A 144,179-nucleotide genomic window follows, 5' to 3' on the forward strand; every position below is an offset into this window, starting at 1 on the left:
AAACAAGGAAAAAAAAGAAACTGCAAATAATAAATAATTAACAAAAATAAATAAAAGATTTCCTTTTTAGAGAGATCATACCAAAACTCCATTCTTTTTATTATTTTTTCACCATCACTTAGTGAAATTAAATAATTAAAAATTAGATATTTGTTGCAAACAAATAGATTAATTGCCTTGATCATGAGTACTATATGCATGATTATTCTCTATATGTTCCCCAAAATAGGAACTACTACAATGATATGACTTTAAAAAATATTTCACTTCCATACCTAAATAATAGAAAAAACATGGAAAACAAAATCTATCAATTCTTTTTTTCTCATGAGCATTGCATGTGCCAAGCATCTTCATAAGCTAATCGGTCCCGGTACCCCACTACTTTCCGAAAAATCTAAAATTACCTTTCCAAATGATACTCATCAGCTAACCATTAACCTTTCATATCTAACTGAGAAACTAAATAGAACTGATGCAAACTCTCATAGCCTGCTCCACGCCTCCACCTTATCTCATCGCCTTACACATATTAATTTTATAATTATTAATTGAAGCTGGAACGGGTTGCCTTTTGATCTTATTAATTGAAGCCTCACAACTTAACTCCATCTTATTTGCGGTCTATACTCATTTAAAGTATAACTCTTTTAATTGATTTTTTTTAATGCAACGGCACCGAATAGTACCCCAAAAAAATTGTTGACGGAAGAAAAAAGAAATAACGCTACCAAAAGAATTCTCACAAATGGTAATGATAAGTAGCACAGAAGAAAACAAGTAAAAGTATACATAAATTTTTTTTAAAAGCAGTTAAAAGTAAAAATATAATATTATATATTAATTTATTAATATAATATTAATAAAGCTGTTATAGTACTTGTTGGGGGTGCACCCAAATTTAGTCCCACATCGGCTAGTAGCGGAAAGGTTCTGTGCCTTAAATGGGGGGTGGAAATCCTTTCCTCTTGAGCCCTTTTGTGGGACAAAACCGTGAGGGCATCAGTCTCCCCCCATCTGCGCTAGACGCGCGGGCCGGAGCGCCCAAAGCGGACAATACCTCGGGAGAAACGCAGTCCTCTTTCTCTGCTAGCTTAATGTGGGCTAACTGTTGTGCCTTAAATAGGGGGTGGAAATCCTTTCCTCTTGAGGGCCCTTTTGTGGGACAAAACCGTGAGGACACCAGTCTCCCTCCGTCTGCGCTGGACGCGCGGGCCGGAGCGCCCAAAGCGGACAATACCTCGGGAGGAACGCAGTCCTCTTTCTCTGCTAGCTTAATGTGAGCTAACTGTTGCGTGAGGCTCCGGCCAAAGCGTCCGTCCCCGCAACAGATTGGCGCTAGAGGAAGGGCCGCGCCCCTTGCCGCAGACTACCCCCTAGGACTGGGAGGCGCCACAGGAATCTTCCCGCTAGGGGGGCTATATTGTGGGGGGGTGCACCCGAATTTAGTCCCACATCGGCTAGTAGCGGAAAGGTTCTGTGCCTTAAATGGGAGGTGGAAATCCTTTCCTTTTGAGGGCCCTTTTGTGGGACAAAACCGTGAGGGCACCAGTCTTTCCGTCTGCGCTGGACGCGCGGGCCGGAGCGCCCAAAGCGGACAATACCTCGGGAGGAACGCAGTCTTCTTTCTCTGCTAGCTTAATGTGGGCTAACTGTTGCGTGAGGCTCCGGCCAAAGCGTCCGTCCCCGCAACAGTACTATATTATAATAATATTATATTATATTTATATTATATTATATTATATTATATTTTATATATTACTATATATTATATTTTATTATATTTTGTTCTATAATACTATTAATATTTTTATAATCATTTTATAATATAAAAATATTTTTTTATTTATTTATTAAATAATAAATAATTTTTTATATAAATTCTATTTTAAATTATTCTATTTTTAATAATTCAACTTTCAAAAGCTCAGATGACCTTTCCAAACGGAACCTAAAACTGGCCCGTTTGCTGAAACCGAGAAATAATAAAAAAGAAAAAACCTCGTCTTTTTCAGCCTATGAAGCCACCGACGGTCTCCTCTGTCAGACTCAGCTTGTGCGACTCAAGAGTTATCAGAAAAACGGGGGAAGTACGTTGGGGCCGGGGGTAAATCAAGAGAGGAGAGAAGGGTGGACAAGCGCCAAGCCGACGCCCGCCGCTTCAAGCAGCAAGTAATCCATGGAGTGACGAGAGTGGAGACAAAATTGGTCTTGCTCACTCAGCCGGTTGCTGACAACTTTTAGAAGCCATCGACCGACCGACAGACCGACCGTGACGGCATTAAATCCAGTAACGGAGACTCGGAGAGAGAGAGGGTGATGGTGGAAATGGGGAAGAGGGTGCTGGACTCAGGATGGCTGGCGGCGAGATCGACGGAAGTGGCGGCCACCGGCGTCCAGCTGACCACCACCCACCCCCCGTCCGGCCCCTCCGCCCCATGGATGGAGGCCGCAGTTCCCGGCACGTGAGTGATCTCTCTTTTAACTCAATCTCACATCGCATGGTACATACATTATCCAAGTTTTCCTTATTTTAATCTAGAGGGAAGGGTTCTATTTGTTGCTGGCTTTGGTGTTGCCAGTGAGTCGGTCTTTGGTTATAAAAGATCTGATGTGGAATTGGTTCAAAATGTTTCTGGGTGTGAGCCTCCTTGGCTCGAAGCTGGTTGTCTTTATGCATGCTTCCCAAATATTCTTCTATAAATGGAATTGCAATGGGGTAAAAATCACTTGAATTGAACTCCCCATGCGGTTGATCGGGTCATACTTTTAGGATGAGTGATGAGAAGGACTCGATGTATTTGATAGTTCAGCTCGTATGCTTTGCGAAGCTGCAATAGGATTCAAGTGGACTATTACACTTGGGATTTCAGTTGAATCTACAACGAGGTGAAGACAAACTTATTGTGCTTTTTGGAAGGAAATTTACATTGTCTAACTCCCTTGGATTTTGCCACTTCTAACATTGGGGGAATAGTTATTTTAGCGTATATTTTAATGGATTCTTAAAGAGTTATTAGAACTGTCTGGGCAACGCTAATTGATGGATTGTTTTCATTCGACAGTCTTGTTAAGCACAACAATAACTTATGCGTGTGTTTGATTTGGATGCATTTTGGGGCTTGAAATAGCAAGTAATTATAACCATCAAGCCTTGTCCCAAATATTTGGGGTCAAGTTTGTCATTCTTTCTAGTTAATTCTTCTCATTAAGGGACACTGTGTGTTACTGCCGAGGTTGTTAAGAAGCTTAAATCTTTCCTAAGCACCTTACTAACTATTTAATAATTTTATGCATTCAAAAGGACTAGTAAAGACTTTCCAATGGAAATTTGTCATTGAAAATTGTGGTCTTATTCCTTAACCTCAGTAATATAATCTTCTCCAATAATGGACTTCATAAGTTTGATTTCAAAATGTTTGTGCTACCTCATGCATCATTCACATTCTCATAAATTAAATCATAATGCAATACTTCTCTTACAATTTTTTGATTTTTTTTCATTTTCAAGACCACTTTGAATAAGCTACAGATAATCATACTTTTCCAACTTTCAACTTATATTCCATCCACTGCTTGCGCTTCTGCATTATTTTCTAAGTTACCTCTGCTTTACTCTTTTCATATTGAATGAGGAACACTTCTTGACTCGGTAATTATGCTAGTCAAACACTTCTTAACTCTGAAACCATTCCAGTCCTTGTTCAACAATTTCTAAAAAGAGCATACCTGTTTATCTTTAATATCTCCACTTTTCACCATAATCCAATCACAGGCGAGCTTGAATTAGATATCTAGTTGCCTCTTTTGCCTCACCATTTCTTGCCAAAATTCATCATATGTGTTGTTCAATTTTACAATTGACACCTTTTCCTTTTCCTTTATTTTTGGGATTGTCATTGACTTAAAGATACCAAGAAGATGTAGCCATTGATAATTTGTTGTAACATTTACAATAAATTCTAATGAGACATAATAATCTTCAAAAAATGATCTAATCAGTCACTATACTCAATGGCAAGCTTTTCCTGTAGAGGTTTGGGAAAATTTGGATCTAGCCATAAGTTTCACAGCTTTTTTACCGCCTCCAATAAGATTCACAGCTATGATTTGATTATTAGCAAAGAACAGCTCCAATAATATATGTTTCGGAGCTCAACAAGGTACATGGAATCACCCTCCTTCCAAGGTTTTGTGCTTATTCGCTGTCCCAGGTGGTCTTTAATAACATCCTCTGGCCTATCGCAGCTAGGCTTTGTTCTCTTTAGAAGTCCACGTGTGCAGACGGTGTGTCAGATACTACATAAAATTTTGATGCCCTTTGCACCAACTCCTTGTATCAGCTAGGCTTAGTTTTTTTTAATGGTGCATCTTCTATAATAATGTTTATTTGTTATCTGACTTTGTGTATCCCTTTCTTATTACTATTTTTCTTTACCCATTCTTTAGCCAAAAAACTTTTCCCAAGGAGTCGAAGACTCTCCTCTGAACATGTTAAATTGTGTTTCAGATAAAAGACCACTTATGTAGCGTGAGTTGGTATATTTTATGTCTAATTTAGAAAGATTTGTGGCCACTTCTTCGTTGCTGCTGTAAAATTATCATTATCCATCAGAAGTCTATCTGTAAGAAAGCAATCAAAATATCTATGCAGAGCTTTCCAAGTATTTGAAGAGTCCCAACTCCCAAGTCTTTCCAGAATTCATTCTGTTGGTTGGACCGGGATCTTTAGGCAACCTTGTTTCCTAGGCATCTACGGTAATTTCAGTACCTTAACAGAGACTAGAAGTCTTTCTTGGATCAATTACAAAGAAAATTCTGAATGCCATTTGTTGATGTTAGGAGGTCCAAAGATTCGAATATGGAATCTGTTTTAGTAAAATATAATTTTTCTTAGTAGCAGTAGCATCTTGAACTTCTTTCCCTTATGTCCTGAGAACTACTAACAAAATCAGCATATCGGCTTTTCCTATCATCAGGATGTTGTGGATTGTATGAAGGAGGGAATACGCCTCCGTTAGCATATGACAAATGACAACTGAGGGTTAGAGAGTGAAAATGATGCTATGTTATATACAAATGTCTCTCTTATGTAGTATATGCCTAGTAGATATTGAAATCTTGCGAGTCAACTATCAGTGAAAGCCCTGCAGAAATATGATTGAGAACCTTGTGGGAGTATGAAAGACTGTCCTAGATAGTCAGATGTGACCAGATCAAGGAGTATCCTAAGATTGGTTCATCACATGCACTGTGGTTGGGAACTCCATTTGATTGACACAATTTAAGGTTAAGTTCTATGTACAAGTTCCTTTGGTGCATACAAAGGTCAAGCATGTATAATTGAAGAATTGGAATTTATCGCTATGACCTTAACAAAATGGAGTGCATTGCTAAGACAACAAGCAACAATAGGGCCTGTTTGGTAGGCTGTGTAACCTACGGAATAAGGGGAAATGAGGTCCTTATTCTGTGGTTATGCTGCCAAAACAACAAAAAGTGGCCAAGGAATATGACTTATATCGTGTGGGGGTAGAAGTAGGCATAGATGGTGTAATTCTATTCTACTAAAGTGGTCGAATAGAGCTATACCTAGGGGGGGCAATTTATGACCCGATCGATTGACCTGACCTGCAAATGACTCGCTTTAAGCAAGTTTAGGTTTGACATAAATGGGTTTGGGTGATACAACGGGTCAACCCATCTAGATTTGTTTATTAAAAGGGTCAACTTCAGGTTATACCTTTGATCCGTTTAACCTATTTTGACATGTTTAATGATTAGATAGGGTCATGACTAAGGTTCGCCGTACCGATACCGGTAGGTGTATCGGTCGCCTATCGGACTGGTACGATTTCGGTTCGGACCGATTTAAACCGATACCGAACCGGAACACTCTTCCCCGCCGGAGTCGGGGAAGAAGAAGAGAACGAGAAAGCGAGCGAAGGAGGGAGGGAGGGAGGAGAGGAGAGGCCAATCGCGGAGGGCCGCAAGGGGGGGGGGCGGCGGAGCCCGTGGAGGGGGGGAGCCTGCGGGGGCGCGGTGGAGGCCGAGGAGAAACGAGGGACACGACCGTGGTTTTTTAATTTGAGGATTTTTAAGTGAAGTTGGCAAATCGGTTGCCGACTTCACTTAAAATTTTTAAATTAAAAAATTTGAAAATTTGTAAATGAAGTCACCAACCGATTTGCCGACTTTACTTACAAATCTCTAAAATTTTTTTCGCAGCCTCTGCCGTGCCCCTGCGGGCTCCGCTGCTCCTCCGGCCTCCGCCGGCTCCCCGCGGCCCTCCGCGAGCGGCAGAGGCCTCTCCTCCCTCCCTCTTTTTCCCGCTCTCTCTCTCCTTCTCTTCGCCTTTTCCGGCTCCGGCTGGGTTTAGCCCGACCGGTTTCCACTGCTCCGGCGTATCGGTTACGGGCCAGACTGGTCCGAACCGGCTGGTACGGGCCGGTTCGTCAGACCATGGTCATGACCCTAACCATTTAACCTGTTTTATACTAGTTTAACCCGTTCAAAACTTGCTTAACCTGTTCTATCCTCTTTTATCCAACTTGCTTGTCCTGTTTAACTCATTTAAATTCATTTAATTTGTTAAAAATTCACTTAACTTGTTTAGCATGACTTGATCTGTTTAGTAAACATGTTATATGTGTTGGGTTGGGTTACTTGTTTATGAATTTTTGACTTGTTTAATAAATATGTCAGGTTCAAGTTGACGAATTTTTGACCTAACCTACTTCCAACCCGACCCATATCCGACCCAACCCAACCTGATCCCCACTCCAAGCTATACCATAGAATAGGGAAAATTTATCCCCTTTATTTACCTTTTTGCCTTTATTCACTCTTTAATCTAACTAAAAAGTGGGAGGGCAATTTTGTTTTTGTGATAAAATCCAAATCTTTTTCAAAATCCAGTGCACTTAAGTCTCTTACATATTCCCTGTACTTACCCTTCCGACCAAACATCGAAAAACCTCTATTCTAAGGTAATCTGATCCCTCCATAGTACAATGTATAAGCCTTCAAAGTTTATTCTGCCTACCAAATGCCACCTTAGGGAGTAAGCAACATTGAAATCTATATAACATTGAGGAGGACAAGAATTATCATGGTTGACATTAAAGATGCTACTCAAACAGGAAATGATAGAAGAATCATTAGTGACAAAAAAGAGTAGGAGAGTTGCATAGCTATCGGAGAAGGTAGGGGAGTCGACAAAAATTGCTAATCAAGGCAGATTTAAGATGGGACTGAGATGAAGTTGGATACCTTGGAGGTCAACCTTAGGGTTGTGAAAGGTACAACATATGGATTTGTTCTTCGAGGTGGTTCCACATATCATCTATAATGAGGCGGATGCAGATAAAAACAGGGAACATGACCTAGTTTTGTGTACCAATGACTGAGAGATATTATTCAATGACATTATAGTCAGACTAATCGCCCATACCTGACAAAGAGAGCATTAGGTGCAGCAGAGGCTAAATCGAAACTCAATAGGTATGTAAGGTATTATTCAAAGAGATACCAATGCCAATTTGCTATAAAGAGCATGAAGAAGCGCCAAATTTTTCGGAATGATAGGCTGAAGACACCATTGGAAGTAGTAGAAACATAAGCTACTAGAATTTTTGTGGAGAATGAGAAAAGCAAACAAGCATAAAATGAAACAAAAACAAGTCAAATGAAACAACAATGTATAACCCAAAACCATAAAAGAACACAGGAAAAGACCAAAAATATTGCCTCAGACAGTCAAAAGGAGGGTAAAAACCTAAACTAGTGCTCCCTTGATGACAAGTTTAGGAGATTGAGCTAGCTTGATGAGAAAAAGAAGGAAACCTTAAATATGGTTGTGGTTGAACAGTAACATAAGATACAAGAGTGATAAGCACGAATAACATGCCACCCTTGGAATTAAACAAGCTAAGGGAAGGATTGAAGGGGAGGGGAAGGCCAAGGGTTGAACAATAACATAAGATATAGGGGTGATAAGCACTAATTACATGCAACCCTTGGGAAGGATTGGAAAGAAGGGAAGGCCAACAAGCCATATAGTTGTTGACATTGAGCCCCAGAGATTGCTAGGCATTCTGGATACTATACACTGGATTTAGGAAGTAAGATTCAAATCTATCCAATGCAGCGTATAATCAATGATTAGTACCATGAGCAAGAACAATCATAGTTCCATAAAGTCCTACCTTCTACCAAATTCTGATGAGATTTTGGTGGCTAGTCTACGGGCGCGCATTAGAGTCCTGGTATTCTTTGGTTTGTACTTTGTAGGGTTTGGGGAGTAACATGAAGCTTTCAGTATGAGGTGCATAACAGTTGAAATGTGATACTGGAAAGCCTGCATGAATGCCTGATGGCTGCAAAAATACAATGGGATTCAATAATAACCTTATTGTTTCTATGTGTTATAGCTTTTTGGTCTAGCGAGTGCGCAATACATAAAATAGTGTACATGGGTATGATATATCAGTATTGTGGTGTCTCTTAAAGTTCCATTATTTGAGAACAACTATAATCACCTCAAACTTGGCTAATGATTCCCCTAGATGTTCTTAGTTGCACATTTTTTGCCTTATGGGCAGTTATTTGCGAATGAACAACGATATAAACCTCCAATCATTACTTGTTTTCTTCTTTACAGTCATTTTGTATGCATTTTAATTCATCTTCATTCTGACTAATTCTCGTATGGGTTCAGTGTTTTAGGGACCTTAACTAAAAACAAGCTGGTGCCAGATCCTTTCTATGGGCTAAACAACGAAGCAATCTTAGATATTGCTGATTCTGGGAGGGAGTATTACACATTTTGGTTTTTCACAACTTTTGAGTGTGCAATGGTGAGTAACATTTCTTCCATGGGCTGTCTGGCATTCTATACATCATAAAAAAATTTAGATAGCATATCTTATGCATTCATATTATTCTGATTACCTAGTATTGATAGGTTGTGACATGTGGTTTTGTTATAAAACTCTCCCGCACTTCCTAAATTTTATTAACTGAAATTGGCGTATCTGATAACTTATGTGATAAATTTGTTTTTCTAATACATTCATCTTTATTGGAATTGAACCAAATGTTTTGGTGAGTATGGCCTTTTGTATTGCCATGCAAATTTCACATGATATTGGTGAGTATGGCCTTTTGTAGATGTATTCAGTGCATGAAAGGAAAGTTGGAGGAGGGGGGGGGGTGGTTGGAGGGTTATGCTAGGGATGGATGCAGGATAGAAGAAATAGTTTGGAAAAAAAAGTTTCTAAAAGATTTTCAAATGCAAAATTACACCTCTAAAGAGGCAAAGAACATTACTTTCTATTGATTGAACCCCATCATATGTACATCATCGTCATTATTAGCATCTCGACCATTTTGCATCAGAAGAATTTGGTTATGGCAAGGATTTAAAAACCACAAGCATGGGGCATGCCTTGACCTCCATACACACACACACACACAGAGAGAGAGAGAGAGAGGAGAGAGAGAGAGAGAGAGAGAGAGAGAGAGCTCAAAGAAAATGATTTTTGGCTTGATACCAAGCCATATAGACCAATGTCATGGATTGATATAGGTTGGCATGCCTGTTCCTTGTTCCAACCGGTGATGATATTGGCCTGGCATGGGCTAGCACTTAAAACCATATTTATGGGAAGACTTGAACATATCTTTATGACCACTCTTCTTAGAATTGGTGTCAAATCCCTAACCAGGAAAGTTACAAGGTAAGTTTGTGCACGAGAGGTTTTCGCAAAACCAAGGTCACTTAATGTCATGGAGACCTACCTTATTGGTTGCAATTTAAGCTAATGCAATTAGATGTAACCCTCTGAATCTTTGCTAAACTTGGTTTAGATAAGGAGAGGAGATGATAATGTCTGATATAGGGAACTTGAGTTTTTCTTTGAGGCATGAATTATTTGCTAAAGAGTCAAATAAAAATATAGCTCCAACCTTACATGTAGGAGGCCAAACAACAATATTATAATCATTTTATAAGTTATCTAATTGTTTTTGGTAATTGAGCAAAAGTTGTCCAAATTCACTATCTACCAGCAGGTGCAAATATGCAGTATGAAAGTTTTGTATGTCTTTGGTTTCAAAAGATATCCTAATAATTAGTTTTGTTAGAAGTTGTTATTGGCTTCATCCTTCATGTTGTTTGTGGGGTTGAGAGTAGTAGTGAAGACTGTTGAAGTCTTCCAGGGACTTGTTGAGGCCCAATTTCATATGCTTGCTGTTTTTATTTTGTGCCAGATGTGTGCTAGTTGCCAGTGGTTTAAAATGTTAGATATGTTCAAAGTTGTTCATTGAAACCTAGATATCTAAGAGGCATAGATGGATGACAAAGAAAGCTGATTGTATATCATCATCTTCAGTCAGCTTCAAAGGAAAAAAAGCAAGATTATAATTTACATCTAAATTTGATTCAAGCACCACAATGTATGCCTTTGTTCACTGTGGCCTATTAAGAAACAAGAAATTGAATGATAACTTTGAATAACCCATTGTATCAGGTTTTTTTCGTAATTATATACTATCGTAGTTGCCTTTTCTTGCTTTTTCAGAGTTTTATGCTGCAAGTAATTATGCATGCTTCTAAATATTCATATGTTCTTTGTATTTTTATTTTTCAGAAAGGAAATCAGCATGTAAATCTCAACTTCCGTGCAATTAACTATTCAGCAGAGGTGTACTTAAATGGTCACAAAGAGATCCTTCCTAAAGGGATGTTTCGGAGACACTCCCTTGATGTCACTGATATTCTTCTCCCTGATGGAAAAAATCTGCTTGCTGTCCTTGTTTATCCTCCTGATCATCCTGGTAGCATTCCTCCTGAGGGAGGCCAAGGTGGTGATCATGAGGTTAGTGCCATTTTCCCTAGCACTAACTCCAGAACTGTACAATGATGAAGCATATATTATAACTTCACAATCTAAAACCACCCAATTTTCTTTCCTGTTTTAACAGAAAATGTATGAACTTATTATACTGATGCATGCTTTAAGGATTTCTTTTAGAAGATACAAATCTTTTTCATCTCATCAGCAAGCAAAATGTTGTTCATTTGATACCTTCCAGTGATGAAAGCACATGGACTTGATTATTCTATGTCCTCTAGGTTAATATAGAGTTACTAATGCAATAACAATACAGTGGAAGGCACAACATGGAATGTGAAATTAATGTATGAAGTAGGTCGAGCATGGGGATTAGAATATGCTTCTGGTTACTTTAATCTTGCACCTGAATGTCAATTGTATACAAATTCAACTATATGCTGCTCTATGCGTGCAGCATATTTGTCTGTTGCAATATTTATAATTTTGTTCTATTTACTCCCACCACCTTTTTTTCTTGGGCACATGAATTGCATGAGTGCATCAGTACATTGCTCCACTGGAAAATGACAAAAAAATTTTGCTTTTCTGTCTGATGATATTACATATTTGTAGAACGATTATAATTGCATTCATATACAGAAATGCATGCTAATTTTTTTTTTTATATGATTCAAATCAGATAGGAAAAGATGTTGCTACTCAATATGTTGAAGGCTGGGATTGGATGACGCCAATAAGGTAGCCAGACAAATGTTATATATGATAAAATTTTTACATTTGCATTTCACTTTGGGATTTCATTGTGATTTGGCTAATTGACTGATAATTCCTATATTATTACGCGCCCTTTTCCTTTTCATCTAAACTTTTTTTATAAATACAGGAGAAACTTTAAGATTGCTCCACTGTTTCATGAATTTGAACTAACTTGTTTGGATATGCTTAATTGAAATTGCTGCATGACGTGGTCTTGTGATATGTCAAATAAAACAAATAGAGGAATATAGAAGAAAGACAATGAGAAAAGGAAGAAGAAGACATGAGGAAAATTGCACTGCGAAAGTGCTAGACCATGCCCCCCTCTATGTTTACTAGGGCATTACTTATTATGCATAAGTTACAAAAGATACCCCTAGTTAAGGGATTGGCCACATATTTCATCAGGGAACATCAGCATGTAATCTGATGCTGAGCACTGGTGGATCTTTTGTGAGAATGTCTACAAGCTGGTTCGTAATCTTGACAAAATGAAGGAAGAAACTCTTCACTTGTGTTCCACCTTATTTTTGAAAAATGGCAGTCTGCTTCTATATGTTTCACTCTCCTGGGGATTCCTGGATTACTTGAAAATGGATTTCGTTATCACAATATATCTTCATTGGCTCATTTATGATGAATTCCATGACAAAGGTGAGTTTTTGCATCTGATTCATCAAGCACATAAAGTCAGCATATATGAGAAATTGCTCTATATTCTGTTTTCGCACTAAATTTAGCTGTAGCTGCCAACTTATTACTCTTCCAGTTGATCAAATTCCCTCCAATAAAGGTATGCAATTCTAAGGCTTTCTTAGATGGAAGACATATACTCTAGTTGGCATCTCGAAAACTCTCAATAAGTATATGATAAATAGATGATTTTCTTGATACTTCCTCTAAGTACGTTTGTGTACCAAAAAATTGCCTCCCGTCACGCATTTAGATAGGAGTGTACAGGCTGTCTAATCATGCTTACAGTAATGGTATACCTGGCCTCGTACTAGTCAAGTAGATAAGACCCCCAAATAGTCTTCTATACTTTGTTCATTGTATTGGCTATTGGGCGAACTTCCTATTTGGATCTAAATGAGTGCCTAATGGTCGTGCAGCAAGCATTTTAGTCTTTATTAAAAGATTGATCACACAGTTTAAAAAAAACTTGCGATGCTTTTACATATAGCCACCTTATTAAACAAAAAATACACAAAAGGTCCAGTAACCTTTTTTAAAGAAGTGTTGCTGCAGATTTTCCTTCACTTCGCAATTCCCCTTATATCACTGCCTTTGATCAAAACGTCATCTATGTATAGTGTTCGCACCTCACACAGTGCTTGACAAGCACTGAATTGTCTGCTTGACTTCTGGGATTGTGGACTATCATAATTCTCTGAAATTGTCAAACCAAGCTGCGGAACTCTATGTCAGAACACAGATTGCCCTATGCAACACCTACAAACTTACTTTAACACCTGTTAAGCAACGAACACAGGTATTAGTTTAATACATTTCTTAGAAAATGCCATGAAGGAATGCAATTTCGACCTCAAGCTGGAACAACAACAAAAGATCACCCTTAACCGCATATACAATACCTGGCACAGAATTCCAATTTATCATTAGGAGAAAGTGTTCCAAATTTCAACATTGTCTACTCCACATGTTTGCATGTTTTGCTTAGTGATGAGTTGTGAAACTATCAATAGTTTCAAATGAAAGGTAATTCATTGAGTAGATCCATTGGTAGCTCAATTAATTCCTTGGTTTTGTTCATTATGAGTGTGACAATTGCCATGTCTTCTTGCATATCTCACTTCCAGTTAGGGGCAAGTAGGTCCTCCCTTGCAGACAAAAGGTTGGACAAAGAGAGGTGAAATAGTCCAAAGGTAGATATGAAACAAAGAGAGTTAAACATAAGAGTTTCAAATAAGATGTAAATTTGGGAAAGCAATAGGGATATACTCAGAAGTCAGAAGGATTGAATATTTGGAGATGATAGACTTAATTGCAATTGGCTGGATTGGCTGAGGTGAGGGTATGCTGCTTCAGTTGTATATTAAACTTTGGTAAGCTAAGCTTGTCTTGAAGTGGAGAGTTATGCTACAAATCAAGGGAGTATTAAAGTTATAGAAAGAGGAACTGGTACATTTAATTCAACATGTTGTGAATTGTCTGTGTACTTTCCATTTGTGAAATAAGGAGTGCTGTCAAAAAAATCAAATGATTCAAGCCAAGTTGTTATTTTGGATTAGGTCTATAACATCTATACCCATGATTTTAAATACCAGCACTGAACCCTGTTCAGCTTTTTTCATTGGAATGGTCAGCATCGGTGTGGTACTGGTGTTGACGTGTATGTACCAAAACTGAAAACATTAAAAAAAAAAAAAACAATCACATGAAGCTGTCTGTCCTAACTGGTACGGTCTGTATAATACCACTGGTACGTAATGGTATGGACTGGTATGGCTATGTATGTACTGGTACAGATGATTTAGGCATCCTGACACCCATACTGATGACAGTTTCACATCAGAACAGTATTGTACCAACAGTGCAGACCCCTACTGACAGTTTTGAATCCATGTTAATACCCTTTTTGAGTTCTAGATTAGCCTATAGAGATGGTAGATGGCTAAAGTAATCATCTTGATCTTCCTTGCACACATTTAGCCCAATAGGAAAGCATAAGATCCATATATTCATTTTTAACCTTCCTTTGTTAGATACTCGCCATCATTTGATCTTCTACAAAGGTTCTTGTGTTTATGATAACTTTTTGCTTATCTTGCTAGTTCTTGAGATATTGTTCTGAACACAGATTCAGCGAAGTCAGTTGGACTATTAAGAGTTATATGTAGCAGGTTTTGATTTTAAGGAATATTTGGATAACTCTTTGTTGGTGAAGAGAATATAAGGAGAACTCGAAGAAGAATTAGTTGACAATTTTGAATTGAAGGATGGATTGCCCTCTAGAAGCTCAAGATTTTGTGTTCCAAAAGATTGTGGGACACTTTGGGATAAAATCCTTAAGCAGATGTACATGTGTTCACTCATGATGCAGTGCAGCTCAAGTAATCAAAACCTTCGTGTTATGTAGAACAAAATATGGAAAAGTTGGTTAGCCTTGTAAGTGCTGCTGGTAGTGCCAACCAGACTATATGAAAATATTTTGAAGGATGCACTAAGAGGATTACTGCAGTCCGATTGCAGGGTTATGACTACATTTTTGAAGTGCTTGATCAAGTAAGCAAGATGATGTGCTAGATCCCATGCAAAAAGACAATTATAGAAGAAGCGGGTTCTTCCGTTATTTCAGGTTGAGATAGTTGGGTTTTGAGTCAATTTTGGAAATCACTGCAGGCAATAAAGGCACTGGACTAAAGTGAAGCACTGCCTTCCACTTGCAGAAGGCAAAGGTTCTGAATGGATGGTATTAAATCATATCTAGACCTGTAACTTCCTGTACTTAGAAACTTGAGATGATAGCTTGCCTTATCTTTGGTTTGCAATAGTACGACCGCCATAATTCCAGTCAGGAAGTTCACAGGTGAGGTTGAACTTTTGTCCATAAAAGACAAGGGGGCTGTTCTGGGATGCTGAGGGGGTGGGGTTTTAGTAGTGCATCAGAAGAAGGCATCACTATGGAGGACATAGCTAATTCAAAATGATCAAGATGACAAATGTCAAAAAGAATGTAACTTCCAAGCTAAGCGTGATTTGCTACCTTACTTGAAGACATTCTGTCATCCAAGCAGAGAGTTTCAAGTTGTTTGACCTTCTATATTTAGTGGAAAGTATCACTAGAGGAATCAATGTGATTAAATAACTTATAATTGGAGCAGGAGAAGCCCTTGGTTTGACATTGCATGATGGAGCAAGTCATAGAGACAGCAAGAAGATAAAGGCTTTTCTATTGACAAAAAGGACACTTACTAATGTAGGAAATTTAATATGAGAAAGCAAGAATTTGACCATTTTCACTTTTGGCTTATAAAGAGCTATACTAATTGGGCAGGAGAGTGCATATTTGAGCGTATCATCTGAATCTCTGTGGATTTGTTAGACCGCTTCCTTTAGGTTTGAGTGCAAGATTTGACGCTTCCTGCCTTTCAGTGTTATCTGTTAGAGGAACGTTCCAAATCTCAAAATAACATGCTTGATGAGCACTATGAAAGGGATAAAGGGACTCTTCTTGACTCTTGAGTCTAATTTTTTGCCATAATTGGAATCTTTCAGACTTAAGGTCTAGTCAAACTAAAGTTACTGTTTGCAATAAATTCTATCATGGGCATAATTTGTAATCTTGGACAACAAATATGATCCAGAAGGCAAAACGAATTTCAACTTAATACAGGATTTTTGCTTGAATTGTAATTTTATCATTTATAGCAAAACTGACTTATTTTGACTAGGAAAACTTGCCTACTTCGTTAACATAAAAAGATGGCCTCACCTTAGTAGTTTAAAAGATGCATCTTTGTAACCATTACAAGGGCTTCTTAGAGATTTTATTAAAAGGGAGGAGAAAACTACTTCAACTTTCCTTAGTATTTGTTGCCCATAGGTGGGCCCTGGAAGTCAATTTAGGTTTGCCAAAGCCTAGTCCGAGTGTTTGGTTGCTCAGAAGTGGCTTGAAGTCACTTGCTACTCTGAGAGAAACTAACTCAAAAATGCCCAAAGTGATTTTGGCCGGCAAGGTGCCAACGTCACTTGGGTGAAGTGGTTTCCCGCCCTCCCACTTATAGGGAACCAAACATGCCCTTAGAACTCCCCTCTTATCCTAGTTAATTGATTATGATTTAGTTGAGCGGATTGGAGGAGGAGATTTCTTTTCCCTGATTGGATCATTTGCACTTCTTCAAGATAATGTGATATGAGTGTAATTTTGTGATAACAATAATTCTATTTAGATCTGCGATGTAATTATTTGAGATGGCACAACATATTTTTCTCACCCATCCTTCCATTCTATACTTTGGAAATATCTTTTTATAATTGATGCCTCTTATAACTTTTAAAAACAATGCCAACTCTTTCTTATTAAATGCTATAAGAGCTACCAAAACATCTGTTATCTGCAAAATTGCAGGGACAGGAACACTGGGATCTGGGATGAAGTGTCAATTTCCATTACTGGGGTGAGTTTTTATTCAGTACTTTCTCTGTGGAAGGGTCAATTTTCTACTTTAAGATATTAATCTTAACTTTGATGCTGAAATCTAATATAATGCAAGTTATCATGATGATGGCCCATTTTTTGCTGCAGTAAAGTGCAATAATAATGTATTCAGAAGTTCTGTTACATTTGTTTCATTGTTTAATTTTCCCCTTTATGTTATAGTCTTCATATAGATATAATTTAAACTGCTTTTGTCTTGAGCAAAATTTCTTGAGATATATTAAGTAATTTTGCAGTGTGCTTTCTGTGGGTATGCGTGTCCATTGTACCAAAAGTTTGATCTTTTTATATAATAATTTGTTATTAGTTTTTCCTGGTAGATGGCTTGATTGATAAAAAGATATATGGATGTTATCTATATACCCATATAAAAGCAGGAAGAAAATATTAGTTTCATCCTAGCCGCAATTTTGGTCTGGCTAGTTCACTTGGCTATGGTAGTTGTGTCTTCAATGTTTTCATTGGACCATGAAAATGTAATATTGAATGTCAAATCTATTCTATATCTATATAGGGATTGGGACACTTTATCTGGCCCTTGTAAAAGCAGCCCTTTGTTATTATGAAAAATTGCTTCGAAAGCTCAATTGCCAGGTGCTATGTGGGGACTGAGTGCTCCATACCCCAACCCATGACATTGTCTTGCCAATCACCTTGTGCTACAAGGAATGGAATTTTTTCTGGTACCATGATTTGGGATATGTAGCAATACTAAATCTATGACTTTAAATCTGCCGATCTCCTCGAACTGCAGTCCCGCAAAACCCATTGTTTTTCATTGTATAATGAAAACAACAACCTTATTTGTTCAAATCAGGTCTACATTGAGCGTATTTGACAATAAATGCAGCCATTATGATACTGACTATCATGCATTATAATGGGAAATGACATCTAACAACATCAAAATTACAGTGTCATATGATTTTGCTACAAATCAGCAAATAAAAAATGTACTTTTCTAGCTGGGTTGAATATTCAAATTTGGAAAAAATCACTAGATAATTGCTTGTAGATCAAATAAAAAATGCAAATATCAAACTATGGCCAATATCCTCACATTCAATGGCTGTTACAAGAAGATCATAACTAGATAATGGGGGTTATTTGGAAGCCTATTATCTTGCATAAGGTAATGCAAGTTACCTCCAAAAATATTATAAGGGACATTAGGTTACGCCTATATAATTTTGTTAAAACAACTATTATCTTACTAAAAATAATAGCGCTTAGTTAACCTTTTAATTTCTTCCAAAAGATATTGTTTTTTCATTTCTCATTTATATAAATCTTTTTTCTTTTTTTGAGAAAATTGGTATCTATCCATCATTTATTTTATTGATCTAATTACATGGGAACACGAGTGGGCACAAGCATCGAGAAGAAAGGAAGAAAAGAAAACATGTTTCTTTTGCTACAGTTTTTATTTTTTAATACTACAATGATGAAAATTAAGATATGACAACAAAATTACATAATCATGGAGTTTTCATGTTTACATAATATCATCAATTATTAAATATTGATATGTTACATTTCAAAATATTAACAAAAATTACATTAATAATTTGTTATAAACAGATAATGTTAAATTATAGATGTACGATTATTACATGATATGGTAAATATTCTAGCTAAACGATAGTTGCTAATTGCTTCCAATTTGCAGTGATTTCAGGCAATGGCTGTTGTGAATTAGTGATGCTATTATGAAAATCTTGATCCATTTTTTTTGTTAGTTAGTCAAACTATTGTTATTAGCCATTAATTAATTAAACTCTATATAAGCCTTTTTAATAAGAAATGATAGACAATAATAGCAAGATAATCGTGTGATAGATTTTGTTTAAATATTATTTGAACTAAATAACATTATTATATTTTTTATAAAGCAATCATTTTATTTTTCATGAATATTGTTGATATTTTATTAGTCAAAAAATGTATATATGTTTTACAATTTTAAACCATGAATGGCTATCTTTGAGTGTTGGTTTCTATGTGTATGGATGTGTGTGCTTGCTCATTATAATCCACATTTAATTGGCAACAACATCATAATTGTAAGGTACATTCTCAAGCTATGGGTAGGATCTGATCACCAATCTCTCTTCAGAAAAGAATATGATCACCAATCATTCAACAAAACAAGTTGGTTTAAAAGACATTACAGTTGGTGGCAACTAAAAAATTAATCATAGTATATTCCAAGCATAACTCTTTCCATAAAATTCAGTATTATACCTGTTTATTGTGATTCATTTGCTCTAAGATGCAATCTGCACATGCAATGCGTATGATATCGAACTTGGTACATATTAATGATGCATATTCATTCTTTTTTGTGAATGCAGCCTGTGAAGATATCTGATCCTCACCTGGTTTCATCATTCTTCGATGGCTTTAAGAGGGCATATCTGCATACTACTCTTGAACTGGAAAATAAGAGTTCATGGCTTGCTCAGTGCTCTTTGACTCTCCAAGTGACAACTGAACTAGAGGGAAACATCTCCTTGGTTGAGCATCTTCAGACTCATGAGTTGTCAATTCCTCCCAAAACACTTCTTCAGTACACACTTCCTCCAGTGAGTGTGTTATATCTTCTTAAATGCCTTATTGGGAGTTGGGTTAGCCTGGCTTCCCAGGACGCCATTTCTAATTTCTCTTCGTTGTTTTTAATGGTTATTTTTGTTCATCCTAGTATTGTACCAATTGACCTCTAATGTGATGGGCCCTGGTAGTAGGATTTAAATCCTTGCATGTTTGTGATAGATGAGTTAACCTAAGGTTTGAAAACTCTGGTGAACAAGATTCGCCGTACCGTACCGAACTAGATGGTATGGAGTGTATCGTACTGTATCGATTCAGTACCAGTACATGGTATGAGGGACGTAGCGACACTCAGTATATTGAATCGGCCCCATACCGTACCGTACTGATACAGTGATAATGTGGAACTGATACAGGGCTCGATATCAAGACGGTGTACCTTGCTGGTCAAAGATGTCTATTTGTAACAATCGTTTCCTCAAATGGAAATCTTGACTGAGTGATTTAGGTTTATAAGTGCACCAAGGTAGTCTAGGGCCTTAGGCAGACAATTTTATAGTTTTGATGCCTGTATATGATATTTAGTTATCTTTTTTCTCGAGAAATATTAGTCACGAACAAGGTTTGTCATCTTGGTGCCGGACCCCATACTGTTACTATCCTAATATAGTGCGGTATGGGGGTTGGTTCAAAAATTATAATATACAGAATATTATGATCAAAAATTTAGATTACTGCTATTTATTATATAGAAATCGATTTACGACACTTGTTATGGAGAAATCAAGTTAGAGAATTTTAATATACAGAAATTTAAAGAGTTGAGCACTATGTTCAGAAAATTAAATTACAGAAATCCAAAAAAGTTTTTTTTGTTGGAAACAAATTTTTCAAAGATTATTTTATGCATAATTATCTTTTAAAATAAAATAATAAATGCATATTTTTTTCAAATATTTAAAATAATGTTAGAGAGAAAAGAAAATTATCTTATAATAAAACCTATGAAACCTTCAAGTTGGGCCACACTCCTTCCATAGATGATGGATGTGGATTAAGATCCCTCATGACCCCCACCTAAATGACGTGCTATCGCAAGAGATTCTCCAATATACGAACTCACAAACTATGCCACCGATTTATAGTAGTAAATTAATCCCTCTAATCAGACACTAGACCACCATATATGTAGTCATGTCGTTTCCTAAACAAAATAGGAATGAAAACTACACTACTTATCAGAACTTCATCGCCTCCAAACCAATTGACTCACTTTCTGTTTTGCACTTATTATCGATATTTAAATCCTAATATTTGAAGGAATCACATATCCAAGAACCAATGTCCACAAAACCAGTATGGCAGTATCAAATACTATACTGGATGTTACTAGTTCAGTATGATACAATTGATATGGTATGGCATCCATCTCGTACCAACATAGGCTTCCTACACTTTTTCTCACTCCCAACCATGGTATCATCCGAAACCAGGTGGTGCAAGTCAGTGTTGAGTGATAGGAGGCAGATCCACTCAGTTTAGATCGATACAGACCGGTTTGGTTTATATTCCAAACCGAACCTCGATACAATACTGATACCTTACCGGTATGGTATAGTTGGTTTATTTTACAAGTTGGTACCATACCGTACCGAATGAGCCGTATAAGTACCTAATCGATATGCAATCTTGTACTATACCGACACTCGATATACCTTGCTGTCTCGTGTTGTACCGCGTACCAACACTATAATAGAATAGTATTGGTGTGGGGTCCGATACCGAGACCGCAAACCTTGCGAGGCAGTATAAGTCGATAAAATAGACCTTGCTAAGAGCTCATCTACGTTACCTACACAAAGGACAACAACTACTGAAATCTGAAACTCTTCTCATGTCAATGTCTATAATATAAAATATATCCCACTTCATCCAACAAATCAAACCCTATTCTTATCTAAATAGTTGACCCAGCAAAGTGTAGTTCTAATTCATCTTCTTAACATGTCTATGCATTTTCCTACTCATATCCAAAGTGACTCCTATCCTAGTTAGGATAACTATCGTATTACTAGGCTACTAAGAATGTGTTTGCTCCAAAAAATTGCTAAGAATATGGACATCTTGTTGATACGAGGATACACAATGAGTCTCAACATGTAGCAGGTGCCTTCTTTGCCACCAACAAGCTGCTAAAATAAAGACTATTAAGTATTAACTATAACTCTTTTCTCTAAATATGTATTTTTTATTATTATTTTCATATATGACAAAATATTTGGGTATCACATAATTTGCTTAGGTCTAGTTGTGAGTACTTCGTCTTATTCACGATGATTACTCCTACTTTTGCTGTGATTTGTTAATGAGTTGTAAGTCAAGTTTCTTGGTATAAATTGGTGTATGGGGCTGAAGTTGTGAAAGAATTTGTGAAATCCATAAATATTCTTCCTAGGAGTGGATAGTACCTCTTCAATGAGTTCTTTCTTATTTGAGAGCACAGATAAGTGCAATGTTTGTTTCAAAATTCAAACAGCTCTTCTTTCCACATTCTGGGGTTCTTAAGTTTCGGACATGCTTATACATCCATATACTCCAGAGTCTAGACAGTCGTTTGTTCAACAGAACCTGCAATACCATCTGAATATTGCAGCATGCATATTGTTCTTTTACTTGTCTTGAACACATCATCGTAGTTAAATAGCACAGGTGTAATTGCCTTATGGTCTTAGTTCAAGTCTCTATTCCCTCGAGTAGATTTGAGGTATCTAATTGACATTGACACATTGATGAAAAGGCCAAATGATATACTTAGTCAGCATCATTCTGGGATACACTTGGGATTGTGAACTAGGTGGAAACTAGTTTAACAATCATAATAATGACGATTTTGTTCATCATGGTAAAATAAATTCATGACAAGTTGGAGCTACACCACAAATTGTTTGAAGGGATGCTATTTCTACTACAGAGAGGATCAGCATATATTTGTCAGTATAGATCTGGCCATTTTCGAGGACACATGCACATTTATGGTGAAAAGGGAAAGGAAGTTGAACTGAGAGAAGTTTAACTCATAGAATTAAATCTATCAATACTACTAGGACACATCGATGACATGTCTGGGCACTTGGATTTCTGGACACTTAAAGGCACTCCTTAAAACTTCAAATCAACAAACCATAACACTATCATGGTTACATATCCATTGTTGGTTCTTATATCTTGAAGTTTTCAAGTCTAACATAATATTTAGTAAACGTATTGCAAATTTATCAAATTACAGAGCAATTAATCCAACAACTTATTCAAGATATACATATATTTGTACATATCTACAAGCACATCTATATAACATGAACATGCTCCCCTGTCTGGATTTTTGAAGGTTTTGGTATCCAATGCTTTTGGACTCTTGGACACTTGACACTCTTGTCATGTGTCCACATAGCATTGCCTAGAATTCTATTCTCTATTAGTGTTTCTTGGGTTCTCCCATCAACTTTGAGGAATTCATGTTGGATATGTATCAGCGAGTCAGATACAAGTCAAATATTTTAGTTTCTTATCAAATTCTATGATTATAGTTTCTGTATATTGGTGGAGAGTTGAAATCTTCCAACAATGAATTCATCCCACAATAATGATATTAGAGGCGGGCTTTTGTTTTTGGGGGTTGGTTAAGGCTGATGGTTTAAAAGTAACTTTTGTAAATTGTCATGTATATAGCTTCCTTAAAGCTGGTTTTGGAGCCTGGATTAGAAGCACCTTTTTTCATCTTTTTTGCCCCTTTGTTTCATTCTAACATTACTATTGAATCACTGCTTGCTAGCTTTTCTTTTACAAACCCAATTTGTGGTGGCCGAATGGCATGGGCAAGCAATCCCTATACAATGTCGGGATTACAGTTGATGTAAAGGGATTTGGGGAGTCCGATTCATGGAGCCATCAATTTGGATTCCGCAAGATTGAAAGCATAATAGATAGCGTTACTGGTGGAAGGTAATCAATTACAATTAATTACATTCTGATCTCTATCTGCCGTTCGACGATGTTTATATCCATTTTCAGATCAATTAATATTATATCGATCAATGTCCCATATTTTCAGATTGTTCAAGGTGAATGGTCAATGTGTTTTCATTCGTGGGGGCAATTGGATACTGTCAGATGGGCTACTGCGACTTTCAAAGAAACGATACATGGCAGATATCAAATTTCATGCAGATATGAATTTCAACATGCTTCGCTGCTGGGGTGGTGGATTGGCTGAAAGACCAGATTTCTATCACTACTGTGATATCTATGGTTTGTTGGTAATATGAATAGTTAGTACTTAGTAGTTCAAGCTTCTACTTTGGGATAGATCAAGGGATTTTAGTTAATGTTTGTGTATGAGTGCAAGGAAATGACAGAGATTTTTTCTTCCTTCCATATACTTGAACTTTCATTATATTTTGTGTTAGCAACTTGTTGACCTCAAATAGGAGAGGAACATCGTTTGCTGCATGGTCGCCATATCAATGTGTCCTGCCCCATACTAGGAGGACTGTGCCATGCCGTTATACCATTGCCAAACTGAGACTCGGTATGGGAGTGCACGAAGTCTTAGTACGCCGAGCTGACCCCCATTCTGGGCACTGAACCAGCATAGTACCAATATGGGGTTTGGTATCGAGATAACGAATCTTGATTTGCTGAATATAATTTTTAGCAATTTACATGATTTATTGGACATACCTTAAAGTGCAGTCAACAAGCTCCAACTACCTAAGAAAAACATTGGATTTTCCTCACATTAGCAGTCCTAATCCTAGGAAAAACTGACCATAATGAAGTACCTCACATGCACCAAGCAAAATCCTTTTTTATCATTTTTAACACACAATAAGTCACAGTCTTTGAGAATATTTTGATTCATATACGCTGCATATGGTCCAATTAGCCAAAATTCACATTTTGGAGCAAATTAATAAAAGCATACTAATTTCCCTGCACTATAAGCATAAAGCACAACATGCTGATTGATTTGTTTTTTGGTCTTCATTGTTGGAAAGTTATTAGAGGGAAAATGGCAGGTTGAGTTTACTATGGTCTAGATACCATATTGGACTGTTCTATGACCACCAAATTTACAGAGGGGAAATAAAGGGAAAGAGACCGCAGCATATATTTAAATAAGCCAACCAGTTGGTGAAGGACCAAATAACGGAGACATATTCCCATGCATTCGCATTTACCCATGAGTGTAAGACAGTGGGAAGGAGTTATAGTTTAGGGTTGGTTAGGCAAGCCTACTAACCACTAGTTCTTAAGTTACTATTTAAATATTTAGTTCTTGCCTTCTTGGTACATATCTTATCATAACATGATAAAAAAGCATGTTCTTTTCGACTTTAGCAACTTTAGGTAACAACAGACTAACTTCAACAACCCAATGATTGTTTATCATTCAACTCGAGGAAATGCATGTCCTTAGAAGACATTGTATTGCAATGTTCCAGTCTGATTTGATGATTGCTCTCATTTTTCTGGAAGTCGTCTATGTTATTGTTTTAATTCATAGCTGCAACCCTGATTGTCTAAATTCAATGTAAATATTTATTGATGATATTTAAGATTTTTCATTTATTAATCATGTTTGCTCTTGTTCATAGTCATGTTCAATGGTTATACGAGCTACCTTGTAACGGTTTTGTTGTTATTTGGGTCATATCTATTTTTCCTTTGACTTTTCAACCATTTTTAAAGTTGTAGCAGATCTATAATGAATGGCCTGACCAAAAGGTACTTTAGCTATTTGGCCAAGTGGATAGATTAAATAAATAAAAGTACTGACCATTTGATACTCTATTTTGGCTGCAAACTTCTCTCTATCATTTCTTTCACTTATTTCATCTCTCTTATATTTCTTCCTCTTCTATAGAGAAGCCAACAACAAGCCATGTATACTTTCAACTTTCAAAGAAAAAAGCATGTGGAATTGTGGATTCTCATCATTGGAATTAAATTTGACATGCAACCATGTGTCAGTAAGGAGTTTTGATGGTTTAAGGACAGCCACATTAAGGATTAAGGTAGCACTTCAAATATCCCATGTGATATTACGCAGGTAAATAGTTGCAATGCACATGAGGCCTCTGTCATCTACCAATAATATCAGGTCTAAGTTTATAAAACCGGTTTGTATCACAATATAATGTTGGAGCATGGTATTAGCTGACACTTAACATTATGGATTCATTTTGTGCTCAACTTGTATTATTTGTTCATAACATGCCATGTAGGTTTTAGTTGTTACACTAAAATTTTGTGTTTTATCTTATATATTTAACCAAAAATAGTGTGAGTTTATGTTTGTATTCTAGATTTCTGCATATGATGCAGTTTGCATGTTTAAAAGCTATTTATTAGCAATGTCCACATCTATCTAGTATGGCATAGGATGCCAGTTTAATCGATGGATGAAAACTCATGTCTTTGTTCAAAATATATCTTCCCTCAACTACATAATACAAGTGAAAACATACCACTTACAAATGCAGTAATTTCTTCGTGCATTTCAGCATGTGCACAGCTCTCGTAGTGTTGCTCATCTTTTAATGTTAGGGCATGCCATGTGTATTTATGGTGCAGCACAATGGTAGTAGGCATATCATGCCAAATCATGACTAGCACCAGCATAGAATGAGATTCTTCATTTGTTTGGCAACCATAGTCACGAGCAGTCTTCGTTAAGTGGCTACTAGATTTCTTCTCAAGTGCTATGAAAACGGGGTAAATAGACTAGAAGACTGATCATCTCATAAGAACCTGATAATGAACACACAGTCAATCTATAATTTTCATGAGAAACTTAAAGGCATCCATATAAGGTGTCCAAATATTCCTGTAGTAAAGAATTGCATAGAGAGGAAACAATTGAAAGACTGTCTCAATTTCATTGATGAAATAAATGTCTTCTAGGCACTTCAACAAAATTTTTGCCCGTACCATTCTATTCCAATGGTTATCTTGCCTTTTCAGAATTATGTATAAACCAGTGGTTTCTTCAATCCATTCAAGTTTTTCTCTTCATTTTACACTAATTCTTCTTTGCATATTCTTATTATCGTATTGTCAAACCTCTGAAGTGCATTTAATCCAATTTTTTGGTTGAATGGATACATATATTAGGATTACACATGGAGTAATATTCACACCATTTGGAACTTATCAGAGACATGTGCTTAATTTACAGGTGTGGCAAGAGTTCTGGATAACTGGAGATGTTGACGGACGAGGTGTACCAGTGTCAAATCCCAATGGGCCACTGGACCATGACCTTTTCATGCTATGTGCGAGGGACACTGTCAAGCTCCTCAGAAATCATGCCAGCCTTGCACTTTGGGTAGGTGGCAATGAGCAAGTTCCACCAAAAGACATTAATGCAGCTCTTAAGAATGATTTGAAGCTCCATCCCTTTTTCATGTCTGTTGTTGGGAATACTGCACTAGGAGAGGATTTGCCTCAAGCTTCAGATGACCCAAGTCAGTATCTTGATGGAACTCGTGCTTATGTTCAAGGATCAATGTGGGATGGTTTTGCAGATGGAAAAGGAGACTTTACAGATGGGCCTTACGAAATCCAAAATCCAGAAGATTTCTTTAAAGATGATTTCTATATGTATGGGTTCAACCCAGAGGTTGGCTCAGTGGGGATGCCAGTTGCCGCTACAATTAGAGCAACAATGCCTGCAGAAGGATGGCAGATCCCATTGTTCAAGAAACGATCTGATGGATATATCGAAGAAATTCCGAACCCTATATGGGAGTATCATAAATACATTCCGTACTCAAAGCCAGGGAAGGTCCACGATCAGATCGAACTGTATGGACACCCAAAGGACCTGGATGATTTTTGTGAGAAGGTAGCTGAATACTGAAGTCTAATTCTTTAGCTTATGGACACTTGTTTGGCTGCATTTATAGCCATTCCTCTTATTAATTGAGTGATGTTTATTACCATTTCAGGCACAGCTTGTCAACTACATCCAATATAGGGCTCTAATAGAGGGTTGGACTTCTCAAATGTGGACCAAATTCACAGGTTTTCTAATCTGGAAGACACAGAATCCTTGGACAGGCCTCCGAGGTCAGTTTTATGATCATCTTCATGACCAAACTGCGGGTTTCTACGGTTGTCGCTGTGCTGCTGAACCAGTTCATGTCCAGCTCAATCTTGCCACTTACTTTATAGAGGTAGGGTAGACAACCATAATCCATAGCATGTGATCATTATAACATAAACTCTCTTGACTTACACAGAAATTTAACAAAATATTCTGTTTTACCAGGTAGTAAATACTACATCTGATGAGATTTCAAATATAGCAGTAGAAATTTCGGTATGGGATCTGGAGGGCACTTGTCCATACTACAAGGTTACTGAGAAAATCCTGGTACCAGCCAAGAGAACACTTCCAATTATCGAAATGAAGTATCCGAAATCAAAAAATGCAAAACCAGTTTATTTTCTTCTCCTTAAGCTTTTCAGATTATCAGATACTGCCATACTGTCTAGGAACTTTTATTGGTTGCACTTGCCTGGCAATGATTACAAGTTGTTGGAACCATACCGGACCAAGAAAGTGCCACTGAAGATAAAATCTCAAGTTCTCATCATGGGTTCGAACTACAAGGTGCAGATGCATGTGCAAAACATGTCTAAGAACTCGAACTGCAGAAGCATCCCTGGCATGAGGGTTGAGGATAGAAAGGATGATAATGATTTTGACATAAATTCAGTTGCATTGGCTGAGCAAGTTATTCCAGAAAAAGAGGAAGTCGATGGTGGTCTATTGAGCAAGATTTGCAAAAGCCTCTGTCGCTCAAGATCAGCCAATCATCCCAATGTGGTCAAGATAAATGGGACTGATTCAGGAGTTGCTTTTTTCCTTCATTTTTCTGTTCATGCTGCGAAGAAAGTTCAGAGAGATTGGGAAGACACAAGAATCCTCCCTGTCCGTTATTCCGACAACTATTTCTCACTTGTTCCTGGTGAAGCAATGACTATTGACATCTCATTTGAGGTGCCTCAGGGCATCAGTCCTTCCATTACTCTTAGTGGCTGGAACTACCATAAAAACCATAAGGTATTTTGATGCATTATTCCGTCTGTAATGCATGAAGCCCTTTGCAACTAGTTTGTTCCAGGAGAACTTTCTCAGCAAGAAAATTTGATTGTTGAGCCCTGATACAGAGAAAACCTTGAAGATTTGAGGGTACCATATACATACTATGGCCTAAGTTTTTCATTATTGTACTTGATTATCTATCAGCATCAATAAAGTTTGACTCTCCAAAAGAGAGAAAAAAAAGAGAACAGTTTATGTACAAGAATATTTTTCTTTCTAGTGTCATAAAGTAATTGCCTTGGCTTGATCATGGTGGGGCACATTTGTCGATGTTTTGTCCTTAATCATGGGTCAGTTCTGGACCACAAAAGAAAAAAGCAGGGATACTTTTGAGTTATGACTTATAACAGGATGACAATGACCGGAAAACACTAGTAATACAAGCAATGTGCCCAAAATAAAGAAATAATTAAATATAAGCATACAGCTTTAAGGGGCTCCCAACTTGTTTAATTTTCAAGGGGAGGAGGAGGTAGCTTCATCTTGGAAAATAATATTCATGTCCAACGAGGTACAGAACACTCACTGATTAATAAATTTAAGAGACCTTCTTTTCTGTAAGGATTGCTGCATGAAATGCAAAGAAATGGTTTCACACCCAAATCATATATAAACATGATAAACCTGATCAGAAGTGCAAGATTTTGCACCGAAATGATCAGGTTAGGTCCAGATCCAATTTGACCTAGGCTTAAACCTAAACTGTCTCTAATTCTGAGATTTAGACGTAGACCTAAGTCACCAGTTGCCGGGTCTGGCTCGGGTGAGTTATAAACTCCAAGGCCAGACCTAGATTTTTAAACTAAATCTCAGGGGGTCAAACTAGTTTTCTATGTGGATGATTGGATCAGGTTCGATTTCGTGAGATCCATATCTAGCCTAATTGATGGATCATAATTTGAGACACATGATCAATACATAAATCTTATCTTTGGTTATGGATCAAATATTAATCAAATTGATTGCGGTCCATCCAATCCACTTGCAACCTTAAACCGACAGTCCAAATAGGTTCTTGAACCCTCTCTGTGTCTTTGTGCCACAAGAGGAAAACTTAGGGCTGCCAAACAAGTGAACTTTTCATGAGCCATCTAGTGTTATGCTCCAAATCTGCAAACACATTGCATCTCTCATGCAAACATAATACATCTATACTTGGCAGGGCATCGGTGTGTAATTAAAAATGACATGCTACTCAAGGTCTATATGAGCATGAAAGTATGATCATGGAGAAGGCTTACATGTGGCAAAAAGATGAATAGGTGAATAAATACAATGATAAACATCAATGTACTGATAATAGCACAGCACAGCAGCAGCTCTTCTTGTAATTGAAATATATATATATATATATACACACACTACTTTGGTATTCTCAAAAAAAAAAAAAAAGAGCATACTGTAGCCAAATATAAGCAATTTCTTTTTCCTCAAACAAGACCATCCTGTTTTTCATAGAAGCTGAAATTATCATGTGTTCTCTTTCACAAAACTCAGCAGCAACCAAACAACCTGTTCAAAAAAGGAACCATCTTGTTTCTTAAGCATATGATATCCAGAATTAGAGCAGAAAATGGCAATAGTACTTCCAAAAATATTATATATGCGAAAGCTTAACTCATCATACATCACAAAAGGCAGCTTCGACACATAAATATAGATGCCTCATAAATTAGCAATATACGACTAAGTTTGTTCTACTTATCCCCGCAACCGATACTATCAACCTATATTGGTGATTCTAGATGTCTCTACTCCTCAATGGTCGGTAGGTAGAGCTCAGTCAGTGCGAGAAAGGACATCGAACCGAATAGGCAAATTGGGAATCCGGCCGATAAAAAATATTGATTCTTCATTTAGAATCTCTTCCCGACCAGGCCAGGCTTCGCATCAATGACGGAATCGGTCATCGGCAACTTTTCTGAGTCTTTCCGTCATCCTATCCTACCTCCAAGCATTTCCTCACGCACAGGCCTATGGGCTTAAGCAAGCCCCTTAAGAAAAGTCTTTCATTTCTTGTTCGAGTTTCGTTAGTTGAACATCATTTCTCGTTACTTGTTACGGTTGGTTTGGTTGAGTCCCGGGTTGCCTATTTGACTACCAGTCAATGAATAATTGATTGATTAGCAACGAGAAAATACTTTTTAGGCTAGTCAGGTGTACGTACTTAGTTCACAGTCGATTGATATTCATCTATATTAGTCGACTGAACAGAACATCAAGGAAGAACAATATGTAGAGAAGTATCCTTACACTGCTTGTATCTCTCAATCATTTCCTAGCACTGCGTCCATGACAGAGATAACTTCCCCTCATTGCTTGGGAAATCATCTGAATCAATCTCAGGCTGGGCCATGCTTCTAACAAACTCCATAAACAAAGGCCAATGTTCTGATGAGAAGAAGCGAGCACCCATTCTTAGATACACAAGAGAATCAAAGCTTGACTTCACTATAGATAGACTATCCTAAATTTTAAGGAAACCTTCTGCATCAAATGCCAATGAACGCAGAATTTTCCCCGGACACCCTCAACCCATGCTTCCAACAAACCCATTCATGCTTTCAGGTAGCAGTGTGACCGGGCTTGGCCTCGGCCATGAGGCTGTTCTTGGTCCAAGAGGTCCATGCCTGGGACAATCTTTATGCACGAATTCCTGGTAAATATCTTGGTGATCGCATTATACCAATCCTTGCTGTTTTGTTAGAGTATCCGACAGTCAATTAAGCTGCTCGGGACCGAGTGTCCTGCCACAGTGCCACCATTGCAAAAGTGGCACCTTTAGAGGTAATCACTGGCAAATCATCGAACATTTTCCGCGCAGTGGACAGCATGCGATCCTGAGCACCCCGAGAGGAAGAAATTTCCATAGGGGCTCTCTCAGAAGCCACCATTTTCCCTCAAGTTGTTGGAACCTGGTGAATGGTTGGACTCCGGGGCATCAAGTGGGGCGGAAAGGCCCCAAAATTTGTTCCCTGACTCCTCTGTGTCTCGTTTGAGATTGGCGAGTACGTATTTATCATAGCACTAGAATTCTCCAATGCCCGTAAGCCGATGGCTTCCACTGGATGGAGAGAATGAAGGGTATTGGAGCTCGCCGCTGAGCCACTGGGTCCCAGACTCACGAAAATGCTAGAAATTGGGTGGAAAGAGAAATAATCATGGAATTTACGTCAAAAAAGGAAGAAGAGTATAAAGGTGGAAGCTTTTGATCAAAAGAAGCATAAAGGTGGAAGCTTTTTGCTTGTCATAGTGGAGCCGATGAAATCGGAGAATGTGGAGCAGAAGCTCCGAAAGAACAGCTTGAGGGGTTGCCGACAAGGATGGGCAGGTCGCCGGTAGCAAGGGAAAGAAGTCGGGGTGGCAGCGACCGAAGCAGTTGGTGAACAGGAGTTTGGGGTCGGTCTCGGCGAGGCGAGCGACCCAATCGGGGGAGGGGAGGGAATTTTTGGTATAACGACCGATAAAATCTTACATGATGCTCCGGTGAGTGCTCAGCGAAGATGGAAAGAAGGATCAAATTTGCAACGAATTTTATAGTGGAGTCAACCAGTAATTTTTGTGGTGTATGGAATGTAAATGCAGTCAAAAGATAATTTTTTTCCAATTACCCAAAAAACAGGTAATTATTTCTTCCTTTTAACTACGTGGGGCATGCAACATATCAAAATAAAGATTTGGAAATTACTATATTTTTTTGCTTATAACTAGGCTTTGAACAGTATTGGCAAAGATGGTGATTCGCTGTATTCAGATCTGTAATAGATTTTTTCTTATTCTAACATTAAAGGTATGCGGAAGAAAGGGACATCTTTAAAAAAATGGTTAGATTTTAGTATCCATAGTACAAAGTTGTATTCTTTCTATCTATATCTTTTTTTTCAAAAATTCTCATTTGATCTTTGTTTTAGATGTAAATTGATTTTTAAAATCTTAATCAATGCTTGCAACTAGTGACGATGAAAGAGGTGGGTCGTGGCATGTAGTGGTGAAATAGTGGTGATGGTGAAGTTGTTGATGGTAAAGCAATGATGAGAAATTTTTAAAAAATATTTTTATTTTCTTTCAAATTTTATGAGTATATTTAAAAAAAGACAATAATAAAGAATAATTACAAATATGTTCTATCCTAAATTTTTGTTTTTATATTTTTAAAAAGAGGCAAGAAAGAAAAATAATGCAAGATAATACCTTATGTTATGAAAGATTGATCAGAAAACTATAAACAATATCTATTTGTTATTTAAAATTTAGGCGAATCTCGCATGATTTTCATCTTGCATTCCAATCCACCTTTTAACAACTCTTTCTATTTGGATAGTAACTTTTCAATATCTTTTTTTATTTTAGTGGATGATAGATAGGGCAAAAGGTGGTTGCAAACTTAAATTCATTATCAATTAATTTATATAAAATATTTCTTTTACTTTCTCTTTTTAACATCTGTGTATTTAAGTTTTCTCTTATCTTCTTACAAAAGGATTGAAGTATTTAAGTATCCATGCTAAGTTCTACATGCAAGCTACTTTTCTTTTGTCTAATATGATTTTTGTTTGTAATAATAGTTTAGGTTTAATATTGGACAGGTACATTGCTTTTAGGAAAAAACATGAATCTTAATGAGGCAAAATGAATGGTCATTATTTATGTTGTCTAAGGCATACATATTTTGATAAGTATTTCAAATTCATAATAACTTTATCTATTATTATATATAATAACATAAATGAGAATGAGCTATGCTCTTGACTTTACTAAAAATATCAAAAAGGCATATGAACTGCAAATCTAATAGCTGCTAATAAAGACCATATTTAATAATGCAACGCAATGCTACTTCATAATGTTTATGCTTCCTTGTGCTTACACGGTGTTTGGGGATTGATAAGATTTACAAGGTTTCGCTGATATATTTATTTTAATCCATATCACTTAATCACCAATGATATAAAACCTTGCACCCATCATGTAATATAAAGGTTGGCCTCTTCAGTAGGGATTGCACATAATGTTACCAAGCATATATAGTAAAAGCCTACTATCTATTTAGTTAAAAACCCTAAGATAAAGTCGTATATTAATCTTTTCTTAGAAAATTCTATGTGAGTATTTCAAGAAAATTAAAAAACCCCAAATACAATCATCTTCTATGTTGTATAAATTAAAGAGATATTTATTTAGAGTGATAAATAAAACTTTAATTGAAAGGCTTCTAAAAATTTTTAAAAGCCTATCATCCATTGAACAAAAACTTATTAATATAAAGCCATCCATTAATCCATATGTGATTGTTTTGGGAAAATTAAAAAGCTCCAAATACCTTCATATTTTGTACCACATAGATTGAAGATATATCTATTTAGAATGGTAAATAGAATTTTAATTGAAATATTTCTAAAATTTTTTGAGCCTATCATCTATTCAGCAAAAGAAATTTAAGATAAAGCCATTTATTAATCTTTTCTTAGAAAATTCCGCATGTGAGTGTTTCAAAAAAATTAAGATATTCCAAAATATCTTTATCTTCTGTACCACATAGATTAAAGAGAAATTTACTTAGAGTAATAAATAGGACTTTACTTGAAAGAATTCTAAAAAATTTTACTAGGAACGAATTGAGAGAGATATGAGAATATTGATAATAAATAGAAGGTAGGTAATCAAATCAAGAAGAATATGAGAATATTGTGGGAGATGTACAAGAAGAACTAGTCGCTCTATCTCTTGCCTTAAAAGACTCACGTCATTCACCGCTACTTTACATCATCCTTCTTTTTTTCAAATCTCAAATCTCTACTTATTAGCTGCTATAAAAGAAAAATAATAAAAAAATCTATTTTGAGTTTGTAAGTTCTTGCTTGGATGCCTTTTCCTCCGATATATATTATCATACATGGTTTACTGAGCTTTTATTCTATTATGGCATGGATAGTTTTTCTGTTATAAGTCCTTACTTGGATGCCTTTTTCCTTATATATATATATATACACACCATCCACTATTTATGAATTAGCATATAAGTTCTTACTTGACATGATCTCTTTTTCTCGAACAGACAGTGTTATTCTTATAGTATCTCTTCTTTTCCAGCTATGGATGGTATATAATATTAACATGCAAAATTAAAGTAAATTCTTTCTCAAAATCTATTAAGTTATCCTAGAAGAAAGCTACCTAGCTAATATTAGGTATGCAATAGTCCAATATTATGCCATCATTGATAAAAATTATGGAATCATTTCAACTATTCTTTGGACTACAATGTACATATTTCTTCATATTATGAGAAGTAAATTTTTCTTAAAACATCTTAAATTAGAGATTAGGTAAGTGGATCATTATTTGATTCTTTTATTTAAAAAAATAAATTTTATTTTTAGAAATAGAATACTCCAAAGCAAATTTATAATATGTAATGATGTTCTATTGTGTCCATATCAAAGCCATCTTGGAAGTAACATAGAAGGGGGTGACATGGTTGGTTTCATGGGAATCTCTAGCTTCCCATTTTCAAATTTGTCCTCCACCACCAACAACAACCATATATATTTAATCATTGTAGGGTGACTATCACACATTAAATTTCTAATGAACCTACTAAGCAACCGAGCCATTTTAGGTGGTGTATGGTTATAAGGACTAAAATATCAGAATTAGAATTTGGAAGGCGATGGAACTTGGATGATATTAAATTCAAGATGAAAAATTTGATTCATCTAAGGTTCCTCATAATTTATGTCAAAACACTACTTGATAGCAATTGCTATGTTCAGTGATCAAAGAACAAGGTTTTAGATGGAAATGTGCCACCCCAAGGATGATCCAAATTGGATTTAGTTGTGCATTTGGAGCCATATCAAGCACATTTGTTTATAGGCTATATCAAGCGTAGAAGAACGGTCAATCATTGACTTAATTTTTGGATTTATTTATACCACATTAAATAGCATCTCTTTAGATTTGAAAAATAAAAATCATATGTTGCAGCTGAGTTTCCTCATTATGAACTGACTACAAACAAGAAAAAAAAACTGTGTAACCTTCTTTCTCTTAGCTTTTAGGAAAACTGTATTTTGTTGATAGGTTCGTATTTCTAATATGTACCCAAGAGCAAAATGGCTTCTTTTTGGATCACGTAGATAAGTTTCAATTTCAAACTTTTTTCTTTTGAGTTAAAAAAGTTAATTCCATAATTAAAGTTGCCTAAAAATTTGAGTTAAAAAGAGTCAAATCTCATAATTGAAATATGAGATCAATTTATATAATTATATGTAGAAATATTAAATCCCTCAACATGAGAAGGAAATAACAAAAACTTTTAAAATTTGAATGGAAATATCAAATCTCGTTGTCATCGAAAGTATAAGATCGATTTATTCATTATTTTTAGAAATAGAAAAAGTCATCTCAACATAAAAAAGAAATAAAATAAACTTCCAAAAATTTGAATAAAAATCTAAAATCCGATAATTAAAGCCAGTTAATAGATTTACCTCGTTTCCAGGAATACTTTTATCGTTTCCCCTGGATGGAAAGAATTAAGAAACAGGGAAGGAAAATAGAAGAAGCCCAAAGTATGATTGCAGCCAGCACGGTTGGAGCAAAAAGTGGGCGGGGGAAGACGGGCGAAAAAAAGAAAAAGAAAACTAAAAAAAGGAGGCGAGAAAAGGGAGCAGATTCACAGGGCTCTCTCTCTCTCTCTCTCTCTCTCTCTCTCTCTCTCTCTCCCCTCTTCGCTGCCCCGCTGCTTCTCCCCTTCTTCTTACCCCTACTCTTCCTTTCTTCTCCCCAAAACTCCAAATCCAATCAATCACTACCTCGCAATCAAGTGATCCAAGTCTCCTCCACAACTTCCCACCTCTTTCCTCTCCCCGGATCTGACCTTGCTTGCTTCGAAATCCCCCAAATCCTTTTTCTGTTGTCGCATTAGATCAGACTCGCTGGGTTTTTGCAGTGATTCGGAGCTCTCTTTGTTGGATTCCAAGAACCCTCGATTTTGGTTGGCTGGAGCGAATCGGTGGGAGGAGATGAAGGTGCCGTGCTGCTCGGTGTGCCACAGCCGGTACGACGAGGAGGAGCGGGTGCCGCTGCTGCTGCACTGCGGCCATGGATTCTGCAAGGCGTGCCTGTCCCGGATGTTCGCCGCCTCCGCCGCCACCTCCCTCTCCTGCCCCCGCTGCCGCCACGCCACCGTCGTCGGCAACAGCGTCCACGCCCTCCGCAAGAACTTCCCCATCCTCTCCCTCCTCACTTCCTCCCCCTCTTTCGACTGCGACTTCACCGACGACGACGATGACGGTGAGAACGACGATGGCGGCGACGATGACGATGACGACGAGGAGGACTACTTCGATAGTGCTACCACCGCCTCGTGCTGCGTTATCGACCTCGTGACCCACCAGGACCTCAAGCTTCTCAAGCGCCTCGGGGAGGGCCCCAGGACAGGGCAGGAGACGTGGTCCGCCGTGCTCTCCAGGGGCTCCTCCTCCTCCTCCTCCTCCTCAGCCTCTTCCGCCAATGGCACCGTCACCAGGAGGTGCCGGCACCAGGTGGCGGTGAAGAAGGTCGGGGTCACCGATGATATGGATGCGGTGTGGGCGCAAAGCTGGCTTGAGAACCTGCGGCGGGCCTCGATGTGGTGCCGGAATGTGTGCACCTTCCATGGGGCAATCAGGATGGATGGGTGTCTGTGCCTTGTTATGGACAGGTATAAAGGCTCCATAAAGTCCGCGATGGAGCAGAACAATGGCCGCCTCACACTGGAGCAGATCCTCAGGTTTGAATCTTCCCAATTTTTCTTCCATACTGGAAAAAGAGACAAGATCTGAATGATAATGCTTTCACTGAATCTTCACATTTGTCGATTCCATGTGAAGTCCACGTGTCTTGTATATATTGTTTGTGCTTTCTTCCTGCTCTTTGTATGTGCAAGGTTGACATTAGGGACCAAATGAGGTGTGGTTGAATTTGTAGAGCTGTCTATATGGATGCACTTTTAAAGTTGTTTCTTTAGTTATTAAAACTTTGTTGATGTATACGATAAGACACTTGTCTTGTCGGATTGAAAAGTACGAACTCAAAATTAATAGGTAGTAAGAACCAGTCTACAGCAGTTCAGATGCCAATAATATTGCTAACACAGCCTGACATGGAGGTTTGCTAAACTTTAGACATTGACCCTGCAGTAACATAATGAGGGGAAATAGAAAAAAGTATTATGGAACCGATAAATTGCCATTATGATTCGCAACAGACATCAAAAACTTCCAACCAACTTGTTATATTGTACAAACCCCTAAAACCATGCTTAAAAAATGTAATGGCACTTGAGCTTTTGGAGCTTATTCTTAATACATATAGGGTGCTTCAAATTTGGCCCTTATTGAAAATTTAATTGAACACCACGATGATAGCTAAATTCCTCTAAGGGAGGTGAAAGATGAAGGATGAAGAAAACGAGATAATTGGATAAGGAATATAAGCACCAGTTTGAAGAAAAACATTGCTTATCCTTTGGATCCAATATCTTAAGTGGAGTAGCAAGTAAGAAGAAGAAGAAAGCCAAGGAGAAATTGCAATCTCTATAGGTCAGCATAGTCAGTTAACTTTCCTTTAGCTTTTTAATCTGTTTTACAGGGTTTTGGTTCCTTGGAACAAAAAGGAAAAGAAGAAAAGGAGGCTTGTGACAAATGGGAGAGAAGAGATATGATGAAAGAGAGGAAAGGGGATGTGGATGGGAGAAAAGGGTGCGAAGTATGCATTAAAGAGGTTAACAAGCCAAATGAGTATAGGAAAAGAGAGGACCAAATGGAGATTTTGTGTGATTGACCCTATGTAAGTTGTGGCTTGGCAACCCCTGGTTTCCTGCTTATGAGTCCATCTATATATCTAATTTTGACATGAAGATCGGTCGTTTTGATTCTTTTTGATATGCTACATCACTTAATTTGTCATGAATTAGTCATGCACAGCTTAAGTGGGTGTGGATACCCCTCCTACGAAGGTCTGTTGTAGGTTCAGTTTGGTTTGCCAAATTGGTCTGTATCGGTCCAACCAAGCGAAACTACCCTCTACCACCCGGTTTTAGGCGATACCATGCTAGGAGTGAGACAAGATGTTGAAAGCTTGTCTCAATGCGGGGGTGCCTACCATATTATATTGATCGTACTGTATTGTACCGACCATATGCTGTACCGAACTGGTAATTTATTGGTATGGTTCTTGGAGCCATGCCTAATGTTATTCATTTTTGGACCTAATGTTGTTCATTTTTGGACCTAATTCGGTCTTTTGAATGCTTCATAATATAGGTAATCCTTTCCAGTTTAACATTTCAAGAGGAAATGAAGAGGACATTAAAGAGAAGTGCTGTAGTTTAGCTAACTTTAGTCCTATATTTTCATTACATGGAGCCACTTCCCATTTAGGCATGTTGTTTTATTGGATTTGATTTGGTTTCAGCTTCGCAACACATTAATTTTGTTTGTTGAGAATGCTACTTGGGTTCTGTCCCACCATGACATTCAAAAATTGAATTATTATTATGTGCCCTTTCTCCTTTGTGACCACTTGGAGTAGATAAGTAACATAGTGTCAAGCCCGGCGTACTGTTATGTAAATGTCCATCTTCATTTATTCTTTGGAAGAGTTTGTGGTTATTCAATCTTGACGTATCTGATTCTGCTATTGCAGGTATGGGGCAGATATTGCTCGTGGAGTGGCAGAACTCCATGCAGCGGGTGTTGTTTGTATGAGTCTAAAGCCATCCAATCTTCTTCTGGATGAAAAAGGCCGTGCAGTGGTTTCTGATTATGGGCTTCCAGCAATTCTTAAGAAATCTTCATGCCGAAAAGCTCAGTCTTCTCCCGAGGAATTCTCTTCAAGTGTGCATTCGTGCATGGATTGTACAATGTTGAGCCCTCATTACACTGCTCCTGAGGCATGGGAGCCATTAAAGAAATCTTTAAATCTATTTCGGGATGATGCAATTGGCATATCACCTGAGTCAGATGCGTGGAGTTTTGGATGTACCCTTGTTGAAATGTGCACTGGTTCTGTCCCGTAAGTGGTCCAATTCTTTCCTTGTGCTTATCGGTAACTCGTCACAATGAATGATATGGTAAGACTATTTCGATGCAGATGGGCTGGATTAAGTGCAGGGGAGATTTACCAAGCTGTCGTCAAGGCTCGTAGGCAGCCTCCTCAATATGCAAGTGTAGTAGGTGTTGGTATTCCTAGGGAACTATGGAAGATGATTGGGGACTGCTTACAGTTCAAAGCTTCAAAGAGACCAACTTTCCAGGCAATGCTAGCAATATTTCTTCGGCATCTGCAAGAAATACCTCGGAGTCCTCCTGCAAGTCCGGATAAGTAATTTCATTGAACATATTATATATCTATGTGCTAACCTGTTCCTATGACAAATTACTCGACTGATTTTCCTTTTCTGATGCCAAAATACCCACTACAGAGGAATCATAAATGGAAAATAGATTTGTTAGAAAGAAAGGAAGACAAGGTCCAGTGAATGAGATTTATTTAAACATCTCTTAGAGAATGTTATACTACTGGCATTTTATAAAATTTCACGTGATGTGCTTGAATTCTTTCCTTTCTCTCCTAATAGCAAGCTAATTTTAGTTGGCATGAGTTTATAAACGTTTTTTCATATATTTATTGAAACCATCATGTCTCATTTGTTTTATGCAGTGAGTTAAAGGTTTCCTCAACAAATGCTGCAGAACCATCCCCAACGTCTGTTGAGGTTTTTCAGGATAATCCGAATGTTTTACATCGACTTGTATCTGAAGGGGATATTACTGGTGTTAGGCTAGTCTGACTATAAAAACTTTCCATCTCTATATGGCTTTTAACACTGAAGCAATTCCTATGTAATTTGAATACTTATTCATCATCGTTTTGTTTATGGTAGGGATCTGCTTGCAAAGGCTGCATCAGAGAGAAACAGCTGCTTAATTTGTTCTCTTTTAGAAGCGCAGAGTGCTGATGGCCATACTGCTTTGCATTTAGCCTGCAGGCGAGGCTCTGTAGAGCTTGTAGAAACTATATTGGCATACGAAGAGGCTGATGTGGATATCTTAGATAAAGATGGTGACCCCCCAATTGTGTTTGCTCTATCTGCTGGTTCTCCGGAGTGTGTTCGTGCTCTCATCAATAGATCTGCTAATGTTAGTTCTAGGCTGAGAGAGGGCTTGGGTCCATTTGTAACTCACGTTTGTGCTTTTCATGGCCAACCTGAATGCATGAAAGTAGGGAAATATATATTATTTACTTTTATGTTATATTCCTTTTCTTCTGTTGCTATTTCCTCACTGTTTTCTTATATGTATTCTAAATGGTCACAGGAATTACTATTAGCAGGGGCTGATCCCAATGCAGTGGATGATGAAGGTGAATCTGTTTTGCATAGAACCATTGCTAAAAGATACACTGAATGTGCTATTGTCATTTTGGAAAATGGAGGCTGCAGATCAATGGGTTTTCTCAACGCACAGAGAAAAACGTAAGATCCTCTAATGCTTTCTTTGTGGAAGTTAATTTTTGTTTTCCAGAGCCTACGATCTTTGCTGTCCTTTAGAAATGCATTGAAGTAGAAGACTTAGTTGCTACTCTTCTTTTGATTGTCGCTTGCTTTATTGGTTTGTTTGAATAAATGCTCAATTAGCTTGTTTCAGAGCAAGGATTTCAGTCTCAGATCGGACCCTGCCTACCAATACTGGGCGGTTTGGTGGCCATTTTGTACCACGACCACAAAACGAGGTGGTTCATGGTCGGTATGATACAATCCAAAACCAAACCGTGCAGCTCAGTCCGGTATCGTATACCATGGTACTGCTAGTATATGTTCTTTCCACAAAAGATCATGGCAATACATAACATATGGACTACTTCTAGTACTAGGATATGTGCTTCCCATAAATTCGGTAGTCTAGTAGAATGTGTATACATAGTGTATCATTGTGCTATATGGCAGGTTACCTAAAAACATGCAATGCAGCTATTAAACAACAATCAATAGTTATCTCTAGGATAATTTATGATTGTAGGTTTGGAAATATAGGTATATATGTGCATATGTATGTGCATATATATATTTTCTAAAAAAAAGTCTATACACTGGTAGAAAGAAGTTAAAGTTGAAAGTTGTCTGTATTTAAGAAAAAAAATGAACAAAGTAGATGTATCTTATGCGCTGGTGGTGAATCTTTCTCATCAACTAGCATATATTTTCCATGTCACTGTTTGCCAATTGTTAGCATATCCCAGCATGGACATGTAATCTTCCTACCCTTGTACTAAACAAGCAGCATACATTGTGTTTATTGGGTTTCAATATCAACATGTTAAGATGGGAAGAGGGTGAGAATAAGATATGGTGGTTCAAGATAGAAGAGAAGATAAAGACTGAAGTTTGTGTATATGAGGAGATAAGAGTTACAGAAATGGAAGAAGAGTGGAAAGAATTAGCAAGAAGAAAAAGAAGGGGAAAAAGTAGAGGAAATGAAGGGAGAGAATTCAAGGAGAGAGAGAAAGAAAAATAGCTTATCTGCGTTAAGACAGTCTTCTTTCATAGTGAGAACTGTTTGACAACTCGTTATTTGGTTTCCTTTGGTTAGCAGATTGCTGAAACAGGAATCTAGTTCGTGAATCATAAAACTATCTGTTTGGTTGCTGGCACAAAACACAATCTTGCAATTGGCTCATAAAATGGTGCAGCTAGAGTTCAGTTAGCAACGGCCTCTAAGAGTTGTTCAGATTGGCATGCTGTGCAACTCTTAACACTCACACTGATATTTTCAAAATATTCACAAGGTGAAAATTGATTAAACATGGCAGAGCCCTACACTGCTGACAAACTTAACTTAAGCTAATGAATGCAAAATAAATGTAAACAGTAGCAAAACTCGAAATAAATCATTAACAAAGCCTATATGCTTCAAAATGTGGTTAGCTAAGAAGCAAACGGGATTCTTCTCCCTCTGCCAATGAAAAGGAAAAAGAAGCAAATTTGGAAAATAACTGGAATTCATTAAATATTCACAAATTTTCAAGAGCAACAAATGTTGTGTCGCTTTTGTTCCGTCATGAGAAACTATGGAGAACTCTCGGGGAAATATATTGCCTGTCAAAATGACATTCACATGCTAGTGGGGACTGTTTTTCATCAAACAAGGGATAGCGCCCTCTAGGAAACTTCAATGTCAACTTGCCACATTTCTCAGTGGAAATTTCATTAGAATGAAGTTGTGTACTCCACTACCATGTTGGTCTGAAAGAATTTGACGGCTGAAAGTTGTACATTGGAACATAACAATGTCAGTATGTTACTACTGCTATGAAATGGTTAATCTTCTGTTGGCATGTTGCATCAGACCATCAAAGACTACTGTAGTAAGTTGTCTAACAGCTATTCCATCAAGGTGGGGTGTCAACTTGAGATTCTGAATTTGATGTTGGTGTTCAGTGATATTCCTATTGAATCTAGTAATAGGTCTGCTTTGGTTGCTTGTTGTATTGAATCTAATAACAGCTGGTGAAGCTTGAACTTTCTATGGTAGACCTCTGCATTTGTGCGTTGAGACATGGAATGTGGCTGTGGTGAAGAGATGGGTGGAGCTTGCATCACAAGAAGTGATAGATGAAGCGATTGACATGCCAGGTCCAAATGGAACAGCATTATGCATGGCTGCTGCTCGCAAAAAAGATCATGAAAATGGTAATGTGCATTGTTAATCTTCTAATGTTTTTATATATAAAATTGCAGAACATCATACATTCATCAATGGTAATGTGCATTGTTAGTCTTCTAATGTTTTTATATATAAAATTGCAGAACATCATACATTCATTAATCTTTGAACTTAATTAGCATGTGAGGGTGTTGTTGAACACCTAAGGCATTAAGTGTATAACTTGTAAATGTTTGGATTCATAAGAGGGGATCAACGTGATAACCAAAATTAATACCATAAATGTGAAAGATAAGAAGACTAGAAAATAATTTAAGAGGATAATGCTTTGTGAAGTCTAATAGAAGATAAGTTGAAGCAATTATGTTGATATTAGAGCTAGCTTCTCTCAAGTGAAGAAATACTGCAGCATAATCAGTGTACATAGACCAATTTGTAGACAAGACTTGTTTCATAATTCTAGAATCATAATCAAAGAAATAGTATGTATTAAACATATTCCACTTTTTTATCTGTAAATATAATAACTCATTTAAAAAACCACGATCTCACTAGTTGAAAACTTCTAACTAGCCCTACCCTTGCTTTCAAATCTTGCTCTCACTCCCACCACGAATTTCAATGCTTTTGACCCCTATGTAACCTATTGAAGTAGTAATTAATAGTGCTTCTATTAAGACCATCTTATTCATATGTCCCTTATTGTTTCTCTAATGATCCAAATCTGTGCAGTAGTTTAATTTTATATCAATAAACACCATCAGTGATAGAAAAAGAAAAATGATAAAAAAACAATAAACACCAAAACAACTTATAAAGCAAATCACCAGATATATAGAGGTTAACATAATATATAATATGGTTGTCTTTCATCTTAGATTCTTCTACTTGGTGGCACACTTGGTCAGGAGTCATGCATCCCCTCTTGCTTTAGCTTCTATTTTCTAGTGCTTTCCATCCTTTAGTTGACTAGCTCCAATATTGCTATGACTAGGTATTTTCCGTGTTCAATTATGTGAGTACTACTAATCATCCCATCAAGTTTCTTTCTTTTCTATAGTATAATTGGTCAATTTACTTATAAAGAACTTTTGACAACAAAAAGTAAGAACCCAAGTAATTTTTATGGTTTAGTGAGATGATATGCCAGTGTTTTTGGGGGCAATACCATGACTTCTGTGTCCTTTTCTTTTCCCTTTTTTTATTTTTTTTAGGAACACTGATGCCTTGCACTTAGATCTAGATATGCTTTACAATTTAGAACAAGGATTGCAGAATATATATTTGGATTTCAAATCAAACTCTTTTAAGGAAAAGAATAATCTACTAAAATAAATTCAAAAGATTGAAAATATTTTGCTTGAATCGAGGCGTGTGATGTACATTGCCTTAAGAACGTGATTCGCCTCCTATGCGTGGATCTGCGGCGATCTCGTCTCTGTGGTACAACAACCCGGCTCAGTCCGATCTTCCTCTAACAAGCACGATCGCTGGGGAGGCTTGACCCGATTGACTCCTTCAGATGCCTAGAAGAAAAGGAAAAATTGAAAGATATAAGAAGAAAAAAGATGAAAGTCTTTGTCTCTCTCGGGAAGCAGAGAAGTAGGATGTGATGTGATGTGATGTGAGAGTGGATAGAGGATTGAGTGATCGAAACACGCATGACCCAAAGCCTATTTATAGATTCTGTTTGGTGACTGAAACAATGCAACATTTTTGAGGTACGCGATGTTTCGGAAACATCGCATTCCAATGGAAACTAAATTGGACATGTACTTTGGATGCACTTAATACCCATACACAAAAATGAAAAATAACTAGTGTTATATGTGCCGACCTCAACTACTATACTGTGCATTTGTGTTGTGTTATACGTACAAGTATCACATTGGACCAGCACTTGACTGGTATACGACCTTGTGGAGATTTTAAACATTGGTTTTGATGATGTTATTTGGCCATATAATATTATGGCCTAAAACTATTTAGGCCACTATAACTTTATATTGGACCATTATGTGGCTGAAAGGACTCAAAAGTTGTGTTTTGAATTATCTCGCTTTATGTGAACTCATTGAATATAGGGGGTTGGTTCTAAAATTATTTTGCTCCTAAATCACTATAATAGTTATCCAAGATAAATGGAAATGTAGTAGATGGGGAACGATAGAACTTCCAAAGAAAAATGGGGAAGCAAATAGCACATGCGAGGCTCAAAGAACAGGAAGGGCTTTCATATTCTTAAGGGCTTTTAACCTTAGACAATACGATCAAGCCTGCATATTCCAATGAGAGAATTTTTGAACTCCCAAAAATGCCCCTTGATGTTGGTTGATCCCTAGAGGTCATGGGGGTAAGAGGAAGAGGCAGGTGGAAGGAAAGTATGACCTCCTAGAGAGATGCGGCATTCATCCATCCCTTTTTCCGGTCTCGTTGATTTCTATTAAGTTACAACTATAGTTAGCAAGCTTTGCCGAATACCAAGCATCTTGCTGGCTAGTAACTGATTCGGTATGGTACCAGTATGTATCATACAAACCCAAGCTGTACTGTAACTAAGAAGAGAGAGAGAAGGGAGAAGGAGAGGGAGGGGAGAGAGAAAGTGGAAAGAGAGGTGAGCATGAGAGAGAATGGAGAGAATGGAGAGGGCAAGAGAGAGACTAAGAGAGGACACATACAAATTCATATCATTGGTCGTCCTCGTTGGCAGCGACAATGGTGACGAAACCCTAGCCCTAGTGAGAGAGGTGAGCGAGAGAGAGAGAGAGAGAGAGAGAGAGAGAGAGAGAGTAAATGGAGAGGGTAAGAGAGAGACAGAGAGGGATGTGCACCGGTCCATCATCGTTATTGTTGTTGTTGTTGGTGATGGTGGCAGTGACGAAACCATATCTCTAGCAAATTAGGAGCAAGAGGCTTCTATTAACTCCGAATCTAAACTGAATCAGAAGACCGTTCCATCCCGTTAACTGACTGGTTCAGCTTGGTGCATCCCGGACTGGACTGTTTGCGATGGTCAGCCATCCTTGATAGGTAGTGCGCTGATGCTTTAAACGCTCCATTGAAACTTCTCCCGGTTCTTATAGCAAGGTGATAAATGACCATTATTTCATTTCCTAGCCTGCCAACATGGGAAAAAGTAAGTGGCAAGCGGGGCCTAGTTTCAAATCCTGTCTTTAGTAAGGTTTGAGGAGTTAGGGGTATTTTGGGGAGGAGGCTTATGTTTTTGAAAAATTGGAGGCATCAGGCATGCAGCCGAAGGGCTGCCTAGTGCCTAGGTCTTATGCGGGGATTTATAGCTTGTGGTACATGCAGAAACTGCCAATGGAGGTAAACTAGGAACAACAACGGCTTATGGTGCTGATGGCTGCTGTTGCTGTCAGCTGCCACCGCAGCAGCACTACATGACATTGGCCGAAGCAGCAATCTCACAGAGACCAAAGCAAATAAAAGAGAGAAACAGAGGGGAGGAAAACAAGCAAGAAAAAGATGCCTTTGCTGAATACTGTCGCAAATGTTACCACTAGGTCTGGCCACCGTTAGCACATTTCCAACTCACCACAGTCATGGTCACTTTCCCCCCTCTCTCTCCTCTTGTGCAAACCCTAGGCTGAATTGGGGGTGCATTGGGTTCTGAATTATTGGATGCCTAACCTGTTAAATAACCTGTCTGGCTGCGATTTGCCAGTACCAAAATTGGCTGGCTCACCATAGGTGCTCGCATTGGGGCTAGGTGGCTGCCTGTATAGGCTGCTTTGCCCTAAGCATGCACCCACAGAGCCGCCCCACCTCAGGTGGATGTGTAGCAGCAGCTGGTGCCATCTTTTATGAATTTGAGCTCTATAAATATAAAAGGATGGGCTCCAATGAAACTTGTGCAGGATGTTTTATCTTCAAGATAGTATGCAGACTACCATACTTCTTTAAATTGTAATGGTGAAAAGCAAAAGGCTATATATCTACATATATGAGGAGTAATAGGATAAAAGGACAGATGCAATGAAAAATTAGAAAAAAAGTGAAAACCAGTATTTTATTTGTAGCCTGTATCACAACTCACTCACTTTCCATAGTCTGTATTAGTTTTTAATTGAGGCATAAAATCTACTTTAAGAAAAGAATCATACATTTAATTTTTTGAACCATAAGTTTTGATTAAAGGTATTTATTATGCTATATGGTACTAGCTTTTTAAATTATCTCTCTTGGAAATTGTCTGTAGTTCTATGTATGTAGATATTGTACAATAAGAGAGAAAATTTTCTTAGAGGCTGGGTTGATTTTTCTTCCTTACGCCCCCTTTGTAAACATGAGAGTCCTTCTTGGATGTCTGCAGTGTGCACCTAGCATTAGCCTTAGCCAGGGTCTGTCGAACCAGGCTGAACCGTCCGGTTCAGGCAGTACTGAGCCAACCTCATGCGAAATCGGATCGGTTCGGCTATTATATTCGGTTTTTCTCGGAACCGCTATTGGACTGGCCGGTACCGGTACTTTACTGACCGGAACCGGTCTTTTATCGACCGGAACTGGCCAGAATCGACCGGAACCGTCTCGGTGCAAACTGGCCGGTGAGTTCTAGTTTACGCATACTACATAGGATAAAGACCATGATGCACGATCTGTTAGAGCCCGCAAGAATACAATTGCATATAGGAGAAGAGCGCCTCGAGGTCATTCAGGAGGACGCGATGTAGCTGCAGATGACCTCGCATGTGGAGTAGGATCCATAGACGTATCAGGTTTCAAGTCGTATACTAGATTCTATTATCCACAGTTACAGACAACATATGACCCATATAGATACGGATATAGATATGGTGCGTCTGAGGCATCTTCTGACGGCTACTACCCTACATAGCCTAGAGTATCTTACGGGTCGGATTTTGTTGCCGGTATATTCGGATAGGCCCCTCTACAGCCGTATTATCAGCCAGAGGACACCTTTCAGAGCCAAAGCTTCAGCGAGAGATCATAGAGTGCTTATAACCCGGTGTGCTTCCTTATGGGATGAACGTACAAAACTACAATGCCGCTTCGTTAAAGGGGTGGGATGATGTGCCTCCTGACTATGCTAATGATCCGGATATCTACGAAAGGCATTACTACTTGATCCGATTTTAGATATCGGTATGTTTGTTGAACTTTAAAAGTATATAATTAATCATATTATTTTTTAATTTTTACGTCACTATGTTGGTCATTTTATGATTTGTATCATTTTAAAGCAATTAGATGAATCATCTATGTTAAACCTGGATCATAGAAATATAAAAAAAAACATCAAAAAAATATTTAAAAAAATATCAAATTAGACTTAAATTCATAGAAAAAGTTTGAAAAGAGTGATTACTAATTAAACTTTTTTTTGAGAACTTGCACCCCCCCCCCCCACACACACACACAAAAAAAGAAAAAAAAAAAATAGGGCATGCCAGTCCGTGAACCGGCACGCCCTACCGGTTTGGTACGGTATCGAACCATACCGGGCGCCGACCGATACGGGTCCTGGTACCGGTTTGGCAAACCTTGGGCTTAGCTTAGAATTATCTTATGACAAGAGAGTTGCTTTTTGTCAGCTGTTCTGTTAATTCTTAAACTTGACTCTTTTTTGACAGAGGGCCGAGAATTGGTAAGAATACTGCTTGCTGCTGGTGCAGATCCAACCGTTCAAGATGAAATTAATTTCCGAACAGCTCTGCATACAGCAGCAATGATTAATGATGCAGAGTTAGTGAAGGTAATCTATATTAATTAAAATTAAATAAAGCATTTTTTAGGTTAATTTTAAACTAGAAGTTTTATGAACACTATATGTGGATATAATTTTTCTTCTGGGTTCAGTTTGGTTACTTTGGTATGTGATAGTTTTATTGCTTTTTATGGTTAGATCATTTTGGAAGCTGGAGCTGATGTCAATGTAAGAAATGCACAAAATATAATACCTCTGCATGTCGCATTGAACAGAGGTTCAAACACATGTGTTGGTTTGCTGTTATCTGCTGGAGCAGACTGTAATTTGCAGGTATAGCCTTTTATGTAAGCATGGAAGTTAGTTACTTATTATTCGACAAATTTTGGACAATCTATATGCATACATTCATGCGAAACTGTTATTTGCAGGTAATTTATCCATTTTTTATGACAATATTGAAGCTGTGTTATTCACTCCCATGTGTGTGTATGTCTATGATATCATAATTATAGATGCTCATTAACATAAACAGCATTGGGCATGGGGCATCATGCTCATCTGTCAATTGTACAGACTTCAAAAAGCTGCAGAATATGCAATGCTCTTCATATTCTGCTGTTTTACTGAACTTCAGACATTTTTGATGATTTTATTAGTGAATTCTGGTTCTTACTTAGGCCTCGTTTGGCATTGCTGTTGGTAGTAGAGTTGTTATCTATGAAGTTTTGGACAGTAGAGCTTTTGCTAGTAGAGTTTTTAATAAAAAGCTCTTGCTATTTGGTAGATACATTTCTTAAGTGTTGCAGAACTTTTTTTTTTTTTTTTTTGATAAGTCAAGTGCTGTAGAACTTTAACATATATTTGGTAACCAAACTAAGAAAGTGCTTTTGGTATTAGAAAATGATAATAAAGGAATAATATAGTACTTTCAATTATCTAATTGTTTATACTATCAAAAATTATTATTATAAGATATTTTCAATTTACAAATTATTTATTTTGATATTTAACTTGCATAATATAGTAAAGAATAAATAATAAATATATTTTAAAAATATAACAATATTTTTATAATATCATTATATAATAATACTATTATAAGATAATAATATGATATTTTTGTTTTAGTATATCATAAAAGCAATACATTACAATAATATTACAGTAAATATTATAAAAATATGATTATTGTAATATAACAATAGCGATGATAGTAATATAATATTATTATAATGTCATACAATATAATATATTATATTCTTATATTATATTATTATTGTATTGTCAAAAATAGTTATTATAAAGATTGTTAACTTATAAATTATTTTTAAATTATTTTTTTAACAATTTTGTTATTGGGATTTGAACATGGGTCTCTTGTCTTAAAAAAAAAAAAGCTTCCAGACATATCTCAAGCAGAGCGTTTGCCCCAAAGCTCTAATTTGAAGCTTATCCTTAGTAGACTTTTTTCAGCTTTTGGAGGAGCTAGGAAGCTATTTCAAAATTTTTACCAAACATCTCAAAATCACTCGAAAGAAATTCTAGTCCTCCAAGGAATGCTTTTGGCCCTCTAAAAGCAATGCCAAATGGAGCCTTAGATGTTGATAATGCAGTACTTGTAGGTTTATTTATGTTTCTAGCTAGGGGATACTGAAAATGAATATCTTTATTCGAACACTATGTAATGTAGCCTTTCTGTAATGTAATAAGGATCTCCATTATTTCAATTTCCAAGATTGAGCTGCACACATATCATACATACATATATCTTTCTATTATTGAACTTAGTCTTCTATGTTGATAGTCATCATTGTTTTGGGGGGGGGGGGGGTAACACTATTGCATTCTCACCTTAACATCATTACACCACATGAGGTTACACTATCTCTGGCTTGTGTTTTAGTGAGGTTGATAAACTATGGCGATGAACTATCAAGATGAGCACATCTATTTATTTTTTGCTTAAGGCTAAATTGTTTGATGATGTGTATTTCGTTTCTCGGAAACTATCATCCATATTTAACTCTACTTTTTTTTTTCAAAATCCTTACCCCAGGACTCTCTTGGAGTTACATTATCGCTTCTTAAAATGCCACCACATTATGTTATCATAGGAGGGTAGTTGGTAAGTTATAAGCACATTCCTTTGTTAATAGTTGCACTTGTGGGTGAAAGAGAGAGAGTGATGCAACTATCAAGAAGGGGTTACATTTATTGATCACTTGAGGTTCATTCATATGCCTACTGATAATTTGAATGTGCATTACATGTGCCTGTTTGAGTATTTAGGCATGTATCTGCCCATATATGTGCTTGCACATCTGCATGTTAGAATGAAACTTGAATATTCAAACCAAGGTCCGCTGTACCGGGTCCGGTAGGCGTACCGGTCGCCAACCGAACCAATACGGTTCCGGTTCGTACCGGAATCGGGTGGTACAAACCGGCCAGCTCTTTCCTATTGGAGCTGGGGAAGAAGAAGAGAACGAGAGAGAGCACGGGGAAGATAGGGAGGGAGGAGACCTGTGGCCGCCGTCGGACAGCCGCGGAGGGGTGGCGGAGGCCAGGGGGTGGGCTCCGAATAGAGGACGCGGCCGCAGCCTCGGCCTTCGCTGCGCCCCCACGGGTTCCCCCATCGGGCTCCGCCGCCCCTAGGCCTCCACCGCCCCTCCGCGGCTCTCCGAAGGCGGCCACATGTCTCCTTCCTCGCTCTCTTTCTCGCGCTCTCTTTCCTTCTTTTCGTCTTCTTCGTCTCCAGCATAGAACCGGCCCATACTGGTTTGCACGGCTTCAGCGTACTGGTAGTTGGCCGGACCGGTTCGTACCGGCCCGTACCGGCTGCATACCATGATTCAAACCAAGATCCGCCGTATCGGTACCGGTCGGCGTACCGGTGGCGGCCCAGACCGGTACGTACCGGCCCCATACCGGTTCCATACGGACCGGTACGGCGGACTATGATTCAAAGCCTTGTCAATGCAAAATACCTGATTGACCATCTAAATTAAGAATCCACAATGTCATAATTTACAACATATAAAATGTCTAATAAACAAGAATGAAAATTTCCGTTTTTCTGGGACATGTTCTATTAACTTCTAGTCTGATAATATCATGGCTTTGTTTATGTTGTAAATTAACTTCTATTAACTTCTAGTCAGTTTTTTGCATGATCTTGCTGAGTTGTAAAATTTTCCTTTTTTCGAGACATGTTCTGTTAACTTCTAGTCTGATAATATTATGGCTTTGTTTATCTTGATACAGGATGATGATGGCGACAATGCTTTTCATATAGCAGCTGACGCAGCAAAGATGATACGTGAAAATTTTAATTGGATTGTTGTTATGTTGCAACATCCGTCACCTGCTGTTGAAGTGAGAAACCATAGGCAAGTGCTTATCCACTTAAATTCATGTACTTTTTTCATTGTTGGCACATCACAGTAAGGTTCACCGTATTGGTACTGGACCCAATACCGGTGTCACACTAGCATAGTGTCGGTATGTATGGTACGGAATTTTTTTAGTATATCGAGGGTCGGTGCACCACCGGTACCGAACCAGTGCGCCACTGGTACCGGTACCGAACCCGTGCATCACCGGTACCGTCTGGTACGATACACTCGATACTGTCCGGTACGGTACGGTACAACATACCATGCATCACACTACACCTAAGATGTAGTGGGCCTTCCAAGCTGTTTAGCTAAAGATTATATAGAACTAAATAACAGAGTTAGTCATTTGTTTTAATTTCTGAATGGACTAGTTCTCTGGAAGGTGACATGGTTCAATGATTTACTTATTTTTGTGTTAGGTTCTTGCTTTTAAAATTTGGATTATTACATGGTTTAATAACTCAGTTATCATTCTCTACAAGTTATTCTAAGTCTTGATTTTGTATTAACTTTTGGAAATCGTTTCCAGTGGAAGTAGGGAAAGAGTAAATTCAGATTATGTTAATTTATGACAGGGGCTGGACATTGTGTGATTTTCTTGAAGCCCTTCCTCGAGAATGGATTTCAGAAGAGCTGATGGAAGCACTTGCAGATAAGGGAGTTCATCTGTCTCCAACCATGTATGTGAAAAACCCTCATCTACTTCAAACCATGTCCTTTTTCTTTTTTTTTTTTGCTATCATATCTTTTAGTACTTTGGTAAAATTCATTTCAATATTTCTTATCATTTGCTTTAGTTCATTGCTGAACTAAAGTAAAATATATGCAATCAATCTAGCACTAATTAAATATTATAATTAGATATGTAGTTGGAGACTGGGTGAAATTCAAAAGAAGCGTGAAAAATCCAGCATATGGTTGGCAAGGTGCAAGCCACAAGAGTGTAGGCTTTGTCCAGGATGTTATGGATAATGACAATCTTCTTGTGTCATTTTGCTCCGGAGAGGCTCATGTTTTGGCAAATGAAGTCATAAAAGTGATTCCTTTGAACAGGGGACAACATGTACAGCTAAAAGTTGATATTAAGGAACCAAGGTATGTTTTTGAATGCTGTAACGATATGCTGCATTGGTGTAATTGTTATTTAGTTTTAATGTTTTTGGCACAAATTAATATATCTTATTATTGTTTGTAACTCTAGTTTCTCTTACCCTAAAATATTCCTAAGTAAAATATCCTGTTTTGTGTCTTAAATTAAGAGAAACTGTTTCCAACAGTTTGTGCCCTTCAATTGGGTAATTAGCTTCCTCGAGACTAGACTGACCATCATATCTCTATCATAAAATGCAAATTCTCGGAGTCTGTTTCTGCAACCAGATTGATATCATGTCCTCTCACTCATTGCAAAATAAAGAATATTCAAACAGCAAAAGAAGGGCACAGAACCCTGATAGGCCCCTGGCATGAAAGGAGACGGATAAAAAGATCCCATTAGATAGGCTTCAGTTTCAGAGTTTTTTTTGTTCAAAAACCAAAGAAAAATTTCAAAAGGAGTTTGAAAGTAGAACAACAATAAAAGGAACCATGAAGGCAAGAAAAGTTATGATGCAACATTTTAAAGTATTGTATTATATATTCTTTATATGTATATCTTGATAATTTTAGGCCGCAGTTAATATTGCATGTAAGTAAAATTCATGGAGCAGACCAGTAATTCATACTATAAGCATGCATATAGACACATATACATACTTGATACATGCATACACACACATGTACATGTATGCATCATCTTTTCTTATTGAACATTAGTTGTTTGAAAATTTATTATTTTTAGCAAATTCTGGAGTTTTTTAGTGTCTATGTATGTGTGTGTATGCACAAGATGAAATATAAGTTGGAACAAATGAGTAAATGAAATAGTTGATTCTTATTTTGTGAAAACAAATGGGATCCAATCAATGCCAGCTAAGCAAAGTGTAATGGAAAAAGAATTAAAAAGTAAATGATAGAGTTTGAACTAAGGGACAAATTATCTTGCTTCTGTTGTACAAAAGAATGCAAAGAAATTCAAGAATGTCCAAAGTAACAAAACTTTAGACGTTTCTCTGCTTTCTTTTTATCCACTAACATATAGAGTTTCTTTTAGTGAAAGTACTGTTTAGCCTTGTGTTCGTGCAAATTGTCAGCTATAAGACCAACATTATATTGCATAACCATATGTTGCTTGGTTAGCAGGTCATATGTGAGAGATTAACCTAGTAGAGCTTAAGAAATTGATTTGGATGCATTTAAAACTTAAGAGGAGGGGGGGGGGGGGGAGAGTATGGTGTTGTATGGTTATTGAGATGCATGGTAATGACTTTTGATAATACCTAAATTTACATGGTTTAGTCATATTTGATGCAATACCAGATCAGGTGTTTGGTAAGACAAGCATCTCATGAATTAAAAGTTGAAATACGTGTGATGCCGATGAATCCATTTTTTCTCACTATGGTCTCAGATCATATCTTATTAATAACCATTTGTTTATCCTCCGATCATACATTCTCATCTCAAAAAATATCGCATCACACCTCACCTTCTCCATCCTTCCTTTTCTTTTCCTTCTTTCATCCTTCCTCAGTTCCACCCCCTGTTCCTCTCCTCATCCTCCCTGCACTCCCTCTCCAACCTCCTCTAGACAGCCACCCCCCCCCCCCCCCCCCCCCCCCCCCCCCCCCCTCCATCTCCTAGCAAATAATAACATGAATTAAAATAAAAATAGTTAAAAACGTCCGTCATGGAAAAAAAAAATCAGGATTAATGTAGATGGTTTTCACAATTTCAACAAACAAACAATGCCCTAGAGTATTAAAATTTGATCACCAAGGGCATAGACTAGAAATGATGCAAAGAAAAGGGGGTCTGATATTCAGGTTGGACTGTGAGACAAGAGGATTGTGTGAAGGGGTAATACTTTGGATGGATCCAACAGAATTAGTGGGAAGTGAAGATGCTTCCATTTGGGATGATTGGCCGTTGGCTTAGATGTTTAGCAATGGTCAAATAGGATATGTAAAGCTTACCCTACATAAATGAGTATTCTTCTCTATGAGCATACTCACATACATATGTATGTATGCACATCTTTGGTACATGATTTAATGATTTCAAAAAAATAATGGGTCATTCAAATTGAAGATTGAAACTATTGATATTGATGTAGAGCTCAAAGATATATGTAATTAAAAATTCACGACTTTTAGAGATATCTAACCTATGATCAAGCGGTGCAAAATTTGATGATATTTGTTGTACTAGTGTTCCAAAATACATGATAGAGCATTTATTTTGAGAATCCACTTTGTGATTATGATCTTAGCATCATAAAACATGCAACTCAACTCAGCTAAGCCTTAATCCCAAATTGGTTGGAGTCAGATACGTGAATCCTTTTCCTCCATTCCACTCGATTTAGGGCCACACTTTCTGAAAGATGTCGAGATATCATATCCTTTCTTACTACTTTATCCCAATCACTCCGTCGTATTAGTGCATCTCTTGGCTTATGTTGTACATGTCCAAACCATCTAAGTTGTCCATGTTAAAACATCCATTGATTGAAAATCAATAGATTTCAATGCTTAGATTATAAGAATACATTGTCATTGTCAATGAAGCTATTCATTTTTTGCACCCACTTGATTCGTAGGTTCGAGGCCACTATAACATGTAACTTTTGGTTTCTAGACATTTTTCATATTGTATATCATGATTAATAGTATGAATCTCCAATTTGGAGGGTCTATAATTGATTTTGAATCATTAAATATTTTATAAAAAAATAATGTTTATCTAATTCTCCCTATCTCTTGAAGATATACATGCATACATATGTATATACATAGATAACATACATATCTGCAAATAAGAAGTTTGTTAAGCCATGTACTACATAAGTTAGCTTTAAATGCATTTTTTTTGTTATTTGGTTTGTGCCATTATTGTGTTGAAAGGTGTGGCAATCACTGTATGAGAAGTTGTGAGAATACAAACATAATATGCATATATGTATGTGTAAATGTATGTACATATGTACATTAAATGTACATGTATATATTTATATGTTTGTGCATGTGCCTGCATGCTTGTGTGCATCTCTCATCTGTACATACATACAAATATGCATACATGCATACATATGTGCACACATTTATACATGTTCGCACACACATACATACACACACACATACATACACACACATACATACGTACATACATACATTTGTGTGTGTGTATATATATATGTATATATAGATTTGTATATGTATATATATATATGTATATATAGATATGTATATGTATATGTATGTATATATATAGATATGTATATGTATATGTATGTATATATATAGATATGTATATGTATATGTGTGTATATATGTATATATGTGTATACATATATATATATATGTCATAAACCCACATTGACTAATAAAAGGGGTGCCACATGGTTTACTATCTTGGGCCAATCCTTCTCCGAATAGCTTAAGCTTTTGGGCTATGAGTCCATGACAAGTAGTATGAGAGCTAAGCCTATTGTGTGTCACTGCCTTTATTAGTCATGTGGGCCGCTTACTAAGGGATACCAGGGTCGAGGAGGCTTTGGTAGGGTCGAATAGGACCCAGGCTATGGGTGGGCTCCCTCTCTCTTGCGTAGGAGACAACTATGGTGAGGGCGTCACGAGATTAGGTGGAGAAGATTGTCACAGTCCCACATTGACTAATAAAAGGGCTGCCACATGGCTTTATTAACTTGGGCCGGTGCTCCTCCCAATAGCTCAAGCTTTGGTTTGTGAGTCCGTGACCATATGTATGCATATGCGTGTATATTTATATATATGTGTACATATATATTTTATGTATGTACACGTGTGTGTGTGTACGTATATATATATGTATGCATGTTGTAATACAGATGAGAAACGCGCACAAGCATGCAGGCACATGCACACTGCACATACATATACATATAATGTACATATGTACATATATATTTATGCACTTTGTTTATCTGTAAGTATAGATGTGATCCTGTAATTTTCATCAAAGGGCATCTAAACATTTTCCAATATGCTATGTCTAACTATTGATACACAGAGGTGACTGGAATTGCTTTAAAGATTATACTTCACTATGATTTTCTCAATGATGGTTTTCTCTTTCAAGTTTGCATTCCCAAATGAAAGTAATGCTTATTATTCTTTTATCAGGTTTGGATGGCGTGGACCATCACGAGATAGCATAGGAACGGTTCTCTGTGTTGATGATGATGGGATACTAAGGGTTGGCTTTCCTGGAGCATCTAGAGGATGGAGAGCTGATCCTGCTGAGATTGAAAGAGTTGAAGAATTCATGGTTGGTGACTGGGTCCGCATTCGCCCTGCACTGACAGCTGCTATACATGGTATGGAAGCTGTAACTCCTGGAAGCATTGGGATAGTATATTCTATCAGACCAGATAGCAGCCTTCTGCTGGGTCTTTGCTATTTGCCTAATCCATGGCATTGTGAACCTGAAGAAGTTGAACCTGTTGAACCATTCAGGGTAATGAGATGTATAATGTATAATTTGCTTTCTTTTTTTATTTTCGTTTTCTTTTTTTCCCCTTTCAGTACATTCTGCTATTCGTCTGTCGATTTTGTTTCTATTTCTGATTATATCCTCGGTCCTTCCAGATTGGTGATCAAGTATGTGTAAAAAGATCTGTTGCAGAGCCTAGATATGCTTGGGGTGGTGAGACACATCACAGTGTGGGAAAAATTATAGACATAGAGAATGATGGTCTACTCATAGTTGACATTCCAAATCGATCATCTACATGGCAAGCTGATCCTTCTGATATGGAAAAAGTTGAGAATTTTAAGGTATGGTCCCATTATCATTTATTACTGCCACTGTTATTGTCTTACGTCAGATCTGCATTTCTAAGTCTTTTTCTTCCCCAATAATGCTGGTGTGTAGGTGGGTGACTGGGTTAGAGTTAAAGCTTCGGTACCATCTCCAAAATATGGATGGGAAGATGTCACACGAAATAGTATTGGAATAATCCATAGTCTAGAAGATGGCGGTGATATGGGTGTTGCTTTCTGCTTTAGGAGCAAGCCTTTCTGTTGCTCGGTGGCGGACATGGAGAAGGTGCAGCCATTTGAAGCAGGCCAAAGAATTCATGTGATGCCATCTATATCTCAGCCACGACTTGGATGGTCGAATGAAACTGCTGCAACTATTGGGACGATATCAAGAATAGACATGGATGGAACTTTGAATGTTAGTTACATGTATTATTGCTATTTTGCTATATTATTAATGTTTGGTTTTTGTGGCATGTTTATTTGACTTTGCTTATGAAATTTTAACTGATGTTCCATGTGCAGGTTAGGGTGGCTGGCAGAAGTAGCTTGTGGAAAGTTGCTCCAGGTGATGCTGAGAGACTTTCAGGCTTTGAGGTTGGAGACTGGGTGCGTCTGAAGCCAAGCCTCGGGGCTAGACCCACTTATGACTGGAACAACATTGGGAAGGAAAGTATAGCTGTGGTGCATAGTATACAAGACTCTGGTTACTTGGAATTGGCTGGCTGTTTTAGGAAAGGAAAATGGACAACTCATTATATGGATGTTGAGAAGGTCCCATGTTTGAAAGTTGGTCAGCATGTTCGGTTTCGCACTGGTCTAGTTGAGCCCAGATGGGGCTGGAGAGATGCTCGGCCTGATTCTAGAGGTATCATAACTGGTGTGCATGCAGATGGAGAAGTGAGAGTGGCCTTTTTTGGTTTTCCAGGGTTTTGGAGAGGAGACCCTGCAGACCTTGAGAAGGAGGAAATGTTTGAGGTCGGGGAATGGGTGAGGCTCAGAGATGATGCAGGCAGCTGGAAGTCCTTGAAACCTGGAAGCACCGGTATTGTTCATGGAATAGGGTACGAAGGCGACTTGTGGGATGGAACTGTGCATGTTGCGTTTTGTGGTCAGCAGGAAAGGTGGGTGGGACCGACCAACCAGCTCGAAAGAGTAGATAGGCTTGTTGCAGGACAACGGGTTAGGATAAAGAAATGTGTGAAGCAGCCCAGATTTGGATGGTCTAAGAGTCATGCAAGCATAGGAACAATATCATCCATAGATGCAGATGGAAAGCTAAGAATATACACACCAGCAGGATTCAAGGCATGGATGATAGACCCAGCAGAGGTGGACAGAGTCGAGGAAGAAGAGGAAGTGCGTGTTGGAGACTGGGTAAAGGTGAGAGAAACTGTTACGACGCCAACATACCAGTGGGGCGATGTAAGCCATGCCAGCATGGGGGTAGTGCACAGAGCAGAGGATGGGGAACTCTGGGTTGCATTCTGTTTCAGTGAAAGGCTATGGGTATGCAAAGAGTGGGAGGTGGGAAAGGTTCGACCATTCAAGGTGGGAGACAAGGTAAGGATAAGACCAGGTCTAACAGTGCCTAGGTGGGGATGGGGCATGGAGACATTTGCGAGCAAGGGTGAGGTGATGGGAGTGGATGCTAATGGGAAGCTACGGATCAAGTTTAAGTGGAGGGATGGAAGGTTGTGGATAGGGGATCCTGCGGATATTGTTCTTGATGAAAGTTCAGACGCAACCAGCAACACCGATGACTGCCATTCCTAGGGAATTCAGTAGTTCTTTTACTCTTTTATTTGTTCCTTGTTTAATTGTCAAAATTAAATGTCTCGACCTTGAGCTGGTTTAGAAGGTTCCTGGCACATCTATCAGATCGTGGCCGCAGAGACATCGTTTTGGCAATAAGAAGGCCGGTTTTTCTTCATGAAGGTTTAGAGGTCAAGTTTGTCCGGCTGGTCTGTACTCGTAAATTTATCTATGAGCTTTTATTACCATCTGTCTAGATCATACTAATGTACAGGTTGTTAGACCTGAACGTTAAATTGAAATGGTCCCGTGTATTTTATGCGTGGTGCTATATTAATTTTCTTTAGATGCCAAAGTTTTCCATTCATTACTCGTAAAACATGATGTATATGGTAAGCTTTATATTGAAGTCTTGTTATATATGTATTTTTATTATATTGGGTGACTTGCGAGTTAGGAATTGGATGACTTTGATGTGCGGACCAATGCAATAAAAGGTGATGGTAGGGTCGTTTACCAACAAATGTGTAATAAATGTTTGGTGTTTTGTCCTCTTCTAACATAACCTTTTTTTTTTTTTTTTTCCCTTCTTTTGTTGTTGTTGTTTATATTCTAATGTGCCCCTTGCTCGCACCCGTGGAACCATGGTTCTTCGTAGTCGCTAGGGGCGGGCGCTAGAGGCACTGGAGAAAAAAAATGTGGGATGGTAGTTTTCTATTTTGTCATATCTTCTAGCGTTCATCTTTGTAAAAAAAAAAAAAAAAAATTATGTACTTTTTTGCGTAAATTAATTCCCGACCCTCCCCTTGACTGCTGTGTAATGCTAAGTCCCTGTTGACCCAAACCATGTTTACCGGTCCACGATTAGGGATAATCTTAATTACCGGTCCATAACAGAGGTTTGTTTTTTTCTTTTTTCCCGAAGCTGCCCTTTCGTTGCCGTTAAGGTTGAAAATGTGGAATCAGTTGGGAAATGGACCGCAAAGAGGGGAATATGGCTCGGATTCTCCATTGGAATCGTGGAGAAACTGGATTTCTCCATTGTCAGCGATTCGCGGAGATCATTCGCATGGGATGGACCGGCTTCTTCGATTTTGCTTCTTGGATCCGGAAGAATGAAGCGGAAAGGGGAGACTTTGAAGCGGAAGAAACTACAGTTCAGATTGTTGATGGATATTGTGAGTTCCATTGCTGATCATTCGCATGGGATGGACCGGCTTCTTCGATTTTGCTTCTTGGATCCGGAAGAATGAAGCGGAAAGGGGAGACTTTGAAGCGGAAGAAACTACAGTTCAGATTGTTCATGGATATTGTGACTTCCATTGCTGATCATTCGCATGGGATGGACCGGCTTCTTCGATTTTGCTTCTTGGATCCGGAAGAATGAAGCGGAAAGGGGAGACTTTGAAGCGGAAGAAACTACAGTTCAGATTGTTCATGGATATTGTGACTTCCATTGCTGATTTCATATTCGAAATAAAGTTGCTATCCCTCTTTTCTCCTCTGTTTCCCAGCTTTGATCAAATGAAAACCCTGTTTTAGCTGCTGGATTATCTTGATGTTTTTCTGCCATTGCTCATATACTGTTTGGAGACCTAAACGTGTGACTCTCATTGATGATATCATATTCGAGAAATAGTTGCTGTGTCAGCATTCCCTTCGCTTCATCGTTGTAATAGCATTCGGAACTTCAATCATTTCCCCTTTTTTCATTTTTCTATTGTCATGGATTCCAAAAAAACAAATAGCCCTGTTTTCATGGCTATTTGTTCTTATGGTGGCGAAGCTATTATTATTTCCATCTCCGAAGACACAAATCTCGATCAAATTTACAAAGAAATAGTGGATAGGTGGAGACATCTGTCTGATACAATGGTAGAAGTTAAATATTTTATTCCAAACAAGTCTAGAATGGTTGTTTCGCTCCTGGGGGATAATGATGTTCGGAAAATGCATCAAATACACGTCAACTTAAATGCGCCGGTGATCGAGTTGGTTGTTAGTCATATTCCATGCTTGATCGAAGCAGCCGATGTCGTAATTGATATGAGGTAATGCAGTAGTTAATTGCATCTTTTTCTATTTTGGTAATCTTAGTTTAACTCTTTGTTGTATTGCATATTTCACATATTAGTTTTTTCATGTTAATCACTAATTTAATAGTTAGTATGCTGAATTTTTGTTAAACTAATTGTAGGGATAGTGGCCCAGCCCAAAATGTTGAGTGCAGTTGCCGATCAAAAATTTTTTCAAAAGGTAGCTCAAGTAATTTCGGTCGAGTTGTTGAAGAAACAAGAGCGGCAATCGAAGAGCAACCTAGTCAAAGAAATTCTTTGGATGCTTGGAAAACTTCTATTGAGGGTGTTGGTCAGGAGTTCAATGATGTGGAAACTCTTCGCGACACGATTCGCAACTTTTGCATTGCAAATTGTAGAGATTTTGTATTTGTGAAGAACGATCGCCTGCGAGTGACCGTGGAATGTGCATACGAAGGATGTGAATGGCGTATCCATGCTTCCCGACTTGGAAATCAAGAAAGCTTTGCAATTAAAAAAATGAATAGTCAGCATACATGTGGCGGAGGGTTGCAAGTCCGGTCGCATCCTAAGGCTTCGAAACGTTGGGTTTCAAACATAGTTAAAGAAAAACTTCAAGATATGCCGTTATATAGGCCTACTGATATCGTAAAGGATATTCGTCGAGAATATGGTGTTGAATTGCCGTATCATCAAGCTTGGCATGGCAAGGAGGTGGCTATGAAGGACCTTTATGGTCACAGATCAAAATCTTATGACCGGATACGCTGGTATTGCGATGCCATTCTTGAGACCAACCCTGGCAGCATAGCGAAGTATGAAACTATTGAAGGTCGATTCAGACGCCTATTTATTTCATTTCATGCTTCAGTAGTGGGTTTCATAAGAGGTTGTAGACCTTTGATTTTTATGGATGGAACATTTATAAAGCATAAGGATGGAGGAGTAGTTCTTGGTGCGACTTCCAAAGATGCGAACGACGATATGTTTCCTATTGCTTACGGTGTGGTCGATACGGAGACGGATGACAATTGGGACTGGTTTTGTCGGAATTTGAAAGAAGCAATTTATAGTTGCATTGAGTGGCGAAGTGAGCAGATCACATTTATGACGGATAGACATCAAGGAATTATTAAATCAGTGCCGAAGTACTTTCCTGGTAGTTACCACTCATATTGTTTCCGTCATGTGAAAGACAACTTCAAGAATCAGGTATGTATAGTCATATTTTTAATTTTCAGCATAGAATATATCTAACTAATTTAGGATGTTGATGATCTCATCCTTTTATTATTGTTAATGCAGGTGCTTGTCCATTATTGTGCAAGTGAGAGAAAAAGGCTGCTCGATTTACTAAATGCTGCTGCTTATACTCCAAGGCTGAATGTTTTCCACAAAATAATTAGCAAGCTTACATTAGATGCTCCAGGGAGTAGAACTTTTCTCCTTAATGCAAATCCGAAGCATTGGGCAAATGCAGTATTTCCAGGTCCACGATGGGGTATTATGACATCTAACGTGGCAGAGTGTTTCAATAGTTGGATCTTGGAGGCTCGCCATCTTCCCGTGCCTCAGTTGGTTGACCATATTAGGATTCAAATAATGACATTGATGCATGAACGGCGTAATCGAGGTTACAATATTCAAACAAATCTATGCCCAGATGCAGAGAAAGTATTGCATAGAAATGCAGAAGACGGTCGGAGATTATCCGTATTTACGTCAAACATAATGATATATGACGTAAAGGATACAAACTACTCTTGCGAAGTTGACCTCCAGAATAACAAATGCTCTTGTGGCGAGTGGCACATATTCCGCATGCCATGTAAGCATGCATGTGCATGCATTGAGAAGGCTGGTAGATCACTGTACCACTTCACTGATAATTGTTTCAAAACTGAAATGTACAGAGCAACATATGCCGAAGCTATTAGTCCAATTCCTGATATCGAGGAGCCCTATAGTGCCTCAGATGAGATTCATATTTTACCCCCAATCAGAAAGACTCGACCAGGTAGGCCAAAAAAAAAGAGAAGACCTTCGCAAGGGGAGTTAGTACGTCATATAAAATGTGGACGCTGCGGAAAGCTTGGGCACAACAGAAGAACTTGTAATGTGGCCATCGACTAAATATTTTGGAGATTAGGTGTAATGTATGGAGATCTGAATTTTTTATTTTTGTCGTAGTCATTTGCTTCTTATTTTGTTGTGGTAGAATTTTGCAGAAACAATTGATGTCAATGAAATGAATTGCATTGTTCTCTGGTTCCCCCGGCACACTCTTACTGGCACACCATGGCACACTCTCTTGGCACACCATGGCACACCTCTGGTTGTGCAACATGTCAGTCATATGTACTATGCAGCATACAGTAATCCGAAGCACACCGTTTATTAGTACTGGAACACTGTATTTATAGCAAATAAAAGGAGTTAACATAATATGGTACACCAAGGCACACTGTTAAACTTCACTGAAAGTTCCTGTCACCATGTTAAGTGAACTTCGAACACAATATGTGAATCCTGGCACACATTCCATACTGGTGCACACTTCATTGGATTGCAATGGAACGCATTTAAGTATGATTGGAATCCACTTCTAGAAGCCTGGCACATAAATGTTCATTCTACGCAAACAGTAAACTATGCTTGGAACACATTTCAGTATGTGGTGTGCAGACTTATAAAAGCCTGGCACTCATTTTTTTTAGGTTTGCACCCAACAAAAATTGCTTGGAACACACTTGTTTTAGACAATGTCAGATATTTGAGTTGCTTTGAAACAATTTCAGATACTTTAGTGTGCCATTTGCCCCGGCACACTCTTACTGTTGATGATATTGGACAAATATAAGACAGAAGCTTCTTGAAATTCAGATGATTGTGTGTCTCTATACCAATTTCTTAGTAAGCAACCCTTGGCACACCATGGCACACCTCTGGTTGTGCAACATGTCAATCATATGTACTACGCAGCATACAGTAATCCGAAGCACACCGTTTATTAGTACTGGAACACTGTATTTATAGCAAATAAAAGGAGTTAACATAATATGGTACACCAAGGCACACTGTTAAAATTCACTGAAAGTTCCTGTCACCATGTTAAGTGAACTTCGAACACAATCTGTGAATCCTGGCACACATTCCATACTGGTGCACACTTCATTGGATTGCAATGGAACGCATTTAAGTATGATTGGAATCCACTTGTAGAAGCCTGGCACATAAATGTTCATTCTACAGAAACAGTAAGCTACGCTTGGAACACATTTCAGTATGTGGTGTGCTCACTTATAAAAGCCTGGCACTCATTTTTTTAAGGTTTGCACCCAATAAAAATTGCTTGGAACACACTTGTTTTAGACAATGTCAGATTTTTGAGTTGCTCTTTAGTGTGCCATTTGCCCCGGCACACTCTTACTGTTGATGATATTGGACAAATATAAGACAGAAGCTTCTTGAAATTCAGATGATTCGCAAACAGTAAACTATGCTTGGAACGCATTTAAGTATGAGTGGAACCCATACATAAATCCCAAGCACACAACTGACACTTCTATTTAAACAATTGAACACACTTCTACATTCCTGGAACACAATTAATTACTGTTTGCACGCAGCATCGTTTGGTTGGAACACAGTAGTTGAATCCTGTCTCGGAAGTTAATGTTCAACAGAAACATGATTTTCACTTTGTACTTGCATATTTGTCCCGTACACTCAAGGTTTGCAAAGTTGGTCATTACTTTACTCAAAACCTGCTTTTCAACTAAAATAAAAACATACCTGTAAGAAAAACAGTATCGAAATCAATTAAATGCAGCATGACAAACCAAACCATGGCACCTAGCTTGGCACAAAATTTGTTAATGTTTGCACACATCAACGTTTGGTTGGAACACACTTGTTGTTATCTATCCCTGGAGGTTGTGTTCAACTGGCTTCTAGCGTTTCAGAAAATTCATTGTGCCATCAGAAGCATGGCACACCATGGCACCAAAAAAAAGGATGGCGGGGAGTCACAAAAATCAACAAATACACATTGTCATTGCATCCTTTATATAGCACGACAGCAAAGAGATATAGGCAAATTAGACTTTTCTCAAAATCATTCAATTTAATCGTCATAACTGTGTCAACCAGTATAATTACACAGAAATTAAAACTGTTACAAGAAAGATTTACATCTGAAGGTACTGTGTCAACCAGTATAATTACACAGAAATTAAAACTGTTACAAGAAAGATTTACATCTGAAGGTACTGTGTCAACCAGTATAATTACACAGAAATTAAAACTGTTACAAGAAAGATTTACATCTGAAGGCTCTATTCTCTATGCCTATTTCTTCTTCTCGTCATACCACGACCAGAACCTATCAATTGTAAGACAACGAGTATTTAACAAAAGTTTTCCTGCAACCCAGGTCCTGTACATAGAGGGATCCTTGAACTCCTCCGGTAATGCTCTGGTAGTGCCACGTATCAGTTCCTCGGCATACATGAGGACATACACCCCGCAGTCCACACTATCTAGTGGCTGTTGTGCGCACTCTCTAATTTCTCGAACGGGACAATCAGGGATATGGTATCCAATGCAATCTTCTAACCAGTGTCTCAAAAATGATGCCTGCAAGAATGTTCACAATATATTATATCTGCTTAACTTGTGATTCAATTTAAAAACAAAAACGATGTAAAAGATTGTACAATTGATACCCACAAATTTGACAACGTCATCTGGTACATGGAAGCTCCACATCGAGTTGTAGCATTCAAAACATTGGTTCGTCAAGTCCAGAGCAATTAGATACCAATGCCATCCCGTATTCATTGGAATAAATAAATATCTACACTGTTCGAGATCGAAAAGTTGAATTTGCCCTAACCACTTCCGAATACTAGGCTGCAAAGAATCTAAAATCTTTCTGGTAACATCAGCTGTCACATCACGAACGCTTGAAAGATGTGGAACTACAGCAGCCTATTAAATTTATAATGGCACACAATTAAAATGTTTCAAAACGTGGTTCCTCTAATTTAAAATGTTGATGTAAATAACCTGTATCTCGCAACGCATGTAAATACTTGGATTATCAACGGGCTCAACGTATTCTCGATGGAATAGCTCCAACACAGAAAAATACACGTTCATGACCTGTACTTCAGGAAAAATGTTAAATAAGCAAGTGATATAGATTAAACTGAGGTACGTCTCTAATTTACGTACATCACTGCGTAGTGGCCCATCATGAAGGAGCTGGACTATGGCATCACCAGTGCATGATGGTCTCAAATTATCTGCATCTTCCCATATTGTTTGCCTACGTATTTCATTGACATGTTTAAGGTACTTTATTTGTGAGAAATGTGAAATTGCACAGTTAATAAAAGAAACTTACTCGAAGTTGTTTCCTTGTAGAAAGAAATCAATAGCTTCTTCATAGTAAAGAGGAAGTATACCTTCCCCCTTCCCGTGATACGTTAGTTTTGGTGCCACTTTTATTGACCTTTCAGGCGACGCCGATCTCTCAACATCAATTATGTCACAGGATTGTAGTAATTGCTAAGAACAATTAAAAGTGAAGACAACAATATAAGTTAGCAAAGACATGGGATATTGAATCAGCAGCTGACATATGGATATAGAATTTTAGGGAAAATGAAAATAATGCTATACCTCTTTAGGAGGGAGAGTTTCTTTGACGATTGGAGTAGACCTGTGTAGCTCCATAAGTGCAGTACTTATAGGCAACAGAAACTTACTTGAGTAATCGGGCGAATCATCCAATTTCTTGACTTTCTGTTTTTTGTGTGCTCTTTTATAAGTCTTCGAAAATTGGGATATGGCTTTTGCTTTCTCCGTTGCCTTTCTCTCGCGTGCTCCAAACTTCACGCGCCTGCATAAGGAGGAGACATATTTGGTGGTCGATCCACATTTCTTCTCGCAAGGAGTATCATGCTCCCAAATAACCTGCTAGTATTATGCAATTTCAGTAAATTACAATAATTATTTAATTGTCAAATTATAATTTGCCTTACGATGCAAAAGTTACTCTACCTCCAAGTCATCTGCACTATGGTGCATATCCTCTTCTTCCGCATCGCATTGATCCATAGCATCATCAAAAGGTGTTGCTTCTCGAAGGAACTTTTCACCTTGTTGGACATCAGTGGGCCAAATAACCTGATAGGAATATGCATTTTACACTTCTACAATATACACTACAAATCTATAATCAAATAATGATGTCAAGAAAATAATTACAAACCTCCACCATTTCTTCACTATGTTGCAAAACCTCTAATTCCGCTGCAGCTTGATCCAGAGCTTCACCAACTGCAGTATGATCTTCCCTCACCTGAGAATGTGTGGTATTAAAGTCATACAAAAATACAAGTTCAACAAGAAGATTGAGTTAATAATTCGTCAAACTTTGATTACCATTGTAGAACCAGTCGCATGCTCAGTTCGTTGGTCATCCGACAAGAGGCCCTTATCTTGGAGGACCTTTTCGACTATGGACAACCTCTTATCTATCAGGACCAACCGGCGATCGTCCCCCCCTTCATCATCCCCAACAGTTTCAGGGTCTTGTAAACTAAAGCCATGTCTTCTTAAACAGCTCTCAACCAATGTCATGCGTTTCTCTATGCTTTCCATTGGATGAGGTTCCCTATGGCTAGATGAAGGTAACTAAAACAAAAGAGTTATCAAACTAACTGTATGTATTTCCTTAAAGACTGTTGAAATTATATGTGCGCAAGTTGTTTGTAAGCATGTGCTAGCAAGAATTAATGATGTGCGTAGAAAAGATAGGTGTGTGCCAAATGGAGCTAAGTGTATGCCGGCAAGTGAAAAGTGCATACCGAATGCAAGTAAATAGGTGCCTAATGGTTTAAAGTTATTGCTATTGCGAAAGAATAATGGTTACAGATATGATATATTGTGTGCCATATAGAAATAAGAACTTCCCATCAATTTACAGGACTTCCCATCAATTTACAGGAGTGTTCCAAATGAAGAAAGATGTGTGCCGAGTTGTTGTTAGTGTGTGCTGCCAATAAATATTGATGTCTAGATGCAAGAGGAAAGAAGAAGGGGCATCGGGAAGAAGAGAAGAAAAAAGAAAAGAAAAAGAAATGCTTAACAAACGCTTAAACTGTGTATTACAGTTTCAGATACTATTATTTCTATGCTTAAAAGTGTATCGGAGTTTCATAAAATTCAGCATGCCATCTTATGCAACATTTTCTGAATATCACTTAACTGGGTGCACAGTTTAATTAACTATGTTCGCAGTTAATTTATCTGTGTTCGGAAACAAAGAAATTGTGTGCAGAGTAGAACTTATTGTGTGCATAATTGAAGCAACTATGTTTCAGGGTAGAATAACAGTCTTCAAACTTTGCCAAACCTTCTATTCATCAAAATTAAGTGTTCACTATTTCATTAAGAGATGTAGCAATGTAGATTTAGTGTTTACTCCATTTTAGTACCCCATCTCAAACCACTTTCAACAATTTCAGAATAATACTTAACTGTGTGCGCAGTTTTATTAACTGTGTTCGCAGTTAATTTAACTGTGCTTTCCAACAAATAAACTGTGTGCATAGTTGAAATAACTATGTTCCGGGATAGAATAACGGTGTTCAAATATTACTAAACCTTGTACTTATCAAAAATAGGAGTTCACTGTTTCATTTTGGGATGTGCCAATCTGGATTGAGTGTTTATGCCCTTTTACTACCTCATCCCAACCACTTCTACAGCAATTCCCTAATAACGTTTAACTGTGTGCACAGTTCTATTTACTATGTTGACAGACAAAATAACTGAGTTCCGAAACAAATAAACTGTGTGTATAGTATCATAAACTGTGTGCACAGTTGAAATAACTGTGTTCCGGGGTAGAATAACGGTGATTAAACTTTGCCAAACCTTCTACTCATCAAAAATAGGAGTTCACTGCTTCATTTTGGGATGTGCCAATCTGGATTGAGTGTTTATGCCCTTTTACTACCTCATCCCAACCACTTCTACAACAATTTCCTAATAACGTTTAACTGTGTGCACAGTTCTATTTACTATGTTGACAGACAAAATAACTGTGTTCCGAAACAAATAAACTGTGTGTATAGTATCATAAACTGTGTGCACAGTTGAAATAACTGTGTTCCGGGGTAGAATAACGGTGATTAAACTTTGCCAAACCTTCTACTCATCAAAAATAGGAGTTCACTGCTTCATTTTGGGATGTGCCAATCTGGATTGAGTGTTTATGCCCTTTTACTACCTCATCCCAACCACTTCTACAACAATTTCCTAATAACGTTTAACTGTGTGCACAGTTCTATTTACTATGTTGACAGATAAAATAACTGTGTGCTGCCAAGAAATAATGATGTCTATCTACAAGAGAGGTGTGTGCCAAATGTACATAAGTGTGTGCCGCCAATTGAAAGATACGTGCGAAAGTCTAGAATGATTGTAAGATTTCTGTACAAACATTGAAAATGTTTTGTAAACCCTTTACCAATGCATCATCTCTTCGCATCTCTATGGAAGCAACGTCTCGTGGCCTTCCTCGCGAGAGAATGTGCAACTCCTCCTCTCTAGGCTCTAGCTTCTCGATCACCTGTTGCAAGCGAAAACTTAAGTTTGGCATCAACTCAAATTATTTTCGATGTAACAAATAATAAGTCAAACCTGATATCGTTTTAAGTTCTTCATGATTTCAGAAATCACGTCCACCTTGCGAGGAAATGAGACATTGCTCCAACGCAGGAGACGTGGATACATGAAGGTGGGTCGTTGGCTTCCAACAAGGCTGTTCGCATGCTCAACAGCCCATGCCTGCAAAAAATCAATGTAAACATAAAATTAAAAGTAAATACATATCTTAACAATGAAATTAAAAATAGATATTAAGATGCTTACCACCAAAGCGACCGTGCAGCCGTCCATATATTTAGCCGATCCTTTCCCAGTGATATTCCTTGACCGCACACTATCGGCTACACTAGGTATTTGTTGGCGAAGAAAAGCAAAAACAGCAAGACCCCAACTATATGAACCTAAGCGGTCTAAATCATCAAGATATGAACATAATGCCTTAGGAACGTAATAGTGTATAGTTGGAAAGAGGATAGTCACAAAGACATATAGAACCCATAACTTTGTGAAATCCTCTACATCTTGTTGTCCGCTCTTTCCAACAAGAAATTGTAATCTACTCTTTACTGCATTTCTATTGGCTTTTTTATGGTCCCCCTCAAAAAAACGGATGATGAGGTCAGACGTGACCCTCCCCTTACTATGCAATTCTACCTCATCGCCCGTCGCACTTAGACCAAGAATTAGTGCAAAATCGCTCCCTACAAAAGGAACTAAAACCTTACTAAACCAAAAACCCTCCTCCTCGTCATCCCAGAAGGAGAGCAGAGTGTCCAGGACAGGCCTACTCTGTTTAATATATGGCAGACCTAGCAAATGGCCAAAAGGTGTGCCGGTGATCCTAACCTTTTGCTCATGCGACAATAACGGAACTAGGGTGACCATAAAATTAACAAAATGGCTGAAATAGCACCTACCATTGACCATATTTTTAGGGCCAACAGCATGTGCTCTGCGTTTAGTCTTAATTGGAGCCATGAAAATTGTCTGCAACACAAATATATTCAAACACAAATTGTGAATAAAATCAACTCAAAAATAGAAACATATAATTGAGTAAAACATAGACGGGATAATGAATGATTTTAATAAACTATAACAACGAACAGAGGACGAAAGAAATTAAATCCTAAGCATTCGCACATTATGAAAATAAATGCCCAACAATACTATATTACAGTTTGTTGCTACGAAAACCTAATCGAGAAATTATGATCCAGGGATTACAAACCGTCGAAGAACCGGCAATATGCCTCGGAGAGGGTTTGGGAAGTGAGGTCGAACGAAGCGCCGTCGACCAACGATCAGGGCGAAGACGCGAGCGTCAAGGAAAGCTTCAGGTGTGGGAGTCGACAAAATGCCGTCGTCTCAGAGCTCTCAGTCGGAGACCGGCCGGAAAATAGAGTCGACAGAGGAACTCTCGGTCTGGAGCAAGAGTGATTTCCCGGTGGGTAGCTTGTTTACGGTCTTAGGGTTTCAAACGGGGGACACCAGATCAACCGGAATCGGTGAGGAAGATGGAAATTTTCGTGGGGAGGAGATAGGATTGCAAAATGGGGGAAAAGGGGAAGAGATGAAGCCGAATCCGTTGGGGACTTCAGGGCTAATATCGTCTCAAACAGAAAGAGAGAAACGAGATGGACCGGCTGTTTCGGGATATATCTCAGGGTTATTTTCGTCTCAAACATAACGGCACAAACGGGATGGACCGGCTGTTACAAATAGAGTAAACAGGGACTAAAAATTATAGTCCGGTCCAACACTGGACCGGCCATTAATTCCCCCTACTTTTTTTGCTAATGGATTCAGCACTTTTTCAAAAAATAAAAAATCATATGTAGTTTTTTTTCTTAGTGAGCTTTTTTATTTATTCTCTTTTTTGTCAAGCCATCTTTTTTGCTCATCTTTTTTTTCTGTCTTTTTTTCTTCTCCAAATTCCTTTTTTTGAAAAGATTTTTTACACTTAAGAGTTCATAAATTTTGAGAAATGATATGTATATACTTTTTTATATTAGGCAAAGTTAGAAAATTATATACTATGTATTGGTATTGATAAATACCATATTTTGAAATTGTACATTGATTTACCTAGAGATATGTATTGACTTGCTAAATGACTAATTTGCTTTGTATGTATTACTTAGCTATAAAGTGTAAATTAATAAAAAGCATATTTTGAAAATTATATATTAATTTATTTATACATGTATTGGATCACTGTTAGGTGTGTATTAAAGAAGTTTGCAGTACATATCAAAAAGTTGACGAATATGTATCACTTGTCTATGTAATGTGTATTGGTGAATATAATATTTTGGAAATTATATACCAATTTGCTTAAAAATGTATGTCAAGTTGCTAAATGACTAATTTATATTATATCACCTGACCGTGTATTATGTACTGGTGCACATTATGTTCTGAAAACTATATATTGATTTATCTAGAGATAATATTAGCTTGGTAAATGACTAATCTGCTTAGTGTTCATCATCTGATCATATAATATAAATCAGCAAGAATTATATTTTATTTTTTTGATTTTTGAATCATAGATCGATAAAACTATCAGTAAAAGAAGTTTCTGATTTTTAGATTTTTTTTATAAAACTATTATTATATTTTCTGATTTTTGTTCCTATTTTGTGAGCATGAAAGGGTGCCGTTTACGTATCAGCGATGGAATGAGCATCTAGCCAGAAGATCAATCATTCTTTCGCACGAAAGGAACCGGCCTGCAGACTGGATCGTCTTTTTTGTTGCCCGGCATGCTGGAGAAGTTCTTTGGACTACAGCAGTAGACGCTTCTTCTTCTTTATGTTTTTTACTTTATATTTACGTTAAAGCTTTATAGATTGCCGTTTTTATTTAAAAAAAAAAAAAAAAACCGCTCTCCTCCCTATGTAAAATCCCGTCTTAGCCTCAAACTAACGCGATACCTTTTCTTTTCTTTTTACTCCCACAGAACGAATAATTTGATCAACGTGGAAGACGGCGAGACTCCCAACGGCACCCCGGCCGGCCTCTTCGCCAAGGTCCGGGCCAACCTAGCCTTGCAGTCAAAATGGTCCGAGCTGAACGGTGCCATGGGAGACCTCGGCACCTACATCCCCATCATCCTCGCCTTGGCTCTGGCCAACGGCCTCGACCTCGGCACCACCCTCAATCTTCACCGGCGTCTACAACATCCTCACCGGCGCCCTCTACGGCGTCCCCATGCCCGTCCAGCCCATGAAATCCATCGCCGCCGTCGCCATCTCCAGCGCCCCAGACTTCGCCGTGCCCGAGATCTTGGCCGCCGGGATCTGCACCTCGATCGGCCGTCATCTTCTTCCTTGGCGCCACCAGGCTCATGCAACTCGCCTACAAGCTCATCCCCCTCCCCGTCGTGCGAGGAATTCAGCTATCTCAAGGGTTATCCTTCGCGATGACCGCCGTCAAATACATCCGGCACGATCAAGATCTCGCAAAAGGGAAATCTTTGGGCGAGAGGTCATGGCTAGGCCTCGATGGACTGCTTCTAGCCATAGTCGCCGCCATATTTATCGTAGTAATAAATGGTGCAGGCGAGGAAGTAGAAGCTAATAACGAGCTTGCTCATGGAGGATCCGGCGAAGAACAGAGACGACGACGGAGGCGATGGAGACAATTACTAGCCTCGGTGCCGTCCGCCGTGATTGTCTTCTTGTTAGGCATTATACTGGCTATGATTAGAAAGCCGAGCGCCGTAAAAGAATTGAAAGCAGGGCCATCAGCTTTCCATGCGGTGAAAATCTCCAAGCATGCATGGAAAGAAGGATTCATCAAAGGAGCAGTGCCTCAGATTCCACTGTCGGTGCTGAATTCGGTGATCGCCGTGTGCAAGCTCTCGACCGACCTCTTTCCCGACAAGCCGGAGGCGACGGCGACATCGGTGTCGGTCACTGTCGGGCTGATGAATTTGGTTGGTTGTTGGTTCGGGGCGATGCCGTGCTGCCACGGAGCCGGCGGGCTCGCAGGGCAGTACAAGTTCGGCGGGCGGAGCGGCGGGTGCGTGGCGGTGCTCGGGGCGGCGAAGCTGGTCATCGGAGTGGTGCTTGGGGGGTCGATGCTGAGAGTGCTAGTGGAGTTTCCGGTGGGGTTGTTGGGGGTGCTGCTGCTGTTCGCCGGAGTGGAGCTGGCGATGGCGGCGAGGGACATCGCGTCTAAGAAGGAGGCGTTTGTGATGCTGGTGTGCGCTGCGGCGTCGCTGGTGGGCTCCGGCGCCTCCCTTGGGTTTGTTTGTGGGATCGCCGTCCATCTCCTGCTCGTGCTACGAAGGTGGTGGATGAAATGATTGGGTTTTAAAAAATTGCTGCTTATTTGGATATGCAGGTCAGTTCATACATCTCTTAGTGCCTATGCTTACTAATAATAAAAAATAGCAGCAGGAATTACATGGCTCGTCGCCTTGGAGACATCATCTAGACGAATCTAGCTGGTGTTTCCCACTTGTTGCACTGTTTACTTTCTTTTGACTTGGCATAATATACTTAATTTTGATTTTATTGAAATGAACTGCCGTTTTGACAAAAAAAAAAAAGAAAAGGAAAGAAAAAGGAATGCGGTGTTATACGCAATCTGTAGGTGTCTTAAATAATAATCAATACAAAATAATAAATAATAAATAAATATTATATTTATTAACTAATATCTGGTCTCGTCAGATCAAGTCGTTAGAGGCCTGGACCATAATGTTGTCCTCTTAGATCAAACCAATGCTTGTCGATTTTCACTTAAATCCGATAAAATTTTAGATGCCGAAGACTGCCACCTAGCATAGTAGAAAGCTCCTCCATCCACATTAATTTTGTAAAAATAAATAAATAATAAATTATTGAAATATAATACAAACAATTACTTATTCTATTTTGGTAGAAAGGTTTAGTGATGTAATTACACCATTAAAAATACTTTCAAGATCTAATAGCTAATTTTTATTTTAAACTTAATTTTCTAGAATAAGACAATAGTCCTTACAATATTAACTATTAGCAATTTTAATGGAACAAATAACCTAATACAAAAAACAATATATTATATTACAAAATTACCAATCACAAATTATATTATTATTTGAGTAGTTATCTTTTGTTAAAATTATTTGCAAAAACCATGCAGCCAAAAATACTGCAAAAAAGAAAGAAAATCAAAAGTCAAACAACAACTATTACCTCTGTCATACAGTTGTCGCTTCTCGCCTTCTAATAGGCATTATTTAGATGGTATATCCACTGCACTCCAATGCTTACTATGCACTTAGCATAAAATATAAGAACCTAAATTTTAAACATAATTAGTATCAGATAGTTGTGAATCAGAAAATTTTATAATTTTAATCTATACCTTCATACCGAATACTCACATTGCAATCATGTTTATGTAGGTAGAAAAAGAAAAAGTCATTTCTATCGGAAAAACTTGGTGTGCTGGTGTTTCGGTCTGGAGAGTTAATTCGAACAACATGTATTGCAAACATAATTCAATTAACAAAATTACATGAAACATGAAAAAAATACTCAATTAATCTGCTCTAATAACAATATCATAACAAAAATTTACAAAAAATGAAAAGAAGATAATATTGCAAATTTCTGTATATCAATATAGAAATAAAAGTCAACTTCTTCGAATACCTTGGAATATAGATCGGCTTGAGAACTCTACAACATAGTGCAAAATCATCTACAAAGAATAGACAATTTAACCCACTTTATTTCTTTTTAAAAGAATCATATTAAAATACATGTTACTCCATGTTACCAATCACATGCTTAATAATTGAGGTTACTAATTAACATAGTGGAACCTTGTGCAAAAGAAATGCTGAATCCAAATATTGATAGGTCAAGAAACAGGAAAAAATAGTAGGGAGGTTGAGAGAAGCAAAACTTATACATTTTTTTCTTAAAAAATAGAATTGCAATTAACATTTTTTTATACATATAAAGCTCTGTGTGATTTTCATTACTTTGCTTGCACAGAGTGCTGCAATCTTTACATTTGTTTTACTTCCCCTGTATCATCCTTGCTGGAGGTGAAAAAAGAAAAAAAAAAATTGAAGATGATTAGCACCAACAAATATCATTTTTTTTTCTTTTCATTTTGCCTCCTAAAATATAAAAAAATTAATTCGAAATACAAATTGATCCATATTAAAATCCAACAGTTCAAACGATTGAGCTCCTTTTGTGGGAAAAAAAAACAGCTGAACTACTTCACTCAATATTATATATAATCAACTGTAATCGTGGACTACATCATCGAATAAAATTCTGGTAGCAATGGGGGCGGATGGATCATGTTATCTTGGTGACTTATTGACTATTGATCCTGATGTTTCTCCTTGTTTCTTCTTTTTCCCTTTCTCACCAAAGCCAATTCACTTTCCATTGTGTTCCCTTTCATATCAGATGAAAGCACTAAAAAAAGAAAGGGTGAATAGCAATAAAATCTTAGAAGATGATTTTTTTTTTTGCTAGAGAGGATGACTCGAGCATGGATGGACTAAAAAGATATATATATAAAAAAAGCACATCTCAAAGTTCTCTTGGCAGCTTTCTTTCTCCAACAAGATTGAATTGGAAAAAAAATTATTCATATGGCAGTAGCCAATTCATGGATCGATCTTTACGTCCATATATCCATATTTTGATAACTATAGCTGGGGTGCATCGATTGAGCGATCACCCTTCATCGAGCTATTGACCCATCTCTGCTGAGCCTCGTTGGACCCACTCAGATCAATCAATCATCACTCAAATCTAAATGGTTTTTGGCCACCGGGGCTCAATCATCTAATTGTGAATAATGATTTTTCACAGGGGCTCAATCATCCAGACAACAAAGATCAATGTGGAGTTCTGCTCCCTGATTCTCTACTGATTGATTCTCATCCAGCCTTGTCAGATCAAGCTATTAGAGGCCTGTCCCATAATATTGTCCCCTTAGATCAAACCACTGCTACTGATCTTCTCAATTTTCACTCAAATCTAATAAAATTTAAGATGCTGAGCACCACCACCTAACTTAGTTAGAAAGACTCTTTATGATTCGCGAGTTGAGTGGTAAAAACCTCTACTCTAATATCTTCTTATATGCATTTGTTTTTTATATATTGAAATTTAATTTTGAATGTTATTCATGCATTTGTATATTATATGTTGTGCATTATATGTTGTATGTGCTCTGCATAAATATAAATTTCTAAAAATATTTGACCAATCCCACGTAGTAATTTATTGGAATATTAATTGTATTATTGTTGCATTGAAATATTTGTTGATTTTAGTTGTTGCAATGATTTGCACTCTAGCATTACTATGATCACATGGATAAATATCTGGTCTCCTTTTGGGACTCTGGTGTGCAGATCATCGATGTATGCTGATTGGTGGCATATTGTAGTTAGGAGTTAGTTTCCTTCCAGGCCATGCAGTGAGACAATCACTACACATGTAACAAGTATATTTTTCATATGATTTTAGAGTCAATCTCCTTTTAGGCCTCTAGTGGGGCAATAATTAGCGCATGTCGCTTGATGGCATGTTTTAGTTAGTAGCTAGTCTGTTTTAGAGCTCGCCACGAGCCGATTGTGGTTATAGTTAAAAAGGCTAGGAGAAAGTATGAATAATTAAATACACTAATTTGAAATATATTTTATGTTTTGACCAAATGCAATAAATATTTTTGAAATATATATTTTATTTTCTTCAGAATGCTTTTATTTATAACCGTAAATCTTATATTATGATCATTGATTTTTTGTATATATTATGCTTGATCAAACTTGAGGTAGAAATGACTTACTATACTTTTTATTGTGGCCATAGTTAAAAAGGCGAGAAGAAAGTATGAATAATTAAACACATTAATTTAGAATTTATGTTTTGACCAGATGCAATAAATGTTTTTAAAATATATACTTTATATTCTTTAGGATGCTTTTATTTATAACCAAAATTCTTATATTATGATAATTAATTTTCTGCGCATATTATGCTTGACCAAATTTTAGGTAGAGATCACTTGCTAAGACTTTTTAGCTTACTTTTGTTTCTTTTGCTCTTTTCAGATTTCAGCAAGCAGCGCGGATGAGATCATGGGGCTACTAGAGAACCGGCCCAGGAGTTATTCTTATGCATTAAATAAATGCTATGTAGTCGATATTGTTTGTGTTGAAAATAAGATTGGAAATTGTATTATGGATATTATCATTTTAAGAGATTTTAGGTATCGTACTTTATCTGTATTGATACCTTTGCGGAATTCTTTCTTGGGCCCTGCATCTCCGATGGGTCAAATCCTCCTGCTGCGATGCCTTCGCTGGGGCGTGGCCGGAGGCAATGGAGAGGCCGGAGGCAAAGGGGATAGTGATGTCATCGGAGATGCCCATGACGACATCCCGGAGCACGTCACCTGCAGTGAAGTGCTTCTCCTTCTGGTTCAGCAGGAGCTTCTCCATCGCTCCGCTGACGTCAATATTCTCATCACCGCCCCATCTTCGAGCACCATTCCTCTTCTTTTAATTTGTCGCTTCGAGCTACTTCGTTTTTCTTTTTTTGAATGGGAGAGGGAAGGGAGGTGTGAGAGAGTGATGGACTGGTCTTGTCTCAGTAGAGTTGAGAATAATTGCTTCAATCAGCCGGCATCACCACAGGGTCTGGGGATGGCACTGTAAATACCCACGAGCCCTTCTAAGTATATGGGCGTAAATGATTCCAATCTGAATTACAAATAGGCACTCTTATTTTTATTTTATTTATTTTTTTGGTACATCGGCAACTCATACATACCGAGTGCAGGTGCAGCTCATAAAGTCAGAAAAAAGAAGAAAAATATATGAAAGACGAGACTGAGACGTGGTTATCCCAAACAAAATCCTCTGAATGATAAGCTGTAAAGGATGCCACGCAGTCCGCTGCGCTATTTGCCTCATGGAAGACATGGGCAGCCCGGTGGGAGACACTTCTTCAAAAGACTACGGATGTCATGTAGCAGCCGCAACCTACCCGCCGCATGACCCGACTCATGGATCTACTCGATCACCGTGGCTGAGCCTCCCTCCAGGACAATACGGTTCATGCCTAGCACTTGCCGCACATAAGAGATGCTCTCTCACGCAGCTCTGACCTCAGCACCTACCACAGTCTGATGGAAGACACGTCAGCCTCCAGCCGCCACAAGCCTAGCCTCCAGATCTTTGATGACAAACTCCACATCGGCGCGTCCATCCTCTCTGACACTGCTATCGAAATTTTCCTTGAGAAAACTAAGGGGTGGGGGCTCCCAGGAAACAACGGTGGTCCTGAACGCTACAAGAGCAGAAGGAGAGCTTTAGATTTTCCTAGTCAGCCCAAAGGATGGCGATGCTGTGATGCCAAGGGCCTCCACTGCATGAAGAAGGGCCCTATCCACCACCATCCTCGGCTGCACATTTCTGTGCTCAAAGACTCGAGCATTCCTATCCAGTTAGCTGTAGTAAGCCAGATAGGTCGCCCTAATCCCCTGCTCCACCAGGGCGGGCCTCTGAGAGGACTCCTTCAGAAAGCTGTGTCAAGCCGAACTCCCAGATTTGAGCAGCTTGCTGACAACCAAAGAGCGCATGGTAGATAGACCGCTCCATCTTCGAACAAGTCAAGCAGCCCTAGAGTATGCTGACCCCAACAGGTTTAGTTAGTTAGAGGAGCGAGAGCGCATTTACAGGTTTCAGTAATTAATTTCTTATAAGAACAAAAGAATTGACTCCATTTTAGTATGTGTTTGTAGTATACTTCTCTACACGCTTGCATATAGCTTACAGATATGGGAATGTGCCTTTGCGAGCACCCTACTAAATCTTCCAATATTTACTTTGATGTTCTGTCTGTCCAGGTAAATCCTCTTCGTCTCCCACCACCCTTGCCTTGTGATGATACTAGGATCCATTAAAACCGGGCTCCGGCGATGGTACTCCTTGGAGAGGGAGCTCTCCCCCGGCCTCACCCTGTAGGCCATGTACTCCAACCCAAGCTTCCGAGCCGGCTCGCCGTAGTAAGTCTCCGCCGCCCAATCCAAGCCTAATGGCACGATCTGTATGAGGACGGAGCGGGGCCGCATGAAGAGGAAGTGGGTCATCGCTGCTCCATGCACGGCTAGCATCACGTCGGCCGCATCGAGGGCGTCGTGGATCACTGTCAATGGCATGCCTCTCTTGGGCTTCAGGACCTGCACCTCGAAGCCGATATGTTCGCAGGCTTTCACTATCTCATCGAGGTTGAGTAGTACCCTTGATTTGCTGCGGATGATGATTGTCATCTTAGGTTTGGAGGTGCTGCAGCGTCTGTTGCTGTGGCTGGCGGAGGCCGGCGGCGGCGCCACCAATGGTGGACGGGCTTCTTGTGGTTTCAGTTGGCTGTCACCGAGTCCCTGGCCAAGTAAAGCCCGGAAATCTTGTATCCCAATACCTGCCATTCCACAAGAGATTATTAATTGATCGCACATGCTTCAAATTCTTAGTTTTTGTGGTAGTTCATCAGGCAAGCGAGGGTGGGGCAGAACTCCTCAGGCGGACTGTATGGGCATCCATGCGTGATGTCATGGAAGATTGTAGTCAAATAGGACCAGATGTTAAAGTTTCTTTGGTTTCTTTACTGTATTCGATCATGATAAAACTGTTTCCTAGGGTTGCATTAGAAACATTAAACGCTGTTTGATATTGCTTTTGTTGTTCTTTTTTTTTAATATCCAAGAAGAAAAATGTACTAGTCTGGATGAAATTTTTGTTGTTTTCTCGTATTATTTGTAAATTTTTTAGAAATTTTGGTAGCAAAACTTTTAAGGAGAATTTTCGTGCAAGTGCTTTCATCAAGATCGATCTCTAATGTAATATTTTTTTAATTTATGAGGAAACCAAAATACAAAAACAACGACGTTACCAGATGAGCTCTAAATTTGACAAGTTTAAGAGATCCATTTTAGATTCTTCTGGGAGCTGTCAGACAGCTGCCTCACGCCTGGCGGCATGGCTTGGGTAGGTAAAAGACTAAGCTGGCATGTCATTCAAGAATTATTATTATATTTTCCTTCTCTCTACTATAAACTTCATACTTTAGTTGGCTCCACATCTGCAAGTAATCTATCCCACTCAAACGCGTTTCAAAACCGGCAAGTGGGCGGCCCAATGATTACACGGTCAAGACCAATGATGCTCGAAACCAAACAGCTCATCTTGTTGAACATCCTACTGCCGTGTAACCATTCCCAGATGGGCCCCATCCAACTTGGAAAAAGATGTGCCATCCCCTTTCGCCAAACCTCCATGCAAGGAAATCATCAAACGTTTGAAGTTCTCTTCCTAACTTGAAGCATATTCTTTGCAATTTGAATCCACCAAATTGATAGATACGAGCATGACAGAGAGATACATAGGATATGAAATGTACCTTCGGGCATGAGCAGTGGATCGATCGATAACTCGCCGTGGATTCTCAGGCCGACGATCATCTCCGAGAAGCAGTGGACTCGACGATCCCTGGAGAAATCCACCACCTTGTAGTTGGTTAGCTTCCTTATGACCGGACGGTATGTGGTCATCCACCAAGAATGGTATTCCATCACCACCAGCACCACCTCGCCGTGAAACCGCTGCGCCGTGATGAATAGTGGAATCAGCCCGTCGTTGAACTCATGGTAAAGGTTCCCTGTGTATCCTCCCGTCGAGAACACGAGACCCGGCACGCCGTGGCGCTTCTCACAGGCCTTGGATGGGCTTCCGTTATTGATGGATGATGCCACGGGAAGGAGGGTGATGTTGTCGATCGTGCTCATGATCTCAGTCTCCCATTTTCTTGTGTAGGGGCGTATGGTCTCGGGCACCTGCCAAGGCCCAGCGCCATAGACCGAGATGGAAGATGAGTTAGCGTCTGTTCTGATGTCTCCCCTCATGTAGCAGACGTCCGTCCGGTTATGGCTTCGATCGCAGCAAAGGAGCCCTTCATCTCCAAATGAACTCATTCTCACCATTCTTCCTGCGTAACATATCATATATAAGTTCAGCAAATGGCTTATTCGATCCCTACTTTCTTCTTTTTGTCATTGTTTCAAAATTTTCCCTACCATTGATTAGATCAGAGCATCGATGTGCAGTGTTTTCTTCACTAGCTTGGAGGTAATTTAAGTTGGAAGATATATGGGTCGTGAAGGATTCCAAGTCACTGCTCATTTCTGCAACAACTACAAACCCAAAGGAAAGAAAAAGGAAACAAAAAGATGAATAGAACGCAGATGAAGGTGTTTTGGGCGATGGAGAGGCAGTAAAAAAAATGCTTACATGAATCAGTTGCTTGCGCTAAATAAAAAGAATATGACGACGAGCTAGCCAGTCTTATAACTGAGCAGATGGCGTAGAGCATCAACAGGAACAAAGGCGCGAGCCGATAAAGAGAAAGTTTCTTCTGTTCTCTCTGATCAGAGGTTGATCCCTTGGCGAAAGTTCGCAACATAGATTTGATCTTCTGCATAGGCATCTTGAAAGGCCGCCGAGTGGTCAAGGATGCAGAGTTGTCATCTGAGAATGGGTAACTCACTGTAGCTGCTCTCTTTATCTGCATCGGTCTATATCAAGTATACATGAAGGAGAACAAAGAAGCATAAAAAGAGGAGGAAGAACAAAGGATGAATGGAATTGCAGATGTGAAGCTATAGACAGGTGCCTTCGAGACAGGTTCTATATCATATGAATGATAAGAAATTGAATAAATTATGCACCGCTGATACGAACTCCCTAACAACCAAAGATCCAAGTCAAAGGAAATATTAAAGGAAAGCTCCTCACATTGTCCATCTGGCGGCACGCATCCACGGTCTTTTTAAGAGAGCCAACCATAGGAGCTGATGGTTTCAAGGGAGTCTTATGGTCCAATACAAGAGAAAGCTAGCCCAGGGACCGCATAGGTGTGAACCCTGGACCGCCTACAAGTTGAGTACTGGTGGCTGGTCTGGATAACTGATATATTTAAAGGAAAGTTGGTGCATGAATACATAAAGAACGTATGGAACCCTGGGAAAAAAAGCCAGCAGAAAATTAGGTTCCTCCACATCATGAACATCTTGACATGTAACTAGTACATATATTCCTTTATTTTGATATATAAGTAGTAAGTTTCTGATTCCCAAATTACTTTAGATTTTTTTTTTCCCTTTCTTCTTCTTCTTCCTTTTTAGTTGTGGGGTGTTGGTAGGAAACCTGAGATTTGAGAACTTCTTTTACCGGGTTTGGTATGTTCTACATTGCTTTAATAGTTCTTTTGGTCCACACGTTTTCAACTAGTGCATTACTTTGTATATCCATATATAATTAGTATGTTTGATTCCCAAATTACTTGATAACTTCCTTTTCTATGGTTTTGGTATGTTCATTGCTGCTTTAATAGTTCTTTCATTTTTCTATCCTAGCTATATATAGACTAAGCAGAATTAATTAAAGAATTGTTTTGAAGGTTGTAAATCCCACAAACAGTAAATACATGTGTAAAAACTTAGTCTTCTAACTTTGAAATTTGCTCTAAAGCTGGATAAAGTTATACAATGGAATGGTGAACAAGCTAAGATAAGGTTAAAAAAAAAAATCCTTTATTGTTTGTAAAGAATAAGTTGATCTTTTTTTCTTCGCTATATTAGTCACTTTTGCATGTTTTTATATATGTATTCTTAGAAAGTACTTGTTTACTTATTACATGAGATGAATTGTCCCCCTTTTAAGAAGAGATCGTACTTCTCTTGACTTCAAAATCAATAATAGAACATCTAAGTTAAAGATTCATACCATTGATCGTAATATATACCATTAAAAATATCTAGAAACAAAAAAATACATATTTTAGTAATCTCTGGCTTATGTATTAAGTAGGTACAAAAAAAAAAAAAAAAAATGATATAGAACCATATTTTGCTATGATATGAATATTCAAATCTATTGATTTTTAATCTATACATATTTTAAAATGCATAGATCATGATTAATAAGGTGAATTCTTAGTTTAAATGCTTCATCATATATTTTAGCATATTAGATTATGATCAATAGTACGGATTTTTGATTTGGTTGCCCATTATTCATTTTGGAATTGTGAGAGATAAATATCCTCTCCTCCCTCTAGGAGCATAATCCATCTCCCTATTTATCTTTTTCAAAGATTTAACATTATATATATATAGCCTTGAAAATCTATAAGATTACATAATACTATTGTAATCAGATGATAATCTTATGAAAAGTAGTGCAATCATATTATTTGAATATTTATTCATTCAATGAATTTTTTATATTTTCATTTTAAAGTACTTGATTACTCATTTACATGTCAAAAAAATATATCTATTTTTTTACTGATAATTCATATAAAATTAGGTGAATTATCATAAAAATCAACAAAATTATTCTCTTTACATGAACGGTCAGTTTCAAATTTAGTTTGCTTTCAACGACCATATAGAATAAAAATGTTTTCCACACTTCTCTATCTGATCATGTCATTAATAATACCTTTACAGAAAAAAAAAATCTCTGAAATAGAGGTCTCATCAGCATAGAGATTGCAAAACATAAATGGATCCTAGTCATCTGACTAATAATATTATTTTTAGCTAGTAAAAAAATTTACCAGCTCACTATGTAGGAAAGAAAAAACAATCAAGATGAAATTTTAAGATGGGCTCAAATTTGCAGCTAAATAAGATGTGCTTCCTCCCTCCTATCTCATTTTTTTTATATTTTTTAGTTTCAAAAAATAGCTCAAAATTTACAAAATAAGAAGAAATTGCGCAAAAAATAAAGAAAAAGATAATGACATTACTTTTTCCTTTATAAGAAATAATGACATTATTTTCTTTCAAATTAAATTTAAGAATTATTTTTGAGATAAATAATGACTATTGTAACTGTTATAATGGTTCATCATGACTACAATGGTAGCTATTATAATGCAATAATATTTTATTTACAACCTTGATTAAAAGTAGGATTATTGATGGGAGGTGGAAATCTTACCATTTCGAGCACGTGCCAGAGAGACGCTGATATCAACGGTTGGTAAGAAAGAAGGGGCAACGGGGCACTGCGTGACAAGGAGAGGGGGTCAAAGATCTCTCATTAGTTTCAGCAAAAAAAAAAAAGAAACAAAAGATCTCATTCCATTCCTTCTCTTCTCTTCTTCTTTGCTCTCTGACCATCGGCAGGGGACCGGCAAAATGGCTCTGCTTGCGTCCATCCGCGCCACTCCCATCTCTTCTCTCCCCCTTAAAACCCAAACAAACCCGGGGCTTCGCCGCCTCCCCGTTGCCTGTCTCTCCTCCTCCTCCTCTCATGGTGAAACCACGGCCGAGGCCTCTCATTCTACTTCCTCCTCCACTGCGCCCACCCCCTTCGTGGACCCAATCGCGCAGAATCCCGACGCCGGGTTCAAGTACGAGCTCGCCTCGGAGCCCAGCGGGAATACCGACGACGGCCGCCTCGCGCGCTTCACTGAATCCACTGTCGAAAGGGTCACTAAACTTTTCTCTATCTCCCTTTCTTTTTCCTCTGGAACCAAGTTAAAGTTCCAGCTTCTGGATCCAATTAAATGAGAATAAAATCAATTTCAGCTAGTGATGCTAATATGTAACTAATCTTGTTCTGCTAATATGCTGGTCGGTGTTAGTTTGAAGTAATTGGTCCTAGGGCTTTTAATTCACACTCCAAAAAATACGTTATAAACATGTCGAATGGTATTTTTTGGGGGTTGGAGAGACGAAAGTGGAAAATTGTTTAACATCACGTCTCATAAGAGCTAGAACTTCCTTCTAGATTATCCAAAGCGGTGGCGACTCTTGAGACCCTTGTGAAGAAAAGGCTTCTGAGGTGATAAGTGGGTTAAATCCGTAGTAGTTGGGTCAGGTGCTAGTTGCTTATAGTTTCACTTAGGTTTGTCTCTTTTGATTTCTTTTCCCAAGCTTTTTCATGCTTTATCTATTGCTGTTACTCAATGCTGTTATATTTGATAGTCAGTTTCACCTGATTAGTATACTTGCTAATATTGTAACTTTATGTTCCGATGATGCAGGTGATTTTTGATTTTCGCTTTTTGGCCCTTCTAGCTGTTGGAGGCTCACTTGCTGGTTCTTTGTTATGCTTTTTGAATGTAGGTACTTCAATTGTATTACCATTTTTCATTGGGGAAAGCTAGTATCTGTCATTGTAGCTAGGCAATTACATGCATGTTTTGGTTAGTAGTGCAGTTTCTTGCTGAAATATGGCATATCTTAAATCATCTATTTTGCAGAAAATTGTTTTACTAACAGATTTACTGTCGGGGTATTGTATTCTTATCTATATACCAGGGGCTAGGACCTCAACTTGTGGTGGATATGGCTTCCTCATAACATTACATTATTTTTGTCGATGAGTTTCTTCGAGTAGAACATTTCTAGTTTTATCTACCAAGACTACTTGACGTAAATGGATGTTCCATGCCTGGTCATGTTATTTGTTCTGCTGGATGGAACCAACCAGAAAGCCAATGAAGAAGCTTCTCCTCTCTTTAGGCTGTTGGCCAGATGTGAACATGATTACACAGAAATTTAACTTTTGCATCATAGTAAGCAAGGGCTGTTTCAATAGCTAGTAATATTGTTTCCTAGTGGAATATTGATTCTCCTAATGCACGAGAACAGTAATAGGATGATGGATATATGATTAAGTGCAGACTAAAGATGGATGAAGTGGAGATTTTCTATTATATATTATGATTAACATGCTGGCAACATTGAAGGGAGGTTGTTGCAATTCAAAAGGTGTGCAATCTTGTATGAGTCAGAAAGTAAGCAAAAAATGGAAGGGTGATCATATAAATCACATGTTGCATTTATGAGAACAATGTGATGGATGTGTTTCTAATGAGGGCATACTGGATGAAGCTTATGAGTTACATCCTAGAAAATACGTGACAGAGGTTCAGTTGAGATGGTATTGTCACAGATGCAAAACATAGGAATCCTTTGCAGGACATTACTTTTGATTGTTTGGAAATATTAGGAAATAGAGGGATGAAGCTAAAATGTTGACAAAATGAGTGAGATAGATTTATCCAATGGGACGATTTACCCATAGCTCTAGATAGAAAACAGTGGCAATCAAACTGGATGGTATAAGATCTGTCAGTAATGTTTATTGCAACAAATCAGAATATTCTAGTGAGAGCTCATAGTCTGATTAAATCTGAAAGTTCCAATTCCATTTGCATGCTTGAAATTTTCCATTTCCTCAAATCTATTATGTAAGAAAGACGGGATAAAAAATTTCAAGTTTCATGGTTATAAGATCTGTTAGTAATTTTTATTGGAAGAAATCAGAATACTCTAGTGAGAGCACATAGTCTGATTGCAATCTGAAGGTTTCAATTGCATCTGCATGCTTGAACTTTTCCATTTACCTAAAACCAAGCATGCACGATATCAAGGTCGGCTGAACTAGACCGAACCACCCGGTTCGGCCTTGGTTTGCCAATTAAAATCGGGACCGGCCCCGAACCGGCCGAAAAGGGCCGGAACCGGACCGAACCGGCTGGAACCGGTCGCGAACCGGAGGGAACCATTCGAAACCAGATAGTTTCGTTCGAACTTGGGGTGAACCGTTCGGTTTGGAACCACCCTTCTTTTGTTAAAAGATGTTGGGAAGGCCCGAGGCTTTCCCAACATTTCTTCTCTGTAATGTTTAGAGGTCTTTCAGCTTCTCCTTCCTCCCAATTTGCAAAATCACACCGATTTAGTACAATTGAAGAAAGATCTAAGCCTAAATAAGGTGTGCTTTCTTTCACCTATCTTATTTTCTTTGTTTTTTTCCTCCAAAAAATAGCTCAAAATTTGCAAAAGAAGAAAAGATCATGCCAAAGTTTTTGAATTGGGCTTGATTTTATGATATGTTGTAGATCTATGGATGATCTAGACAATGACATAAAAATTTTTGATTTTTGGATTATATATAATTTTGAAAAATATAAAACATATTTTTGGATTAAAAAATAAAAAAAATAAAAAATAAAATTAAAAAAAATGTAACATTAGAAGCATATTTAGGGGCATGCAAACTACTCTTCAGAAAAATTTAGTGTCTATTTATTTAAATTTTGATGCGATCATGTGCATAGTGGTCTAGGCCTAAATTTAGAAAAAATTAAAAAATAAGTAGCCTTTGATGCATGCCCACGGGCCTAATAAAATATATGTAGCATATATTATTGGGTTCTACATGGATCTAAGCTATTTTTTAGAATATTTATATTTTAATATTATCTTTTAATTTTAAAAAATAGTTAAAATTATATAAGTAATACCAAAAATTATAAAAAATTATTAGTTCATATTACATAATTCAGGAGTATTTTTTGAATTATAAAACATATTTATCTGAATTTATGATATTTAAAAATATTTTTAAATTTAAAAATCATTAAAAATATGTAAATAAATAAATAATATGAAAAATTAGTATTATGTATTAGATAGATCAAATGTATTTTTTGAGGTAATAGAATTATCTTCATCGTAACAAATTTTTGCTATTTTTAAATAATTGATAAATTGACGTACGTGATAAACCCACAGGATTGAAACCATTAAAGAAAAAAGAGCCAAAGTGTGACATTGGTTGGGATCATTGGCAAAATTTTTTGGGTCCGCACCATTTGTAGTGCACTTGGTGCAACACAAAGTTTGAGAGAGGAGGGGTAATCAGGTTGAAGCAACATTTAGCTGGTGGTTATCCCGACGTATTTATATGCCGAAAATGCCCACAGGAGGTTCAACAACTGGTGAAAAAGCACTTCGCTGGTTTCAGAGCAGCAAAGGAGAGAGTTTTCAAGAAGAAGGCGGAGCTGACCGCCAAGCGATAGAGTCACCTTTCTATTACTCCAGGGAGTTGAGGAAGCATCTGCTCTAGATGACGAAGTGGCATAGTTGCAAGTAAAAATGCTGATTCATTTGCAGTTTTAAGAAATATTTTTGTTGCGATTGGCAATCCCAAATGTATTTGCGGTTGCTTGGTTGCGTGATATTGAAAAATGTGTGGTAATCTTGCAAATGACCTAATAAGGTTACCCTTTAAAACAATGAATTGTTTATTGTTTGATTATATTTGACCAATAGGTAACCATCCATATTTATTATATTTATTATAATATTATATTAATTATTTTAATATTATATAACAATCATAATTATTATAATTGTGTTATAACATTAAAAATTATTATTAAAATTATATTATTGTATAGTATTGTAATATTATTATATACCATAATGCATGTTATAATAAATATTCATAAGTTAAACAGTTATACTATTAATGTATTTTTGTATCATAATATTTAATGTACAATATTATGTAATAATATAAATTGTTGCAACGAACACTTGATAGAGATTTCTATGGTCAACTTGTTACATGCTACTGATCATAATTATCTCTTACATCATACATTTGTACGTGTATCAACTTGTATCTTGGGGACAAATAAGGTCCTTACATCTAATGTTATAGCAAGCCCCCGAATTTGGAATTCTCTAGGCATGTAGAAATAGGAAAAAAAAAAGAAGAGAAAAACCACACCATGGTGGTACATGATATTTTACATGGTTTGGCACCTAGGCTTATGTCTATGAGTGGAGATGATGGAAGTATTGCTATAAGATGGAGAACTATAAAAATTAGTGGGTTTCTGATCTAGGAGAATCACCAACTTGATGTGGACTACTCAGGCTATTACAGGGAGAGAAAACTGGACCGTCATATTGAAAAGCCGAATCGCGTGCCAAACTTTCAGAGACCCTAACTTGCCTATATGATATCCAATTGAGGTGTTTTTTTTTTTTTAGAAAAGGATAACTTTTTGAGTTCTATGACGTGTCGCTATCTCTTGAGGGTGCGGCGTATCGAGTGATTAGCATTAAATTCCATTTTTTGGACCTCGAAGCGGGCCGCTCAAAGCAATTTTTTTTTTCAAAAAAGGATTTTATAGGATATATCTTCCAATCCGGGAAGAATTAGGTAGAAAAGTCATTGTAGAAGTCAAGATCTACCTCTTGTAGGATTTTTGCTTTTTATGTTTCGCTAGTCATGTTTATTTTGGGAATGCCGTATCCTCTTTTAACTAGGAGAGAAATCTGACTCGAATTATGCAAGGGCGGACCTTACTAGTTTAAATTTTGACAATGATAGAAAATGAGATCTAAGCAATTTTTTCGCCAATTTTTCTACTTTTTCAAAATTTCTTAAGAGATTTGAGTTGAGCAGGTTGAGAGAATTACTTCCTTCTCCTTGATTGGAGCAATAAACCCTAGTTACAAGGTCTTTCACAAGCCCTAGCATGCTGTCACTTAGAAACTCCAAAAAATAGAGATGATTCCTAGCAAATCCTTATGGATCATATATGCATAAAAAATATATGTGCATGGACACATCCAAAAGTTTGGGTTTGTGGGCCTCAGCTTGGCTAAGATTTAAATACAAGACACCATCATAACATCTTACTTTGAATGCTACTTGGCCTTGTTAACCTGCATCCAACCTAAACTTAGGGTTGATTTAGGTAGCTACCTGCCAAGCTAGCTGAGCTTGGTTTTGCAATTATTGACTTGATTTTGGTTGGGTTTAATTATTGTTAAAGACTTGAGAGCATTAGCCAAGTCAAAGTTGTCTAGAATTGACATAAGACAGCACTCATCCCCAGTTGATCTGAAGTGTTATAATACAACCCTCAACCCAATCTATCACAGGTTAGAAAACAATAATATGTGGTGTATTGGTTAATGTATACTTTATGATCATAGCTTCTGCATAATACATAACTGTAATAGTGTGTATTTGATTACATGCATCACAAACTAGTGGATCTCATGGTTGAAGAAAAATTACCTATATCGAGAAGTCTTCATTAGATACTATAAATTATATGCTACTAGAAATCTCTAACAAACACTTCACTCCTGTCTCAGCCTTGCCTAGTCCAGTCTAGCACATGCCAAATTGTGTTGATTATCGAGTTATATTGTGTTTGTCTTATGGTTACAGCTTTATAGATTTGATCTAGTTGGGTTATGGTTGGGTACATCGCTAGCTGTCTTGGCTTGAGTTTGACCATAACCTAACCTACCTGGTCTAATCGCATCCTGAATCAGACCTGTTCCTCGTTTAATTTCTTCTTGAGCTTGAACTGCACAAACACTATGGAATTTTTAGCCCTATAGCAAATTAGCCTACTAGAAATCTAGGATTATGCAAAGCTCCCTCTTGTCTGAGTTAGCCAGGAAATAAGCTGAAGGTAATACAGGATGACATTTGATTGTGTGATGGTTAGTAAAATTTCTGAAAATTCAATAAATTATACTTAAAACCAGAATACGTTCTTATATAGGTGGATAAATGGCTGCAAGCTAGGGTTTTGTATTTAAGGAAGTTATTGTAAAGCCTCGATTGAAGTGATATGGATCTTTTTTGCTATCTTGTTCTAAGTTGATTGGTCTCTATTAGTTGTTTTCCTTTTGACATATTCTAAACAGTATCCTTGCTTCTTTTTATCTCCCCCAATCTACCATTTGCTATTAACTTGCTTGGGATGATCATCTTGTCTCTGTTACCAGCATATAGATTCTTTCTTTTATCAGTTCTTCATGTCATCTATAAGATATATTTTTCCATTTCATGTGAGGTTTTTATGTGGTCTAATTTTTTTGGTTCTTTCTCTCGATTACGATCTAATTATTGTAGTTCCTTTTCTGAATTAGGGTTGTGTTTACATAGTTGATGCATATAAGGTTTACTGGACAAGCTGTATCAAGGGAGTTCATACTGGGAAGATGGTACTACGATTAGTTGAGGCTATTGGTGAGGACTTCTTCAATATCGAATGCATGACTTGTTTTCTATAATTAATTTATTGATCTAATTAATAATCTGTTATTGTTTATGAAACATTTGACAGGAAACTATGTGATTCGTTGTTAAAATCCTTCTATAAACAACATGAGTTCTGACATGTAAAGCTATTGGTTGGTTTATGGAACTTAATAGGAATGCTATTTATGTATGTGAATGGTCATAGCTTTTTTTTCTCTTTGGTACTTGTCTAATCAGAATAGGTCATTTTCTGGTTTGCAAAAATGTCAGATTAACTTTTATATCTTGTTCTCACTGAAAGAGTAAAAAATAAACCTACCATTATAGAAGGAATCTTATTGTTTTTGGATTTATATTTCTAATTTGTAAAACCGAGTGAAAATTATCATTTGAGTTTCTTAAAAAAAAGAGTTAAAATGACTATATAGTCTCTTTCTTATTAGCATTGTTGTAGACTTTCCTAAGGAGGATCAAGGAAGAAAAGTCTTTAATTTTGGTATGAGCCAATGTATGAAAAAAGCATACATATTTTAGGGCATAAAGTCAAGTAGTGGGGTAAGTTGTCAAAAATTTTGTAGTCTTACTTGAACTACCATGTTTTCAGTACTCCAAGAACATTCTTACTGATAACAATATAATGTTGATGATGAACATAGGTGAAGACAAAAAGTTTATGTCAAGTTGACAAGTAGTGGTAAAAGGGAAAATGAAGTTACGACGTGATTTTTTTGGATATTGCTCAGTAGTAATTTTAGGTTCTAGACCAAGATGTAACTTGGAACAATAATTTTCTTTGACAAATTCTAAAACTTGCTTCTAAGCCTAATTTAGCTATCATTCATTGTCCGCAAGCAATGGTCTACATTAATGACATTTGAAAGTCTAATAAATTTATCAATGTATGTCACATTTTGATGCTTGGATATATTGACCAAGTTTTCTAAATTTTGGTCCAAATTTCTTAATTTAAAGACAAAAGAGATAAATTTCAACATCCATTAATTTGGTACTGTATCTGTATTGAATTTCTTCGAAACAGCATAGTCTCATTTGTTATGGCTGCCGTCTTATTAGAATTGTGCTTGTTTGTTTGCAGATGTCTATCTTGCTGGTACTGTTATGTTGATATTTGGTATGGGTTTATATGGATTATTTATCAGCAATGTGCCTCCTGGATTACCTTCTAACATAGATCGTGCTCTCTTGGGATCTTCTTTGTTTGGAATGTTTGCTTTGAAGGTACGAGTAATCTCTACAAAATAAATTGATAATAGTCTAAATTGTTAATATACTTTACAATAAGATGTATGATTCATTCACTTGCTCTTTACCCCTCTTGCTATCACATGTGCGCTTATGAACTGTATGTTTTACCTAAAGTGCAAGAATTTATATGGATCTCAGATATCTTGACACCTACCTATTCACAAGTCTGGTGTCTAACTGCATCTCACAACCAGAGATATTTTATATATTGCACTCTGTCTAATAATTGTAGTAGACATCAAATAACTTAATTTTCTTTTCTTGCATGTTCTGCACGAAAATTTCATGTCTGTTTCATTTAATTAGCATGGGTGTGTCTTGTTCATATAAACATTTTTTAGTTCATCCATTTAGTACAAATATGACATTATTATTTATAATTCCTAAACATGATTATTTAATGTGACTGGATATTATTATGCTGACACATGAAGAGACATCATGTTTATTCACATATAACCAATTGTTGTTTTGTGTTTTTGTAAATTTGAAGTGTATTTTGTTTGTAATACTTGAAGAATATTTAATTTTATGAAACAGATATGTTAAAAGATTTTCTTTTTTGTGGTAAAGGGAGGCTGAAAGGCCACCCAGAATATGTTAAACAGAAATTAGCAAGCATATGCTTGATAACTCATGATTCTAGGTTCTTATTGAATAATTAAAAACATAATCCTGTGTAAAACAATTCTAACACACTTCAGAAGAGGAGGAGGTTAGAGAGAAAAATGAAAACTCAAAGCCCTAGGATAGCTTAGCCATGCATGCAAGAAATCAATGCCTTCCAATTGTACTGGTGTCTTACGGTCATGTGACCCATGAGCAGCATGATCATGGTTCACATGACAGTTTCATTCTTGATGCAAGGAGAGTTGCAAGTGAAGTTCTTGGAGAGTTCATAGGTAAAATACAAAAATATAGTGCATCTTGGCAGTTGATATAGAAGGAAATCAAGGAAAACGGTGCTCATGTTAAATAGTCATGAAGGACAGATGAATGAGGATCTTGAAGGACAGAAAGGCTAAGGAAATTGTAGAAAATCCTGTATAAGGCCAAATTTGCAGCTTGTGGCGATCTATATAACTAGTTGGGTCTAGACAAGGGCAAGAGTGGATCTATACATCACCTAAGCAGAGGGAGACAGAAACTAACGGTTTGGATTAAGTTAGACACATTAAAGAAAATATTATGGTTGAAGAAAGGCTGGAAGGTTGCTTTTATAATATATTAACTGAGGAGTATGCTAGAGTAATTTGCATAGAATAGGCACACTCTGGTGTTGCTAGTCACTTCTTTGTTATTTCAAAAATATATTGTAGAGCTAACACTTAAAAGATGCAAAAGTGTGCACTGGAGCCATGTGATATTCCAATTAAAGCTAGGAAATGCATGAGATAAAATTATTTCATTTGGTTAACTAGCTAAGTCAATGAAGTTTTATAAATAACATGATTTTTTTAATACTTTAAGAAGTTCTAATGTTTCCATTTAGTAGAATAAAGGTGGAGTACAAGATCTCTCTAGCTATTACAACTAAGTAACACCGAACCTATAGTATAGGCTCATTAATCATGTTAAGAACATTGACAACAATCTCATAAAACCATTTGGTTTTATGCATGGAAACGGGAAGTTAATCTGAGAGCTGTTTTCTTTCTTAGCTAATTGATGAAGATGTCTTTTAACACTGTATGCCACAGTTGTCTTTGAAATGCCTTATTCATTTTGAAATTTCTTTATGCAGTTTTGTCTTCTTTTTGCTCACTGTTCAAATTTCCCAATATCGTTAGTTGAACCATGTATTACAATTTGACAAACATCATCTGCTAATAACTTAATTATGTTTCTTAAAATCTTTTGAGTATATAATCTTTTGTTCATCAAATAGATCATTCTCATTTGTTGACAAGCATGATATGATATATTTATCCTGAATATTGATTGGATCTGTTTGATATTAACGACGGAGTACAGATATTTGATAAATTATACCTCAGCATTTTATTGTTTGCTACAATTTGTATTAGCAAGTAATTATTATCCCAGTAAATTCATTGAGAAACAGAGTTGAAACTGCCCAAAATTTCCGAACTTTAGTAAGGGCTGAATTAAATCTTTTGTTTCTCTGGTCATGCAGGAGAGGCCAAAATGGATGAAAATAAGTTCCCTTGATGAATTGAAAACAAAGGTAGGACATGTTATAGTCATGATTCTTCTGGTAAAGATGTTTGAAAGAAGCAAAATGGTTACAATAGCTACAGGACTGGATCTTCTTAGTTACTCAGTCTGCATTTTCTTGTCATCCGCATCCTTGTACATTCTTCACAATCTTCACAAGTGAGCATAAAAAAGATGTGAAATGCTGGCTACATTATAGTTTTGTAAAACTATAGAAATTATCTCATCTGAGGTAAGCTAGACATTTAATAATCTTTTCACAAGTCACATGTATATTTCTAGAACCTTGTCAATGAAAATGAAATATATCAAACTTGAAAACTCCATTCAACAAATAACGATGGTTTATTGTTCGATAGGCTAATTAATTGTAATCTTATTGGATGTTGGTTACTGACCTTCTATTTTTTGTGGCAAGTTGATATGAAGCATAATTATGAGCTCAGTAATGATCAAGAGTAAACATCGTTGATATGCTTGGTTGAGAAATGAGATAAATCAAAGTGCAACTAAAATTGGCTGTGGTCTCTTAGGTGACCACGGCACCTAATCAGGCCATCAGCATTTAGTGTATTAACTCATTTGAAAGTTCACTTTGTAATTTATCTCTTTGATCACCATGGGTCGTGGTCACCTGTTCTATTCCATAGGCTTGACTTTTTTTATCAGCATTATTGTTGAACAAAATAGATAGGTGGTTCTAAAGGAGACCCACTTCACTCTCATTTTAGAGAAGGCAAACTGTGGCCATTCATGGCTTCCTACACCTGCGAGGGGCGTGTCAAGTCGCTTCCAATCCAAGTTGAGCCAAGCTCATGAGGCTTTAAGCTCAACTTAGTTGGTATACACTCCTACCAGCCAAAATCAATGATGGATATGCTAAATTGAGAATCCACATCATTGATAAAAATCTATTGCAATTGGGTCTCCCCCTCTTATACTTCAAAAAAAGAAAGAAAGAAAGAAAGAAAGAAAGAAAGGAAAATGAAATGTGAGATGGCTTTGATATAGTTTTGCATTTTTAAAAGAAACAAAGTCTTCCAAGGTTGGCAACCAGCCTTAGCTCAGCTTGTTGGCTTATGTGGAAGAGATCTATACGAACCTCCTTATTTCTAAAGCTTGATATGCATGGATGATATTTTTTTCCCCCTCGTATGCGCAAGTTGTCCATTAACCTATACATGTACATGTTTGGATCGAGGATTGGATTAAAAAGAAACATCTAGGGGCTACGGTTGATCATGTCTGCATATATTTATGTAGAAAATGTACACAAGGTCTTCGTAGAGGCAAATCAGGGAATAGTGATTAGCTGCAACCCACTAAAAAATAGATAGCAAATTGTAACAAAGTACAAAAGGATAGCAATTGGATTATTTTAAAATTTATAATATCACAAAAATGTAAAAGGGTTTTGATGTTGCAACCTACTTGAAAATACACGAGGTTCTGAGCTATCAAGTAGTTCGAGCATTTGTACTCATCAAATTTGTTCTTAATGGAAAGTCATTTTCTACGCTAACTTGTCTATTTCAACCACATAATAAGTCGGTTTTAGCTATTTATTTACTAGCATTGCAAACCATGCACATGCAATATATCGGTGGAATATCTATTTTTTTTTTATCTTGCATGAAAATCAAAATCCTGTTTAGAGCATGAAGGAAATATGAAATAGTGCATTAAGGCATTCATATGAAAGGGCAGTTTAGTTCAAGCACTTTATGATTTTATTTAGATATTACATATTTAAAATTTTCTCTTGTTCACCCTATATGTATTTGAATTTGTTTATGTATAGATTAAAATTATAAAAATATTAAATCAAACCGCATTCTGAGCCTAATTCTAAGTGGATTATCTAGCTAAAGTCAAGGCACTAAATTCTCTTTTTTTAGAAAAATGCATTCAATTTATCTCACTAAAAATTTTTCTAGAAAAATATTCAGCCAACGGCACTATGGGAGAAAGTATTCAAGGTTTAGCAATAGAGGTTTCACTTTTGGACTTTTGCATGTATAATACCTCAAAACGCTAACATTGCAAATATACTCCTTATCTTTTAATAATTACATATGTATCATAAGCTAAATCAGTCTATTCGAACAAAGAATCCTTATTAATCTCATGGAACTAATATGAGAATGTCTTTATTTATATTAATATATTGCATATATGACCTTTTCTATGGATATCTCTTAAAAGATCATGAAAAACTTATAGATAGCTTGAAGGATTTACTATTATAATTTTGGGCACTAGGAAACTAGGGATTAGTAAGGGACGGCAATTGATTAAGATTGGGCCAGGTAACTTCCAACGAACCTGATCTTTTGATTAAATGAGTCAAAAAATTCCAAACCGAACTTGACATTTTCCTTAAATAGGTAATTAGATCTCTTTATATTCTTTCTTTTTTCTTTTTGTTACAACCTGACCTCTTTCCTAAATAGATAATCTGACCTGATCTATGTAATCCATCTAGTATCAGATAAGCTTAGATAGATTAAATGAGTTTTAAATAGGTTAAAAGGGTCTTAAATGATTTAAATAGTCAAACAGGTCTTTAATAGACTTAGTTGTAAATTTGCCAATCCAGCCTAATTATTAAACGTGTCAAGATAAGTTAGGTAGGTCATAACACCAAATCTGAACTCTATCCATTTAATAAATTGGTTAAGTCAACCTGCTTACTACCTAAATTTCTTTATACCAAAATTTGTACCCATGGATCGGTCGTTGGTCAACTTGGTGGATCACATAATAAATTCACACCCGTGTGGATGATGTTATATTGGCAGGTGTCATTTATTTGTTTTGATATTTACAAAATCTAATTGTGTTATTTTCCTAATTGTACAAGTGTTTTAATGCGTTTCCTTGCACATTTTTTATTTTATTATTTTGATCGTATGCTAATAAGCCCAAAATTCCGATCCAAACACTGAAGTTGTTCTTTGTCTTGAACAATGTTCCTTTTTGGCCTTTTACAATTGTGAGGGTCAGCCTCACATTGAACGGGCTAGCCTCTTGGCCCAGCCTAGCACCAAATATACAGCCCAAAGGCCCATCCCCATATCCAAACAGGGCGGAGCCTGCTCGAACACGGACAGAGAAGGAAAAGTCCACCACAAACTTGCCAGAGGCTAACGAAGATCAGCGTCCACTTTACTTAAAGCTCCAATGCCCCAGTTTTTTCCATTACTAAAGATTGCTACTGAGAGGGAGATGCGGGAGGCGGTTTGGGCGCTAGTGGAGGATAAGGCTCCCGGTCCAGATGGGTTCCCCCCCTTCTTTTTCTGCCGATATTGGGGCATCATTCGGATTGCTGTGGTGGAGGCAGTCCAGTGTTATTTCAGTCGGGCTGGGATGCCGGAGGATCAGAAGACTACTTTCGTTACGTTGATATCGAAGTGCTAGGATGCGGCAGAGTCGAGCTACTTCATGCCCATTAGCTTGTGCACAACCTTATATAAAATTGTGGGAAGGATCTTGGTGGGGCGTATAAAGCCCTTGCTGCCCGGTATCTGCCAAGAGCAAGGTGCTTTTGTGGGCGGTAGGAATATTGCTGGCAATGTCATGTTGGCCCAAGAAATGATGTAGGATCTTAAGCAGGTCCCGAAGCGGCGAAGCTTGATGACTGTCAAGCTGGACATGGAACGAGCTTATGATAGGATTAGGTGGAGCTTCCTCAAGCAGGCCTTGGAGAGCTTTGGGTTTCATGGGCTCTGGATCGAGTGGGTGTTGGGGTGCGTTCGGGGGCTGAGTTTTTCGCTCCTGATCAATGGTATGCTATCACCCTTCTTTAAGTCTACAATGGGGTTGCGATAGGGATGCCCTTTATCCCTGTATTTGTTTATTATCTGCTTTGACATTTTGTCTTGGGCATTACAGGCCACATGTGTGACTCAGGAGCTAGGGGCCTATATCCCAGCCCCAGGGGCTCATTCGATATCACACTCACTCTTTGCTGATGATTGCCTTCTCTTGGCCAGGGCGCGGGTAGTGGATGTACTGGCCCTTAGGAGGGTGTTGGCAGATTATTGCGTCGCGTCTGAGGAGAGAGTGAACCTCCAGAAGTCTACTATTACTTTCAGCCCGAGCATAGAGCTCAGGGTTAGGCGAGGGATCCTAGAATCCTCGAGATGCCAAGCAGGACGGGACCTGGAGTTACCTGGGCATACCGATCACAGGCGGGAGGTTGTGGGTAGCTGAGTGCACTGATTTGGTGCAACGGGTCTAAAATAGGTTGGAGGGATGGAGGGCGTCGTCTCTTTTTATGATGGGCAGATTGACGCTGGTTAGATCAGTACTTAGCTTTGGCTCCATGCCCACCTATCATATGGTAAACACGGTGGTGCCGAAGACTGTGCTGATGAGTATCGAGCGCATGCTTCAGGGCTTCTTGTGGGGGTCGTACGGAGGTGGTCATGGGGTGTATTTGGTAGCCTAGGAGAGCATCTGTCTACCCTTTAGCAAGGGTGGCCATGGAAATCTGTCCCTTTTGGAGAGGCGTGAGGCGCTCACTGCCTGACATGCAGCCCGTTTCATGCTAGAGCCGTAGGGGTTCTGGGGTCAGGTTATGGCAGCCCGCTATGGCGGGGCGGCGGCGTGGGCTAGGGGTGGGCGAAGATGTTCATTCATGTGGTGAGAGATAGCGAGGTTTCTGCCAACTGTATCGGCACACACGAGGTGGGTGATAGGTGATGGGCTGAGCATCGATGTGGCTGGGGACCTATGGGTGGACACCCTTGCCTTGCAGCTTTGGCCGACCATGGTCAATGTCGGGGTAGCAGAGGGTCTACGAGTATGCGACCTCTTTGTCTTGGGAGGGCTGCATGGGATGAGGTCAGCTTGAGTTAGGTCTTCGGGATGCATCTTGCCGAGAGGGTCCGGTTCTTGCTGGTTCTAGGGTGTATAGGTCCAGATATCCGAGTTTGGAGTACCTTGCACAGGACTGGGGTTAGGGTGGGGGATATCTCTTGCGTCCTCCGACCGAAGCATGCGCCAGTACTGGACTGTGCATAGATCCGGCACCTGAGCCTCCACCCAAGGGTTTCACTGTTCTTATGGAAGGCGGTCTGGGACAGCCTACCAACAAGAGCAGTTCTCAGTGGTTATGGACCACGGATTCCCTTAGAGTGCGGGATCTGCGGTGTTGATGAGACGGTGGACCATGCGGTGTTTCAGTGTGCATGGGCGAGAGCGGCTTGGCGACTGGTAGGGACCCCGAGGGAGGCTTGAAGCCAGAGGGACCTATTTTTGTAGGCCATCTGTCGATGGGCGGGTACACCATCGTTACGACTAGAGGCCGTTAGAGCGACTTGCACATCTTACCAGATCTGGCTGGCAAGAAATGCTCGAACGTTTGGTAAGTATTGCATGTCGCCGGGCTTGTGGTGGAGAGCGCCCGGACGCAGGTGGCGGAAATTAGTCATATTACATCAGCAGAAGGGCCTTTGTCAGCTCGGAATATTTGGGGTTCCCATCCTGCTCCGATAGTACCCCATTTGGTGTTCTCTACCTCCGAGCTTCCTCAAGGTCAATTTTGATGGATCTATCTCGGATGGAGGTACACGGGGTGGCGCAGGGTTTATTATTATCAGGGACCCGAACGCAAGGGTGATGGCAGCAGGTGGTTGTCAGCTATTCGATGTTTCAGTTCCTGGTGCAAAGTTGAGGGCTGCGTGGGCAGGCCTTCGACATGTCCGGCTAGGTTTGTGAGTTCGCTCAGTCATTCTAGAGGACGACTCGGCCACAGTTATCAGATAGATCCTGGGGGTCCGAGGAGTGCGGGTGATGGCCACCCTCTGCTTCGTGACATCTGGGCCATGACGAGGGATTGAGTAGCCTTTCAGGCCAAGCATGTCTTCCGTGAAGCTAATAGGGTTGCAAATTGGGTGGCCACCTATGTGGACAGCCATACGGGTAGTACCGTGTGGGCTACAAATGGGGAGCTGTCTCGGGCACTCCGAGATATTCTGTTTTCTGACTTTATTAGGTATATTCGTACTCGTCAAATATGAATCGCCCGTCCTAGCAAAAAAAAAAAAAAAGATTGCTACGACCACCACACTCTTTCTTCACTTTTCTCCTCTTGAATGCCCCAAATTTTTTCATTACCAAAGATTGCTACAGCCACCACTCTCTTTCTTCACTTTTCTTCTCTTGATTGTCGACGGTTTAGGCTCACTACAGCCGCTAGAAATTGCAGCCAAGCCCTTGCTGGAATCCTAGGTAAGAACCTTGATCTTTTTGTCTTCACTTCCTTGATCATAGGGCCCGCCGCCGGCCGAGATTTCACCAGAATAATCCAAGGATAAGAGACGTTGTTTATCCCTTATTTTTAGATCCAAAAACCCTTTTATTTTCTTTTTTCCAGCCTTCTTCGTTGTCGGTGCTTGTTGCTGAATATGGGGATTTGTTCTTTATGCCACTCTCGACCGTCGCTAGAGCCCCACCACTGGAGATCATGAAGATAGGGACGAAAGGGCCAAAACCCTATTTTTTGGCTATTCTTTTTTCTTTGTCTTCTCTTTTTCCATCGCCAACTGCCCTATCACCGAACACTGGTGTTCCTTATCATTTTCCAATGGTGGGCCACCACCGGCATCATTGGGCTGAGGTTTTGTCTCTTCTGCTTATTCTTCTTTCCCTTTTTCTTCTTCTCCTTTTAGTTTTATCTCTCTCTCTCTCTCTCTCTCTCGCTTCTTTTCTCTCTTTTCCTAGGATTTTTCTCTCTTTAGTTTGTGGGTGACCCTAGAGGGTTCCTCTCTTGTAACATACATTGTTCTCGGTGGAATGGTTCTGGCTCTTAGCTGTCAGATAGTGCATTGGCCTCCACCTTGATCCTTAGGGCTCGTTTGGTTCGCGGGAAGCATTTTCCTTCCTAGGAATATAATTCCTGGAAAACAAATTCCTAGGAAGAGGATGCCTAGGAAAGTACTTTTGGCATGTTTGGTTGATCATGGAAAAGTGACAAATTTCCAAGGTGCTTATGTTTGGTTGGCCATCCACTTTCCTAGGAAAGTTATATATAATTCCTATTATGCCCTTAATAAAAATTAGATTTTCAATGCCTCTTTAATGCTTCTTTAATGCTGAAGGGACTTTTTGGGAAAAAGTAAAAATGGAGTGATTCCCGCCTCATGGGAAAGTAACTTTCCCATGTTTCTCATGGGAAAGACTTTCCCATGAAATGTGGGAATCACATTCCCATGGGAATACAACTTTCCCTTCTCTCTCCTTTGAAAACTCTAACCAAACAAGAGGCATCTCATTACTTTCCCGTTAACCACACTTTCCCCCCTTCTTTTCCCGCGAACCAAACGAGCCCTTATTGGATTTTACTAGATTTGGCCATTCTTGATTGTTGTGTCACTAGCACTTTGGTTTGGCCTTTAATCAGATGGAATGAACTTGACCAAATCGAATTGTTGGGCCTTACCGCTTGGCCAGCTCGATCCTCCTTCATTCTTGTTGAGCATAAAGTCGTATCTCCAGTAGTACCTCAATTTTTAATTGTGCTTGGTTCTAAGATAATAATAAAATTAATTTCATTCAAATGACATTGAATAAATGAAGCCGACTTATCTAACTGAAGTGGAATTTTGAAACGAGAAGAGGTAAGTAACTTAACCCTTTAAGTATGCTTTATAGTGCCCTCAGTTTGTTAAATTTGATTATAATCTCTATTTTATGTTTATTAAATGGATCAAGTATGCTATTATTATTGCCACAATAATTCTAAAATATGTAATGTTTTTCGATATTCTTGTAGGATGAATTTTAAAAAATTTGACCGGATAATTTATAATATATATCTTCTCAGCATAGGTATGATTTGGTCCCGTCAATGAGGATTATACATTGATCCTGTCGAACTGTAATCCAAGAAACTAGTTTCAATATCAAGCCACCAATGATTAAAATAGTGATATTTATTATCTATTATCTGATATTTGGTGCATTATTTATCTTTATTATATGAACCATGCCATTGGGATACATGACCATAGCCTAATGTTGGATCGAGTACCATATATATATATATATAATGTGTATATTATTTGAGATATGATTTCCTCCAAATTAGTATCATGTTATTTAATTGTTTATTTATTTAGTATGCTTAAATCCTACTTTGATGCGCTGTGTTGCTTATTAGGCTAGTGTAGCTTATTATTATTTTTTTCTATTTTCAGATCCTAAATCATGACTGCTTGGGACTTGTGAGAGTGCGCTAGATTGCTTGGAGATACTTGATCATTTGGACTTCTAGCTTAGTTTAGTTTAGCTTAGTTCAATTTAGTTTTGAATATTTTATTCAGTTTGAATGATAATAATTGGTTGGAACATTATGACTCTTGTAACGTCGGGATATTTATTTATAAGAATGATTTTCGAAGATTGAAGAACTATTATTATTGCTCTGAATTATTATGATTTGATCAGTAGCCTTGCATACTTGGATGGTCCGTCCAATAGGCATGCAGTGCTTGTTACTCTCCTAATTTAGGGCGTGACGACAATATAACTCAACAATCCATGATGCTACCAAATCTACATCTTCAATTCACCTATGTTGCTACGAATATCTTTTTGACATCTTTGCCGATTTCTCCATTATTTGGCCGCGATCTATGGCAACACAATTGCAGTATGCCATGTTCATAAAGAATATAATTGTCCTTGGGATCGCTTGTGCCATGTGCAGAACGGTGCTATTCATAGATGTGAGCCCCAGTGTTTTCGTTTTCTTGTTTAGTTGTGACTCTTGACATCTATAATGTTGAATGCCAGATGGACATCACTATCTATATGGCATTGCATCCATATTTTCCACCCTATAGTGGTTAGAGCATGTAGTTGTTAAACAAGAGGTTAAAGATTCAAATCCTTGCTCTAGCAATTGTTATCTATTTGTTTAAATAAATATTATATGTATTCTATACTCTAGTTTTATATAAGAGTGATACTAAGGGAGATGCGTGGTTAGAGGATATTAGTGCAACACCCAGTTAACATAAGAGCCTTTTGAAACCACTGTAACAGCCATTTAATTTGTAACACCTGTTTATCTTTTTTTTTTCAAAAAAAAGAATACTTGGATTACGAAGTTGATTTTGTCTTTTTAAAAATTGGTTTGGTAGTGGAAATCTAAACGTAAATCCCGATAGAGCCGGCTTCATTGGTCATTGGGCGACGAAATTGTAGGGCGACAGCGAAATGGACAAATTTTCCCAACTTTTGAAGCCAAAAGAGGTTTGGATGGCGGACCTAACGATGAGGTGGTGCTTTAGAATTTAGAAAATCAAAAACTACTCCCATCACGGATTGGAAAATCCAAGCTACCAGCTACAAAAGTTGTTGATTTCTAGAAGAATATTTCTCGACTGCTAAGACGACTTGGACCATATAAAGTTCTGTTCTCGTGCTAAAGAAATTTCAGCAAAGTGGTATTAGAGATGAAGGCGGCCGGCCAGAGTTGGAACAAAAAAGTGATCGTTTGGTGACAAAATTCAAATCAGATCATCTGATCCTGAGGTAATCTATATAAACGTTCAAGTTCCCCCACATCTAGACCTTAGGAGACACCAGGAACTGAGGGAGAGGAATAGAGAAGGAAGGGAGGATGATGAGAGTTCTTTTGTGCTTGTTGCTCTGCTTCTTAGCCATTACAGCAAGAAATGATGCAACGAGGCAAGGAGATGCCCTTAACAAGCTCTACTTCGACGCGTTCAAGTTGAAGAGAGCAGCAGCTGCAGGTGCTGCTTCTTATGCCACCACCACTCTTTTCTCCAATCTATCTTCGAAAATTTATCCCCAGCAAGGGTTGAAGGAGAATGACAAGATCAGCAAGTTGCCTGGCCAGCCTGAAGGTGTGGATTTTGATCAGTATGGAGGCTATGTCACCGTCGATGCGGAATCCGGAAGGGCTCTCTTCTACTACTTCGCCGAGGCTGCTGCTTCTGCTGATCCTTCTTCCAAACCACTGGTTCTCTGGCTCAATGGAGGTGAATAACCACAGTATCATTTATAAACTATCTTGCATCATATGAATCTTTAATTGTCTTCTGTCTTCTTTTGATGCTATCAGGGCCAGGCTGCTCGTCTCTCGGATACGGAGCGATGGAGGAGCTAGGCCCCTTCCGCGTCATGAGCGACGGCAAGACGCTGTTCAGAAATCCATATGCATGGAATAGAGGTCTGGTTAAGCATTCAGATTCAATTTTAATGTTCGATACTCTTCTTAAATTTCTACAGTCATTCACATATATAGTTGATGCTATGTGACGTATTGTTTAGTATGTCATGATGATGTTATTAGTTGTTTATTTCTAAGAATCATTCATATTGGTATGTGATCATGTTTTGGGTGCTGCAGTGGCTAATGTGCTGTTCTTGGAGAGCCCAGCGGGCGTTGGCTTCTCCTACTCCAACACCACCTCAGACTACGACAAGAGTGGGGATAGCAGGACGGCCGCGGATGCTTATGTATTCCTGGAGAACTGGATGGAGAGATTCCCAGAGTACAAAGGCAGAGATTTCTTTATAGCTGGGGAGAGCTATGGTGGCCACTATGTGCCCCAGCTTGCTCACACCATTCTCCAACACAACAATACCAGCATCAACCTCAGAGGCATCATGGTATCCAATTAACTTTAGCTCTAGCTTCTTGTAGTATTAATCTTGCTGCAGTTACTGAAACTGAGATTGGACAATGCTAGATTGGCAATGGAGTGATCAACGCCGAAACAGACAGCAAGGGGATGTTCGACTATTTCTGGACACATGCACTGATCTCGGATGAGACCATTGATGCAATCCACAAGTACTGCAATTTCTCGCCGGACGCTGTTAACCAGCCTAAGCAGTGTGATCAGGCGTTGGAGGTTACCAACAATGTCTTCGAAACGCTGGACATCTACAATATCTATGCTCCTCTCTGCTTCTCATCCGGCGTCACGCCTTCTCCTAAGAGATACTCGGTTTGTCACCTTTTCTTGTCACCTATTGCTGCTGCTTTAATCGAGCTTCAAGCTTTCTAAAGGAACTTCATCACTTTGTGGGTGATCCAGATTAAGAATTTCGACCCATGCACTGATGACTACGTAAGTGCTTATCTCAACATTGCTGAGGTGCAGGAGGCTTTTCATGCCAATGTCACCAAACTCAACTACACCTGGTCTGCTTGCAGGTATTGCCAATGTCACAAATATGCCTGTATTGCTCCCCTTTGCCTTCTATTTCCTTTCTGTCAGTCTTTGTGCATATTGACACCTGGTTGGACCGGTCTAGCACTGAGCCGGTGGACCTGGTCCAACCAATAATTTTCTGTTCACTTGGGTATCCTTGCCTGCAAAGCCTTGTGAGGCTCAGATGATGACATAGATATGTAGGAACTCCCTTTTCTTCTGAATAAGAAGAGTATTATCTTGCAGCATGGCCGGTCTACAAAAATCAAGAGGAATAGTGTTCTTCAGTCTACTTTAGTCCCAAGCCTTGGAACTCGGACTTGGAGGGGTGGAACAATACTGTTTTAGAGCTTGGTTAATTATGTGACCAGTGGAATATTTCCCATTGGATTAGTTTTTTTCTCATTACATCATGTGCATCAATTTTATTTAATCACCATTAGAACATTTGCACTTGCACTCTTGTTTGAATATCCTTGCAATTATGACCATCATAGTAACAAGCTTTTATCCATTTTAATATTTTAATAGATAATTAACTTTATTAGTTTCAGGAATAACATCCTCCAATTGCTGAGAAAAAAAGAAAAAACAATAAACCAGTGCCCTATAGCTTCATAAAATTCATTTTTATTAGGTGATACGCTTCCTCCATCCAAGTTAAGGACCCTTACCAGGTCCCATATATATTGCGATGTCCACTTATTATTTCTTATGAATTGGGTGTCCATTGTGGTCATATTGATTAAATATCTTTTTATGAAACACACTGACTAAGCTTCAAAAGAGTTCTTTTTCATAATAAGACTTACCACCCTATTCTTACTACGAAGGAGTGATCTTCCCTACTATTATTTGTGCATTTACCAACTCACTTTTCCTCATAGATCTTAAACATCTCAGATTTGCATTAGTCTTCCTTTTATAAATTTAGGAGAACGGGTCAGATGGATGAACTTAGTGGGAGATAATATTGGTAATATTGCTAATGCAACCCAAGCTATAACTTCACTTCTTTCCCCTTGAACGAAAGAACAAGCATAAACTACGAAATGCTGGACATTCGTTTTTATTGATAACTAGGATCACAAGAGATACAAAAGTGCTTATTTTGACTATGGTTCATTTGTTCCATCTCCTAAAATAAATCGGTTTATGCAAAGATAGGAATCATTCGATGGCATATTATGCAACCCAAAATCACTGCTAGAATTGTCATTACTTGCAAAAGATTGCTCTTCCTCATTCATTTGTAATGGTTTTTATGTTCTTGTGAGGACAAAGGTCAACAATATGGATGGTAGGGGTAATTACTAGATCAAAACAAACTTGATCAATGGTACATAAATATAAAAATAAAGTATGCGCATTATTGTGTTTAAGGGTTACAACAAAATGAGTGGTGCATTTTAAGTTACAACTTCAGGGAATCGTTGAACTGTTCTATAACAATATAAATTTCAATGGTACATTTTTTATTCTTTCATTGAGGTAGCACTTAATATTTGTTGAAGATTTCTTGATACCTATTCAATTGTCACCTTAAATTACTTACAAGTTTCAAATATGTAGAGCTACAGACATGAGGATGGAAAATAATACTTAATATTTTGAATATCCTTTCAAGTTTTAGGATTACATTTAATTTTATTAAATGTGTTTTAATCCAACAATATTATGATGCAGGCATTTTATGCAATGGACAGATAGCCCTTACACGGTCTTACCACTTATCAAGGAATGCATGGCTAATGATATACGAGTTTGGGTGTATAGGTAATATGAATGAATTCATTTTCTACAAAGTTATCATATTTTAAAAATTTATAGATATTTTTGAATTAATAATAGTTATAAATCATGATAAATAGGCAATTAGTTTCTTTGTCATGTTAAATGCAGCGGAGATGTTGATGGACGGGTTCCTGTCACTTCATCGAGATATTCTCTCAATCAACTAAATCTTCTAGTAAAAACTGAGTGGCAACCATGGTTTATCAATAAGGAGGTAAACTATTCATCTAACATTTGGCTTAATGAAGTCAATAGATTTTCTCAGTTAACCCTTTACATATACACATACAAAAATATTAAACAAAACAAAAAGGTAATTAAGCTAATCGGTAAGTATGTAATGTTATAACATAATTTCTTTTGTAAAACCTAAACAATGATATTTGTTATATATCAAAAACACACATCACACAAAATTTGATAACAATGGTTTGAAGTCTTATGCTCCAATAAAAAGTCCTCTTCAAATGCAATTAGCCTAATTGGTTCTTTCACATTTTTCTTCATTGTCTTGGAAAGAAGCCGATGCCTCCTTTTCAATCTCTTTTTAATGGTAATTTAGGATCACTTATCTAATTTTCCTCTTGTTCTAATGAAGTCATCATCCTTGAATTTTGTTTGAAGAATTTGATATTCTTTTCAACTATTTTAATGGTTATCCTTAAAAATTTAGGATGGTGAACTCATCCATAAAATCTAAAGAAAAATTTTAGCTATCAATGAATGACTTTATATAGTGAGGAAGAGGTCAATGCTTGCTATTATGCAAAGTAATTATAATTCCTTATGAGAATACATCAAGTTATTCTAATTTACAAGAGGCCTATTAAGCAATAGCATGATATTTTTGCTTCTCCCTTTTTCAAATTTCTCCTTTCCAACTTAAATCTAATGAATTTGGCTCCATCAATCCATATTTACAAATATATAATTAAAATGAGTTATTAATGAATTTTGGAACCATATTTATTACCTATCTTTTCCTCAAAAAATCACATAGTTCAATTAATTATGATGATCTTATACAAATGCCACTAAAAATCCTAAAAGTCTTTTACTATTAAAGTTGTATTTAAAGAATTAAGAGTAGACTAAGAGTTTTCATGGAATTCAATGATCTTATAGTAATAAAACTCCACTCAAGCAACTACACTAACTTCTCTCACTTTCTCTTTTTTTAATATTATGGACAGGTTGGTGGATATAGTGTTATTTATGATGATAACTTAACATTTGCTACTGTTAGAGGAGCTGGGCATGAGGTTCCGAGCTACCAAGCACTTCGAGCACTTGTACTTGTCAAATTTTTTCTTGAAGGAAAGCCGCTTCCTTCCTGAAACTACTTTAATTTAAATTTGTTCGTTTCTTAGATATATAGGTCAAAAGGTAGTTACTCGTTATCTATTTCAACCACATGTTTACTCATTAAGCCATTTATTTACTATCATTGGAAAGCATACACTTATAGTTCATAGTTGGAATATATCATTCTCTCTCTCTTGTATCAAGGTTCTATTATAAAGCACAAAGGAACTGTGGAACCATGCATTAAGCCATTCATTTAAGAGGGTGGTTAAGCTCAAGCTCTTCATGGTTTTATTCTTGAAATACGTGCTTAGTATTCTCTCTTTTGCCTTCTATATGTGTGAATTCAACTATATATAGATCAAAATTCAAAAATTATATCAAGCCATATCATAAGGCCTACTTGAGTGGATTATCAAGCTAAAGTCAAGCACTCAATCTATAATCCTATAGACATCATTAGAAAAAGTTTCTCTATGGGAGAATATTTCAAAATCTCATTGCAACAATTTTATTTTAGCATTTTTGCTTATGAAATATCAAAAATGTTTCACATTGCAAAGAAAACAAGTCTAAAATTTATAATTCATTTGCCATGGTCTGTTTTTTCCCATTGGTGCTGTTGCACTCCTCCAAAGCTTGGCCTCACCTTTCCCATGCTCTGGAAGCATGTTGAGGCCTCCATCAACCTCAGTGTCCTCACTTGCAACGAGCTATTTATTGCCTCGAGAAAAGCCAGCACGAGAGATTAGTTCCAAAGGGTATTTGATGAATTGTCCCAAAGAGCTAATATGTGACTGAATTAGCCAAGTCAAGGACTTATAATCATGATAGCCATATAATTTCTCCAATCACATATGCACATGAACATGGGAAATTCTGAGTATATCCTGTTTAATCTTTGTTAGATTTTAGAATTGGAACAAATAGAGGACTTTAATTGAAAATGAAAATGTTATATGCATTCTGAATCTTGAAGCATCCAAATAACTAAAATTCAGCTCCATCTAACTACAATTGCTGCAACTCTATTTACATGCAATTTTTATTGCAAAGAGATTTCTAGCTGCAAGAAACTAAATAGCCTTAGTTGATTAGAATACTGCAGACTATAATGCTACGTGAAATTTAACGAAAAAGAATTGCCCTTAAAAATACAACACCTAAAATAAATCGTCAAGTACCACGATTGATAATAATGGCAAGGAAAATGATACCTCTTTTGTTGGACTAAATACCATGGATGGTAGACTTAAGAATACTCACTTCCATCTTTTGTTCTGCAAGCTTTTTTAGCATAGTGGTTGCAAGGGCTTCTCGACCAATCGATTCAAATGTACATCTCCTTTGCCAGTTATGGTAATCTTAAGACCGATCTTTTTTTGATTAGCTGAAGATTTCTATATATTTTCTCTCATCAGCTGGACCTTTCCTTTCTTTACAACTCTCTAGAACTTGATCTGCCTCTCTCTATAAGAACTCCCAACATGAGATGATGATTCCTTTCTTTGACGGTGCTTGGTATCAAACTGCTTAGATCCGTAGCAAAAATATTCTTAGTATAACCAATTCTTCCGGTCTCAAATCAAACCATATTTTCTTATTACAATGATCGCAAGGGGCGTCGATGTAGAGAAAGTTCCTATTCTTAATTAGTTCCTTAAATTTCTTCTTCCACTAAAACTCAAGGACAAGCCTGTCTCTGACCAAAATTTTGTTTATATTGGCATGTTCATTCCCTACTCTTTTTCTTTCTAGCAATGGAGTTTCCATATCTGCTGAAGTCGTATTAACATCTACCTCAAAGAATGGGTTGCCCTCAACAAGCATTACCCCCTATCATTTTCTGGAAACTTCAGTCTACCATCTGCAATCATCTTTTGAATTACATTGTGGAAAATAATGCAATTACCAATGTAGTGGCTCCGCTTGTTCTGTCACTTTCTTACTCTTTCAATTCTTTGGATGGAGGTATCTTGTCATCATATCACCATATATGTTTATCCTTCATAAGGTGATCAAATATCAGATCCCTTTTGGTAATGTTGGAAGGATATTTCATATCATCCTTCAGAACAAACAATCCTGCAACTGGTCAATTTTGAACAGTTGGCCTATAGAAAACTTATAAATGTATGGTTTGCCGGTCATGTTCTCAGCCATGTCAATCTCATTACATTCATCTCATCAAAACTATGCTTCTCAAATTCATCAACTTCATTACAATCATCTTCATCAAATCTATGTTGCAGTATGTTCCCTTGGTTGCCTTTTTTTGCTTCTCTTCCACAAGAATAGCCTCATATTTGACCACTTGAGTATTGAGTTGGAAGAGATCTAAAAACTCAAGTCTAGCAAACCTTTTTTTTTAACCCTAAATTTAGATTATTTTGTGCTATTTTGACAAAGTTGGCCTAATGCAAAGAAGTGTAGCAATAGTTCCTGACCCTTTTACATCTGATCATGTCCTGCTCCACGGACTCTCTAGGTTGTTTGACCAACCTAGCAAGATCAGCAATTGATACCTCTAGTTTGATGTGATAAAATTACTCATGGAATTGACTTTCTAAATCTTGCTAAGTCAAAACAAAGTTTGTAGTAAGTTGACATACCACATGAAGGCCGATCCGGTTTGTGAAGTAACAAACAATGAGAGCTTCAAAAAATTGTTGTTCTTGACCTCTCTGCATTGAACTAAGAACCAGCCATTATGCTTGACTGTTGAAAGATTATCATTTCCTACGAATCTTGAGAATTTTGGGACTTTGTAACCCCTAGGAAACTCATAGACTTGATTGTACTAGTTTGGGTATGGCTATCAATATATCGGCCTTAGAGGCGGCCAACAAGCACATCTTAGCTAGCCTTTGATCAAATTGGCTACCTAGGTTAGCCCAGCATCAATAGGTATAAAGGGTTATAATATATGCTGTAGGCACCTTGACTAGCCTGGGATTACCCCCCACTATATAAGTTTGGTATGTCTAGCTATTGGATGGGAGGCGAAGGTACCTGCTGGGGTGGTTGCTCCTCAACCCTTAAAATAGAAATAGGGTGTGCTATAGGATGATTGAACTATTGCCCCTCATCTGTTGTCCAACGAGGATGACCAACTCTAATAGTACGAACCAGTGTTTACGTAACTTCACCGACATTCCTACAAGAAGACATCTATAGATCAGGATGGCTGAAGCCTATCTTAGACTCGAAAGTTATCCTGATATTGATCGAACCATCTATGACTATATATTTGGTTTGACTCTCTAATCCTATGTTCACTTGAGGAGTCATTTCTCCTTTGCCTCGATCTTTAGATCTTGAGAACTCACCAGAACAATACTCAACCTTACCTTTCTCATAGGCCATTAGTCTTTAAAAGTTACGCTTCTTGAAGATTTTGACATTTCCATGCTGAAGGGCTTGATGGGCTAGAGATATGGCCACCTGAATTCACCATAGGATACTCTAGACTATGCTGTGGCGCTTGTTGTCAACCAATAGAATAGAAGCAAGTCTCTCAACCTGTTTAGCAATTTGGGTTCATAAATGGCCTTGGCCACTTGTAACGGCTTCCAATAAATCATGCTGGCTCTTGTCCATATAAAATTTTAACTGCGTGACTATATCTTGCCAAGAAATACCTGGCAAATGGATGATTTCTGCCTGAGTAAAGCTAGTCTGATTGCCAAGAACTTCAATTTCTCGTAGAGCTAGAGAACCCTATCTACTCAGTCCAATCTGGGAACTTTGAGGTTCTTCAACGTTGTGACTTCCTAGCAGCCATGATGATTGAGCATCATTTCTCCTTCATGGTGGAATCTCGATAGCTACCCTTGCAGTTCTACTTAGCGTACAAGAAAAGACGTCTTGGTATTCCTTTCCATTAGGCAGATGGGTTGCGAGCATCTTTGGCTGGGTCGAGCAATTGCACAGACGTGTCATCAGTGTCTAAAACCAGAAAGAGGTAAAGGTATGGTCGCATGGGTCCTGACGCATTAAGCTTCAAGAACTTTCAGTACCGAAGCACCACCTTCTCAGAGGATGAGGAGATAGCCAAGGCTAAGAGTTTAGGCTAAGAACTATGAACTAAGGGTAACCTAAGGTAATGTAAATAAAGATAAATGCAAAGATAAGATAAAGGTAAACGATAGGTGTTTGATTGTAAGGGGATCATTCTTTTAAGAAACAACTTAGTTTTTGTACAACACCTTTCAATGTAACATCTACTTTTATTGCCAGTAACTATCCAGATTTGGCCTCCATGTCCTTCTGGCAATTCCAATAGTTATATCCCATGATTTTCACTTTCCTCATTATGGCAACCACTCATGTTATCCCTAATGTCGCAACTCTTTGTTAGCAGACCGAAAGTCCAGCTCTCACAGATTCTTGGATTTTTTGTTGCTTCAAATCAAGTTAGCACCACTCCATCTATACCTCTATATATTATCGACAATCATTCCGCCTACCCAGACCGAACTCCACTAGATTTGTCATATGTTACATGGGAACCTATCTAAAATTCTCTTTTCATCCATCAAGTAATCCACATGACATCCATCTAGATGATCCCATAAGTGTCAGGATGTAGTGCAAATAGGCAGGAATATGATGGTCCAGTAAAGTTGGAAATAGAATTGAAATGCCACATTGATTAAGGTCGAGAACTAATAATTTGCATGGTCAATGACTACCATCTTTGGAGGGATCCCAACATGTCTAGTATCAGTGTTCCATCCAGTGTATAACAAGGATGATATATATTCAATAGCACCAATCCCTAGTCATGAGTGCATTGTACTTCTTCTCGACGAGCTTTAACAAGCTCTTCGCCATGCATTTCCTGCTCTTTTATTTGGCATGGTCTTCTGGCCAGTTCCACATCTTGACAAGTCTCTCCACCACAGATGTGGAGGTCGAGATCCAATGAGCTGCTCGTTGTTGGAATTGGAATCTAAGAGCTCCGCAGCATATGAGATGAGGTCCATCTTCAGGCCATTGAAGATGTCCCCCTTGATGCATTTGGAGTACATCACGGTTGTTCCCAGTTCAAAGTTGCTGCATGCATCTTCAAGTACATGGCACTATGAGATCTTCTAGAACAAGCCTTCTCCACAAGGAGTTGTTGACCTTGACTAGCATGAGTCCAAAGAATATATTCAACAATACCTGTGAGGACCCGTGCGGGCATGTGTTTAATCCTACATTAGTTATTCGTCGAGGAGATCTTGGATACTCTTACAGGACTAAGAATCTCAAAAATATCTTTCGACTAGCCATTTTGAGTGAGGTCTTATGTTATTACAAATGGTATCAGAGCGAACTCAGTTGATAGCCTATGTAGACTAGGAGACACTGCGGTATGAGTTCATAGAGGCTGACCATGGACTGATCGTGGTGCTTATGAATGGATTTGAATGGATTTGAATCCTTACACTACAGAAAAAAGTAGCTATCCCGGCGCTTTGTTGGACCTTTAGCGACGCTTTTTAGCGTCGGCTAAAGTACCACCGACGCAATGCCCCTCGTCGTCAAAGCGTCGGACATACCAGAGTGGAAATAGTTTTTGCCGACGCAGGGAGAAAGCGTCGGCAAAAACCAGCATTTACCGATGCTTATTAGCGTCGGTGATAGCCCGTCGAAAAAGTTCCCTACGGGTTAGCTCCTGGTTTTTCCCGACGCTTTATAGCGTCGCTAATTTGCAACGCTTTAAAGCGTCGGCATATCCTCATTTGCCGACGCTAACATAATTATTTGAAGCGTCGGCATAAGCTTGCGGGTGCGGGCACTGTGTCCTTTGCCGACGCTTAAAAGCGTCGGGGAATTGCTTTTTTTTGAAAAAAAATAAAAAACCAATTCATATTATAAAACACAAATTACAAAACATACATTATAACAATATGAACCTGTATTACATTGATACATACATTATAACAATATGAACCTGTATTGCATTGATACATTAATACAAACCACTCAGATCATTCGAATTGTGAATATTGTAATATCTGATTAAAAATTTGCTTACAAAGTTTCAAATTACAATGTACTTCTGAAAAATAAAAAACATATACATATCAAACTCATTAAAGATATCTAGAATGCATCAGGGATGGAATTCAGCTCCATCATCATCTCTACAAGCGTTTGAAGTATCAGAAATCTACAAAAAAAAAAAAAGAGAAACCTTAGAAGTTTGGAATAATGTGATACATTAACTCATATATCATAATTGATAATATGTAAAGTATTCAAATATATATAGTTATTTACCTGAGAAGGCAGAAATCATTGTAACATTGATGAAATATTCGTAAGCTGAGCTTGCAAATTTGCTTGGTTTTGCTTCAACTCTTCAATAGTTGCTTGAAGATGACGAACTTCTGCAGTGTTACTAGATTCTCTAGCATTTCTTGTATATGTGCCCACTGAAGATAACTGAGTGGGGGGTAACTCCAACGCCGTAACCCCTCACTCGCCCATTAATGCTCTGGGCCCATCAATTCAGCTAGCACTTGAGCTTCAATATGATTAGTCGCGTCGGATGATGATGACCCTCTGACGCGCTCTGAAATAAGATTTGTTGCCGTATCCTACATCTCTCAAAAAAAATTCAAATTAATGTATGCCAATATTAGAACCAAAAAAAAAAATACGGCACAAGTCAAAGATGAATACATACAACTATATCTCTGGACTCCTCCCGAACAAAGCTGCCATCTCGGTGGGTGTGAGTCATCTTATAAAACTCCACCCTACCAGGCTCCCTCCCATTATCATCCATCTACAACAAAAAGTATATTTCAAGAGTATACATGCTATATGATAGAATAATTTAAGATAAATTTAAAGAGTTTTCAAAAAAACTTACGAATTCGGCTCTACGCCTCGCATAACTCATGGAGCCTAAAGTATGAGGGAACAGTCTGTGATGCTCGAGCAGCTCTACCAATATTGGAATATGTCTTCCTCGAAAAACAATAAACAATGTAATTAATACAATGTATAAATTTCTAATCTATAATAATAGTAAATACAATATAAGGTATTGAAAAAATATACACAACCTGAGCTCTCTCGGAAACCAGTAGTGGACAAGCTCCCTCCACTGATGAGAAATTTACATCTGGAGGACAACAACGGGCCACCTCCTCTTCAGTCATGCCCTCGTGCTTCCAATCCGCCTTTAGCTTCGCCTTATATTCTTTCCATTTGCGGTTGACGGACTTTAGCACCCATCATGGCTATTTGGCAGGAAGGAACAAACTTTTTCTACATCAAAGTCAAAAATGTTATATCAATGTTTAAACCAAAAATAATTGAAGATAGTAAGCAGCTTCAATTCTTTACCTCAACAACTCTAAGAAGCTCACCTTATACCGAAGGAAACATTTCATTCCATTTTCGTATAGTTGAGCGGACACAATTGTCCCTTCCCGCGCAACCGATCCTAAAAACGTGGATAAAATGCTTGCAGCATTCTTGATGGGCTGCCCCAGTTCGTTGGCAATGGACGACAATCTTCTCATCCTCAGGTAGGGTCCATACGTCCCGTGCTCGAGTGGGCCCTCGTGTTCTCCTCACTCTCCCCAGTCCATCTATAAAATAAGAAGTCCATTAAAGGCAAATGATTTAAAATCAGTTAGATTGTAAGAGAAATTAATATAAAAACTGTAAATCAAAATACCCAGGACATCCACGTCATCCGTGTCTGGACAATCTGCAGGTGGCGCCAATGCGCAGACTGGGACCCGGACTGAGTATGAGACTCATCGGGCTGCTGGGAACGATCAAAAGGTAGATCCCACGGATGTGTGCTGAAACTCAATATCTCTGAAAACGTTTTCCCTCGCGGCATGTTGTAATCTAGTATGCATAAAAAGAATCAATATTAGTTAATAAAAGTATAGAAATAATTTATAAAAGTAATTTAATGCCAAAGTAATTTATAAAAGTATCAATATTCCGATCGTAGAATATAATAAAAGATGTGATTAGTATTGCAGACTTTGACTCAAGTATCTTTTCCTTCTGGAGGCTGTCAAGCAAATGTGCCTAATGAATACACAACCATAACATAATCTCATGTCTAAACATAATTCTGAAAATTTATATTGCATTAGCATATGTCAGATATCCTACACAATTTAAGAAGTAACAACTAAACAGGACAATAAATGTAACAAGAGAGAGAAGCTCTATAATGAGAATTCAAATCCAACATACAAGTTGTGTGCATCTGTCCGGTCAAATAAATGAAAAGAAGCAGCATCCATAAATTTCTGATGGCACGTATATGCTAAGCAAGTTGAGAAAAGTTACTTTGAGAATTAAACGAGTATCGGCATACAAAGATTCCACATAATACGTTTATGAGCATGGAGCAACCATTCCAGTTCTACTGCTATAAATCAATTGGCATAACTTTTTTGCAACAACTTCCCCTCGCTTCTCCATCTCAAGTTCAATTCTTCTTTTTTTTTGCCCATGCTGCTCCCACACGTTTAGGATTCAATTTTAACACCATGTTAATACATGCCTATAGTTACAAAAATTTCATCTACTTTACCTTTGGGGGCGTTTGGTATGGGATAAACATCCCAAGATTAAAAAATAATATAGATGGATATGATGAGATCACCTCGTTTGATTATACTATGATGATCTCACATGGCAGTGATTCCAAATTATCTCTATTTTTCAATTATCGCCAACCTAGCGATGGAATATCCATCCTTGGGATTGGGTATCTAAGATCACAGGCATGATCTTAAGTTGAAATTTATGAATAAGAATTCTTAATTCAGTGAAAAATGGGTATACTAATATACCATTAATATATTATATCAATATTATAAAAATTATAATAATTAATATTAAGTAATTAATATCTTTGATCAATGCATCTGTGATTAGGCAAAGCACCATATTGCTTTTGTCAGAAAGCGTCTAATCTTGTTTTGCCAGTGAATTGGCACTACCTTGTTTCCTTCAGCTGGGGCTACAAGGAGTGAGACTTTTCTTGCTTATGAAAGACTTTGCTGGAAAAATGGAACGTAGATCAAACCTTTTCTGGACAAAGTGCAAAGACCAGTTTCAGCCATCCCACAGCAATGCTAAGATAAAGCCCTACAGCTTTAAGTTGTGTTTAAATAGAGAGACCAGTTTTGTGGGTCAAAAGTTTGTGCTTTTGTTTGGGGTCAAAGCTATAGTACCCTATCACCCCTTCTCAAAGCCAACAGTTTAGGGCAGTTCCAGGTTCCACCCTTCAAGAAAACAAAAGAAAAAATTAAAAAAAAAATCAGAAAGTGGCTGGAATTCTTGACAATAAGTGTTATTCTCCATCATTATCCCAAGTTTCAAAATCTGCCACCACTACTAGAATTGGAAGGCATGTGGAGGCACATGCAATGATGGCATTCCAAGATCCACAACCATTACACCAACCCCCTTCTTAATCATTAAAAATCCAGCACATCAATTATCCCCTGGTCCTCTCAATCCCTCCTATAGAAATCCATGCAATGGAGCTTTTCAACTATATACACAGTCATAGGCCCCTTCAAACCAGTTCTCACACACAAAAAAAAGAGACAATTTCAGGAACTAGTTGGAGATCAATACTTCCACCTCCCTAACTTTAAAGACAGAGCTACACCATTGGTATATTATTAACTTCAAACATTTTCTAAAGCCCACCAGTGCTCCGAAGACAGACAGCATGCAAGGAAAAAGGAACTATGCATAAAAAGAAAAGAAGCAAAGGAACTAGCTAACCATACTATAGACATGACCTAATCTTAAGATCTAGACAAATTCTTTAAAACCAAAAATTAGATAGAGTCTGCCATCAGATTTGTGGCATGTCAAATGGACTCATGAACAAGAAGAAGAATCATCTTGCACATGACATAAAAAAGCAACCCTTAAAAGGAAAAGAAGAAACAACCAGAAATTTAAATAAGAAGAAACCGGATCTTTCTTGTTCATACCAATACGAAATTAGGCTATCATAAAGTTGTGAGACGTATAAAAATGAATTAGAAATGAAATAATGCAGGAAAGCTTTGCGGAGGCCTGTTACTGGCTGCAGACACCAAATGTACAAAAATGAATGGGTTATTGCAGGTTGGTAATTTCTAATTTGTTGAAAGAAAATGTTGTCGAGTGTCATTAATTTTGAAGGAAAAGGATCACTTACCTCAGACGACGGCGAGGTCGACGGCGGCGGAGTAGCTAGGTCTCGGGATGGAGGTCAAATGTTGGCACGTAGCTAGGGCATCGACCGAGAGAGGATGAGGAGAGGGGCCGGGCGAGCGTTAAAAATAAGAAGAAAACAAAGAGGAGGAGGAGGAGGAGGAGGAGAAAGAGAAGGAGAAGGGAGGCTTACCTCAGACGGCGCGAGGTCGACGGCGGCGGAGAAGCGAATCTTTGATTGCCGATCGGGGCTAGGGATGGGGCTCAACCGAGAGAGTATGAGGAGAGGGGGCCGAGCGAGCGTTAAAAAACAAAGAGGAGGAGGAGGAGGAGGTCGACGGCGCGTAGCTAGGGCATCGACTGATAGAAAATGAGGAGAGGGGGCCTGGCGACGGTTGGGGTTTTATGTTTTATAACGACGCTTAAAAGCGTCATTGTTCTCAAAGTTGTAACGATGCTCTGAAGCATCGTTGTTGTTGCAGATTTACCGACGCTAGATCAAAGCGTCGGCAAAGGTTGGCGCTGAGCCAAACTTTCCCGACGCTTTCCCTAGCGTCAGGAAAACATAGTCGGCAAAACTCACATTTTCTGTAGTGTTAGCCTGATGAGGACGTCGGAGTTTGAACAACTCTGGATTGTTACAATACTTGAGGTGATTCTTGTTCTTTTTACATAGTCCTAGTTGATGAGCGCATCGAGGAAAACATGACGTAGGTGTTAAAGGCTAGGTATTTTGGATGAGGTCCTGGGTTGTTAAAAATACCTGAGGTGAGGTCCTAGGTTGTTACAATACCTGAGGTGATTCTTGTTCTTATTGCATAGTCCTAGGAAAGCATGACGTAGGTGGTGGTCGAGAATAGTTGGAGCAAGGAGAGCATGCTGTTGATATTTATAGACACAAACACTTTCCCTTCATTAGGGACTAGGGGATATTCGGGACAACCAGGAGCCAGCTCCCGCAGCATCATAGATTGAGCAAACTATTATTGGCAGATACTCCTTGAGATTGTCATTCATTACCTAAAGCTGCCACTCCAGCGCATGCTCTACTTAAAATTTTAGTTTGTTAGTTTTTTCCTCGTTGCACGTAATGGAAAAAAATATTGGATATACCTCGGTTTAGACTAATCTCTTTGATCTCCAGTATTATTTGAGGTGTCACTCTACTTGTGCTAATAAAGACTATAGTTACAACGACACTATAGTCAATGCATGATCGGCATAATTGCCATCGCGTGCTGCTCACGTAGGACGATTACTACGTTGTAATGTGCAACCGACCATACGATGTAGTTAGGGCATGTTGCGCCAAATTAGGTAATGGATTAGTATTCTACTCTATATAAAGGGTGCCCGAGGATTCTCAGTAGTTCATTTAGAGATTTCACTCGATAAATTTTCTTTCTACACCGTTACTCTACTATTCTGACTTAAACATCAAAAAGTTTTCCGCCGGAAACTTTTTGGCAATGCTGATTCTTATAGGTGGCCTTGGTGGCTTTCATCTTTTCCTCACTCGGCCATCCGACTTACTTCTCTCGGTTCACCCGACCTCAAAGCACACCAAGTAGCCGCCCACCTGGTGCAGAATTTAGCGGCAATAGCAGGTAATTGTCATAAACGACTATCAAGAATTATATCTTTTCATTAGAGTAGTTAGATATGAACTTAGGCCTGTTTGGAAAAATCCCGCGGAAATAAAAAGAGAAAAAATTACTCTAAACTGCATTCACCGTGTGGTTGTGCACCACGCCAATTATCTGATCTCATTTCAATGGCTCTATTCATCACATGCTCGTCTTGATGATTGGCCATAGGAACGAGATAGGGTCATTGTGGGTGCACAGCCTCGTTGATGCATGTAGTGTCAGGTATAATTTCTCGAAAAGGGAAGCATGAGATGGGGAGAAAGGGGTAGGAAGGCCATAGTTCCAATTTTTCTTATCCATCATGTCCATCCTGGTCAAATAACAAGTTCAAAAATTTGAAGCTCTTACAAGTAACTAAAATATTACCCTTGCTACTTACAAGTAAAAAATATTTTTAGATTATAAAATATATTAGAATAACAAAAATTAGGTTTAAGAATTTAAATAATATTATTAATTAAAATTATAAATTAAAAATATATTTAAAATAATGATTACATTGCAAACAATATTATGCGAAAATTAAAAAAAAACATAATGAAAATAATTTAAAAAAAGGATTTATAAAACAATATAAATATCCTCATACCCTAGAGCGTGCAATGCACGTGCAAGAGGATTCTATATAAATATTATTGGCCGTCGCTGGGCGGGCTTGCCGCTTCTCCTCTCCCGAATAGAGAGAACCCGGCAACAGGATGGTATCATTCTGTCCGCTTTGCTTCCCGTAGTTCTTATTGGGGCACTTCGTGTTTGATATTTTTGCTTGGTGTTTTTCCTTTTTGAGCTTTTCTTCTCGTACTTCAAGGAGTTGGTGGCAAAGAGGTGACGTGGAGCTGAAGAACGATCTCGCCATCCGTGGCATCCTCCACTCCGTCGATCAATACCTCAACATCAAGCTCGAGAACACCCGCGTCGTCGACCAGGACAAGTATCCCACATGGTATGCTCCCTCCCTTTCCTTCTTGATCTCCCCAATGACTTCGTTCCATGTCCTCTTTCTCATAGTCGAGTTCCGGGAGGTATTCTTCTGGTGAATTGGTAATTAGTGACCGAACACATGCGTGCTGGAATCGGAAGGGGAATCCGGTAGGTTTTGGATTAGGTTCGTAGTTTTATGATTCCTCTTTGATTCTTCTCGAGCATTTTTGTGGTGGTTGAACATTTAATCTATTATACTGCCTTCTGAAGACTCATGGGAACTGCTGTCGAAAGGCGTATGGCTTAAAAGTTAGTTAAATAATTGTGCGTTGATGGTCAGGAATTTAATTTGCTTGGCTTTGGCCAGGTGAGGAGCAGATTTTCTATGTTATTTTTTTTTTAAAAAAATAGGTTGGTGTGAGAATTGTGTGCATACCTTGGATGCTTGAGTTGGGGTTAGGGATGGAGCTCTATGGGCTTTGAACTTGTGTATCTGTAATTGGATTAGTGAGGAAAGGAACAATCTTTCATAATTAAGAGAGTTACTTCTAACATGAAGATGTGGATGAATGAACTGTTAGCTAGTGGCATAGTGAAGGCATATGTTATATGATTTATGCTGATAGAAATGCTCGTGTCTAGCATTTTAGCCATAAAATTGTATATTTAATCAGGGAATATGCTTTATTTTTTTGGAAACCATTGAATAACCATTTGGTATAATTTGTACAAGATTACATCTAGGCAAAAGACCTCATCATCCATAACCAATATGATCACAATGCTTCTTGGAGATAGTACCCTGGTAATGATATTCAGCCAAAAGCATGGTGCTAACAACATACTTCGCTGGCATCATGTAATTACCTAGGAAATTATGAGAAAAAGGACATCTGGTTCTTGACATGTATCTGCAAATATCAATATATTCAGTGCTAATACGTTTTATTCCCATTGATTTCATTTATTGATTATGAAGTCTTCGATTAATTATTACAAAATATCCTAAATGCCTTGAGTGAAGTCATAAGGCCTTACTCGTAGTCAGGTTCTTACTTGGACTTCCTTTTTAGTGGAGACCTAGTATCATGGACAACACCTTTTTTGAAGGGAAGTGACATCAACTTTTCATTGATATAGCAGCCTTCTAAATCTGCTATGTTTAATACAATTCATAGCTGAAAAAAAGTAAAAAGAGAAAATCTGATTGTGACATCTAATTGAGCTAAGTAATTCATAGTGAAGGTGATAAAGTAGTGGACGAGAATGCAGAATGGGAGCAAAGCAGGACATACAATTTCAAAAGAATTTTAGTGTCATGATGAATCTAAACTATAAAACAAATGAAGAGGTTGATGCGTTCGAGAAAAAAAAAAAAGAAGAAGAGTAAAACCTATGTAAGTTATACACATCATCTTCAAAGCATTGTTCCATGCTAAATCAAGAAGAGCCAAATAGGTCAAACTGTCAAGAAAGGTGGAAGGCCAAAGCAAAGAGTAAGCCCCGAGGTGTAAGGTAAGCCTCAATGTATTTCCTAGAACTTGTAGAGGAGAAAGAAATCAATTGAATAACATAGCTACAGACATTTATATATAAATTGGTATGAACTGCACTTCCACTGCTAACATACACAAATTTAATGGTTAGTGGCCACTATTTACCATACATTGGCTGGAATTTTGAGGCTACATACAACATCAAAACAAAATTATGTCCCTACGGCTATGGAATGAAGTATAAGTTGTAACCTATCCATTAGTCATAATTGTGCACCTTGACATTTTGATGAGATATTCTCCATGTCATACACTCAATGACGAGGTCAAGGATTCTTCGACATGACGTCAGCAAGGTCAAACAACCTTTCTGATGAGCATGGTGTCTATATCAGCTTACTGTTAGATGGCCCTTAGGTTTAGAATCCCTCACTTGGATTTAATCAACGCTATGATTTTCTAGGATACATCTCAATCAGACCATTGTTTAGCTAAAATAACATAATTTGATGTTCTTCAGTGAGACATTTTGAAGTTAAATGCACTAAATGAACCAATTTTCACCAAGTAATTGTGACCTGAAAAGAACTAAAATGAGATAGGGACTAATGCTATATGATTTTCTAGTTTTAAAATTTGTTAAATGGCCAGAACTTGCTTGGTTGAATCAATTGGCTTACACTAAAGTCTTGATTGCTTAAATGAGTCATCATGACCATACATGCGAGGTAACTTATCTACAATTTAATTTCTGGATAGAACTAATGAAGATTTGATATCTTCTTCCCCTGTCCTCTATCCTTGTTTGTTTCTTAACCTAGAAAGCTTGAGATTCACCTCTAGATTGAGGATCCAGTTGCGTCAGGAGCAAAGCCCCCGGCGTGGGCCCAAATTTGAGAGCTGATCTGGAACCAGCTAAATTATGATCTAGTAGAAAATAGCTCGGCCTGATCACACCTGATGGACGCTATATTAAACCTGAGTGCCTTGTAAGTAGCACACTGGATGTTTCTAATATATATAACACTCAATGCCTGTTCAGTCAAGCTGGATCCTGACTTGACCTAACCCAATACAGCCTATATGTCTTAAGGTTTAGCTTTTCTGGTTTGTTGGAGGGATTGTTCCAAAGCATCGCCTTTGCATTCCTTGCATTTATTAATCTTGTGAAAGGGTTTGATTATAGTATGCTGAAATTAGAAACTATACCAGTTACCAAGCATTTTCATCCATGGGTCATGTAGCCTCACTTGAGCACTTTCTGAAAGCATTTCCATATCAAAGAAGGTTCTACTCTCACAGACTATTCAAGTTTGTGACCAATAAGGCAAGCCTCGTCTTCTTTTGAATATAATAGTTGTCATCTATTCTGGATACCATCTACCATGTTGCTCTCAAGTTTGCCCTGCATACTGCTTGAAAGAGCCTTCTTCTACACCATAACCATAGTTTCTTCTTTTGGTTAAACCTGGGTAGACAACGTGGAAGATAAAATAGGTCTTACCCTTTGCAATTAGCCTATTAGGTACCTGAAAAGGCTGGGCTGCATCCTTGCTTTGGGATTTTGAGGATTCCTGCTTATTACTTGTGCTGATTGCTGATATTGCTGCTCTTTGGCTTTATTTCCCCTCTTTTCATTTCCATATCGGTAGTTGGACTTTACAGATTCCAATCTTTAGATCAGCAATTCAAAATAAATGGAAGGCTAACATATTATTTTCTTATCTAAATATCATTTGGATATCTCTGTTTTTTATCGCATAGAGATCATGCTTATTAACCATGATGATTTTTTCGTTGTACTTCACAATACATGTCTGATATTATGAGTATCAAGATTGTAATTGTTGTTGCTTGCTCTGACTTAGCTAAATTATCCATAGCCTTTTCCATGCTTGCATCTTTTTAATAACTTGAATTGTTATAACTAGTCTAGGCATATAGCCTCACAAGGATTATGTGTCACAAAACATGCATTTTATGTAGGTCATCTGGATTTTAATCCCGGGTCAAATGTACGTAATTATGTAGGTTTTGCAGGCTAGCTATATCAAATCTATATTACCCTCATTTCAAGCCTTTTCTTGGTTATACTTTTGCAGTTGTCAGTGAGGAACTGTTTATCAGGGATCTGTGGTGAGGTATGCAACTCCTCCGGATGGCGTGGACATCGATATCCTTCATGATGCCACCAGGAGAGAAGCTCGTGGAGGCTGATTATGCAAAGCTGTTTGGCGGTCGGCCTCCCTCTGAAAATGTCGATGGCTTTCTAACTTCATTTTCCATGTCTTGATCCTGTATCAATAGAAAATAGCTTAACACAATTGTGACCGCTATAAATCACTCTTATTTACAGGGTAACATGTATTATTGGAGCTTCAAAGATTACAAAGTCTTATATTTAATATCAATTCCTTGTGGTATTGAGAAAGTTGATTAATTGAAGCGCACTTGGATGTTGCACAGTAGGTTGACAGCGCCTGGATCACTCTCGCATATTGACAGCATCACATCGCTCATACTCATCTGTATAGAGACGTTCTCTTCATCTCTGAATTTGTTGAGGCAACATATCTCCTTTTAAAAGAATGTATAAATTCCTAGATTTCTCATAATACTTTCCACCCAAGGATGAGATCACTGAAGTTAATCTGCCGTGCAAAAAACCACTCCCTTTTAGGTTGAGATGTACGGATGAATTGATGCTTTGTAGCGTGCTGTCCATGGCTGTAGCTAGCATGAAAACAGGATATATATATATATAAAAATTGCTGAGGAGCTCGCATTGTAGAAACAATGCATTGTCCATGGCGAACGTCATGAACTGAATGAACGACACATCTCGAAGACGAACTACTACTAAATCTATAGGTGAAAGAAGAGAAGAGGCGGGTTTCTCTAATTGTGAAGCCACTACCAAGTCCATAATAAGACCCTGGAAAGCTAGAACTAGGTATACAAAAGTTGAGAACAAAAGTCCATAATAAGTCCATAATATTACTCTATCAGGCTTAAGTATTCAAAAATTCCATCAGGCACCTGCAGCAGGTGAGGATATTAGCTCCCAAAGGACACCACAGAAAATGCAGACAAATAAATCTCAGGAAAGTACAAAACTCTTAAATTGTTATAAGATGAAATTTCATATCTAACCTTATTCATGCTCATTTTCCTGAAGAACACATATATGTCCAACTACAAATAAGTATTAAGAAAAGGTATTATTGATTCCAACTACGAAGTTCGGACTAGGAGCTCAACATATTCCATCAGGCAACTGCAGCAGATGAGGATATTAGCTCCCAAAGGACCCACAGAAACATGCAGACAAATAAATCTTCAAGAAAGTTCAAAACTCTTTAAGTTGTTATAAGATGGGATATTTCATATCTAACCTTATCCATGCTTCATTTTCCTGAAGAACATATACATCCAACTACGAATAAGTATAAGAAAGGGTATCATTGATTCCAACTACAAATTTCAGGATACATTGACTAGGAGCTCAACAGATAAAAGAGCACACAAATCCTCAGTTATACATAACCTTCTTCATAATATGTAGGAATGGTCATTAATCTGTCACAGAAGTTCAAACTGTGATTTCCTAGTTAAGATACTTAGTAAACCACTCTAACATGCCTTGATGAGCTTCTTCAGCTTTCTTCACAGCCGGTTCATCACTGGTATCGTATCTCACGTCCATCCATGTGCAACACCAGGGAAGATCTTTACATAGCTATTGACCTGCATCAAATAGGTTGATATGAAGCTTGACTAAGTTGCAGCAATCATTAATTTTGGTCTCATGATGAAAGACCTTGTATAAGAAATCCATTTATTTTAAATGAGGATGAACATTGTGTCATAATCTACAACAAACTATACATACTAATATCATATTTTTTGGATGCCATTATGTGAGAACCATGCCAACTAGGCCTATCCCGGACCAAAGTCGGCAAGCCCAGCCAGCTTCAAATCAAATAATTCAAAAAAAATCAGAATAGGGGATCGTGATCCCGCTCGAATGGCCGCTGTTGAGGCATGACCGAGAGTGGAGTGGCCGGTGCGTACGGCTGGCGGCCGTACGCAACGGCCGTTAGGGACTGTTGCAACTGGTGAACCGTTGGCTGGTGCTACCGTTGGGCCATGATTATCCCCTCCCTAAAGATCCTATTTAAACCCCTCTTTCCTCTCGACTGACTCGTCGCTGCTCACCTACCCACCTCCTCCCTGCCTCCTTCCTCTCCGGTGGCTGGCGTACCACCTCAACCAAGCTTAGTCGCCCGAAGCACCTCCATTATCTCTCTTTTCTCACTTGAAATCGCGGCATCTCATTACTGTGCTCATCGAAAATCAAAGCCAACGACGTCGTCCGAGCCAAGGTAATGCTCTGACCCTCTTCCCCTTCCGTGTTCTCCAATGAGCCGGAATCATGGCCGCCGGCGCGAAATCAGCCAAAATCAACCGAATAAGATCTCCTATTGTGCCTCTTTTTTCTTTTTTTTCGGCCATGCCCGTTGTCAGCATTCATCGCCGAAGCCAACAGCTGCCCCTCCATGTCTCCACCACCTGCTGCCACCTCGCCAAACCACCATGGTCAACCACCAATCAAAGCCTCCTTTATCCTCTGTTTGCCAAGAAAGAAGAAGAAAGAAAGAAGAGAAGAAGAAGAGGAGAGAGAGCCATCCATCTCTTATTTCTCTCTTATTTTCTCTCTTTCTTCTCTCTCATCTCCCTATTTCTCTCTTTAAGAAGATCCCTAGATCCATAAACCGAGTCCTACCTCCCTATCCTATGGACCTGAGTCAACCCATGCAAAAGGCCCTGATTTGCCTTGGTGCCCGAGCAGCTTGCCATACCATTTTGTATAAGGCTTCCGTGGCGACGTTTGGAGCAGTGATATCCAAGCCAGAATTCCTTTGGAATGAGCCACGTCATATGACCCTTTCTATACGACACTTCATTTCTTCTAGCCGGCAGGGCGGAGGTGGGATTTCTGGCATGGTGGTGCAATTTTTCATGAATTTTCATTTTTCACTCAATGATGGAACTTCGCACAATCACCCCAGCCCTGTTAAGTGCCTATAAAACCCATTATTGAAAAACCCTATCAAATGGCCTTTTTGTCCTAATTTAGTCCGTTCCCCATGATTCATTGATTGAGTTGCTTAGATCTGACCTAACCTAGCCACCTGTCATCCGGCCAACCATTCCCTTTGTCTTGTTATTTCAACACTATTAAAGTTATCAAATGGGAATTAATCTTACTCTTAATATCATTAAATAGGTTTAGCAGGATCGTCTAGTGAAGATGGAAAGTTTAAAACGGAAGAGATAAGTAACCCTAACACTCCTTATTAGTTTTCAAATTTTTACTTATTTTCAAGTATTATGAAAATACGAAAATAGTATTAAATACTGATGATATCATGTTTTCTTAAAATCAAAGATCAAGCATACGATATTATGGAAATCGTGATTTATTGCGAAATAATGGTTCCATGATTATTTTACCGTTAAGCATTATTTACAAACTATGAACTCCATATTTATGAAATTTGTATTTTGTTATGAAACGAATAATTTCATGATTATTCCACCGTTAAAAGTTTAATTATGGATTGCAAACTCTTTATAGTCTTTCAGCGATTTATTCATGTATGATTTAAGACAATATGATTTAAAAACAAATGACTTAAGAAAATTTGTTTTAAGAAAGCTATGACTATGGATCCTTAGATTATATATGGCCCTCGCTAGCGGGTTACGGTAGCTTGGCATACGACCCTCGCTAGCGAGTTACAGTAGCTTGGCATACGGCCCTTGTCAGCAGGTTATAGTCAGATATTGATTACGACCCTATCACGGATTTAAGGTGACCTTAGCATTTAGTCTGAGAGAATTAATTATAAAACTATGATAGAAAAAAATGACAAATGATTTATAACTTTGTAAAATTAGCACGATTTATGATTTTGCTTATACACTGGAAAACCATATTTATATAATTTGCATGATTTATGCATATGAGCATGATTGATTTATGATTGTACTGTTATTATGAAATATTCTTTTTTCTAATGGTAGTTATCTTCTCTAAATGATTTATTAATGCATGTAAAAACTTATGCTTAATCCAGTAAGATAGTAAATGTTTACTTACTGAACTGTATCGCTCATATATCTCTATTTTTATTTTTTTCTCTAGACGAATAGGATCAGTGGGGACGAAGGATGGTCCATGCTTGTTTTGTGCTAGCAAGCTTAGCGGTCTATATAGTAGAACTTTATTTCTTTAGTTAATTATGAATTTGTAGATTAGGAATTTCCTAAATTTTGAGAATTATGGATTTGGTATTTATGTTTGGATTTAGATGCTCTGAACCAATATTGATTGAAATTAATGGATAAAGAAATTGGACTTTTATTTATTACACTTTGTTTGAGATGAATTTGAAAGTTAAATCAAATATTTGGTTTCGTGTTATCGTGGATTTGTAACCTTTTAGTAGCATGGCCATGTTATGTTCCGGATTTGGGGCACGAAATATTTACCAATGCATCACGTGGACACAAATGGGTGGTGTCAATAGTCCCCCATTTTATTAAAATGGATAATGACACAATTTTTTGGGACATACCATTTATCGTGGTTAAAGATCTTTATAATATGATTTTACACATCATAGATCATACTAATTACAATTTTACTGAGTCATTGAAATTGCGCAGTTGTAGATCACTTGATGCTTAGATAAATGACCTTCAAAACTCATTAGGTTTCTAGGCTCATTTAGATGTAGATCGTTGATAATAGTGTGGGTCCTCCGATTCAAAAACACTGATGGCTGATTTTGCACAAGTAGGCTTGAAGCCTTAATCCTCTCAAAGGAAGAATCTCTCTCACTCATTCTGTGTGCTCGCACATGTGTGTGTGTGTGTGTGTGAGAGAGAGAGAGAGAAGAGAGAGATTCAAGTGTAGCTCGGATCCACAAATAACATATAGAATGAATGACAAGTCTTTCAGGGAATTTTCATACCTCAGATTTGACGGACAAAATCTCCTCAAACTGTTTCAACAGTTCAGGTGGAGAGATCTTGTCAATCTCAGCTCCAAGTATAGCAATATGGCAATTTAACCCTGAAAATAATTGAATATTTCCAAGATCAAAATATAGCAAATTTTATTTAATCATAAATATAGATAAAGAAATTCAAAGAATGCTCAGTTTTCCCATCTAATATCAAAATCATGTACTTTTTATGTTGCTGTTAAGATACATACCTTTGATGTCATCAACAGTCCACTAATGAGGGATGTAGCATAACTGGCAGCTTTAATGTAATCAGACTTTCCTAAATTCTGCAAACTACCTTGGCTGAGAAGATTCAAAAATTTGCCTTTAGAGATCCTTGAAATCATCATAACCCAAAAATTTATTTCAAGTATATTCCCAGCTAGAAAATCATAACTCAGGTCAGAAGGATATACTAACATACCACCCAGCAAAATCCAGCAGCCCCTATTGCAGACACACCTTTATTTTTCAAAGCCTCAATTACCAATTTGCATCTTCAACCCTTTATCCTGCAAAAAGTTGCAACGTGAAGAAAATTGAAGTAGAATCGTAATTCTCTAACTATAAGAAACAAATAAACTGCAAAAGCAAGTGTATTAAGAAAGAAAATAAAAGATCTTTTCACTCCAAACAATTAAATGCACGAAAGCAGAAATTGTATGTTAAAGAGGTGCATGAAGCAGTATGCTGACATGATTTTTTCATTGTTACCCAGTTCCAGTAATGATGGGGAATTGTGCCAGGAGATTGAGAATGTAGTATAGCTTCCAAAGAAGTAATAGCTGAAGCCTTGTCTTCCTTAAAGCGGAACTGGATGAACTAAGCAAAGGAGGGGTACTGTAAAAGAGCATTTCTACAAAATAGTCATACATGTTAGACTGTACATACATAGGACTAACATATTTTGTATTGTACAGATTATCCTTACAATTTTCTTTGTTCATTTTCATAATTAGCTCTATTATTTCTCTATCACATCTTTGCACAATTACATAGAATGGGCAGCTGACAGCTGTTGCAGTGAGAAATTATGTCAAGTTACATTGAAGATATTATTCGATGCAGTGACAGCCTTTTTTCCAAGCACAAAAGAATATCTTCAGATGTTAGGTTTTGTAATTGAGAATGGGAAAAATCCATTTACAGTAGGACCATTGGCTTGTTAATATCTTTTGAAAATCTTGTGGGCAGCTGCATTAGGAACGTGAACCAACTTATTCGCCAGAGTTCTTGGGAGGCTACTTGCTGTTGCGTAGAGTCATGCTTCGTTGTTCAGAAATGGAGTGAAACTGAAATATTCAATTCCGTAAGAACATAAAGCCAAAGGATTGTTGGGAGTATAGTGCTGACCAGATTCTTGTCTTCAGAGTGGATTTAACCAGAGAAACAAAAAAGAGCAGTTTTATATGGCACTTTGTCGACTAGCTGAAGAGAAAAGGTATGATTGGCTACAATGTCCTATATTTGCCAGAAGGAATTAGAGATTTTACAACACCAATTTTTCAACTGTAAGCAGGCAACTGCTCTAGACATTTATTAACTGAAGCTAAAGGAACAAATCTGTATTAAACTTGTAATTCCACAAAGTTTTTTACTGCTTATAAGAATTACAATTTCAAAGAAGGTAACATGACTGCCAACCTCGCTTTGGAGTCTGCAGTAAGTTCTGGATGGGAAAAAAAAAATCATTGAAAGGTAATGAAGTACTGCAAAACTCGAATAAATTAGAGGAATGAAATATGTATTGCAATATATGAAATAATGCATTCACTGCAAAGCTATTGATGCAATGTGTAAGCAAATACGTAAAAGAATGCATAACATGTAAAAACTACAAAAATGATTTTGCAAATACTATTAACAGGTTAGCTAACATATTCCTTGACATAGGTTTGTTTAACTAATGAACATCTTGCTCAACAATGCTTTAGGTTTATATTTTAAGATGATTATAACATACCGTCCCATGACTTCCAATCCATGTTGTTATAGGCTTCTGATCTGGTACATATGGATCTCCATAAAAAAAATCAGGAACAACCACAAAGAATCCAGCAGCTGCAACTTTGTCTGCCAGTTTCCTTCAAAGGATAAATGTCGCAGGCATACTTCTAATTAAAATGCATATATACCAAGAAACATAGTGCTGAACTTAACAACAGACAATTAGACATACATGCATACATAAATACATACAATATATAGTTGGACTTGGCTACACTCGAGTCGATTTCCACTCAGATTCAGTCAGGTCCACACTAGATATCGGAGGTCCCACATCAATAATGTGAGCCACTTGATCTGATCTACTATCTCTAAATTGCTTACATACTAAAAATTATACAATTTGGAGATCCTAGCCTATGCTTCAAGTAATCAATATATATATAATTTAATGTTATTTTAGACAATCCAATTTTTTGACCCATAGACTAGGAGTCGCCAAATTGCATGATTTTTGGTAATGGAGACAATTTAGAGGTAGTAAATTACATCTAATGGGCTCGGATCATAGATATAAAACCTCCATCATTCAATCCAAAACTGACCAGATTTTAATGAAAATCCACTTGAGCGTAACCAAGTCTACTCTCTACATACATACATATATACATATATAATTGTATCCATAAACGTATTGTGTATATGTATGTATGTATGTATGTATGTATGTATGTATGTATGTATGTGTGTGTGCATGTCTGTGTATATATATTGTGTATATATAGGTATGTGTGTGTATGAACTTGACTTGGCTATACTCAAGAAGATCTCTATATACATTTGGTCAGGTCAAGTTTGAACCATGAGGGTTCCACAACAATGGACTAGAGCTGTTGGATATGATCTACTAACTTAGTTACGCACCAAAAATTACGTGATTTGGAGACAAGCACTGCATCAAGTGGTCATAAAATTCGATAGTTTAAATAGCACAAAACAATGCATATTTTTATGACTACTTGATTGATAGGCTAGTAGTCTCAAAATCACATAATTTTTTGTGTGTAAGTAGTTTAGAGGTAGTAAATCATATCCAACGACTTAGACCATCAATGTGGGACCCTCTCTTCCAATCCTGGTCTGACAAAATCTGAATGAGGATCTACTCGAGTGTAGCTAAGTCAAACTCTCTCCTATACATATATAAATACTTACATATATATATATATGTGTGTGTGAGTGTGTGTGTGTGTGTGTAAGCATGTATATATATATATAGAACTATGTTTATCCCAAGAGGAGAGGGTATCACTTTCTTGATTCCAAAATTAATAATGAGGCATCCAAAATGAAGATTCACATGCTTTATTCTACTAAAAATGCCCAAAAACCAAAATCATATATTTTGGTAGTATGAATCATGTAGACACAAAATAAATGTTATTTATTGTGCTAGTGTGCTAAACTATATCATAAATCATTTGAATTGAAAAATCACCTTATTGATCATGATCTATGCATGTTAAACTATGCATACATTGAAAATCAATAGACTTTAATGCTTGAATCATAGAAAAACATGGCTTTTTTATCATTTTAACCGTTCATTTTTGCACCCACACATAGGTTACAAGCCTTCAAACATGTGACTTTTAGTTTTAGGCATTTTTGGAAGCATGGATCATGATCTATGGTGTGGATCTTCAATTTAGATGTCCTATTATCGATTTTTGAAATCAATAGAAGTAGCATCCTCTCCTCTAAAGAGAAGCTTAGTAAGTGAGAAATCAAATCTCAAAGTTGATTTGTACATACATACATATATACATGCAAGGTCTGATGAACCGGCCCGTACTGGCCGGTTCGGACCGGTAACCAGTACACCGGAGCAGTGAAAATCGGTACGGGCCGATTCTATGCCGGAGACGAAGAGAAGGAGAGAGAGTGTGGGGAAGAGAGGAAGGGAGGAGACTTGTGGTTGCCATCGGAGGGGTGGCGGAGCCCGCAGGGGGGCGGGGGAACCCGCAGGGGCGCGGTGGAGGCTGAGGTCGCGCCCCCCTATTTCGAATTGAAATTTTAAGTGAAGATCGGCAAATCCGTTGCCGATTGCACTTAAAAATCTCCAAATTTTTTAATTCAAAAATTTTTTAAGTGAAGTCGGCACCTGATTTGCCGACTTGACTTAAAATTTCCAAATTACAAAGCCACGGCCGCATCCCCTGTTTCGAAAGAAACAGGGGACGGGGCCGCGGCCTCGGCCTTCGCTGTCCCTCCGCAACTCTCCGATGGGTTGCCACAAGTCTCCTCCCTCCCTCCATTCCCTGTGCTCTCTCTCGTTCTCTTCTTCTTCCCCGACTCCGGCAAAAAAGAGCTGGCCGGTTCGTACCGGCCGGTTCCGATACGAACCAGAAACCATACCGGTCCGGTAGGGCGACCGATACGCCTACCAGACCTGATACGGCGAACCTTGCATACATGTATATATAATACATACATAAATATACACAAGCACACACATAAAGAGAGATGGTTTCATGCATATTTTAAAATCAAATCTCAAAGTTGATTTCTTGAAATGGAGTATAGTCATATCATACATGCATACATATACACACATACAGAGACAGAGATGGATAGAAGCCAATTGGTAGAAGCCACGGTATTGGTTCGGCAAACCTTATATAGTATGGTCTTATCTTACTACTTAAGAGGATGGATAGATTAGTGATTCAAAGATAGAGCTTTCCCCTTCCTATTTATTCCATATCAAAAGTGTTGCAGCTATTGTCATCACTATCTAATCAGCCCCACCATTTACCCTTTTTACCACATATCAACTTGTTGACATATACAAAAGTTTTCTATTACTGTAGTTCTCCTTGTGCATAAGATTTTAAGGTTCCTAGGCTGTCAAAAGGGCCAAGGATTCCCTTAATTGCCAAGTCCACTGAGTAAGCATAATAATATAGAAATTCAATTAGAAATTATCTCATATGAGCAAACACATATAGTTTGTTGTACATTAATAATTTTATAATAAGGTATCAGCCTTTACAGAGAAGGAAAACAACACTAGCTCAACATACACTACAAAACTTTTTTCCATTAGAAAATTTGGGTTGGGTTACCCTTCAATTCACACTAAAATAGGAATAACAATAGAAACAAATAAGAACAAAGAGGGAGAGAAGCATATCTTTTTACAATATTTTTTTTTTAAATTAATGTGTATGTAAATTTATCAATTGTAACCAATAACTTCAACAATAGACCAATTCTACCATTGGATTGTAATTTATGAGGAAAACACACCATTTAACAATTCGCTTAGCAACATGAAACAATAAAAAGGATTAATATACAAATATTCAATATAAATCTAAGGTGTGCGAGTTTAGGACTCTCCAACTCGTTTTGAAAATTCAGAATACTGGACCAAGAATATGTAAAAGAGTGATACGCACCTCAAGTTTGGTGCTTCATATCCTGCAAAGAGAGAATATGTAAAATAAGAAATCTTGAATGATAGAGTATGGATATGAGAAATTTGATTTTGATAACCAAAACAACAACATGATCAAAATGACAAAAGTGAAAGATTAGCAATCCACGAAGGCAGTGTTACCAACAAAGTCAATAACTAAATTCTAAGTTTAAGATTAAAATTATTATAAGGAAATTGCTTTAACATCCACCTAATCTGATCTGACAACTTTGATATTGCAATGTGTATAGGAGTTATAATTGGCAATTGCATAGAATAACCTTGTGGTAGTAGTAAAAGATACCGGCTAATGCAGTTTCTTTTGTAAAAAAAAAAATGAGCAGCTTACTTAGGCATTCTAATCGCATGAATAGGAATCGAAAATGCCCCTCCTTTCTTTTCTTCTTCTCTATTTAATTCAAGAATCCCATACACCAATGGACCATGCCTCCCTTGCTTTCCTCTCCCCCCTCCAACCAAAGTTCTCCACAATAGCCAATGTACTCAAATAAATTCATTGTCTACCCATGACAGCTCTCCTCCCTGCCTCCTTCCAACCATTGGCAAGCATCAGTTGCAAGTGCCCTAAAGATCATCAAACTGATGAGGGATCACAACTATGTCATAGGCCCCGCGCAAGAAGCTGGTGCTTCTTTAGGAACCGAGGCATGGCATCATATGCCCTGGGCCCAATCATATCCCTCTACCATTAATGAGATTGCTAGGAATTCACCAATTTTAGCTCCTCATCAAGATTCCCTGGTGAGATTTTAGACACCCTCCAATGAACAACTTTGCCATGTTTCAGTTCCCATAGATCCAAAACCATCTGAGTTGACTCTTTTGCAAACACAAGCTGATGAAAGCCTTTGATTAGGTCAATGAGGCCAATGACGTCCTCAAGATATTTCATAAGATTAAATTGTCTAAATGCAATCCAAGCTCACCAAGTTACTAAGTTTACTAGGCCATGTAGGATAGGCACATAGGCTGCTAGTAAGCTCATCATCTCCTATCTTCAATCTGTATGCTACAACCATGGGGTTTATTGTCACTCTATCGGCTATCCCACTATTTTAATGAGAGACAAGGAAATGGGAGGGGATCAAGATATAGGCAAAAGAAGTAGTTTACATAGTTCATATTTGTGAACTATTGTTAAATCACCCACTGCTAGATCAGGTGGGTTCAACTAATCAATTGGGAGTGATCAGAGTGGACAGAGCATGAATCGGATCGCTTCCTCTATTGAATCAACCAACCACATTGATTACCAAATGGTTGTGCTAGGTTGAGTAAATGGAAGGATGGACAGTGTAGAGAAAGGAGCAATGTCCCAATCCTTTGATCTAATTATGTTTTGATATATTTTAAATGTAAGAAGTGGTTTCACTAGTATGTATACTCCATTAACTATTTTGCCCTTCCAGATTTTCTTACAAAATTTGAAAAACAAATTTCTTTGTAGTGAAGTAAATCCAAGCTAAAAAGCCTCAAGAAGGCATAGGTACTATGTTTTGATTTGTTAAAGACTATTCTTACTTGGCTATGTGTGATGCATTGCATATCTCAAATATTCCCAGATATCTCATTATCTTGACATAAGGTTTATTAGTTGCATCATTGCATGTGTATCTAGGTATGTGTCTCTATACACATACATGAGTATATGTACCTATGTGCATATGTCTTATCACTTTGTATTTCCCTAACATGTATGTTAGCACACTTGCACAATAATACCAATAATTTGCACACATGTGATAAGAAGTGACCAGCCCAAACCATAAGATTTCTAATTTTTAGGCCCTTTTAAGTGTAGTCATGATCAACAACCACGTGAGTCTTCAATTTTTAGGCACTTTTCAGGAGACCAAAACATATCATTCTTCCACCATCATGCTTAGGAACAAGGAAGAACACTATAAATGCTTTGGAAGTAGATGGGTACCTATTGGAAAACCAGCAAGCTATTGCCGATCAGTTTCATTCTTTCTACAGCAACCTTCTTGAAAAATTAGAGGGTAGCTGCATCACTGTAGACTGGGTTTCCTTGTACACATATATGGCAGTGAATCTTTGTGCTCTTAATAATATTTTTTCATGAAAGAGATTAAGGAAGCTTTGTTTGCTGTTAATCCAGACAAGGTGACTGGCCCATATGGGTTCCCTTTCTTTTATCAGAAGCACTGGCACCTCTTGAAAGATAACATTTATCGACCTATGCTTGATTTGTACAACAGAAAAGTGGAGATGGATAGGATCTTGTAGGATAGATATATAATACAAATAAATTGGTAAAATCTTTTCAATTTCGCCCACAACAGGATTTTACTGATAAGTAGGTTCGAGACATCCAAAAGATTCCAGAATCTATTTTTAATTACCCCTTTTAGACAAGGGAACTTTGATTAAGAGGTTTTATATAAGTGCTACCTAAAATTAAATATAATAAGTATATTAAAATAAATATAACTTTGTATATTTTCAATCAGGTTATTGTGATTTAAACTAAGTTAGACGTAACTTTTAACACTATGGACTTAGATTAGAACTGAATACATATTGCACTCTAATTAATTCTTCTTAATATTTTAAGAATTCATTATCATTGTTAGAAACAATTGTCATAGTTTGCAAGTTTGATTTGATATCATAATTTTGATTTGGTATGCATAAGTGTTATTAATGAAGTCCTTGCAATTCACAAGGATAATTTTCATTTCAAGGAATAGAACTTTATATTCAAGAAATAATATCCTTCACACTTAAATAAAGTTTTATATGTTCAACTTCAATAAATTTTTTTGGAGTAATCCTTATATTTCACAAACCACCATGCTATATTCTCTAACCTTCATCCCAGAAACAGAAGGCGTGTCCCATAAAGGGGGCAAAAAGAAGGAATGGGTGAGGGAGGAATTAGTATTTACCAAAGACATCGGAGATAAGGAGGATGGCGAGTTTGGAGTCTGATGGGCCGGCGGTGTAGGCCTTGAGGCCCCCCCAGGTCGTCCACCACGCACCCTTGGCCGCCGGCCGGGTTCAGGGTGGGCGGGTTCTCGCAGCACTGGGAGCTCGCCATCTTTTGAGATCACTTGGTGGAACCGACCCTGCGGAGCTCGTTTGTAGAGGGCCAAACCGGGAGGGTTTAGAGGCCACAAAATGAGGTTTCTGGAAGGCTGTGACATCACGGCTGAGATCAGCGTCTCAGAAGCCGTTCGCATGCGTTTCCTATCTCGAGCCAGAAGTCACACGCAGCTCAGAACAAGGTCTTAAATGCGACGGTCAGATAATCAAGGCCGTTTTTACCAAAAGAGGGGAAACGGCTGGTTTGCTCTGGCAAAAGTTTCCAACGGCTAGTGTTGCTGGAAATTGGATCCGGGGGCCGCCGTGAAGCCGTAGAAGGAGGAGCTCCGCTGCTGCAGGAGGCGGACGGCGATGCGCCGGCTGGTTGCGTCCTCCGCCGCGGGGGGTGTGCAAGTCCTGCAAGAAAAACCGGTGGCCGGGCTTTCCGGCGCCGGCCCTCCGATGCCTAAGTCAGAGGGGGCAAGTATGTGGAGAGAGCAGGGGAGAGAGTATGTGGAGAAGACAAAGAGAGTCTTGTGTTCAATTGTGTTTGTGCTATTTTTCTCCTTTTTCCCCCAGGTCTAGGAGGGTTCTCTCCAGCTCCGGGTTTTTTCTCTTGTTTTTTGGTCCTTCCTCCCTTTTCCCCCCAGGTTTCCTTTTATAGGAGGATTTTTGTTACCTGGGAGGTGACAGGAGGTTTGTCCTGTTTTGTAATAATTGGGCACGATTTGGCCCATTAATGGCGTAATGGAGAACGGGACCGGATCAGACCGGAATCAGGGAGTTGTCACGGTCGATCGGACCTGTTGGAGTGGTTGAACCGCCGGCCGCAGCGGGCCTGGGGTCTGTGGATGGTAAGTGCATTTATTACCGAATGAACCGGCGGTCAGGTAGAGCCATGCGCTCTGATGGTTCAGTGATCCGGAGATCGTCTTGGGCCGTGTTCATTAAATGACTGAGTGCATCGGAGACTTGAGAGAGTCTCGCGCGTTAATGGCAGGTCGTGCCGAATACCTGCGAAGATCTTATGCCTTGATGGCTTGGAGATAGTGGCAGGTCGCAAGCCGTAGGAGTTGTCAGTCCCTTGGACTTTGGGCGGAGGTTGAACATTTGGTTAAGGCATCGGCTCGGCAAGAGTGCCGAGCCGAGCTGGTCGCCCAGTGGGGCGCCCTGTGGCGGGGTTGCTTCAAGTACTCCTGGTCGGCGCCCCTTTAGGCGAGCACCTTCTAGCAGAGCGCCTTGGCGTTGTCTTTGGTCGGCACTTTCTAACCGAGCAGCTTTGGGTGGGGCACCTCTTGGCGCACGCTCTGGTCGACGCCCTCTAGTCGAGCGCCTTCCTGGTCGGCATCCTTTGGCCGAGCAGCTTTCCGGTCGGCGCTCTTCGGCCGAGCGCCTCTATGGATATATGACTTAGGGTTTTTCCCCTAACACTACCCCCGACTTCCGAGCTCCAGTTGGCTATCAGCTGGAGCGCGGGAAGTAGCTTTAATTGGGTCGTCTCGAATTCCGAAAATTTTGATTTACTGTGCGTTTTGAATTATCGAACGCTTCGAGGTGCCTTTAATAGGCGGCGTCTCTTCTTTCCCGAAGAGCCTCATTATTGGGACACCTTTTGCGAAGCGTCCTCGCGTCGTGGGCTCATAACGGGGCCGCACGATCTTCGACTGCGGATGCCTTTCCGCACGATCCGATGGGGCGCTTCGACATTCGAAGCGCTAGCCCTAATTAAATGCGTCGTTCTGTCTTTTTAGGCCGACACGTGTTATCATCTAACCAGGACGCAGCGCTTTCTTCGCTGATCCGGGCCGTTGGGGAGGTCTATATAAACTCTCCCCCGGCCCCCTGTCCTCTTTCTATTGCCTTCTGCTTCCAGCTTCCTATTCTCCCAGCCTTCGTCAGACCGAAGTCCCTTTTCTCCGGCATCTTTCCCAGGTCCCCCTTCTTTTTGATTTCCCTCTCTTGCAATGGGTTCTTTGCCTAGTGAAGTAGTGTCCACCATGAGTGCCCTGGAGGTCGAGATGACCGAAGAGTGGTTTTTCCCTCTTCACGGGTTCCGTTTGGAACCCGCCAGGCGAAGGGATCGGGTAACCGATCCTCCGGTAGGCCGGATCGGAGTGCACTCGGAGTCACTCTGGGCCGGCCTCCGATTCCCTCTCCACAGCTTTGTGAATGAGTTGCTGGCGGTAATGCCAGTTGGTTCCGGCGCAACTCACTCCAAACGCTTGGAGGACAGTGATGGGTTTTCTGTCACTGTGTTTACTGCAGGGGATTCCTACCTCTGTCAACGTCTTCCGGCGACTTTTTATTTTTAAGTCGAACCCGGGAGACGGGGAGTGGCTCTACATCGCCCTTCGGGCGGGTCGGCCACTCTTTCAAGGTGCTCCTTCGTCCATTCATGGCTGGAAGGAGAAATTCTTCTTCCTTGGTTCTGCACAGTCCTGGGGGGTTTGACCCCAGGTGGAGGCCGGCCCAGCTTAAATCCATCAACAGGCTCCCCCAGCTTTCTCCGCGGTGAGCAGGAGATCTTTGACACCGTCCGCAGCCTTGGGGACGGGATTTTGCTGAATGGCCTCATTAGCGAGGATGCCCTGGTGAACGTGGGCTTGAGCTCGGCACGTCCTCAGGGTAAGGATAGTTACAGCAACTTCTTATTTCCTTATTGTTCTAATGTTCTAATTTTGCTTATCTTTGCAGACATCGCAAAAATGGTGACCAAGAGCGAAGTCCTTTACGCCCGCTTCCAGAAGAGGGCAGCTGAGCTCTCGGGGGAGCCTGCAGAGCCGAGGAGAAGCAGAAGGTCTCGGCAACCTCGACTCCCTCGGCGGCAGTGGTGGCCGAGGCGGGCTCTTCCCGCCCTACACATCCCGAGGCGGGGCCTTCTCGCCCCGCTATCTCCGAGGCGGGGCCTTCTCAGCCCGCGTGCCCTGAGGCTGATCGGAGAGAGGGCGCGGGCTCCGGGGGCTCGGGCTCCGGAGGAGCCCCGATGGCGCCCCCATGCCCGACGCCCTTGGCACAGGTTCCTGGTCGGCAGGACGCTCCAGTTGCCGACCAGGGGAGGAGTTCAGCGGTCCCGTGCTTGCACGCCCCGCTATAGTTGTGCGGCGGTCAGATCGCCGCTCGTCCGACCCCAGCCCCCTAGCTCCGAACCGGGGGGCAATCAGGGAGCTTCGGGGTCGGCTCTACCTAGGCCAGCCGATGCTGGCCTTTCGGGCCCATCGGGCTCGGGGGGACGGGTGCCCCTTGCACCCACCTGGTCGGTGTTCGAGGGAGATTCAGCCCTCGAGAACCCTCGAGTAGCGCTGGAGGTATTCCGGGTCGCGCTGCTCCCAGCTGACCGGGCAATGATGCAGTCCATGAGCTATAATGCTTTCATGGACTACACTCGCTGCAACGCCGTCCGGGTAAGTAAAATCTTCCACTTGTGTAATCCGTATAGATTTTCTACCAGTGGCGCCTTAATACTTTTCTTTTCATCTCTTTTACAGCATTTGCACGAGACGGAGATGCTGATGCACCTAGTCCAAGAATACCGGAAGAAAGCCCGGAGGTGCCAGCGCGGCTATGACGAGGCCCAGAGGAGGTACACGGCCGCCGAGGTGAAGTACCAGGCCTCCGAAGCGAAGTACCAGGTCTCTGAGGCCGAACGACAGGTGCTCCAAGAAAAAGTCGGAGCATCTGATGGAAGGATTCGAGCTCTGACCGCCGAGCTCGATGAAGAGAAGGGCGCGCACGCATTGGCAAGGTCCGAGCTGCGCGCCGCGGAGGCTCGATTGGCTAAGGCCGAGCAGGCGTTGGCCTCCGCGAGCAGGAGGTGGGAAATGCCCGCCTCCGACATTCGGAGCTCGAGCAGGAGCTGAGGGGCCTCGAGCGGAGGGCCGCTTACCACGAGGCCCGGGAGATGGAGGCCCGGGAGAATGCCCAAAACGCAGTGAAGCTCTTCGTGAGTCGGAAGAGTTTCACGAACTCATGGCTGAG

General features: G+C 38.4%; 9 protein-coding genes and 1 pseudogene across 10 annotated transcripts; 7 read left to right on the top strand and 3 right to left on the bottom strand.

Moving 5' to 3' along the window:
* The first annotated feature begins 2,046 nt into the window (after window positions 1–2,046).
* Window positions 2,047–28,772, top strand: LOC103716435 (mannosylglycoprotein endo-beta-mannosidase). Of its 2 annotated transcripts, XM_008804423.4 has the most exons (11): window positions 2,054–2,465; window positions 8,720–8,858; window positions 10,653–10,880; window positions 11,539–11,597; window positions 16,708–16,756; window positions 19,152–19,382; window positions 23,180–23,349; window positions 23,459–23,663; window positions 26,588–27,256; window positions 27,360–27,587; window positions 27,683–28,772. In XM_008804423.4, the coding sequence occupies exons 1-11, from the start codon at window positions 2,320–2,322 to the stop codon at window positions 28,487–28,489; spliced, it is 2,931 nt and encodes a 976-aa protein (XP_008802645.3). In that variant the 5' UTR covers window positions 2,054–2,319; the 3' UTR covers window positions 28,490–28,772. The 2 variants fall into 2 exon arrangements, with proteins under 2 accessions (XP_038988760.1, XP_008802645.3); XM_039132832.1 differs by lacking the exon at window positions 8,720–8,858 and having other exon boundaries at window positions 2,047–2,465.
* A 7,336-nt stretch (window positions 28,773–36,108) lies between these two features.
* Window positions 36,109–60,342, top strand: LOC103716443 (E3 ubiquitin-protein ligase KEG). Its single transcript, XM_039132833.1, has 16 exons — window positions 36,109–37,298; window positions 39,215–39,583; window positions 39,662–39,892; window positions 40,232–40,351; window positions 40,455–40,791; window positions 40,888–41,045; window positions 43,102–43,259; window positions 48,846–48,967; window positions 49,118–49,252; window positions 52,187–52,311; window positions 52,896–53,000; window positions 53,182–53,415; window positions 57,579–57,912; window positions 58,044–58,232; window positions 58,330–58,635; window positions 58,743–60,342. The coding sequence occupies exons 1-16, from the start codon at window positions 36,550–36,552 to the stop codon at window positions 59,991–59,993; spliced, it is 4,923 nt and encodes a 1,640-aa protein (XP_038988761.1). The 5' UTR covers window positions 36,109–36,549; the 3' UTR covers window positions 59,994–60,342.
* Window positions 60,343–61,844: 1,502 nt separating this feature from the next.
* LOC120112935 lies at window positions 61,845–64,409 on the top strand. The gene is made up of 4 exons (XM_039133150.1): window positions 61,845–62,023; window positions 62,170–63,220; window positions 63,314–63,487; window positions 64,227–64,409. The coding sequence occupies exons 1-4, from the start codon at window positions 61,845–61,847 to the stop codon at window positions 64,407–64,409; spliced, it is 1,587 nt and encodes a 528-aa protein (XP_038989078.1).
* A 6,066-nt stretch (window positions 64,410–70,475) lies between these two features.
* LOC120112956 lies at window positions 70,476–71,222 on the bottom strand. Its single transcript, XM_039133178.1, has 3 exons — window positions 70,958–71,222; window positions 70,727–70,873; window positions 70,476–70,655 (listed from the first exon to the last, which is right to left on the bottom strand). The coding sequence occupies exons 1-3, from the start codon at window positions 70,982–70,984 to the stop codon at window positions 70,497–70,499; spliced, it is 333 nt and encodes a 110-aa protein (XP_038989106.1). The 5' UTR covers window positions 70,985–71,222; the 3' UTR covers window positions 70,476–70,496.
* A 2,415-nt stretch (window positions 71,223–73,637) lies between these two features.
* On the top strand, window positions 73,638–79,213 carry LOC103716444 (molybdate transporter 1-like). Its single transcript, XM_026808218.2, is given in 4 exon segments — window positions 73,638–73,857; window positions 73,859–74,005; window positions 74,007–75,046; window positions 78,786–79,213. Coding segments are annotated over 3 exon segments (1,227 nt in total). The 5' UTR covers window positions 73,638–73,779; the 3' UTR covers window positions 75,009–75,046; window positions 78,786–79,213.
* Window positions 79,214–80,436: 1,223 nt separating this feature from the next.
* Window positions 80,437–83,374, bottom strand: LOC103716439 (beta-1,2-xylosyltransferase XYXT1-like). Its single transcript, XM_026808219.2, has 4 exons — window positions 83,022–83,374; window positions 82,808–82,924; window positions 82,135–82,719; window positions 80,437–81,156 (listed from the first exon to the last, which is right to left on the bottom strand). The coding sequence occupies exons 1-4, from the start codon at window positions 83,299–83,301 to the stop codon at window positions 80,489–80,491; spliced, it is 1,650 nt and encodes a 549-aa protein (XP_026664020.2). The 5' UTR covers window positions 83,302–83,374; the 3' UTR covers window positions 80,437–80,488.
* A 2,472-nt stretch (window positions 83,375–85,846) lies between these two features.
* On the top strand, window positions 85,847–96,436 carry LOC103716445. Its single transcript, XM_008804437.3, has 5 exons — window positions 85,847–86,233; window positions 86,791–86,868; window positions 92,507–92,606; window positions 93,715–93,857; window positions 96,022–96,436. The coding sequence occupies exons 1-5, from the start codon at window positions 85,940–85,942 to the stop codon at window positions 96,223–96,225; spliced, it is 819 nt and encodes a 272-aa protein (XP_008802659.2). The 5' UTR covers window positions 85,847–85,939; the 3' UTR covers window positions 96,226–96,436.
* Window positions 96,437–105,258: 8,822 nt separating this feature from the next.
* LOC103716440 (serine carboxypeptidase II-3-like) lies at window positions 105,259–110,637 on the top strand. Its single transcript, XM_008804431.4, has 8 exons — window positions 105,259–106,078; window positions 106,162–106,269; window positions 106,450–106,712; window positions 106,793–107,053; window positions 107,144–107,262; window positions 108,947–109,036; window positions 109,163–109,268; window positions 110,248–110,637. The coding sequence occupies exons 1-8, from the start codon at window positions 105,697–105,699 to the stop codon at window positions 110,389–110,391; spliced, it is 1,473 nt and encodes a 490-aa protein (XP_008802653.3). The 5' UTR covers window positions 105,259–105,696; the 3' UTR covers window positions 110,392–110,637.
* Window positions 110,638–122,968: 12,331 nt separating this feature from the next.
* On the top strand, window positions 122,969–127,067 carry LOC103716436 (sm-like protein LSM2; the record flags this gene model as incomplete). Its single annotated transcript, XM_039133151.1, is given in 4 exon segments — window positions 122,969–123,030; window positions 123,032–123,227; window positions 126,668–126,744; window positions 126,746–127,067. Coding segments are annotated over 4 exon segments (429 nt in total), but the record flags the coding sequence as incomplete, so codon positions are not given.
* A 980-nt stretch (window positions 127,068–128,047) lies between these two features.
* Window positions 128,048–140,285, bottom strand: LOC103716437 (annotated as a pseudogene).
* Window positions 140,286–144,179: the final 3,894 nt, after the last annotated feature.

This window comes from Phoenix dactylifera, chromosome 13 (genome assembly GCF_009389715.1).
Source record: "Phoenix dactylifera cultivar Barhee BC4 chromosome 13, palm_55x_up_171113_PBpolish2nd_filt_p, whole genome shotgun sequence".
Lineage (NCBI taxonomy): Eukaryota > Viridiplantae > Streptophyta > Magnoliopsida > Arecales > Arecaceae > Phoenix > Phoenix dactylifera.

Excerpts from the sequence above, each read along its gene's own strand:
- LOC103716435 (XM_008804423.4), top strand. The coding sequence starts at position 2,320 with ATGGTGGAAATGGGGAAGAGGGTGCTGGACTCAGGATGGCTGGCGGCG. Across the intron at positions 27,257-27,359 it reads TGGATGATTTTTGTGAGAAG|GCACAGCTTGTCAACTACAT; the intron begins GTAGCTGAATAC and ends TTACCATTTCAG. Across the intron at positions 27,588-27,682 it reads TTGCCACTTACTTTATAGAG|GTAGTAAATACTACATCTGA; the intron begins GTAGGGTAGACA and ends CTGTTTTACCAG.
- LOC103716443 (XM_039132833.1), top strand. The coding sequence starts at position 36,550 with ATGAAGGTGCCGTGCTGCTCGGTGTGCCACAGCCGGTACGACGAGGAG. Across the intron at positions 39,584-39,661 it reads ATGTGCACTGGTTCTGTCCC|ATGGGCTGGATTAAGTGCAG; the intron begins GTAAGTGGTCCA and ends ATTTCGATGCAG. Across the intron at positions 52,312-52,895 it reads GTTGAAGTGAGAAACCATAG|GGGCTGGACATTGTGTGATT; the intron begins GCAAGTGCTTAT and ends AATTTATGACAG.
- LOC120112935 (XM_039133150.1), top strand. The coding sequence starts at position 61,845 with ATGGTAGAAGTTAAATATTTTATTCCAAACAAGTCTAGAATGGTTGTT. Across the intron at positions 62,024-62,169 it reads GATGTCGTAATTGATATGAG|GGATAGTGGCCCAGCCCAAA; the intron begins GTAATGCAGTAG and ends AACTAATTGTAG. Across the intron at positions 63,488-64,226 it reads CGAAGCATTGGGCAAATGCA|AATTTTGCAGAAACAATTGA; the intron begins GTATTTCCAGGT and ends TTGTTGTGGTAG.
- LOC120112956 (XM_039133178.1), bottom strand. The coding sequence starts at position 70,984 with ATGGACGGCTGCACGGTCGCTTTGGTG. Across the intron at positions 70,874-70,957 it reads GCTGCACGGTCGCTTTGGTG|GCATGGGCTGTTGAGCATGC; the intron begins GTAAGCATCTTA and ends GATTTTTTGCAG. Across the intron at positions 70,656-70,726 it reads AGAACTTAAAACGATATCAG|GTGATCGAGAAGCTAGAGCC; the intron begins GTTTGACTTATT and ends CGCTTGCAACAG.
- LOC103716439 (XM_026808219.2), bottom strand. The coding sequence starts at position 83,301 with ATGCAGATAAAGAGAGCAGCTACAGTGAGTTACCCATTCTCAGATGAC. Across the intron at positions 82,720-82,807 it reads ATGCTCTGATCTAATCAATG|GAAGAATGGTGAGAATGAGT; the intron begins GTAGGGAAAATT and ends TATGTTACGCAG. Across the intron at positions 81,157-82,134 it reads TCCACTGCTCATGCCCGAAG|GTATTGGGATACAAGATTTC; the intron begins GTACATTTCATA and ends GTGGAATGGCAG.
- LOC103716445 (XM_008804437.3), top strand. The coding sequence starts at position 85,940 with ATGGCTCTGCTTGCGTCCATCCGCGCCACTCCCATCTCTTCTCTCCCC. Across the intron at positions 92,607-93,714 it reads ACGATTAGTTGAGGCTATTG|ATGTCTATCTTGCTGGTACT; the intron begins GTGAGGACTTCT and ends GTTTGTTTGCAG. Across the intron at positions 93,858-96,021 it reads TTGGAATGTTTGCTTTGAAG|GAGAGGCCAAAATGGATGAA; the intron begins GTACGAGTAATC and ends CTGGTCATGCAG.
- LOC103716440 (XM_008804431.4), top strand. The coding sequence starts at position 105,697 with ATGATGAGAGTTCTTTTGTGCTTGTTGCTCTGCTTCTTAGCCATTACA. Across the intron at positions 106,079-106,161 it reads GGTTCTCTGGCTCAATGGAG|GGCCAGGCTGCTCGTCTCTC; the intron begins GTGAATAACCAC and ends TGATGCTATCAG. Across the intron at positions 109,037-109,162 it reads ATACGAGTTTGGGTGTATAG|CGGAGATGTTGATGGACGGG; the intron begins GTAATATGAATG and ends TGTTAAATGCAG.